Raw genomic sequence first — 123089 nt, 5'->3', positions numbered from 1 at the left:
CTTTTTCAGTGGTTGAAAACAGTACAAATTTTAACACTGTCTAAATAAATGTGTTTGGCAAGAAAATGTCTTTGTCAGAAAAAATAAAGCCAACACTGGTGTATTTGAACATTTTCACAGTCTCAAGATAATGCATCTTTCCTGTGTTGGGTGTCACCTTTCGAGAGCTGAACACGTACTCCAGAGTTTACTCTACAGGCTTGTAAATAGAGTCTCAGACTGCAGTGCTGGGCTTCAGGTGATACCTTTACAGCGCCTGAGAAGTGGCAGAGCACTTCAGACAGTTTAGGTGGCCGCTGAAATCCTTAAAATACCGTGGGTAGAGGCACTGGAGACATGTTTTCTTGCAGGCTGCAGGATACAGTCAACTGTACGCACGCTTCCAGCAGAGGTGTCAGTGTCCATCTTCATCTTCCTGTATGGGACACAAACTTTCCGTTCTAACTGGGCCTAATTCTTGAAATGTGAGGAAACAGTGTTTGCTGCTGAGGTTTGTGGAAGCTTGGCTGGCCTGTAAATGGAGATAGTCCCATGCAAGTGGAGGCAGCCTTTGGTGAATCTGACAAAATGAGAAGCTTGGAAATACAGTCACAATCATAAAAACTTGTTTCATGGTGTTCTTTGCTTCTGAAGAGGAAACTCCCAGTGTCAAACCTACTGTATTTAGTCCTGTTTCCATTGAGATTCTTAAAGTAGTACAGCCCTCTGCCACAAATGGAGACCTGTCCTTCGAGTTCTGAGTTCTAGATGGCTGACAACAGATGGCAAAGACCTTGGTAAGCTTGAGGGCTTGGCAATGGAAAGCTCCTGAAGTGCAGGAAGAAGTGAAGGGTTCCCCATGTCTCAGTACAGACTGGGAAACAGCTGGCTGTGGAGAAGTTCTGCTAAAAAGGATCTGAGGTTTACAGCAGATGCCAGGGTGAATATGATGCACTTGCATCTTAAATAAAGCAAATGGCCTACTGGGCTGTACTGGGGGAATAATGGTCAGGAGATGAAGAAAGGTGTTTTCCATTACTCACATTGGTGAGTAGTACCACTAATTCCTACTGCACATTCGTGGGCATCCATTGTAATGGCATGTTTTATATCCTTAAGAATTGGGTGAAGAAGAAAGGGAGAACTGGGAAGATGATGTGACATTCTAGTTTCTTCAAGAATCTGCCTTGCAACCGGTAAGACCAGCTACGGTCCCAGTGCACAGTCACCTGTATGTCAGTGCCACTGTTACAACTTTGCTGCTCAGTTACCACCCCAAAGCATCAAAACCAGGAAATGCAGTTCAAATTTTGAGCTTTTCATTTCATGCTCCAATTTTCTTCTGCTTCAGTTGTTCCAGCCGTCGAGGCTGTGCCCTTGTGGTGCCCTTGGCAATGACCATTATCACTGTTTCGCACTTTGGTTTGCTCTACAAAGTAGTGCACCCAGTTTGGGTTCCTTTCCCAAACCAAACAAGAAATGCTCTCCAGCAGTGCCCCTGCTATGCTCCAGATACTACTCAGAGTTCAGTCCATGGGACCTGACAAGAGCTGGTCAGAAGCCACCCTCCACCTACAGTGTGGATATTGGGTCCTGAGCACCAAGTGCTTTGTGTATTTCTTCCTGTAGTGCTGCACTGCCTGCTAATATAGACACAGCTTTTGAACATCAGCCATTCCATCTCCTCTTATCCAGTTCTTTTTCCACTTTATGCTGATCCCTAACTAATAAGCAATTATTTTCTATATCAAATGCTTAATAAAGTCTAAATAGGTTATAACCACCTTATTTCCTTTATCCATAACATTAGTTATTATTCAAGATACTCAGAGGTCATCTATTGTTAAGTCTACTTTGCATTTTATCCCATTTTACATTTACCTTCATGTTTTTAGTGAGCCTTTCCTTGAAAATATTGCTAAGTCTTATGAACTGCTGAGTCTAGGCTGTTAACCCTCTGGTTGTCAGCATGATTTTTTTCCCTTCTCCTGTGAAAGTATTTCACTTTCAGTTCTCAGGTAATACAATACCATTCTCAACTCAAAAGGTTATTAAAAGCATTTCTCCCTGCCTTGAAGTTGCATAGAGCCATTCTTTCAAAATTCAGGAATGCAGTTTGTAGCTGGACCAACAGGGCCTCAATCATATCTAAGTGAGATAAAATACAGCTTGAAGACATTTACTAAGTTCACAAAAGGTTTTCCTTGCCATTCTGAAACAGCATTAAGTTTCTATCTATAGCTTCTAAAGGAGATTACTGGAAAAGGGAACTAAGACATCAAACCCATTCCCTGAGGATTTGGTCCACTGATTTTAAGTACATACATTCTGCAGAAAAAATGAGAATGTGCCTTCCATGATCTCTAGTTGCCTATACTGGGTACTGAAATAAGTAGCATCTCCAGCTTTGCCAGAAGAACTGAGGTTGGAGCGGGAATAAAACAGCAGGAAGTTCGTGTGCTGGGTGCTGAACTTGGCCTAAAGAACAGCTGGTGTCTGGGACAAACTAGGGGGTGGCTGGGAATTTTTATGAGCTAGGAGGAATGTCAGGCTGCTTACCTTCATTATTCAGTAAGTTATTCAGTGCCAATATCACAGTTTTATATTCAAGCCAGTTTCAGTGGTCATACATTTGTTTATGTAGGTAGCTCATCCTAGAGTTTAGGTAGTGATAAAGAATAAGTATTAGAGCCAGTACTGAGCACCTTCACCAGCAATCTCGAGTTCATCTAAATCCTGGAGACAGGAAAGGAGGAAAGGACAGGATTGTGTCACACCAATATTTTCTCTGAAAACCTCATGCAGAAAAAAAAAAAAAGATTAATGCATATGCATGGCAGGAACCTACTGAGCATAAATATACAGAATAAGTTATGATGCATCTTAATGTACACAAAAAAGAGGTCAAGTGAAAGAAATAAAAGAGATGTTGTCTAGTTAAGGCATTACAAATGGGATAAGGCATTTTGTCTATTAGAGATTGATTTGCCCCACACTACATAATTAAAATACCAAGGCTGGTACTGATGGAAGTCGGGGCCCTACGCAAAATGCATTGATGATTTCCACGCAGGGGAAACATGCCAGCAGCATGAAAAAGTCTCATTCTACTAATTGGCACCCTGGATGGTAGGCCTAGGACTGAGCATTACTTTCACAGCTCATACCACACCACTCAGGCGAACTGCTCAGCAGAGGGCCAAGAGAATGAGTGCCTTCAAGACTTCCCAGCATAAACAGATTTCAACCAAAAGGGCTGTGCTAGGAAAATTTCCACATTAGCCCTTGTGATGGTCCCTGTAGCTGTGGCATGTTATCTGGCAACGTTCAGGGAATTGGCTTGACTCTGTGCAGCTTCTGTTTTCTGCACAGGCATCTTCTCTGTCCAGGACTGACAGCACAGCCACACATATTTAAAATAAACATGCTTTGTGAGGTGCTGCTGGGGATGGTTTGTGAGACACAGTGAGTGCAAAGAGCCTGGCATAGCCCCCTGGAGCTGAATGGATGTACCCTGAGTTATTCCAGAGGCAAACATGTGAGGAACAACATATGAAGCTGTCTTGAAGTAAGGATTCATTTCCACAACAAAATAACAAGAACAGGGCTGGATGCAGCTGCAATGTGGAGGGAGGAAAGTTTTGCCCAGCCCTTCCCATGCCATGTGTGGGAGAGGATGTTTTGTTCTGTGCAGTGCTAGTGAAAGGGCAGAGCTACCTCTCAGAGCCTCTCCAAGTAAATCCACACTGAATAATGTAATAGCATGACTTGGACACAGATTTAAAGAATTCCTAGGACAATGACCTAGTATTAAATGAAAAACATTGTCGCCTGCAGAGAAGGAAAGCAGAACACTTGGCACCACGTTAGGTCAGGAGTGGCTGTTATCACTGTCAGAGCTCAATTTCCTTTATTTGTGACAGATTAAAATAATTTGGAAAGAAGCAAAATGAAAAGAAAGTGCGTGGCAACAGAAATGAAGGCACGCTACTGGTGGAAAGGCCAGGAACAACAACAAACATGAAAAACATCTTGGAGAAAACAGCCCCTTTGTAAACCCTGTCAGCAGAACAATAACATCTTCACAACAGCAAAAATAATTTGTAGTTTTGAGAGTGCCCTCTAGTGTGAGCAGGACCTTTGGGTGCTCTGATCTCCTGAGCAGCACTGGTGTTTCTCAGAGCTGGCAGGACAGAAACACGCTATGAAATTCAACCACACTGTGCTAATTTAAGAGCAACCATGGCAGCATGGCAGAGCCTCGGCTTAACAGCAGCATTCCTCAAGAGCCAGCCCTTAATCCCACACATCACCAGTTTATCAAAAATTATCTTGACGCATAAACTAACTCATTAAGATGAGGGCATGAACTCTGTGTTATCGAGTCCCTGTAAAATGACTTGCTCTTGTGAACAGACAATGTCTGGTCAGGGTGTAGCCCTTCGAGCCGAGCTGTACACTTGTTGTCTCTTGAGGCTGATGTACTACACAGCAAGAGGAAGGTACCGAAGAAAGGAAAGGGCCATGAACCCCTTCAGAAAAAGCAAATTTATTCAAGGAGGTTTGGGGGGGTTTTATCTTCAAATCCATATTGCAGAGCGCAGGAAGGACAGTGCAGTGGGACAGAGCGCGTGGGGTGCGGTGCTTCACCCCAGGCCTGACGGAGGATGTGTGTGCCTCCTGATACCCCATCCAACCTAACACAGGCTGCATGCTGGCACATGGCCAACCACATCAGCTTCTATAATATACTTTAAAAAATTTCCATAGTATTCCTTTGACCATTTTAGCATGAAAACATTACAGAAGAAACAGCGAATTGGCCAAAATCCACTCATTTTATATCAATACAGTTAAGGAAACTGGTTATTTGAAGAGGTGTAAAAGACAGAGTTCCACCTCTAGGTATTGTGTTTCAGTTTGTTTCTAAATGGCCTAATAATGAAAGAACAGAATAAGTGGGGAATTTTTACTACAAGCACGGGGAGGGGAAGCCTTTGGTATAAGTGAAGCTGAAGGGAAAGATTAAGTATATTGAAGGCCTTTCTGATGCTTATGAGACCCTGCTGTTAGGCATTTGGAACAATCTAAAAGCTAATATAATCTCCTGGATTGATATTTATGTCCCACCTGTTCCTGACATGGAATACTTTGACTTGTTACTGTAGGTGGGTAAAGGTTGCTTGCAAAGCAAGGCATGGAGAGGAAGAAGTAAGACTGATGAATATTTAGATTCACAAAGCCAAATCAACTATCCTGTATATTTTTTCTGACCCTTCCTAAAACAGCAGGCAGAATTTTTCTCAATTTGCTCTGTTCCAAGCTTTTAAGTTATTTTCCTTTTAAGAAAGCATGCAGTATTGAGTTGCAATGTCTGTGACTTACACTGCCTGTGATTTTTATTTTCCAGTCTACCTGTTTATTCCTAATCATATTTTGGAGTAGCTGGAAGCATTGACTGACAGATAAACTCTCATTATGATTGTCTTACAGATGGATCACAAACAAACAAACAAAAATCTTTAACTCTGTAATTGCTTATTGGAGTATTAAAAATCTAAATCTACACCTTTTATAGGCACTCAGGGGAGGAATGCTGAGACCCATTTATGCAAAATAATAGCATTTCCCTGAAAGCATCACTTTGGTACTTCATTAGTAACCAAAATGGCAAATTGTATGTCAGGAATTATTAGGGAAGGGACCAAGAAGAAAACACCTTTAAATTCATGTTATCCAGGTGAGTAGCATACCTGCAGCTGATACACTGGCCAGCCAGTTTCAGGAAGGATGTCAGGGACTGTAAGAGGCATGGAAAAGGACATCTGAGGCTTAGGTGTGCTGGGTGCCCTCAGCCACACAGATCCCTGCTGCACAGAGCTCTTGGGGCACTCAGGGCTCCCTCCCTTCCCACCTGGCTTTCCCTGCTGTGCACTGGGATGTGGCACAGGTGATGTGGATCAGGACACACTGCAAAGGAGTGCTTCAATGTGAACAAAATACATCAGCTAGAAGGAAAAATTAAGGAGGATGACATCATCATAGTCATTGTTATTCAGAGAGTCAGTAGAGCATGGTTATTCATCATCTTTTATAAAATTAGACATAGGAGACAAACAAAGAAATTAACAGGCAGGGAAGTGAAAACAAACTTGATGAAACAGGTTTTTATAAATAATATATTTATAAATAATATATTGCTCAGTTCTAGACCCTGCTAGACAAAATAAGAAATTAAATGTTACTGGTTTTGAGAAAGGGACTGGAAAAATTCCTGAAGAGTGGGCCTGCTGACAGCTGTTAAACATTAAGATCCAGATGGAAATTTTGGCTCAGAAAATTTCTGACCTCTAAAATGTAGAAGTGATGAATTATGGCCAAAGTCCTCCTGTGCGTGCCCTGACTTTCTTGAAGCACTGGTAGAAATAGAATATAGGAAAGACAGACTTAATAACAGCGGTTCATTTTGCTCCTTAAACTTGCTTACTGAAAATGGAAACCACTGAAAAAAAAAAATGAAATGTAATTTTCCTTTTTGCTGTAAGTGACAAAGCTATCAACCAGGCAACTTGTCTGTAATATTCACATGGGCACAGGAGAAGCACAGTAGCAAGAAAAAGACTGTAATTTTTATTCTTTGGGCTTTTTTCACAAAAAGGTTTTCAAGGATAAACCAAAATCATTGTATTTCACAATTACCTCTGGTGGTTCGGGATTTGTTTGGGTTGTTTTTTCACATTCAGAATCTCATTAACTAACCTGAAAAATCATGAGCTTTAATTTTCAGGAATGTTCAAGGCCTGCAAGCTTTGCCAGATCAGAGCCCAGCCTTTCTGCTACTTCCAAATCACCAGTGAACTTTCCTCAAGGGTTACTGCTCTGAAACTAATAAAACACCCAGCACCATTGTGTTGGGTAACAAGTCATCAGACAGGCAGGTGACTCAATTCCCTTCCTGCAGGATGCTCAGGTGTGCTGGTGCAGAGCAGATGGAATTGTTTTGCCTTCATAGCTTACAAACAGGAGACAGCTTATCAGTGGCAGATGTTATTGAGGTTGAGTCTTGCAAAGCAATTAAGAGATGTCACCACCCAAGGCTGACTCAGAGAGCTGCAATAGAACATTTCTATATCTGCCCTGCAGTGGGGGGTTGTGGCACATGTCAAATGTAATCAGCCCTCGGGGAAAGTCCCTTCCAACTCAGAATATTCTGTGATTCTCTGTAAGTGCCCTTAAATTTACCCTTTAGTGACAGCACCGGTGGCACTGCTGCAGCATGAGCTGCTCTCTTTCAAATCTAATTCATATTTGAGATCAGTGTTCCAGAGCACTCCTTCTCCACAAGCAGAATAGTGCTTTTCCTCTTTCTTCATAGTTCAGCCAGTTCTCAGACAGACAAGTTCCATCCACTCGTATCCTATGCCGTAATAATGAAACGTGTGATCTGCTGCCCTCTATCCCAACGGGGCTCCTTCCTACTGGGATTACATTCTACATACTCCCCAGAGAGCTTCAGGGGCAGCAGAGTGTACAGCTAATGAATATTTACAGAGAAGTTTTTTTAAAGAGAAAGGAAAGACTGAGTTTTCAATAAAAATTGTCTGCTGAACATCCTTAAGCATACATTTGCAAATATGTGCAGAAAAATACAGAGTAGAAACCTTTACAGCTAAAGAAAGCATGGCAGGAGTTAGACTTTGGAGCTCAGGAGAGATTTTTGTGAATTACTGTGAGTTACAACCATAGCTTCCAATCCACAAGGATGGGCTGATCAGCTCCACAGACCAAAAAAAAAAAAAAAAAATCACATTAAGCTGTGTCAATTCAGTGTGGTTGTACCTGCAAACTGTCAGCAGCTCAGCAAATGGTGGAAACATAATTTTGGTGTTTGAGCAACACTCTCAAGCACATGGTGGTATTTTTGGGGTTGCCCTATGCAGAGCCAGGAACTGGACTTGATGATCCTTATGGGTCCCTTCCAACTCAAGATATTCTGTGATTCTATAGATGTAGTTAGACACTGTGCTCAGTACTGGTCTTGGTGTCTCAATAGTTTTGGAAGAATTTGAGAAATGAAACCAGGGTTAGTGTGTTAGGTATTGTGGCCCATTTTCAACACATAGATCTATATTGTATGTCTTGCATATTGCACTTTCATACAAATGATTGCCATTCTAAATCTTGTGCTAGTATTGAAATCATACACAAAAACTTTTATGAGTTTCCAAATGAGAGAAAACGCTTTAAAAATATTGATTCTGTCACTATTTGGGGGGGAGTTGTTTATTGCTTGGAGTTTTTGGTGTTTGTTTTTTTTTGGGGGGGGCGGTTGTTTGTTTGTTTGTTTGTTTGTTTTTCAGAAAGAAATGTACATCTGTTGGTGTAACTTGTTCTTGGCCAGATTAGAACAAAGAAACCACGAGTGTTCACAAGTCCTTTGGACTCAGTAGATTGTAAATTTATTCATGGAAAAATCACTCCTGTACTTGGTTGTGATTCTTTCCAGAGTCCTAGAGTCCATACAGGGGAAGTTTTGGGTTCAGAGACCTCTCTGGAAGAACTGCAACTGCCCTGTCTGATTATGTTCTTCAAATGACACAAAACATTGCACCGGAACATCACCCCCAGTTTTAAACTTGTTCGCCCTGAGGAAAACAATGTATTTTCAAAATATATGCAGTAACCAGTCCAACTGCTACTTGGAATGGTGCCTGAGGCTTTTAACCTCTGAAACCACACCTACAGAGTTTATTTATAAACGGCAAATTAATTACAATAATCCCCTGTCACAGCAGAAAGTCTCAGGGGACTCTGGATTTAGCTGAACCTGGCCACCAGACCCCAAAAACTCACTGTGCCCACAGCGGTGAACCCACGCCTGCTCTTGTCTGCTCTGAGGAGCCCCCTGGAGTCCCTCTGCCAGACAGGGGGTCTCCAGCCTCCTCAGTAATTCTTTTTTTAAGTGAATTCTCGTGCTTTTGCACGTGTTTTTTTTTTTTTGGTTCCACAGCATTCAGACCGCCCAAACCTGGGCAGGGGTTGAGGCTGCAGGAAGAGCTCGGTGAGCACAGTATAACCTGCAGAGGGAAGGCAAGGCAAAAAGCACTGACGGGCAAAGAGTTCATTAACGACTTGGATACAGGACTTAAAGAGATACTAAGTAAGTTTGCAGATGATACAAAATTGGGAGGAGCTGTAGACTTCCTGGAGGGCAGAGAGGCCTTGCAGAGAGACCTCGAGGAATGAGAGGACTGGGCAATCACCAAGCATATGAAGTTTAACAAGGGTAGATGCTGGATTCTGCACCTGGGACACGGCAACCCTGGATGTACGGATAGATGAGGAAAGGGACCTGGGGGAGTCCTGGTCGATGGCAAGTTGAATATGAGTCAGCAGTGCCCTGGCAGCCAGGAGGGCCAACTATGTCCTGGGGGGCATCATGCAAAGCATCACCAGCTGGGTGAGGAAGGGGATTGTCCTGCTCTGCTCTGCAGTGGGGCAGCCTCACCTTGAATATTGTGGCAGTTCTGGGTACCACAAATATAAGAAAGACATTAAGCTATCAGAGAGCATCCAAAGGAGGGCAATGAAGATGGTGAAGGGCCTTGAGGGGAAGGTGTGTGAGGAGCAGCTGAGGTCACTTGGTCTGTTCAGCCTGGAGAAGAGGAGGCTGAGGGGAGACCTCATTGCAGCTACAACCTCCTCGTTAGGGGAAGAGCAGGAGCAGGTACGGATCTTCTCTCTGTTGTGACTGGTGACAGGACCCGAGGGAATGGCCTAAAGTTGTGTCAGAAGTTTAGGTTGGACATTAGGAAAAGGTTCTTCACCCAGACGGTGATTGGGCACTGGAACAGGCTTCCCAGGGCAGTGATCAAAGCACCAAGCCCGACAGAGTTTAAGCAGCATTTGGACAACGCTCTCAGATACGTGGTTTGACTCTTGGGGTGTCCTGCGCAGAGCTCAGGGATTGGACCGGATCATTCTAGTGGATCCTTTCCAACTCAGACTATCCTGTGATTCTGTAAGTCTGTGTTTATGGGCAAACCCGAGTTCCAAAGCTCGTTTCTCTCTGCCCCGCCGGGTCCCCCCGGTGCGGGCGCAGGGAGGTGACGCCTGCGGGGCGGTGGCGGCGGGCGGGGCCGGGCGGGCGGTTCTGCCAACCCGGGCGGGCAGCGCCGGGCGCTCGGGACGCGGCGGGAAGCGGCATTACAAGGACGAAGCCCCTCCTTCCCTGCGGGAAGAACCGGGCGGTACCGCGGCTCCCAAAGTGCCCGGTCGGGGATGTTCGGCCCGGGCCCGGCGCGGCGGTGACGCGGCGGGGGCGGGCCGGGGCCGGTCCGGCCATGCCGAAACGCTCCTGCCCCTTCGGGGAGGCGGCCCCGCTCCAGCTGAAGACCCGCGTGGGGCTGCGGGAGCTGAGCCGCGGCGTGCGGGGCGAGGAGTATCGGCGGGAGGTGTTCGGTGAGCCGGGGGGGCGGGGAGCGCCGGGGCGGCCGAGCGCCGGAGGGATGCGATGGGGAGGCCGACCCTAACTCTGCTCTCCTCCTCTCCCGCTGGCAGAGAGGACCCGGCGGCTGCTCTTCAGGGGGGCCCAGGCGTACATGGAAGGCGCCGGTCCCGCCGCCGCCCGCCCGCCGGAGCCGGAGCCGCCCGGGGATGCGCAGGGAGGGGGGTCCCGCTGGAACGGGCAGCTCCTCATCGGCCACGACGGGAAACTGCTGCGGCGGCCCGCGGAGAGGGGTAGGTGCCCGCTGGGCCCGGGGGAGGTCACAGAACCGTTGAATATACTGAGCTGGGAGGGACCCACAAGGATCAATGAAGTTTAGTTCCTGCCCTGCACAGGACATCCCCAAGAATCACACCATGTGCCTGAGAGCGGTGTCCAAACGCTTCTTGAACTCTGTAAGGCTTGATGCTGTGACCACTTCCTTGGGGAGCCTATTCCAGTGCCCGACCACCTTCTGGGTGAAGAACCTTTTCCCAGTATCGAGCCTAAACCTCCCCTGACACAGCTTCATCCTCCCCTCGCGAGGAGGCTGCAGACTGCGATGAGTGGTTGCAGACTGCGATGAGTGGTTATAGACTGCATAGTTCTTCTTTATTGATTTTCCTCAAAGGAATTGTTAGATTTGAGCTTCGCTGACAGATTTGCGAGCTGTCACATGTATGGTCTGCGCTAGAATCCTTTAGTGGCTTGCCACTGAGCAGAGAAAGAACCAAGAAAGTTCCAAGCGGCGCTCGCTGTGGCGGTGCCTGCCCGTGTGTTCTGCGAAGTGCTGCCACCTGTAGCTGTGAGCGGAGGCTCCGCAGCTCTCCGGACTTCCAGGTGCTTTCTCTGTCTTGCTCTAAAGTACGGTCACTTCTTAATCGTATCTTTTCCAAGCAGTTCCACCCGTGGGAGCTTCCAGAGCCTGCTCATCGTGTGTAAGAACCACTGATGTCAAGGAGGTGTGCACGCAGTGTGACCGGTTTGTCTGCCAGAGCTGCAGCAGGCTCTGCAGCTGCTGTAACAGGGTTGCCTGCTCTTTGTGCTCCACTATCGAGTAAGTGCCTTTCAAGTTTCTAAGCTTATTTTAATTATATATGCCCTAAAAATTGGACCCAACAGATATCTAGCTCATCCACGTAAAGGGCTTAAAACTCTTTTTAAACTTCAGCAGCAGTAAAACTGTCTGAAACATGCCAACCAAAATGCCTGGATGAAGCAGTATTATGAGTGCAAGTCTAGTTTATCTTCTTATTTAAATGCTGTAGGAGGCAAAAATTCCCCTTGCTTTCCCACCAGCAGTGTAGTGTGCTGGCCAATGGTGAATGAATGCACTCTCAAGGAATAATCCTGAGTTTTTGCCCTCGTTGTTAACATTTCTGTGATATAAAGAAATACTGAATGTGCTGCGTGGGAGTCCCGTGGTTACAGTTGATAATGGAATAGGATGGCATTTATTGCTATGTTCCAGAAACAGTTGACACACTGACTTTGTTTCTTCTGGTTTTCCTTTTTTTTTTTTTTCCCTAGTTATGCTGATGTGGGAGAGCAAGTTCTCTGCAACGGTTGTTCAATATTTCAAGTCTGAAACTTGATGAAATAACCCTTGTGGCTAAAATGTCCATGAATTTCATGAAGTCTTCTCCTTACAGCTGGTCGATTAATCCTTTTAGCATGTGAATTAGTTACGGAATTTCTATGTTTTATATCTTTATATTGTACTTTTAAATATTGCAGCTAAATAAACATGTATATTTTAAAGCTTTCTAGATTATTTTGAGTTGGCTTTCTCCTTTTCCCTAGTTGTGGTATGCCTGGTGTTCCTGATGTGATACAGAATTCAGAATATTCTCTCCATATGTTGCTCATGTTAGGACACACTTTTGTGAGATCAGAATAGAAATAATTTGCTCCTTCTGTGTTTTCACGTGAGAGTGAATCCATTCTGGACACAGCATTTTTTTTGTGAGCTAACTAGGAAAATCAACCAGGCCTGAAGGTTTTTCCAAATAGAGAATTTGCTGATTACTGGTTAATTATTTTTTTAAGCTATCACAAACACTGTGATTACTGACAGCTTGAATAGTTTTAATCTTTCTATGGTAACTTTGATAGAAAAAGCAATAGTATACCAGGCTCGGAGCAGGAAAGCTTTTCTCAATAGTTAATTTTCCAGTACCCTCCTTGCAAGGTCTTTACTGGAAAGCAGCTTGTTTGTGAGTTGATCATCTACACTATAAACTTCATATTGTCCTGAATACCCACTCAAAAATAGCTCAGGAAGTGGTCTGAGAAATGGTCTACACTCAAGTGTATCTTTCCATAAACCAGCTCATTCCTTGCTTTCCTTTCACATCACTGCAGAGACCAGTTTGCTTGGCATTGTTTGTGCTGTAGGAGTGAAGTAAAGTACTACTGGATAGCCTCTCAAAGTAGTTTTCTTTTACTGTTTTTGCTATGTTTCTTAAAAAAATGCTTTTCATCTTACACACCAACTATACATAAGACAAAACTACAGTGGTCTTTACCTCAGGAAAATGCTGACTTAAGTGGCTGATTCAGGACTGTAGGATAAAAGGAATAGATTTGACAGAAAAAAAGAAATTCTCCTGACACTCACAGCTAATGGTCTGTTTCTCGAATTCTTTGCCTGGAATTCCCAAAGCAAAGTCACCCACTCATGATTCCCAATCTTCTCAACTGTGATTGGTATGTTTTGGGTGGAGTAACCTTTTTTTTACCTGATCCTCTCCTTTCTGTTTGAAGAGACTTCTCCCTCATGGGGACCCTGTATTTGACAGTCTGTTGAAAGCACTCTGGTTATTTACCTGTCAGAATACTGCAGCTGCCCAAAGAACAGTAAATGCTTTAGCAAAGCGTGGGTGTGGCTGTTGCTGAATAGCTGCACTTCTTAGCTGCACATCACATGGCTTTGGATGTATCTGCCACGGTGAGGTGCAAGATGACATCCTTTCTAGCCCCAGTGTAGCACTTGGTGTAACTACACAGAGACACTTTAAAAGCATTTGTGGCTTTAGGGTATCCTGGGGGATGTCCCTTCACTACTGGGTCAACCATCTGTGTCACCCTAGACTGGCTGATGGATCTGGTTACTTTCCCTGTTCTGCAGGCTTTGGTGCCAGTTGAAGTGGGAGAGTTTACTAGTTCTTACTCCAGTCTGGATTTTGAGCAACTGTAAAATGTATCTTGTCTTCATCCCCATAACAAAAAAAAAAAAGGCTGAGGTGGGAGAGCTAGTAGTGACAGAATTAGTTGGAGTGTGCAGCAGTTCCACAGCAGTATCTGTCATTTCAAAGCTGTAACAGATGAAGTCAGGATGGTGGCAGATCTTTGGTGCAGTTTCCAGAATGTTGCTCCTATGGCAATCATTTTAAACTACAAAGCTGAGCTTTATGAATGGGAAGGATCTGTGGCTTACTGCATTTAGGTGTTAGTTTTAGGGAAGAGTTTTAAAACTTGGTTTTATTTCATTTGAAGATTTAAGCAGTGAACAAAAGTGTTTTTCAGTCAAGCATATTTTTCAAACTGAAACCTTTAAATATGTCTGCCTTTTCTCATTCTCTCCTGAGGGTGAGAGACTGAAAATACTGTTTTGCTTCCAGGCTCAGGGAGAGATGAGACATGTTGTTTACAGATGATTCGTGTTTCAAAGTAGTTGATAGATATGGGGTTTTGGCTCATTTAGTCACTGCTGTATTTCATAGAAAGCTGTCCCCTGTAAACAGTGACATGGATTTCATGGCTTAATGTTCTTATTTGTTATCCTCTAGCTGCTTGAAAGATGGTTGTGCATTCAGGCAGATACCCGATGCGGCGGGAAGAGCTGGGAGAAGAAAGAAGCAGGAGGGCTGGAAGAAGGTTTGAGGCTGGGAGGAGCAGGGCAGGAGGAGCACAGAACAGTGTGGTCAGCTCTTGCACAGGGGTGGTGCATCGTTCAAATGAGAAATGGGTTTTAGTGGTTACCACTCACTTGCTTCTCTGCCTTCAGAAGGTGTGAAAACTGCCCTTGTCTACAGAAAACTCAAATATTATTCAGGAAAGTTCCTGCTCTAGCCCTGTAGGTCTCAGATAAACAATGGGAGGTAAGGCTGGGGACTGTTTGTAAATCTTTATATTGCCTACACTAAAAAAGAAACCTGTGTGAATGGAAAAATCTTTGGGTGGGAGGTTCAAAGATTTTTCTCTTTGGCTAATTAATTCTTACTCACAACATCAGTCTGTTGCCACCGATCATAGAGCTGTACATTGGGTACCACTAGGACAGCATAAGAGAGCAAGAGAAATTGCTTTAATAATTTAGCAGGAAATTGGGTGTAATACTCTGCTTTTTTGTTATTATCATATGTTCTTCCCCTCATACTGAGTGCAAAGTGTCAAAAATCAAAGTTTGCCTGCTGTTCCAAGGGAAGGAAATCCCCTGAGGAGCCAGCATATTGATGGGTGAAAATATCCTGCAGTAATGATTTTACAGATGGGTGAGAAACTTCTGAGGCCTGTATGTCATCACTGGTGACATATGTCTCAAAGAGCACAGTTTTATGTCTAAAAGGAAGTCAACTGATCTGATCAGGATAAAACAATTTCTTTTAAGCCTAATATGTGAGTAAATTCTAGAAATGTGTGGTTTCAGAGATGCCAGATATTTAAGGACTATCTAAGGTGGTGACTTCAGTAGTCTCCAGCATCTACACCTTACATTAGAACAAACCCACAACATATAAAGAAGCTCATCATCATCATCATGGCGAGGCTTCGCGAACGAAGATTTGGGAAGGCTCTATCCACATTTGCTACAGGCAAAGAAGCTCAGTGAAAAGAACAAATACACTTGAATTGTCTCCTTCAATAGCATTTGTCCTGTTCACATGGCAATTCTCATATGTTTTGCAGCTCAGGTTTGCTCTTCCAGAGAAAAGTGAACCGTTCCACAGATGATCCAGAAAACATGAAAAATAAAAATAAATAAATCTTAGCTCTCAAATCTAACCAGTGTCATTCTGTGATTGGTGTGTCTTCTGTTTAGTACAGCCAGCATCTCAGCCTCATCCCCTCCTTTTGTTTTGATGTCCTACCCATTCAGACCCTGACTTTTAACCAATTCATGGCCTTTTTTTTTATTTAATTATTTCTGAGCAGGTGATAACTAGATGAAGCTCTGTGTTGTCTCAGGGGCAGGGCACAAACCAAGTTTCATGGGTGTGAGTGCAAGACAATGTCCTTTTTTTCTTTATCAATATGGGTAAGACATTCATGCTTTGCCTCTGTGCTGTATTTGCTGCCATCAGCTGTGAGACAATAAGAAGTCAGCAATCTACAAATGGTTTAAATCTTCTGAATCTTTACTTGAAGAGGTGCAACCAAGAAGTAGAAATGGAAACAGTATCATCTTTGTTGGTTTGGCCAGCACACAACTGGCCTTTGGCTGGATGGGTTAGAAAACAGCAAATGCCAGCACTGTGCAAGGAATACGTGTTTCTCTCTCACCATGCTCCCTACACGATGATGGCTTTGGGTTTTGACAGGACCAAAGTGGATTAAAAAATTGAATCCTAGCAAAATGTAACTGTTATTGAATTCCCACCTCTGCTGTGGAACCGCTTACATGTGCTGCTCCTTTGTAATTTTTGGTTAGTTGTAATATTGTTTCATCACGGCAGATTCTGCAATTATAAGCTGTTAGTGTTGCCTTTCCCTTCTGTCTAGATTCCAACAGTGCTGAGTACCATTAAGTTTAGTGTGGCAGTTTATCTCCACAGTTCATTCTGTGTAAGTCAAGCTTGTCCTCTGCTCCATGTCGTGGTTTGCCATCAATTGTCAGACAGAGCTCAGATCCCAAGCCATTGTAGGAATGTGTGGGGTTGTCCAAGCAGAGGGAGGAAAACCTCGACCCACCCAAGAGCAGCACTCAGCTGATGTGCAAAACAAAACTGCTACAGCAGCACAAAGATTGTAGAGCCAAACTTTGCAGCATAATCTTGGGTGTGCCAGCTTGGCAAACGGGAAATGAGAGGGATGGTGGGATGCTCTTCCCAGAGAGCATCCTTCTCTCAGCAGGCTTTTACAGGAGGACAGGGGAGGCTGAGAAAGCCTCGTGTACCCACACATACCCCAATACTGATTTACCTTGTGCTCTTTCATCCACTCTCATTACTAAAAGGAGGAAGGTAGCAAAGCTTTGAACATTGTTTTTAGTGAAGCAAATTGGTTAACCTATTAAAAGTAGCCGAGAGGCTTCAGAAGATGTTAATGCTTCTTTAAAAAATAAATGGGAGCTATGTCATTTAAAAACAAACACTTCTTGTGAAAGGAAAATTGGAAGATAGTTATTGTAAATTACTTTCTGTTTTACATTATTAAAATTGCAATAGAGTGAAAGTGATCAGACACTATATATTGTATATTTTAATGATTAACACAGTAATCCTTTTTCTTTTCTATAGATACTTTATTTTGACAGATATTGAAATATCATACTTTTTACAGTTTGATTGCATTTTGAACTGCTGCCATTGTAATACAAGTTTTAATATTTGCTAGTGTTGTGTATTCTGGGCTTTTGTTATTTCATTTTTTTTTTCTTCTGGGAAAAAAGCTGGAATAAAAAGCCTCAGCTGGAATCAAATTATTCTAGCTTACACTTTTATTGCAAGCTTTTAGTTCTCATGGTTGTAATTTGCATTAAAACCTAGCTCTAGATGTTACGTTACTTATCTCTTGCAGAGGTTATTATTGCTTAAACATTTTGTGATTGTAGGATTTACTTCAAATTTTAGGATTTATTGAATTGTACTTTCCTGCCTTGTTTGACTCAAGTGTAATAGTTTGGTTAGATAACAGCAAATGGTCCCCTTCTCACTTGTTCTGTAAGATATAAATGTTTTTCTGTTTCTTCTTTCCCTGACAAAGACAGCTGTAGGTTGTAGGGACAGATGTCCACTTAATAACCTGCACAGCAATGTCAGAATCCCCACGGTACCACCAGGTACTACCTTGACCTGTTTTACATACAATTGCTCCTAAATTTGCACTGAAGTTCTGAAAGCTGCCAGCGGCTTCTTGTCCAGAAGTACTTTCTTGTCTTGTACTTTGATTAGGGGCTTAAGGTAAAACATAACCACTCACCCGACCTCTGTAGCAGAAGTTTCATCTTAAAGCCACAGGGTGGCAGCGCGATGTTGGTTTTGTGTCGCTGGTTACCCAAGTTCTTGGGGTTTTTCTCAAGTCCTCACAGCGTGATTGATACTGTTAAAATTGGACTGCTAGTCTGGGGAAGAAGTGTGTTTTAGAATATTCCCCTCAAAAATCTGTAGGTAGAAAACAAATGTTTCCAAAACAGATTTTTTTTTTTAATCCAAAATACTTTGTACCATTCATAAAATACAGCGTGAAATTCAAAAAGGACCATTTTGCTGCCTGCAAAGATGAAAGTAAAATGTAAATCATATGCAAAAGCATAAATTGATCACATTATTTTTTCTTTTAATTTTAAGGTATCAGTATAGCAAACAAGGGTGTTTATATGCCAGACGACATGTAAGTTATGTCACTTTTCTTAAAACACCCCCCTCAAAAAAAGAAACTCAAATACCCCCACTCCACATTTGGTTGCATTAAATGAACATATCCCACTCAAGTTGCTTCTTATAAAGCTGTGAAAGAGTCCTGCCAAGAGCAGGGCTGTAAATCTGGACTTGGAAATGTACAGTGGGGCACTGAATGGCAGTGGCACCTGGGGGATGGTCCTGGTGGTGGAGAAAAGGTGAGGGTTGTGCCATTCTTTGAGCAGAACAATTCGAGGAATTACGGACTAGTCAGTCTGACCTCAGTCCACAGGAAGATTATAGTGTGAATCCTCACAAAAGCTGTGCCCAGCTCTACACTCAGGCACATGAGGGGCAAGAAAATAATTGGGAACCGTCACACAGATTTATCAGGGGCCAAGGTAACTGGCTTTGCTGATGAGATGAGCAGCACTGGATGAGAGGAGAGGAATTGGTGTCATTCACCTTGAGATTAGCAAGGTTTTCAGCACAGTCCCCAAAGCACTGTTTGGGAGCTCTGTTGGAGAGGCAGGGTTTGAGCAGGTGAACTGTAAGGTGGGTACAAGCAATGCTGGACTGTCAGATACAAAGGGCTGTGACAGGCAGGGCAAAGTCAACCAGCAGCAAATTAGCATTGCTTGGGGGCTGTCACAGGAACTGGTACTCCAGTGACCCTCCAGTGCAGAGAGACAACACTAATGAACAAGAAGCCTGGTGACTTCCAGTTCACAGATGGGTCACTTCTGTGGCCTTCAGAGTCCATCAAAAGCACGAGTATTTTATGATTTTTTGGGTGCTGCAAGGCTGTGTATTCATGTGGGGTGCATTTGGATACACTTAACAATTTATAGTACTGTTGAAACCCTTCAACACTCTTAGACCAGCTGCATTCTTCTTCTGTTCTCCTAAGCATTGATTGCTGCTGTCAGAAATGAGGAACTAGTAAAAGGCTATGTGGTCTGAGTATGTCCACTCTTGCATCCTGTTTACTCTGCTAGAACTACTGATATGATAAAACTTACTCATATCATTAAGTGTTTTGGTGGGATGTGCTGTAGAGTGCAGCACTCTGCAGAACATTGATTCCTGAGCCTAAAGAAATGATTCAATTTTCAACCAAATAGTTTACATACAAAATTTAATGCACTTTTATGTATCTCATCCCATCGAGTTTCGTTTTGGGAGCTTCATTCTCCCACGCTTTCTTGCACTGAGTAATACCTCCCCAAATGAGTAATCTGATTGTTCTGATTTCTTTTTCCATGATAGCAAGATTATTTGCTGCCCCAGAATAGATTTTAAAGTATTTTTAAACCCAATAAAAACAAACTTAGAAACCTGGGACTGTGGTCAGTCTGGACGACCAGGATAAGGAATTAACATATAGTAAAATGTAAGGCTGAAATATATATAGTCAATGTGCAAATTTTCACAGTCTCCTCCCAAAAATGTCAAAAGAAGAAAGCCAGCTCGAATACTTCTTTCATACCTGAATGGTTTAACTCCAGGTTGTTCTGGAAGTTCTCACTTCTCTGAAAGTGAGAGCACTTGGTCTCAGCTGGGTGTCGTCGCAGTATTGTTGCTCACAGAGCTGATTTGAAGATATTTGTGTATTTAGATGGGTCACAGGAGTGCAGGAGCTTTCTTATTTAGCCAGGGCATGAAGTAAAGAAGTATTATAGAAAACTGCTTCATTCCTGTGACTTTGGATCAGCACAGCTGAACACAAGCATCTGTAAGTCCTGAAAATACCTTTTATTCCTGACCTATCCAATATTGGAGCACACTGTCTTGGTGAGACCAAGAACTAGGAGTTATTGTACATCAAGTTAGAGGGACTTTTCTTTTTCACTGGTACAAGACTTCTACTTTTGTTTGCTCCTGTACCCACCTGTTTGTATTTGGGATCATTGCTATAACTGTCTTCCTTACATCTTGCATTGAATTTGTCCCTTCTGTGCTGATGTCACTGATAAGGACACCGTGAGAGCCTGTGCACTTCTGTTCACCTCAGCACTAATAAGTTTTCCATTGGTGAAGTGTAGAGCTGTCCTTGCTCTGCTGAAGAGATCATCAGTGTTCATGATGCTGCCCTTTCTCTGCTGCTGCTGCTTGTAACCTACTGCAAAACAACATGGTTTGGGGTTCTTTCATCTTTTCCTTAGTGCCAGGCATTGTGGCAATTACAGCTTAACAGGCAGGAGTCGTGGCTTCAAGCTGTACCTGAATTGTCTAATATTAATTCCACACGTGGTCTCTTCTCCCCTAGTTAAATGAAAACTTCCATAATAGTGAGCGCTGTCAGAAATGAGAGTGCCCTTTAAAGTTTAGTGGCATACATTACTTGGACATGAAAACTAGTTCAAACCTCAACACTTGTTCTCTGTATCTTCTCGAGAATTTCAGTTCTTGTGAGGCCTTTAACTTAGAATATTTTCTTAGTTTGCTTAACTCCAGCTACCATCTGTTGTTCGGTGACAACTCGGAGCCAAGACGGCTGATGGAGATCCGAGTTCTCCTAGATCAGCACTTGGCACCACGAGCTTTTTCACAACCCAACAAGCAGTTCTAACAGCTGCATGCATGAATCACTTAAGTTATAGTACCCTGCAGCACCCTGTAAGAATGGGTTTTGACAATCTGGTCAGATGTCACACAAGCAAAAGTGCGATGAATCGAGCTCCTTGGAAGGTGTGACATAAATTTCAGATGATTATTTTGATACACATTTTAATGTAACATGCTCTAAAGTTTCATTGCTGTTCAGAAAGTTTTGGGACTACCCTGGATTGCACGTAAGAATTTACAATTACAAAAGAAATTCAGTGGGCCGGGGTGTGTGTGTGTTTATTTGTTATAGCAAACTATTCTGACACGTTCCCTATGGCATTTCATATTACTGAGAGACAGTTTGCTCCAGCAGCAAAGTGCTCTTCACGTGCTTTTGACTCAGTCTATATTTAAACCAGTCTCCAGCAGTATTTTATTTCAGTTGTTTTAGTCTGGTTTGCTTAGCTGTGGATGCATTCTTGATTATGATCAGTGTTTCTTGCAAGATTTGCTGTCATAGAACCATAGAATAATTTAGGTTGGAAAAGACCTCTAAGATCATTGAGTCCAATTTTTAACCCAGCACTGCCAAGCCCACCACTAAACCACGTCCCTGAGTGCCACACAGCTTTTAAACAGCTCCAGGGATGGTGAGTGACTCCACCATTCCCTGGGCAGCCTGTCCAGGTGTTCACATACTACACTTTCACAAACGCTACAGAACATCATTTCATTCAGAGTTTAGGAAGCTGTAAGAGCACTTCTTTAAGGTTTGCAAGAGGACTGTGGGGATTCCCTGTGGGTTTCATAGCAGTTAGGTGAGTGCACCAACACCAAGCCCACAGGACCAGTGTCCAGAGACCAGGATCAGCCTGGTGTCAGTGGGCAAACTGGGCTACACAGCTGAGGATTTGTGTTATGCTCTAGTGGTGTCATTGTTTTTTTAATGATAACCATTGCTTTGGCTGAGTATTTAACACGAGGCCATCGACAAAGAATTTATGGAGTCCATATGTTTGTATTTCACTTAGCTGTCCAAATAAGGGGGGGAGGGAGCAATATGGAGATTACAGTGTCTTGATTTTATTTTGAAGCTGCATCTGCAGGCTAGCTGGAGCCAAGCAGGGTAACTATAGGATGGACAGTATCATCCAGGAATAGGGTGTTAAAACTTCTTGGGCAACTTCCACAGAGCTGCCTGGCAGGAATTCCCCCTCAGTTTCTCTTAGAAAATGAGATCAGTGGGTACCCAGGGGATAATGAAGGCTGGGTGTCAGAGAAGGGAAGCCTTGGTAGTTCTGCAGTAGGACGGGAAAAGAGATGATTCCAAGAGTTTAATCAATAGTGTTGAGTTGGACTGCAAGCCTTTCACATCACTAGAAAAGTGGATAAATTGGTCTCAGGATGCTCAGGCTGCAGACTGATGCAGTGAACTTGAGGATGCTGAAGAAGGTTGGTGCTAGTTTCCCATGTTTTAAAGAGCTCTTAAAAGTTTATAAGAGTTTTAAAGAGAATATGTAAATGTTTTCCATCAGCAATTTTCAGTTAATGTCTTATCAGGTACTTTATGTTTCTAAAGAACTCTAGATAGGTTAAACTCGATAGTTCACACCACAATGTAAAGATAAGCCAGATAATGGGCAGACAAAGTTCTGTTTTGTTTTCCCTGGGTTTTTTACATTTATCAGCTGGAAATCCACACAGATTTAGGGATGCCTTAGAACAGAAATGTCTGCCAGACAGTAAGGGATGACCAGATTTTTTTTTCTAAATCTACAAAAGGAGTAAGAGTGTGCGATAAAAGGCACTGGGCCGTTACCTCCTCCTCTTACCTGCAGCAGAATTGATATTAAAAATATCAGTAGGAATAGGAAATCACTTTAAAATTCAATGGAGACTTGCTCTTTTCTTTGGTTAGGCCAGTATTTCATGCCAAAATATACCAGACAAGAGTCCACATTAAACTTGAGGACATGGGTCTGTATAGACAATGTAAAGTGCTCCTATGGATTTGGGTCAGATGAAGTCTCCACAGTGACCCAAGGAGCATCCAGAAGGAGGAAAATACTTATTTAAAGACATATTCTGTCAGTTGATAACACACCCTCTAGAAGGGACTGCAGAAGATAAGAAACAGGCTAAGGTACAAAAAAAATGAAAGCAAGGGAGAAGAGGAGGAAGGAATCCACTGTTTCTTGTCTGCTGGGAAGAGACAGGGGAAGGAGGACGATGTCATAAGGCAAAAAGCAAATAGAGAATTGGAATTCTGACAAAACTGACAAAAAAAAGGGCAGGGGAAGTGCAGCAATAGTGCAGCCTGGTCTCTGCAGGTACCACCCAGCAATCTGCATCCAACCTCCGTGCAGCAGGGAAGTGAAAGCCCACCTCCATGTGCCAGCTTTTTTCCTGCTCCCAGGAGAGGAGATCTGCTCAGCAGAAGACAGATGGCATTACCATTGCCTGTGCTCCTGTGGGGGCTTTTTCCAGATGGGGAGTTGGAAGCTTCTTTGTGCTGCTACAGCCTTCCTCTCCAGCAGCCCTCGAGTGCTCGGGGCTCCACCAGCCTGTGCACCCGGATCAGATGCTGCTCAGACATGTGCAGCTCAGCACTGAGAAGATTTCAGCTGAACCTGTTAGGAAAATAGAAGTATTTATATCGAGGGTTTTCTTCCTCTTTGAGAAGTGTCCTTGTTGACTTTTTCTTTCTTGTAACACGCTCCTGTGTTTTCTCATTATTGAGAGACTGCTGATAAAACCCGAGTTACTATCAGTGACCTGAAAAGAAAGGTGACGTGATTGTTTTGCAGAGGAACCCCAGACAACCCTGTGTCACACACTGACTTCACCAGCCAATATTGGTGCTTTCCTGCATTGCTGGGATGCCTCTCCTACCTCAAACGAGGCACGGGTGTAACAAGTTTCTCAAAATTACCTGAAGAACCACTGGACAGTCCAGGAAGCATCACCCTCATTGCAACTCAGTGAGCTGCTTACTGGAATTTTAAAAAAAATAATAATCATTTTAAATACTAAGCAGCAACCTTTGATCTCTACTTCCTTCACGCCAAACAAATCAGCACAGAAAGTAAAACTTTGGAAAGGTAACATGATTACAAGTTTTACAAACAAGTAAAGGGAAATACTAAGTTTAATCCCCTTATCTTAGTTACACATTAAATTTATGACCTCACCTGTGTAAATAAGTACATTTTGTTCTGCTTTCTTCCACTTCCCTTCCCTGCAACTTTCCACTCTGCAGTTGCTCCACGTGACCCTGTTCTCTCCACTTTGTTTTTACTAAGCTTCTTTTTATACTCATTATTGGAGGTATTCCTGTCTTCCTTTTAGTTTCATTTCTCCCAATAATATCAGAATAAGGAACAATTGCAGCAGCTGAACATACCATATGGAAAACTTACTATATGCTGCAACCATCTTAATAGTATCATTCCATTTTTCATTACTGAAGTTCAATGAAGGGCTCATATTTTGATCTTTCTGCACGTCCATAAACCCTTTAAAAGTCACTGGAGCAATTTATCAAATGTGTGAGAAAAGTCCATTAGCTATTAAAAAAAAAATCACTCAAATGCTGTACCGTCTCCAGGCCTGTGTGTGAGAGAAGGTGTTGGTATTGTTCTCCAAAGTCAGAGCTGCACCTCATTGAATTAAAATGAAAAGCCAATTTCAGGGAAAGGAGCCTCTAAAGCACCCCTTGCCCTCACAGCCAAGCTAGGGCTCCTGACTGAGGCCTGGTGACATGTGCTGAGCTGCTGGATTCACTTCCATCAGGAGAACCAAGTCAAACTGGCATTTTCTGCAGCAGTTGGCAAACTAGAAGCATATGCCAATCCACAGGGTGCAGCTGTGCAGCTCCAGGTGTCAGCCACCTTTGGGGAGCTGGCAGCTCCTGCCTGCATGAGGAACAATTTCTGAGCAACCTGCATCAGACAGGTGAAAAGGACAGTACAGGAGCTTGTTTCAGGCTTGGCACTGTGGAAAGGAAAAGCTGTGACCACCAACACCAAGCAGAGGTGGAAGTGCCTGGTGGTGCTGGTGTTACTGCAGCCTCCCCAAAACAGCCCAGGGATCCTGTCAGAGTGCAAGTCCTAATGCAGAGCGGACATCATCCTTCTCCCAGAAGAGTGAATATCACTCAGGGTTTTCTCCCCTTGCCACGTCAGAAGGAAGCCCAGAGTATCCAGCCTGCCTTCACCCACACAACCATTGAATCATGGAAAGGTTTGGGGTGGAATTGGACCTTAAAGATCATCTGGTTCATCTCAAGGAATGTAAGGGCAAGTGCCTGGTGTTCCTGCTTTAGAGGAATGCACTGACATCCTCCAGTTCAGTAAGTGACAATATGCCAGAATACAATGTACTCTCCATATCCCTGAGGAAATTACTTACAAAACTATAATGCAATAAAATGTGGATGAATTTAACAAAAGATATGCGCTTTGCTTAAAACAGTAAGTGCAGCAAACTTGGGATGACCAGGGCCAGTGACATCAAAGAAAATGACACAAATGGGGAATTTGTACTATTGGAACCATCTCAAAGCAAGGCTGGTGTCAAGTCACACAGACTGTATGAAAACAGTAGGCAGGTCGTATCAGGCTGGAAGTATAAATCTATACCAGAGACGATAGAAAAAAATCCACAAAGACCCTCCTTCACTAAAGCACATGTTCTCAAATCATTAAAGAGACTCACAGACTAGTTGTGGTTTGCAGGGATTTCTGGAGATGGTCCAGCCCCATGCCCCTGTTCCAAGCATGGTCACAAGACCTCAATTTGAACCCCATTTATTTGAACACTGAACCCCAAAGGAGTTCAATTTGTTCCAACTGCTGCACTTCAACACAATGAAGGAAGAACAGTATTACTGATTTTGCCTTTCTCCAAAACTGTATGTTTAAGCATGGATTTCATGCTCACTTGAATCCAATTTCAATGAATTCCCAGGCACTCTGCTTAAGATCACAGTCACTATTTTTTGTTCTGATACAGGTTTTCTCAGCTTTCTGGCTGAGAGCATCAGTACTGTGAGGACACAACAGTGCAAAGAAATAGATGTGGCAGAGTTTACAAATAACTAAAGATCACAACAATTGGGGTAAGGTCTGTCTCTCCTCTCTGTGAAGAATTTTCACTCTTGTATCAAAATAGTTATACCATTTTCTGCGGGGTGAAAATTATGTATTATTTTAACAATGTGCAGAATTTGGGAGACCTTCAGAATCCAGAAATACAGCAACTGCTGTGTTGCCATTTATCTGCTTGAAACAAACTCAAAGCCCTGATGAAGATGCAACATACAAGCAGTTAAAGTAATCTGACAGCAGACATGAAGAAGCAGTGTGGAAAAATTCCTAGAAGTGGCCTCTTAGACCAGGGTTACATTTAACACAGGACGAAATTCAGAAAGCCTGTCTCTAGAGAACAGGTAGTGAGCACTAACAGGCAAAAAAGTGAAGCAGCACTTCAGTGAAGGAGGAACAGAACTGAGCTACGAGCACACCGAAAAACCACAGAGGGAAGTTAAGTTTTTACAGATGAAGTCCTTGATTTGATCCTTAAAAAAGAACCCACCACGCTCACAAAACCAGGATGGTGACCCAGCAGTTATAAAAATTAAAATAAAACAAAAAAAAAAGGGTCAAGCAGGAGCTACTGTAACAAAATGGGTTTGTTTAAAATGGTTTCAGACACAGAGCAACTACTCATCACCTGATTAGAATGCAACATATGCTCCACCAGACAGCTACCACACGTCTGCACGCTCAGCTGCAGTGGGGATAATAAGCTCCTGTTTGCTATAGGCACTGTGTGTTCTTTGCATTTTACTCCTCGTGGCAATTAACCTCCCTGTTATTAAAAAAATTGCACTGGAAGTGGAAGACAAACACGCTCATTTGCAACACTGAAGAAACAAGATCCTTTTACATTCGCCTGTTTCTCCAAATGTGTTTTTACCTCTGAAGCTCTTCTAGATATACTGAAATAAATCAATCCTTCTAATTTATTTCCCCAATATTTCTCAGGCAGAAGATCCATACGACTCTCACAGGTACTTTCTGGGTGTGGGCTCTTCTTCTGCAACTCTGTCTCCTTGGAGTTTGCACTCCCATTGTAGGTCGTGACCTCTAATCTGGGACCACCATCCTAAATCCTGCTACTGGAAATAAAAATCTTGTTTTGGCATGTGCTCTCTAAAAGCAAAGGGTATTTTCTCTGACAAAGATTTAAAGCTACCCACAAACACAAGTATGAGAATACAGTGCTCTTGCACTGAGCATTTCAATGCACATACAGGATCCAAAGTAGCAGACAAGAAAATTCACCACCAGTTAAGGCAAAGATCATCCAATTCAAACTATCAAGGCAAGTTTTTGCCCTCAAAACTCCAAAACCTACCATAATTTATTTCTCAGGTGGAAAACTGGGAGCAAATTCAAACAGCAGTCAAGGTACTTGAGGCCTGCATGAGAGCAGTGCAGCAGCTGGAGAGTAGGTGGAGTTCACCTGCTGGAGGGGTGATGGTGCAGAAAGAAAAATGAAGAAAAAGCAACTTATTTTACTGGGGGGCTGAGAGGTCACAGTTTGTGCAGAGTTGGGAATGCTATAAACCATGGTTATCTTCACCCAGTTTAAAGGGAGAACAGCCTGCCATATCCTAATGGGATTGTACTGGATGTTTTAGTTACACAAGGGAATATAAAATGGAATTTGCAGAATTACCTGGCTTCTGCCCATGCCTCTTAACCCCAAACAGCACACAGGGCTGTGCATCTGTTTCAAACACTGCTCAGCTGACCTCAACTCCTGACTGCACTCAGAGGCATACACAGAACTAACTAACTGCAAGTTACTCACTTGCTCTTGCCAAGGGTTTTTTTTTCCCTATTTTTCTCCCAACCTGAGTTTACAACCAAGTTCCTGGGCTATAACATACATGTACTACCAGCGTTCAGAACCTGGGATGCACCATCTTTGCTGCAATGTGTAACACCAGAGCAAGATGACATTTTCCAATGCCAGAAGGAAGAATGAGGAGGTTTTGGCTGTGAAGAAAGTTCGAAAAGTTTTGGGTTTTCAAATCAAAGAGTTAAAGAAACCTGCAAGATCAGAGTTAAAGAAACGTGCAAGATTTAAGAAGTCTCTGCATATATGGTACAAAAGGAACCTGAGGTGAATGACATTCAGGTCACAGGTTTCTGTGATAGGGTTTTCTGTGCTAAATCAAAAAGGACACATTTCATGTTTGCAGATAGACAACTGATACACCTGCAATCATTCAATTATGGACAACAGGTAAGGTGTTTTAAATAATCACTGGCAAAATGAGGGAAAATATCCAGAAGACCTGGCATTCAGGTGTGGCCCCCACAGTTCTTGGTTGCCAACAATACTAAGGTTCACAAAGATTTTTGGCAGCTTGGTTTTTTTATGTTATGTTTTATATAAGGGAACTAAAACAATTAACAACAACTGGCAGAAAAATACTGTTCTGAGACATAATCATCCTCAGCAGAACAACCCGTTCCACATCTGCTCCTGCATTTGAAAGACCAGATTTTCCTGGGGCAGATTACAGTAACCTTTGCTCACTCGTGTTGCCTATATTTGGATGCATGAAGTGTGTTAGTTCAGAACTTGTCAGTACTTGTAGACTTGCAGAAGAGTTCCTTGGACTTCGTCCCTGGACTGGCTGGAGACTCGGGTGAAGGCTTGGAAGCAAAGGAAGGAGAGCAGTTACAAGATCAGACCAGCAGAATAAGACAGGCTGTCCAGTCTCTAGAGAGACACAGATCCCTTCTTTCCCCTTCCCTTCTTGCATAAAACATGCTGTAAATTGCACCAGGAATTACAGCTTATTCCTTGAACCAAAACATGGGTTGGATATTTAAGGGCTTACTACAGTCGCAGCTTCTGTGCTGAGTTTGAAGCACACTGCAGTTGTTATTGCATGTTCTTGTACTGTTCTCTGTATTCTTGTTTGAAAATGGACATTCCAGCCTCCTATAACCACCTCCTGTGATTAACGTTAGTCCCAGGAAAGGAAACATAGTTTTATAGACTGTACAGTGGCCTGAGTGATGGAACAGAAACATCTTTGCAGATCAGGACCTCAGTAACCCATTCTCACTGGCATCAGGAAGGCAGCAAAACGAGGCCTGTCCTCATTCACCTCAAGACAAACTTTCTGGCACAGGGTGCATTTCTTTGAACAAACATTTTCCAAAATTATCTTTGCATAATGATCAGCACAGAGATGAAACAACTGAGGAGGGACAGAACAGCCTGAATCCCTCAGAGATACACACAAACTCGAGAAACTGGAGCAGTTGTTGCATCCCTACAAATTCAGAAGGTTCCTACCACAAGAAATAAGAACCTAACTCGTTAAAGCAATTTTATTTAAGTATTTGGAGGGAAATTTTCATATCATGAGTAAAAATACTAGAGTTGAATGTTGTTAAAAAAAAAAAAGTCAAGATGATGGGCTCTCTGTGCAAGCACAGCAGTTTCTGATGGAAAGGAGAAGCGAGGGTTTTCATAACATACTCCCTTTCAAATAAAAAAATTAAATGCTAGTTAACTGGAGTACATGTCATCATTTTTTATACAGTCAAGAGAATGAAAAAAAAACAAAAAAAAGCGCAATTTAAAGAACGCAACCTACAATGGAATAAATTCATTCGCAGCAGAGACAGAATAAGACTGCTTTTATGAAAATTACAAAGAAACATGATACAACAAAAATAGGGTGAGGGGAATTTTCCACTAAGATTAAAAATGAAAAACAAAAAAAAAAGTTCACTTTTTGAACACCATTATTATTCAAACACATATGAAGTTTCAACCTATTTTTTTTTTTACATGGGAAAACACTGTTAAAGTGAATCTTCAAGAGTGAGAAGGCACCATGAACTGTTGGTTGATACCTTTAATGCACACTCAAGAAAGAAGAAATGATCTGGCATGATGCAAAAAATCATTAAGTGTTTATATATATTCATATATCTTTTCATAAAAAAAAAAAAGCGGCAACAAGTCATTACTTCAGTGCCAAAATGTACTTGTGTCTGGCTGATTCGCTCATTAAGATGATTTCTCACTTAGACCTGTGTGGTATTTCTGTACAGTGGTGGAAGTGGGTGATTTTTCATTGTTGCATTTCATATTAGATTGGTAAATCAAGCATTTTCTAGGTTCTGAGAAGCCAATCCTATGAAGTATTCCTAAGCTCTATGCAAATGGAATAATTAAATGCACTGTCTAGAATGGAATACTCATCTGTACGATGTGGCAATCCCACTGGGTTCAGTTTGATATGTAATGTCTTGTAGCAGATGTTATAACAAAAATAACTTTTGCTTTTTGATTTACCTCACTGAGGCCATTAATGCTGTTCCTATAGTTGGTTTTCTGGAGTTAGATGATGCTTCACTGCTGTCCAAAATGAGTTTGAACCTTGACTCTCCAGAGTTTGTTCACTTTGTTGCTTATATTATTGCACTAGCTACTAAAGTCTTATATCTTCCTATATAAATCTAATTGTTCAGAGTGCAGATTCTATATTTAGATAATGAACTGTATGAAATAAATAAAATAAGGGGATTTTCTGGTCAGAGTTGCTGATATGTTGAACACCTTAATTATTTCTAAAGTAAACAGTTTTGGTGTATGTTCTTAAAAACCTATGGTCATTCAGCATAAAAGCCTTGACGTAATACTTAAAGAATGGATTCGTTTTCCTTCTCAAAAATGCATCAAAGAATTGTTTTAAATACAGAATCTGTGAGGCTTCCTACAAAGTCATCTAAATCGTAATACAAACACAGTTTGTAATTCAGATAATATAGAAAGTTCTCTAGTGTCCATTGAAGTAAGGTCCCCAAAATGCAGTCTGTTTTGTTTCTGAATGGCAAAACATTAAGCGGTTCCACTGGCTGAGTAGGAGAACTGAGGAAAATGAGGTCTTCTCTCATTATCTACACAATCCATGCTGTCATCTGAAAGAGGAAAACAACATGAGACAATATTTTCTACCTTTTTGATTTTAAGTAAACAAACAGTAAGATATTGCACAGTAAAGTTATTTCAGAAAATTTCAGTGTTGCCTTTTTTTCTTCTACAACTTGAAAGGACAAAGAAAGAGAAAGTCTTAAATCTCCCCCCAGTAAATGGGGACCACACCAGATCCTGACTGGTGTACATACAGAGTTGTTTGGATGTCCATTAAAAATTGGTAGAAGCTGCATAGCTTAAATCCATATTCACTGTTCTGAATTTCTGGAAATTTATATTTGACAGCAACAAACATGCTCAGTTACCAAGAAAATAAAGCATATTTTGATTGAATATGGACATTAGTCCATGCTCAATTGACTGCTTGCATATACACAGTGTGTGTGGATATGGACATGTGCAGAACTCATTATCAGAATTAATTTCCAGTGGGAATGTGCAGAGTTGGAAAAGAAAACAGTACAAATAATTTCACTCTTATAAAACAGGTTTTTAATTTCCCGAACTGGAAAGACATGTGGAAAGTTTCACAACAGTTTACCAACTTCTAGGTCAAGAACATATGGAAAAACAGCAAGTTTAAACTGATGCTTTTTCACATAGCTGAAGAGAGCTGGTAACATCACAGCAAATTATTTCTAGTGGTCTGGAGGACACAGTGAGAAACATTTGGGAAAACTTTACCTTGGTCAGGAGGAGTGATTGTTATCATCTGTGCTGTAAATTCTTCATCAAAGTATCTTGTATCTGTTTCAGATGTAACTTGTGGCTTGAACAGAGGTACAAGCTATGAAAAACAAAAAAAACAAACACTGTCCATTTACAGGTTCTTGCAGTGCTGTAAGTTAAAGAAGTAGGATTTGACATAGTTATAAGCTACAGTGCCTTTTCCTACCTTCCTAAAATGTCTATAAAACACCAGTTCACAAAGAAGGAAGCATATACAGTAAAAAATATATATTTAGGTGTGCACTTCCTATTTATGGGGCATTTAAGGCATTTTTTCTCTAGGATTTAAATGCACAAAGAAGCACTAAAATTGCACAAAGAATCCTAAAATTTCTTCAAGTAACAGCATATTTACAAATGTTTAAAAATAATAGTATGTACTGGTTCCCCACCTAATTATATGGAAATTGTCAACTGCATCTAGTTAGGTTTATGCTTAAGGAGGATGCAAATGTGTAAGAAAGATGCTCAGTGATACCAAATTGAGCAGATAACCTCCTGTATCACCACAAGGGTTGTATCATTCACCAAAAATTTCAGCTACAGAGCTATTGTGTCTATGCAGCTCTGGCTGGAAATGTGCTGGAGGTCTCACTAACCTGGGAGAATTTAGGCCAAGGCAGCAGCAACGTTAAGCTTTTATATTCCTGGTCCTGAAAAGCAGTTTGATGTCAACTCTGAACTTCGAAAAACTGAAGTGCTTACAAAAACCTGAGTCCAGTCAGCAGTGAAATCCTCCTCATGTTACACCAGGAGTTGCACTATTTGGGGTTTATTCTTGAGACTCGCTCGGGTAGACAGGCTGGAAATCATCCATGTGTACCTAGGAAAGCTCTGGCAAGAGCAGCTCCAGATGGAGCGGAGCTGCTTGACTGGGGCTGGAGGAGGAGCGCGCCTGGGAAGCGGGATGACAGAGCTGGATGCATACAGATGCACAGGGTTGGAACACATACAACTTTGGAGGGCAACAGAGCTGGGATTCAGACCTCACTCACCTCCCCACTGCACAGTGCAGCAGAGCCAGAATGTAAACACTGTTCTGAGCCCTCCCACAGAGGACATGGAATAGCGCTCAGCGCTGGGCTCTCGCTCGCCCACCACTGGGGTTACACATGGCCATCTTTTAATAGCACAGAGCCACACCAGGCAACAATTTGGGAGCGTGATTGAGGAAGTATATGGCTTCCAATCTGAAACTGCAGGGAAAGGTTTATCAAGGTAAATGGCAAATTGCTCCAACTGGAATTACGCAGTGACCCCAAGACTTGCACTCCTGCGCTTGCACAAATAAGAACGACACCGACAGAAATCACTACACTTGGAAAACATCAGCAAATCTTGGATGTACAAAACACCTCTTCCCCACCCTCAACTTTTTCACCTGCTTGGATGTGGAGAAATCATTTGCTTGTCAAGTTGGTAAATGAGAAAAGCACTAGTTTCAAGCTCCCTATCACCAGGATCATCTTTCTGATGAGAGCACCTGACAGCATGTTGTCCTGTCTTACAAACAACAATCCAATGAGTCACCTTCATTTTCAATGTAAAGACTTTAAAAAATGTAATCTCTATATATGGCAGTATTTTCAAATACAAAGAAACATTTACTGTTTAAAATCAATCTTTAAAAACTAGGGGACATAAAGACTGTTAAAATAGGACAGTGCAATTACAGTATACATTTTTCTTTTTTTTTTTTTTTTTTTTTAATTACTAACAATCCTCTGTGCCCAAGGATGGCTTAAAGGAGCTGGGCAAACGATTCTATCGAAAAAATACTAGGTTCTTAGAAGTGGTCTTTATGCCCTGAATTTAAAAAGGAAAAGGAAACAGAATATCCCAAGTCAGGAGTCACCCTGAGCCTTACAGTCCCCCTAAAGCTATTGAAGATGGAATGCTTCACATTATAATGTTAATAACACTTCTCAATCAAATCACACCAACATATTATATGTTAAAGCCCTGTGGAGGATAAGGAATTTTTCTCTCCCATTTTAACTCTATTCTCTCTCTCCTTACAGAAGTTTCTGTCTACTCCTCAGAGCAAACCTGGCTTTGTTTTTGACAGGCTGTGCATGCACACGTGTGTGAAGATCTATCTGTCCTTTTAAGCTAGTGGTGGTTTTGGCACTTGCAGTGCCCCCAGTTGCTCTGCTTGCTGTGCACAGCACAGAGTGATTTAGGACTTGGGCACTGCAGCAGACACCTGAACTATGCACATCGCAACGACTCGGAGCAGCGATCCCAAGTGAGAACACATGTGGAATGGGTTAGCGCTGCCTGTATCATTTTCCTTTTTATTTTAGTATCTGTTAGAAGCAATTTGAGACAGACTATGATGCACCCACAGGACATTTTTTCCCCCTAGCTGTCAAATTCTGAACATTAAGCTGGAAACAGAGGGAAAGCCGCAGAAAGCTCCAACACTGGCTTTAACAAGCAAATATGTCACTTTACTGAAAAGCTGTCACTGCAATAGCTCTGCAGTTCAACTGGCAGAGAGGTGCCACCTGTAGCCTCCCACGGCTGCAGACCAGCATGAATCCTGCAGGCTTATGCTGGTTTAAGAGAGAAAAAGTACCAGGGAAAAAAATGCATGTGATTAAAATCTCATTGTGCATGTTTCACTTGTCGGTGGGCAAAATACTGCAAATGAAATCGCACCTTTCTGTGCACCAGAGACAGACAGCACTCCTCCAGGAGAGTCTGATGAACATTTTAAATTTTTAGGACAACCCCAGTTATTTAAAACTCCTTATAATTCAAAGCAAAGCTATGTTTCCAAAAAGCTTAATTACAAAGCAAGTGTTCTCGATTACCCAAGCCCATATTCATGCACATATTCAGCATTACTGGAGATGGTGTGTAACCAAGCTTAGCACACAAACACCTCTCAGCAGCTGACAAAATCCAGCTTTTATCCATGAGACTGCACTTCAGGTAAATGCTGCAAGATCCTCTTTGGACCACCCAGAATGTAGGCAGCAATTACTCACAGGTTTTTAAAATCTTTCCACTTAGACAGCATGGGACACGAGCAAAACCAGGATCTAGGCTCCTTGGACAGGACAAAGTCAGGAGTAGTTTCAATCAGCACAGTTTTCTCTAAAACATGTAAGTATCTGAAATTTCCTGGTCGTTTCTAGAACAATATGAATCAGTCCTACTCTGGGACAACCTCTGAAGTCTTTCTGAGTCCTATGGATAAATAAATTGCCTCCAGCTTGTGTGATTTCTTTTCCATTCAGGGAATCAGGACTACCATCAAATCACAAACAACTTCACTCTTGAAGTTTGAGCCCCAATATCAGCTTTTTACTTTAAACTGCATAAAAATAGAAAAACACGAAGTATTCAGCTTGTCAGTTGGGTGAAAACAGGGACAACTTCCTGTTTAGAACAGGAATTCAGATCCACTTTTTATATTATACCGAATAGACACCACGTAACTCTCTCCTGCACTCATGACTGTATGCAGCTCTCCCTCACAGGATGCTTTGAAAAGGCTGAGGTCTAAACTCTTATCTACACTTTCAAGGCACAAAAACTTACTTTATGATTTTTCAGTTCCCTTTAACCACACAGATCTGTGAGGAAGTGAAAGAAGGGAAGGAAATAGAGGACTCTTTGTAGTTGTATACAGGAACTGGACAATTCCCCTACTACGGTACAGGAACTCAGTTTCTGCAAAGCTTCTTACCTGTTCCCACCAACTGGAGAGAGAACTAAACTGTACTTAGAGATCAAACGAGATCTGATACCACAAGGGGCTGCTGGAGGAAAGAGGGAAATCAGGAAAGGCTAGGATGGAATGAGATCATATGGCACCAGTAGATGGGAACCCTGAATCACCAGACCCACATTTTAGTTGGCTACATTTCATGTTAGTGCTATGAAAATGTGGCTGATGAGAATCAAATGGGAGAGGACAACAGCAGATCACTAAGAGAGCACAAAGCAGGACACCTTGGAGGAGTGAAATACTCATCTGTGAAGGAAGGGGCAGTGAGACATAGAAATGATGAAACACACTCCTATGGAAAGGGCTGGGCTCTTTGACTTCAGTGGCTCCTCTGGACAGCCTGTAGGCTCAGTGGGTCTCATGAAAAACCAGTGAGAAACACCACAAAGTGCAGACACTTCCTATCAGTCCTTTGTCACACACAAAAAAATAGTATTAGGCTTGGATTGACGCAAAAGCCCACACTTGTCTGCACTTGTCTTGAATGCTGAAATTAGACTGAAAAGGCAGGAAAAATGCAATGGGAAAAAACAGCCCATCTTCTACTACTGCTTCTAGGAATTTTTGCTTCAGATGCTCAGGAACCAACAATAATCCTGGTCTCACAAGGGATACATCAGTTGATAGGAAGAAATGGCAAGAAGAATTCACAGGAAAAGCAATTTTAAAAGCTTAAAATACTGTCTAAATTTGGAAGCAATTTCCATTACATCTTATTTATTCAGCCAACTACCTCATTGAGAGATACTCCTATCACTGCAAAATAAAAATTCAGAAGTAATCCAGTTACAGTATTTTAAGAAACACTAAGCAATTTAGCCATGTTAAAAGCAACTGCAAACCTTTTCTGTGGAGTGTTTCTGTGTACATTACACAGGGCAACAAAATTTGAAACATTCAGTATATTCACAGCTACAGTTCACTTTGGATGAACAGCTGTATAAATACCTTTTTCTCGTATACATCTTGCCAAACAATGCCAGCAAAGAATTTGTGCTGCATAATCTCCTTGGCATCATCGGGACCACCACCTAACCTGTAGGAGGCAAAATAAGTAATTAAATGTTTGAGTACAGTTATTTTTCTCATACAATTTTTATTATAGGGTAGCGAAGAAATTCTCAGTTTATATAATACATTTGGGAGCAGTTCCACCATTTGCTACATATTTGGTTTTTTGTGCACTGACTATTTTAGGCTTCAACACAGTTCCACTTAAAAGATTTAAAAACATGCTAACAAACAGAGTTAGAATAAAGGTCTCTCTCAGACAAAGAAAAAAAAATAATGATCACAATTCAAAAGACCTGCTCTTCAGGAAAGATGCTGTCCTGGGGACCACAGCAGATCCTACAAGTAAAAGGTTTGAGCCACACACCCTTTTCTCTGTACTAACAAGAGACTACCCCCTACAATTTTCTAGAGCAGAGCGATGCCAGCAGTAAAACTGAATTTGATTTTGAAGTGAAAGAGAGACAAGGCTTTTTAAGGCAACCTGATTTATGCAACCTGATTTAAATTTCCATTAAAGAAAACAGTTGACAACTGCAGTGATAATATCACGTCGTATGCAAATCTTTCCTCCTCCTTGGCTTCAGGAAAGCACAAAGGGTGTTTTATTGACTTGAGGTATATCAAGATAAAGCACTTTTATTCCAAAATAAAACTGTCCACACAGCTTATAGATGCAATCAGTTTAGTTGCAGTCTTGAGCTAACAGATGCTTAAATTTTGCTGTGGAGGTTAAAATGTTCTCTAAAAGACTGAACCACATACCTGCAAGCAAAGACAGGCACCAAGAAAGCAAAACAGATACTGGGTAATCAGCAGGAGACTCTTTCAGGTAACAAGGTTAAGGTAACACTCAGGATTTCAAGTACAGGAGGTGTTACCATGTTCACCCAGGCTCACCTCCAGGATCTGCCTGTTCTCTGGTGCCCGGTGCCATGGGCAAACTGAGATATTACCACTGTTTTAAGAGCTTAAAATAATGACTTTACATGGCCAAGGTTAGAGCTATACTGCTACAGAAACCAGGGATAAGGCCTGTTCTCTGAGCCCAAAGCCAAGATTCCCAGTGAGGCCTCATCCATGCTGTACAGCATTTGGCCCTTCACGTCCTCCAGGCCACATGCAGTAACCCCTCAGCCCTAATACACGATTATCTGGGGATAAAGGGGAGAGGTTTGGTTCAAAATATCTCAAAATATCAGAAATAACATGAAGGCTGTGTTAAAGCCCACTGAAGTGGTATTTTTACAGCTTGAGACTGCAAGCTCTGGGATGCAGTGTGAAGGCACAATGTTATTGGGACAGCACCGGATGACAGTTCAGCGTGGAAAAGTCAAATACAGTGACACTGTTCACAGTGCTGACTGGGAAGGAATCCTGGTGCATGCAACCCCCTCAGCCATGCCCACGCACCATCTTCAAAGAAGGCACATTGGCTGTACCAGAGACACCAAAGCAGCACAGGTGCCTGGCAGTCCAAAGTCCGTGCTTGCTTCCAGGCCCTCTTCCATTCGGTGGCACAGCAACCTAAGGGGTTTGCTCCCACACATTCCTTCAGGAAACGTGCAGTGGAACAGCTCCCCAGTCTTCCAGTAGCAAAGTGCTGGGTGACTCCTTCCCAAGGTAAGCTCTAAGACCAACCTAAGTTCACCCTAGAGCCCCAGAGGCCAAACCAAGCCGGACGATGGCTCTCCCAGCTGCCTGGCAGCACGTTCTACAGTTGTGGAAGAGCCTGGAACAGAGCCCAACTCTGGGGCAGCCTGGGAACAGAAACAAACTCTGTGAGTAATCATCTCTCGGCTGGTTCCCCCCAGGTCCAGTGGCTTTGCCAAGACTCTACCAGACTCCTTGTTACTTCCCCAGCACAGATGATAATGGCTGATGGAGAGGGTGGAGTCAATCCTCCTTATCCACAGATGCCAACAGACGGCACGAAGTTCAGGAGTGACTATGAGCTAAGAAGCACCTCAATGGTGTTTTGCAGAAGCAGGCAGGAAGGCTGGCTGGCTGCAGCCATGTACAAGTGCTTTGCAGAATATATTATCTAATATGAGCCTTTGTTCCATGAAGGGCAAACACGTACTCCAGGAAATGCCAAAAAAAACTCCAGATGCTTTACTTACCTTTCAAAAATCTATACTATTAAACAAATCCAGTCAAAGCGAATGGCGACACGATAGAAACCTCCTGTTTTGGACATGGACTTATTCCAAAATACACTTCTGTTTTGCAGAATTATTATGAAAGGACTCTCAAGGAGAACAAAATTAAATGGGCAACTAACACAAAAATCATGCTTAAGCACCACTGAGAATGGAAAGAGCAGCAGGTTTGTCTTTCATAGGGACATGCAATAAATAAAGAAAAATATAGCAGAAATAAGAGCTTTGAGGAGATTCCTGTACAATAAAGTTAAATTCTGTGCATTTAAGTCTTCAGACAGAACCAAAAATAGTATAAATAGGACTGGAAAAGCAAAAGCTATGGAAATTTACAGTATACAAAGAAATATAACAGAAAGTGTAGAGGCCAAAAAGCAATTTAAGAACAAACAAACACCTCAAAATCTAAACTTCTGTCTAAATTGGTCTCCTTAAGAAACACCTGCCAAACAACTCTGGTTATTCATTCAACTTCCATCTACATTTCAGAGGCTTTTTTTCCCCTCTATTTTAGTTAAATCAAAAAAATGAAAATTATTAATAAAGTGCAACATCAATATTAAACTGAAACAATTTTCACATTTTAGCTTTTTATGAAACTGTGTATTGCTTTCAAGTTCCATTAACCATTTAATGACAAATGTCTGTGCTCCACGAATCAAGGGCAATCAGCCATCATTCCACAGATATATCATGTAGAAACAATTTTTAAAATTTATGTGTTGTATGTTTTTAATATACGTATATAAATATAATGTATAAACAGACAGTCAACAGTGACAGTATTAACACCGTCCAGAAGACTGCAATTACTGGATCACATGAAAAATATTGTCCATGTAAAAAAAAAAAAAAAAAATATTTGTCCACGCAGAAGTAAACAGTGCTCAGCAGCCTCATCCATTCCCAGCTCTTTTAAGAAGAAACCCACAAGCTTCTAGTTTTATAGTTAAGAGGTTTCTACAGTTTCTACAGTAAGGACAGCCAGGTTGCAGCGCAGAAAAGTGGGAGCAGCCACCTCCACTCTGCCCTGCCAAATAATCCCATCCATGAGCTCGTGCTTTGCTGTATTAGGAGCCACAATACAGATTCTGACTGTGGGCGAATCCCCATCTGAAGAGACTGTCATACTTGGAGGCGACAGATTTCTGTTGTTCACAGACCTGCACGTGCACTACCTCTCATCTGAGAAGACGGACGCAGTTTTAGGCATCACTTCTGCAGTCACCCTGTCTTCACATGATTTGACTGAGTCACCCCTGTCTCCGAACCTGGTTTTACAATAGCACAAACATACCCACCAGGCTCAAGAAAAGCAGCTCAGGAAAAGCTATTGGTGTTCGCCAGCTCCAAGCACACAGACACATATTTCTCCTTTTCTGATACAGTCAAGATGGAAACTAATATTTTACTATGTCCCTTACCTTCAGAGGCCTCTAATAGCCACAGGGAAGGATTTGGGAACTGCATCTACATCACTTTCCTGTGACTGGCACTATCAGCACAGAGAAGCTCTGGATGGCTTTGGGAACAGCATGGTTTGATGACTCCAGATTTGGAAAGAAAAGGCCACATTCTTCCTAAAGCCCTGTACACAGAGTCTATTGGGGCTTTCCTGCTCAGAGATTAAGACTTTTGGAAAGCCTAATGCAGCTAACTTCCAGCTCTGTGCTGAGCCTTACTTCCCCACTTCTTCATTAACTACATGCATGTGACACAAACACAGTAGATCCAGAAGCACTGAAAAAGTCCCCACTCCCCAATATTAGTAATCAAAAGGAGTCATGTTTGAAGATGCTGAATCTTGGGAAGTCTCTAAAGTACTGGTTTCTGGAAAGCTGGAAGAAAAATCTCTTTAAATCTGCCTTTTATGTTTTTCTCAGCTTCAATTTAGATCTCTGTGGGTGAACTGTTTCACTTTGTCCAAATCGCTCTGGACAGAACCAAGTTAGGCTAAAATTATCATACCCAACAGCCAAGTCTCAGTCTGTCTCAAAGCACCTGGTGAAACATGAAGACTTGATGAACACTTTGCAGTTGAACTGATATGCAGGACACTGGAGCTGACTGGAGGCACTTTTGTACTCCAGGCACATTTCAGAGTAAACACAAACATTTGTCACGTGTGGTTTCAAAACTTTGCATGTCCACAGGGCACCAAAGTCTGCTGTCCAAGAGGACCAGCTATTCAAGGTTATCTCCTCCTGCCAGCCACCAGTTTAGCTGGGACCACCTCCAGGCCCCTACAGTCCCCGTTAGTGTCACCTCTAACTCTTCCAACTCCAGCAGCCGCTGTGTGGGCTGCAGACCTACCTGTGCCTGAGAGCAAGTTTGCTCAAGATCCATCTAACCTTCCCATAGCAGAACACCACAAACAGAGGACACAGACACACAGCTTAACTCCTTTCACAAGGAAAAAAAAAACCCAAGGAGTTTGGGTTTTGTACAGGTAAAGGCTTGATTGACTCTCATACTCCCGAGCATCTGTGGCCAAAATTGCACTCTGGATGTGGAAAGAATCACCATTGCTAGGAACAAATGAAGTACCAGATCTCTGTGTGGCTGCAAAAACTGATTAGCAGGTCCCAGTGACCTTCAGCTTTCCAAAAGCACAACTACAATTCTGGTTGTGAAGTCATTAAATCTTTGAACAGGTGTTTGTAAAATGCTACATCTTCTCCCTCTCGTTCTTCCTGAGTGGCAAGGGCCAACAGCACCACAGGAGACAGAAGCAGGTGAACAAACCCCATCTGAGAGAGGCTGAACAACCCTGACCTATGACAGGGAGCACCAAGGCGTGTAGTGAAAACACATCAAAATTCAGATTAAACCATCCTGAACTTCTCTCAAGTTATAAACCTGCCAAGATTCAGAGCTTTTGAGACACTGCTGATTACAAACCCACCCACCCATCTGAACTCAGCCCATTTACATGGAGCACTCTGATCCATGCCCACTTACACAGGCTGCAGTCTCCACAGCCCAAGGAGTAATAATGAAAGTTAAAAACTTTGTTGTTTTATGTGTGAAAAAATGCTCTGATTACCTCCTTTCATTTGATCCATGTCACAAAGCAGCAAAGGAGAATTTCAGGTCACATTAACAGGAAATATTTACAGAATAGTTTTGTTCCTTCTTAGGAAAATTAAGGCTCACATTACAAGATTAATAAACTTCTATCAATCCCAAAAGAAACTTCAAAATTCCTTTTCTCTTAGAAAATGGATTTCATATGACCAAATTTAGAAAACAGCCATGATTAAAAGCAGAATGCAAATTACTGTTCTTCACATTTTCCCCACATGCCCGTCAGTTTGAGACTGAATGGGTATGACTGAACACAGAGTGCTAACCCTGCTTCTGTAAATCCAGCTCAGGTACAACAGGTCCTTTTTAAGATTTAACTCACTGACAGAGATCACAATTCCTGAGATCCTTGATATTTAAACTACCCTCATCACTGAGCTTCATTATATTAACCTTTACTGATGTTGGGGGTTTTTCTGATAATGATTTTACGGGAAGTGACAACATCTCCCAGTTTCATTTTTCTCATGAATTTGGCCATCTCCTCCATCCCACTCTGAAGTTCACCAGCAGCTACTAAATGTTGCCAGTTCTAATGCTTTCTGCCACAGATAACATTACAATGATACTGACTTCTGTCCACCCCAGGGCTTTATGGAAGAGGGGACTTCTGCTGAATTACACAGTGGTTCCCCAAAGCACCATCAAAGGGCCAATGTCAACCAGACTATTGCACATTATTTAACTTTTCAGTGACTGCAGTTCTGTAGCTCTCTGGCTGGTTTTTGTCAATATGGTTCCATGAGCTCACTGTGAGTCAACTACCAAGTATGTCAGGCTCCCACCTCAGCATACAGACCACCCAGAAAAGAGAGTGTAACACTACAAGGGCAGGACTTCTACCCCTCATGCTTCCAGATTAGTTCTCTGGGCCGCCTGAAACGCCACAAAGTGCAAGGGATTTGCCAAATCACAACCTCAGTTAAAACGTTGTGTGAATGGTGATTGGTTAGAGACCAGTATTTAAGAACAGTCCATGATCCAAAAAGCTTGGGAAGCACCAGTGTAATTAGGCATAATTACAATAAGACATGTGTGCAGGCTTGTCTAGTCAATAGTTATTTCTATCAGCAGCATGAAAATCATCTGTCCAACAGATCAGAGCAGCGCCGCTTCCAAGCCTGCAGAAGATACATGTGAAGAAGTGGCCATTTGTATAAAGTGAGCATATTGTGGAGTAATTATTGGCATTGGGAAAATCTTGTAATTAGAAACGAGTAGGCGTTCTTTGTTTGTCAACAAATTGCATTTTGGTTCATCAGAGATGCTCCTTTAAGAACAAATTGCAGCAGATGCTGCTTGTGTTTTCCAGTGATTGAAAGGCCCCACCTGAATAAGCTACAAAAGGGTCACAATTGCATTTAACCCAGCACTTTACTGGACAGGAATCCTGTTGGCAGGGCCTGCAGCCAGGCTCGAAGAGCACAGTGCCTGGGGGGCTGCTCATCAATTACACAACCTTCTCCTGGAGGTCCCCTTGCAGGCGCCGGGTTCAGGAGGGGGGTGCAGCTGTTGCCACCTTGTACAAGGCTGGCCACGTTCCTGGCTGCAACTGTGCCCCGTTCCCCACGTCACCGCCACGCTGAATCCTCCAGCAGTATAAATTGTGGATTTGCATTACAAGATCTCCCAACAGGATTTTCCATCAAAAACAGCGATAGAAATAGCCTACAGTGATGACAGAAATCGTTCCTACAAGTATCCATGTACCGGCAAAACCCGCTTTCCTGCTGTGTGCACACATGTGCACAGAGACTAAACAAACACCAGAAAGCAAACGGGAATACTCTGCTTCCACCTCACATGAAAGGTTTCCTATTTGGGGCCCATTTATAGTGGAAGGTTCAGGACAGAAGATCAGGGGCAGAGTCACAATATTATTTGTTCTTAAAACGTCTGGGTTGACAAGATGGCAGGTTTTTAAACTGATGTTTATCTTTGTGCGAAGGTCAACATCCTTTTTGGATCTAGTTCTATATTGTTTGTCAGCCATTGGTGGCTTAGGGTTTTTTGTTTTCTTTTCGGTTTGTTTTTTTCTGTTTTAAAATCAAGGGTTATTTTTTAAATACAACAATTAAAAAAAAAACAAAAACAAAAGGACAAAATAAGAAAAGTCAATTGAGCATGGTTTAAACTCCACCACAAACAGGGTACAAACACCACCACCTACTGTCCAAATCAGGATACTATATCACTGGCACATATTTAAAGAAAAAATTCAGAAAAGGGATAGCAGTCTCAGCTGGGACAGAAGGTGAAAGTATTTAGTGTAGAGCAGCCTACAACCCGCAGCAGCCACTGGATTTGTTATGACCAAAAGCAGGGTTAACTTCCTTTTTCCCTAAGCTACAGTTTTGCTTAATGGCAGCCAACCTACTCTGAAGTTCAGCACCAAAGCTCCTTCATGTCACTATTTGTGGTGTCAGCTCATGTCAAAAGTTAAAAATAAATGAGTAGATCTACTTTCTGCATCTTGTTGGATGATCGCTTTAAACAGATTAGAAATAAAACTACAATTTTGTCAGAAATACCTTCCTCAACTTTTAAATAAAGAACAATATCTGGCATGCATCCATGCAGGCAATAGCCCTTTGTGCAGTACAATTTTCAATTATCTTGCAGTTATGACAATAAGGTTATTTCATATGGGAGTGTAGAAATAGTTACTCCTAAGTCACCTGTCTCAAAGACAGTTCCCTTTCATTCACGTAGCACAATTATTAACTTCCTTGTGAAGCCTGTAGCAGAATTTTTCTGTGGGTTTTTTTGGCATTTCTGAGGGCACAAGTACTTAAAAGTGCAACCATTAAGCAACAGTCTCACCTTTGCTTAGGATCTTTCTTCAGCAAACCTGACAAGAGAGATTTTGCTTCAGGTGACAATGTGCGTGGAAATCTGATCTCCTCCATAAGGATGAGCTCAAAGAGCTTTTCGTGGTCCTGATTGTAGAAAGGGAGCCGGCCACACATCATTTCATACATCACGACTCCTAAGCCCCACCAGTCCACTGCACGACCGTAGTCATTATCTTCCAGAACCTGCAGAAGGTAAGGAAAAGGCTTCAGAAGAAACTCCCAAACCAGGCACGAACACAGAATTTGAGAAGCAAAATTTAACTCAGCAAGTCCGTCTCACATGACACAGCTGAATCTACCAGAAAAGTACTCGCAGAGTATCCATGTGAAAAGAACTGCCATCCATGCTCACCATCCCAGGTGAGCAGAATGGGGGAAAGGAGGCAGCAGGTATGTTACAGCAGTCTCCTTCCCTTCTTCCTCCCACCCTCCCTCACATTATGGTCATGATAAGCACAACCTTTGAAAGTCCAAAGGCTGAGAACTGTTCTCACATTACAGAGCCAGCTGCTAAACTCTCACTTATTCGTCACAAACTGTTCCAAATGGAATCCAAATTTTTAGAAAAAACCCAAACCACCGAGGAGCCATGTGAGGAGAAGAGACCATCAACCTGTTCCTTCACAAGCGACAAGCCAAACATATCCATCACCTTCATATCAGCCTGCCCACCCCAAGGGTTGCTCTGCACATGCTAAAAGACCACCCACAAATACTCAATGACTAATCTACATTAAACACTAAGAGCCAGAACACCACTCCTAACATTTGACCGGCTGCAAGGCTGTAAAACGGCAGCCAAATTGTCTGGAAATGTTTCCCCTCCACCCCTTTGCCCCGCTCTAAAGGCACTCCTGCCTCTGCTTAGAGGGCTGCAAACCCAGGAACTGTCAGTGGGGTGGACTTTTGCCAGGTCTGACAGCAAAATGAGCCCAGCACAGTTCATTCTTCTCTCCCCCGGGCAAATTCTACCTAACAAAGCTATGGCTGGTGCAGGGACTTAAGATCCCAGCAGTGCCCTCCACCTCTCCTGCTCGCTGGTGAGAAGCTGGGCCATAGTGCATTTCTGATCTTCTGCACAGTGGGTTTTTGAAGGGAGCAGGGAGAGTTTTGTGCCTCGTGCAGTGGATGTTACAAGGACTTCTCTAGACTTGGTGTCTCCTATGCAGTTGTCTGTAGCTGACACCAAGAGTCTCATGTTCCAGACCCTGTCCTCAGGTTTTAGTTGTCATCTTTACTCCTTTCACGGGTCTGCACTGAGCTGCTTACTCTTGCTAAGAGCACAAACCACAACTGCACCACCATCGTGTTTTCTTGCTGTGTGGTGTCCGTGTGAGCTTTACATTCCTGAACACTTTACGCTCAAAAGTAAAAAGGTGAAAGAGCCAAACAACGTTGACGCAAGTTCAACAAAAGCAAGATATGAACCTCTTACGGATCTTGGTAAAGGTTTTGCAAATAAAAAAGAAGCATCGGGACACTTCACGTAACAACTGTTTGCACTCTGGCTCTCTGCATTCGCTAATTATTCCCCTTAATTATCTGAACGAGGGAGAGGGCCTGCAGTAAAAATCAAAAGGCTGCCAGGTATTAGATTACCCCACGTCGGTCTATTTACAGCATCCCCGGCCGTATGATTCACACCAAACGACAGCTGGCTGTGCAGCTGCCCCGTATATGTATACGGCCGACACAGCTGCCGGCCGGACAGGATTCCAGGAGCCGGCCCCGTCCTTCCCAAGGCATGGCAGCCCTTCGGCTCGCAGGAGATATTGTGTGACAATGCAGTTACCGCTCTCTGAGTCACCCCCGTTCAGTAAGCGCTTCCTGTTCGCACTCCCCTACACTTGGTTTGCCTAAAATAAAACAGTCACAGGGCCTCCAATTTTTATTTTTTAAACTGCCGCACAAGAGATGCAACAGGAGATACTGAAAGCAAAAGAAAACCACAATGGCCTTTGTTGGGCACTTAATAAATGCCACAGGTGCTTTAGAAATGCAGTAAACACTTCAAATGTTACTTTAGTAAGTGCATTATAAGCTGTATTATAAAATGTATTATAAGCTGTATTACTAACTGCAACGCTTCCCTTCACCTCTGTTAATTCTAAAAAGAACATAAAATGCTTATTTCTTCAAAGTTCTTTATCACAATGAGCATACCCTCATATTAGTGACTGCATAAAAGAGAGCAACGGTGTATCAAAAATACACCGTAACAAAAAAGACATTGCGCTCATCCACGATTTATTGCAACACACTGGATAGCTGGGGAGCAGTGAAGTAGCAAGGTCATTTCACTTAAATTAAAGGATCATCATTTCCTAATGAGCAGCTCTGGACTGCTGTGAGATGGAATTTGAAAGAGAAGGCAGAACAGCTGTAAACATCACAGCCATTGATGCATCTGACACATCAAAGTTGACATGGTTCAGTCACTGTCATCCATGCATGAGATTCCAGTATGAACCTAAAAACAACGATGCAACAACTGTACAGACACGCCGCTGTGCTGGACTCGAGTTACAAATGCAGACAAGAGGCTCAAGACCCCCGCTTTTAAGGATGTCTGACCTCAAACGCATGGAATATCGCTCGCGCACAATTTCCAGATTTTTTGCATGCTATCAACCAGATGACAAAAGCCTCCAGAATTTAACACTCCAACTCACAGACGGGGTTTGCAAGTAGGGGAGAGAACTAGGTTAATCAAAAGGATTTGTCCTTCAGGGTTTTTGGATGAGCCAACTCATCATAAATATTAAAAAGAAAAATAATAGCAAATGCCATACGAGAAAGAACAACACAATGCCTGCACAGGGAATCCCCACATTCCGAGTTAGGAAAAAACAAAACCAAAACAATAAATATTTTCAGCCTCCTCGAAAAACCCTTGACGAGAAACTGAAGTTCAGCAGTTGATTTTTTGAAGGAAGCTAAAATAAAAGCTAACACTGCATCATGCTGCTAATTACTCTCTGCATCAGTAAATCTCAAACTGTGGTGCATGGACCCCAACTTAGATTCAGTGAAGACTTCTGGTGATCCATGGAAAAGCTGGCAGTTATCATGAGATTGGCTCCACCTCCTTGCTGCAAGCTACTTTGACAGGTGCCCACGTTCTCCATTATTACAAAGAGACTGGAGGCCCTTGAAAGCACCTGGGAGTTAAAAAAAAAAAAACAACCAAAACCCAAAAAAACCCCAAGAGCACACTGCCACCACTATGCAAGCAGAGAGCACAAAAGTGCTGATCAGCAGACACCAGCTCTCAGCAGAAATATTCCTCCTCCACTTCGGTTTTCCATAATCTGTACTCCTGCATACTTCAACTCAAGGCAGGTTTGCAATGCCCAAGTCTCCCAGCTCAGGGAAGGCTACATCCTGGCTGTGTCAACAATATATAATCTGCCAGCAGCCCAAGACTTGCTTCTGCCTGTGCTCTGAGCTGGATAGAAACTGGTTGCAAAGCCCCCACTGCAAGGGAAGCAGTGCTTGTGCAAGGCACACCACATTAGCTCGGGCTCTGTGCCCCACTAATACAGGGAGTCTGCTTCCAGACAGCTCGGAGCGTGGGCAGAGAAACCAGCGTCTGCCTGTGAAACACCGTGTGTACATGTATCCCCTATAACACAATTCCACTTTTGATCTGCCCGTAACTAACTCACAGCTACAACACCACCTGTGTTGCACAATTCTCGGAGTGTTTCCAGGAGGAAAGCTGCAAGAACACATTTACATTTTACACTTTACAAAAAAAAAAAAAAAAAAAATGTTGCCCAAAAAAAAAAAAATCCCCCAAACATACCATTTGGGGGCTGAGATCCCCTGCCTGGATTTATTTCCTCTGAAACTGGAATGTTCAAATTAACACTGAGAAATATCTCATGCTTTTATAGTCATAAAACAGTCGGCACTTTTAATGCATACCATGCTAAATACTGCAGAAAAAGCTTAGTCTGTCCTTTTTTTTGAAAACATGTCACCTTATACTGTCCTCAAAGAGTAAAAGAATTGGACAATACTTTCACTTCTTAAGCAAAGTCCTGTTGATAACTTTCAACAGGACAACACACACCATACTGCAAAACAAGTAATACAGCATATAGTATTCGAAATGATTTAAAAGATTTTTTTTAAATTACATATCTTTTACATATTAAATTACATATTACATATTAAATTACATACAAGAAACAATCGCTGTTCCAGTAAAATGTAAATACTCCCTGAAGTGGATGGAAGATACTATCCTGGTGAAAAATTATCACATATCTTTATGCTAAAGATACGTTCCAGATCATGATGAAAAAAAGGAGTCTCAGTATGTGTCATAGCAGTCAGTGCATGAACACATAATGGCACAGGAATTATTCTGTATTCTTACTGCTATCATGGACAGCATATAAGAAGATAATTTAACACAATAGCCAACATAAACATACCTCCGGTGCGAGGTACTCTGGAGTGCCACAGAAAGTCTTCATTGTTGCTCCATCCTTGATGCCTTCTTTACATAGTCCAAAGTCTGTTATTTTTATGTGTCCATCTTTATCCAGCATAAGATTTTCCAACTGGGAAGAAAATCCAAATTAAAGACATGATTATGTATAACATACACTGCTCCTGAGCAGGACAGCAAAAGACATAAATTTCTGCAGATCAGTTTTCAACCTCATTCTCACTGGGGTCAGAACAATAGTAGCTGCCAAAGCATGTATAACGTAAATATACATTGTAACACTTTCCTTAGTTCTTTAGGGAACATTAGGTAACTAATTTGCAGTAACCAATGGTATAAACAGAAAGAATGCGGAACGTAGACATAATATTTATGCTTCTACAATATTATCCCCAACAGAACACCAGTTATTTTGAACATATATTAAGTATTCCCCCCTCACACAACTTCATCCCTGCTTTTGCTGTGATTTTATGAAATAATCTGTACCAGTAAATAACAGCAAATCAAACAGAAATCATTTGCATGGCTACGGAACCACTTCCAAAGAGACCCTTTAAATGAGAATCACTACATACAGTCACTCAGCAAATGGTATTCATCTTAGCTTCGGTCACTAATTTTTGAGAAAGTCACCCAGGTATCACATGTCCACCATGTACAAATAAGGTGCACTTTCAAACGTATCATGGTGATATGGGAGACAAAATCCCAGCAGAAATCCCGAAACTACTCTGACATAGCCTGAAAACATTACACACAATGTTCATTCTATATTGCTCCTAAATAAACTGCCAGTATACCCTCATACTCTCCTGAAAACTCTTCTCAGGAAAAAAGAAAATGCTACTCTTAAAGCTTCCTCAAGAATGTCTCGAGTTTGTTTGCCCTGAGATATCTTGTTTCATTGGGGGTTTTTTTCCCCTTTTGTGCTCACCAAACAAATAAGTAAGTAACATGAAGCTAAGGCAATTTTCTGACTGGAAGCAGGTGCTATGAAGATAGTGCTGTGAGCACACTGTAAGGAAGAGCAACATTCATACAGTGTGAATTCGCATCTAACTGATAAGACCAGGATTATGTTCCACTGTGCAGGAGAACCAGCAAAGTTTCTCTTAGAACATAAGCAGGCAAGTGAAAATGAAACCCAAGTAGCCCAGTACCCCTTCCTGTTTTCTGAAGGGCTGCCCCAGGGTCCCGATAAATGCCTCATACAGCCTCTTGAACTATGAAAGTGTACAGACATCCTATAAAGTCACGCCCAACAGCTGCAACAACAGTTAGGATAAAGTTCAGTCAGGAAAGCATTTCTTAATAATTCAGGCTCATTCGCTTTTGTTAACAGCAAACAAAAAGCCAAACATCCAAAGCTTATGAAATTATTTCTCAACATACCTTCAAATCTCTATAAACCACATTCTTCTCTGAATGCAGGTAATCCAGCGCCGAAACAATCTCGGCTCCATAGAACCGAGCTCGGTCTTCAGAAAAGACGCGCTCTCTTGACAGATGGAAAAACAACTGCAAGAACAGTGATTTGTTTAATTTCAGATGTTTCTGAGTTATGTCTTGCACAGGACATCCTGCCTGGAATGTGCTACTACCTAAGAGAAAACCCCTTCCCTTCCTCACCCAGCTGCGTTCCCAAATGTGTTAAAAAGAACCATAAATAAAATGATTTGACAATTATATCTCTTATTCACAGATGCACACTGATAACAAGCTTGTGTTGTGCAGTCTTTTATGTTCAGAAAATTATAAAAACTCTTTTTGACTGAACTACAATTACATATTAAAACTACAGTGTGATTTGGAGAAATGTTAATATTCTCACTTTTCCTTCTTGATTGTAACAGTAGTTAGCTCTCTCCAAAGTAACATTTCTCCCTCCAAAGTAACATATGCTCACAATATTCATTAAAAAGTGTTAAAACTTGTCTGAAGAAAAACTGGAAAGCAACCTTGCCTTCTTGAACTTCTAAATGTCAGATTACAATATACTGCTGTCATGTAAAATAGGAACCTACGCCCAAAACCTTTATGTTCTAAAAATGGAGTTGAGAAAATTAAGAGTCTTAATTTTTAATATTAGTTAAACCTGCAAACAGCTCTGTTTAACTGGGACAACTTGGATTAATTAGAATTGCAAACGTGGACCTCGGCTAAATAATGTCAAGCAGAATTAGCAGTAGTACAGGAAAATCCTAGAGTATTAAACATTATTATATTTCCCTTACCTCCCCTCCATTAGCGTACTCCATAACAAAACACAAGCGATCATGTGTCTGAAAGGAATACTTTAAAGCCTGAAACAGATTTAAACCAAAACTCAGAAGACAGATCATAGTGACAATTATAAAAGCATTTTTAATAGAGTTTCAGAAACAGACATGAAATTTTCTCTTTTAGTGAACTTTTTGTCCTTGAGTCTTATATCATACCTACACTTTCCTGTTGCATCTGAGGACTGATCCACTGCCAACTTATTTCATTAAATGAATTTAATTAAACATTAAATCAATCCCTTGCAGAAGCAATCAGCACCTATAAAGCTGTGAAACAAAGTCCTGGCTCATTAACAGTGACACAAAATGTATGTACCAACAGTGGCTGTGAAGTTTCCTTCTCAGGCCACAAGTTCCCACAGGCTCCACCTCACAGACAAGAGGCTCCGACCAAACCCCAGAGCACCGGGTTTCACTGCACCAGCGGTCCTCTTACATGAAACACGTACATATTTACACACACCAGCCTGACAGTCTGCCAGAGGATTGAGCAACACTGTCGATACCAATTTGTGAGCAATTTGCAAAAACAGACCGGATGAAGGGTGTGATGGAGTGTCACAAGGTGCCTTTGTACAGTCCTGTCACATGTGTTCCCGTGGCAAGAGTAACATCAACTTGTTTGCCATAGTCTTGAGATTTCTGGTCATAACCCATAGCATCATAGAATACCCTGAATTGGAAGGGTCCCACAAAGATCATCGAGTACAACTCCTGGCCCTGCACAGGACAACCCCATGAGTCACACCATGTGCCTGAGAGCATTGTCGAAACAATTCCTGAACTCTGTCAGGCTTAGTACCATGACTGCTTCCCTGGGGAGCCTGTTCCAGTGCCCAACTACCCTCTGAGTGAAGAACATTTTCTTAATATCCAACTTAAATCCAGTCTCACAGCTTACTTCAAGAGACCTAGTTTTGGGTATTTGAGTTTATGAAAGCATCAAGGAGAAAATATCACATGTGGTATCACTGTCTTCATTACTAGGGGTGACATTTTTAAACTACTCATATTATTGCAGAGAAAGGGAGGATCAGGTTTTAGACATTCATGATTACACTCACTACAGACAATATTTACTTCCAGAGGTCACACTTAACAGGGCTTAATTCCAGTTAAACCCTTGTACCTGGCCAAAGGAAACAACCAGGATCCTATACAGTCTCTTGGAGGGTTTAAGCAGTTGTAAACAACTCAGAGACAACTTGTAATAAATATTAGAAACAAAATCTTGAGATGGAACTTGGATATCTGAACTCAGCACAGAGAGATTGCTGGCACTGAAAGTCTAAACTGAGAGTATGGTTTGATTACACAGCTAAGCCAATCCAAAAGGAAAGCAGTGGTTAAAGCACAGTCCTGCTCTTCCCTGCCCCATTCCACATGCTCCCACCACTATTCTTTGGCTGCCATTACCAGTGTTCTGATTCCACAGTTTCTGGGAGCTTAAAATAACAACAAAGACAAAATTAAAGGGTTTTTCCCCACTCTATCTTCCTGAACTTGTTTGTCACAAGATCAGGGTCACCCTGATCTCTGCTACAAAGAGGAGACCAAGCATTTGGAGGACAAGGGAAGTAGATATTTCTCTCAGAGATAGCAAGTCATTAAATGAGTGAGCTGTAAAGTCAAACCACACCCTGAAACACTGTCTTCAAGAGGTACTGAGGACCTGCTCTGCAAGAATCAGAAAACTTTAAAAAGTATTTTAATTTGTGCTTCCCAAAAATGGAAAGGGTACAAAAATACACAGCCGCTCTGACAACACAGATCTCAGATGCATTATATAAGTAAAAAAAACCAAAACCACACAACAGGGAAAGCCTTGTTTGTCATGATGTCAAGTAACACTCAGCAGAGGCAGAAATGCTTACTGTTAGGAATGGATGCCGAGAGTTCTGTAGGACACGGTTTTCTGTCAGCGTGTGCGCTACTTCATCCTGAAACACAAGCAGAAGGAAACCAGCAGAGTGGTTCCCCAGATCAGGGCTCCATGTAAAACACTAACAGAGCAATTATTTACAAGTTCTCTGAGAATCCTCGGCATGACTTTGCCAAAGGCTGTATCAAGGGCAAACCACATCCCCAGGTTTCCCATCTACTCACCTTTGCTACAATAACTTCTTTCTTCAGAATTTTCATAGCATAATACCGTCCAGTTGCTTTTTCTTTAACTAAAATGACCTTTCCAAAAGTGCCTTTTCCCAGTAGTTTAAGGTATTCAAACTCGTTCATGGTCTGTTAATGATACAGATAAAAAAGAACTGAATTACATGAACTAACAAGAAGTATACTATTCTCAGCAGAAGTGCTCATTCACGTGAGAATGCATCGCATATGTTACACATGTGTCTTTTTGTTAATCTTTTTGTTTTGTAGAATTCAGGAGCAGAAATGACTCTTCCATAAAAATGAATGCCAGTGCACTTCCAAATATAATCAATCAAACTATTTAGGGAAAACCATAAGCTTTCAATTAACTGAATGCTCTTTTGCATGACAACACTCAACTGTGGAAGTAACACTCATCATACATTAATCCAGATATTTTGATCTCTTTGTCAGTGCAGACGTTCCTTAAAAGGCACATGCTGCTCTGATTCCAGGGATTAAACTCACACCTTTTTTCTGATGTTCCCTACATTTCTAGGAGGGTGCTTTCTTGTGCCTCATTGTACTTCACTGAACAGCACCAAAACCACAGGACAAATAACTGCCTCACAGATTAGCCATGTTGCAGGCTAAGGACTCTCTCTGTGAGATCAATGAGGCTGCCAACGTGGCAACAATCAGACTTACACAACCCAAGCCTCAGTTGAGGAAAAAAATTAAGACACTTTCGACACCAAACTTCCTCAATAGTCTTCCCTAGAACTGGCTCAGGAGACTTCCTGCTAATTGTTCAGTACAGTTGATATCAAGACTTCAGTTATCACCGTCACTAACACACCCAGGGAGAGACAAGTCACTGTTTCAGAAAAACAGGTATATTTGACCAAGGTTTGACCAATATTTCTCATTGCATTTCTATGAAGAGCTGTCCAGCAAGGGCAGGATCTGTTGAGTCAAGGATCTAAAGGCCGAATGGCAGCTTTAATTCAGAGAGACATGTAAGTACCCACCCCCATCACTCTAAAAGCACTGACATGACACAAGGGTAACAAATACTTAGTGAACAAACTGGTGGATAACTATCTTTTTAAAGAAAAACTTCATCAGTTTTCCCAAAACTGAAACAAACTTATGAAAGTAGGTGGGGATGACAACGGTGAGATGAGGACACAAGAAAGTGCCTGGCTAAAATCCACAAACGTTGCATTCACTTGGGAAGTTTCTATCAATTCTTTCTTGCAAGAACAGGTGGGATCACTTTGGAAAACAAAAATCCAAACAGAAGACCACAAGGAGGTAGAAAGAAGTGAAGGAAGGCTAAAGACAGACACACCTAAAAAGGCTAAAAAGATCTCCTCTGGTACACACTCCTTTCATTGAAGGCCACTGCTGAACTGGCCCTGTGCATTCAGACTATGTTGTGCCTGATGCAAAACCCCAAGCTCTAGGAACATTACAGAGAGACACTGCAGTGGCTCCAGGGGGTCAGCCTAAACCCTTAATCCAGAGCAATTAAATTCACTAGACCCACCCTAAATCCTGCAAATCCACTGGAATACCTTTGTACCCGCCTGCAAAGAGTGTACAGAGTCATGTGGTCTAGCAGGAGCTATGATTTCAGGCTCTGTATCACAGGAAAACAGGCAAACCAAACCCAGACATGAGCTGGCCTTGAAAGTCACCCAGTAAGGAATCTGAACTCAGAACTCTGGTGGACCCAGATAGGCTCTGCCTGGTACCTGCTCAGCTCAGACAATTGTTTCCTGCAGAAGCTGCATCTACAACCAACTGTGTAATTGTTATGGGAACAGATGTGGCTTGATGGCTATTTCTTGTCTACATTTGAGAAGACCTAAAAAAACAGTTATTCCTGCTATGCCCACTTACCACTTTGTGTTTTGGCTTTGTCATAGAAACTTCCATTTCTTCGGCACCGGAATTATCACTGGGAGAGCCAGATCTAAAATCCATCATCTCTTCCTCTTGTTTCTTGAGGCTGTCTGCTACTGTTTGGATGGCTTTTGTCCATTCTTCCCTGGCAAAATATAGGCAAAGACATTCATTACTTGTGACTTTACCATCTGCCATTGCAAAGATCATCAAGGAATACAGAGCAACTAATGCTCTCTGAGGAATCAGTGGAAGATACAATGAATTATGTGCATTTTCAAGCACTGTAAAAATGCATTTTTAAGACCACTTTCAACAAGTATCTTTATTAATAGTACTAGAAACAAAAGACAACTGAAGTTCTCCCAGTCTGGATGTAATACAAGGCTTTTCACACACAACAGAACTTTTAATAGGCATTCAGTCAACAGCTGATACGACCTGGTGATAGAGAGACTTACATAACAAAAACAGACTTGCCAAAACCAAAAAGCAAGAGGCTCCCATGAAGCACAAAGCAATTAAATGCAGCTTCTACATTTCTATGGTGCACTGAAACACATATCCAACTCCTGGGGACACTATGCCACCTTTTTGCACACATATCCCAAATTTTAATGGCAAGGGGTGTTCCTGGAGAAGGTATTAAATCCCAGGATACTTAGGTTATTCCTGTGTTATAAAGATGATGACAGCAGTACAGCAATTCCTGTGTAAACTTTAGCAGAATGTCAGCAAAAGCAGTGACATTTCATCTTAGGTCTTGGTTACGATAAAGTTTCCACAGCTGTTTCAGCAACGGGTGCTCTAACAGTGACCCCTTTGACTCCCATGGAGACCACTTCCACTCCAGTGTCCTTTGGGAAATTTCACACCTTTGGAAACTACTGAAGTGAAAGTTCTTGGCCTTCACTTGATTTCACTGCAAATTTATTGAACATAAAGAATACAACTCGTAAGGGCTTACAGGGTTTCAGGACAGGGTTTAAGACATACAGGGGCTGAAGGACTATCTGAACTTACCACGTTTTACTGTCTTTTGTACCTGTAGGGAACGGGATATGGTGGTTTAGTTGGTGTTTTCGAGGCACTGGTTAAACTCTTCTCCCAAGGACAGCCCAGGTAAAACACTTTGCCACCGCAGCAGGAACAGCAGCAGCCAGTGCTGAACTGCTCTATACACAATCTGCAGTGCAGCTGTGCCATCCTTATCAATGTCCCATTTTCCACTGGTTCTATGAAATGACTTTTTTTTTAAAAAAAAATCATATCTGAACATGTGGATTTCGGTTTGTGATGGATGGAAGAGGCAGATCATTCGCCAGAGGAAGCAAAGTCCATAGGAAAAAGTGCCCAACACAAGATTCTAATAAAAACTGCACCACTCAGGGCTTTCCTGCCTTGTTCATTTTTTATTTTGGATTTTGCCTGAATATGCACTATCCCTCCAGCCCTGTCTGGGGCAGCAAGGTAATGCCAAATGTTCTGAACATTCTCACTATACTCCTAGCACAGACTATTCCATCCACCATCACAAACACATTCCCTTATTTGCTAGTCATATTTTTCATATTCAGAATGGTTACAATAAGAACTTTTTCTTCTGCACTTTTCTCTCTCTGTCTCTTTCAAAAAGCAAACATTGGTTTTAAAGGCACAGAGAAAGCTGAAGGTATATCTACCTTCATATCTCTTCTAAGATTTGTTACTGACTTGGTTGAGACCTCGGCCCTCCTGAAGTGAGTATCTTTGATTTCTGGGAGACCAGAATTTCACCCTCAGCTTTTATGTCTCAAGAGTACACAACAGAGGTGACTAACACTCCGAGCCCCGAAGTGTCACAAAGCTGACTTAATTGGCTAGGAGGGAACAAAACAAGACTGAAATACAATCTTCTTCCAAGTGGAAACTGTTATTCACTCCCTTTAGGGTCACTGACCACAAAGCTACTAAAGAAAACAAAGACCAGTTTCTTTTTCTTTGCTTTTAATTTGACTTCGCCTTCTTCTGATCATTGTAACAGAATTAAAAGCAATAATCGGAAACTTTCTTTAAATCAGTGCATGCAAAGGCTATGAAAACAAGAGGCAAATAATATTGGATAGAATTTACCGATCTTTAAACTAAACATGTGCCAGTATCATATCTAGGGAATACCAGGGGTTTAAAATACTCATTCCCCTAGGGCAATGGTACTGGAATAATTTAAATTCAGTTTCTGAAGAGCGAGTAAATATTTAAATACTCAGTAGTTGCAGAATAGCTGTGCTGGAAAACTGTTCTCTCTGGAGGTAAGAGATCAATTCTCCAATGATGAGAGCACAGGATGCAGCTCTTAGCTTTGTTTCCTAACAGCTGAAACAGAAATCTGCACCTGCAGCAGATAACTATCACCTTTATTATCTAATTTGCATAAAACATTAGCAATCAGCAATGATACAACTAACTTTTCCTTTAGAAACAAGGTGTCTAAATAGACTTTAAAAGGTCAGTATTTTGATACAACTCAACTTTGCCTGAATCTCTATTTCACTTGTGCTTATCCTTCCAGAAACTCCCAGGTCAGAAACCCTTCATTTTACATACCCACAACATTTCCAGTGAGAAATGAACCTTACATTTCCAGAAATAACTACCTGTGTGCTGGTACACACCTGCACCTGTCCATTTTGGATACCCAACCTAGCAACTCTTCATTTACAAACTGCTCAAAATCCACTCTCTGAAACCCCCCCTTAGGGTACCTTTTATACTGGAACACGGACTAAAACTGAGGCGCTCAAAAATCATTTGTCGCTTTTCAGTCCAGACGTACATCATCTGATAAATAAGAGCTTCAGCAAAAGACTTGCTATTAATGCTGAAGACTTGCATCTGCTTTTGCAAGGAGTTTATGCATTAAATATGAATGAAACATACCGCTCCTCTGGAGTCTCCACATGAAATGTTCTTTCAATTACTGTGGTCCACTGGAGGCATCTAATGATAAATGTGTTTGGTTTAGGTCGTTCTGTCTTCATCAGCTGGCACTCTACCACAATCAAGGAAGAAAGAGTCATGGTACATAAGCAGGTTTAAATAATCATTTGTCTTTATTCTTATCTAGCAAACTGTTGTGATTAATCAGCCATAGAAATCTCTGTAAGTACTTCTTTAGGAGACTTGAGACAATTTACTGTGTTGATGAAACCAATAAATAGCTTGGGAGATAGCCATCTAAGCAGCACCGAAATCAAATTCTGCTTTGAAAGGCTCCACATTTGGTCTGCCCATAGAGGTAAGTAGAAATGTGATGTGATAACACAGAAGCCATTCAGACTCAGGTCCCAGACTCCAAAGGTCATCCAGAGCAGAGCACATGGCCAAAGTCAGTTGATAATGCAGCAATTACATCCACTGCAACTAAAGTCAAGCCCCCACATTCCCTCCAGTTGACTTTCCCAACATAAAACCCTGCCCGTGGCTTCCAAGGAGTTGCCAGAGAGCACGTTTGGTCACTTTGCAGCGACCTGAGGAAGATCAGACTCAGCATTTCCAGTCCTCAAACACTAGAGGGAACATCAAACTGCAAAGGCACCCCCTGAAAAGACCCCATTCCAAACGCCTTCGGGACAGCTGCCGCGGTCGGATGCTGTACGGACACGCGGCTCACAGCTCCCATCACTGCCAGAATTCAAGCACAGCCTAAAAAGGCTACAGAAGTACAGCTACATGCAAAGCCACCACTTCCTTCATCAGAATGCTCTACCAAGAGCTGAGCATTAATTTTTTTTAAGTTTAAAATCACATCTACTACTTTAAGCTTCATAGGACGTTACGAGTGTTTATCCTTCCAATTTGGGCCTGAAAATGCACCTGACTAAAGGTACAGCTAATGCTGTACTAACAGAGAGCTGAAAAATAAAAGAAAATCAATACCAACAGAAGCTAAGACACTATATTTTTTACATTAACATTAATAGAAAATCTAATTAATTAAGAAGCTCCTGCTGGAGGAAAGTCAAATTAAGAAACCAAGTGAGCAGGGGGAAAAGAAATAAAATATAATTGTGGGGTTTTTTCTTGCATTAAACTCTTTTCCTTGCAGTTAATGAAACCACAAGCTCGCTATTATTTGGTCTTCAGGTTCTAAATCACTTTCCAAGTAAATAAAAAGGCACTATGAAGACAAGAAGAAATTTCTGCTTACTGCTAGAGCTACAAACATCCTCCACCTTCAGAAACGAGCAACTTGAGGACAAGAATCCACCAGAATTCGTACATGTCACTAAAGGCTACACTGGTACCATTAGGTTGATTTCATTATTGTGAAAATTTAGAATGCTCAGTTTTAAATTCAAGCTATTAATTAGCACCAAGATAAAATATTTACCGCCAGTGTTTTTGGGCGCCGTATTTTTGGCAATATATTTCATGCCTCATTTGCGGCTGGAATTATAAGCTTTTCAATGAGTAACTTTGCATTTTTCATGACAAGAAAAACCTAATTTTTCTTTAATAGCACGCTGAGGTTAATACTGCGTCCTACTAAAGCACTGTAATTAGATAAGAGAAAGTTTATTAATGAGTCATGAAAAGGTTTTAGTGTGATAAACGGCACTCCTTCATTCACCCAGATTGAACAACTTCCGCACAGCGACGCAGTCGAGCGCCGTGTTCAGCCTCCCGGCCACCTCCATCCTCTCTCACTGAATGGCAACGAAAGCCAAACAACTGCACGGGCTGTCGCAGCCCAGCGCTGATAAATTCAGCTCAAAAGATCTCATTCCTGCTCCCAGACCGCCCACCTCAGTTTAGCTGCTCTTCTTTTTCTGTTGTTTGTTTGTTCTGCCTCCCATTTTTATCTGCTTAATGTGATTAGATTAAGGCCAGGGTTGTCCTCTACGAGCCTGCACAATGCAGCCCTAAGACACCGAATTTGGCTGAAGACTGGAACAACATCAGGCTATTTCTAACCTCGTGCTAATCCAGAGCTGTTTTCCCATACTTATCCAGAAGGGCAACATCATGAAGAAATAAACTGAAAGGTTTTGCTTACATTTTAAAAACAGACTTTACATTCACATTAAGTGCCTCGGATTCTGAAGTAGCAGCACAGACATTTAAATTAGCCATGAACTCTAAACTTTAACCATTTAATTTCAGCAAAATAAACCACACGAGGAGTTTTCTGTCATAAAAGAGGACCAATTAAACGTCACTCTTCCCCTAAATCAGCACTGTCCATTGATATTTGTTCAGCTTGCTGATCCAGCAATCTTTAAGGCATACAGCAAGATGAATAATAGAGATTTGTCAGTTAATAACCACTATAATTCAAGTATGTCACACAGAAGTGTTTTGTTTAGTGAACAATATGCTATCTAATTACCCTGCTCAATCATAACAGCACATATCAAGTAATACAGAAGGCTTTATTTTTAAATTGCTTTACCAAAGTGCTGTACCACATAGGTTCCAGAAAGTTTGAAACTACCACTTAGTTCTCCCTGCATATGACAATCACATGGATTTTATTAACAAAACGAATAAACAGAAGGTTTTTTCTTACTTTTAAACCCAACTGTGTGCTCTTTACTGTAGTTGACAAGTTACAAAAGCACCAAACTTGCCTCCTCTAACCATGTACTGCAACATGAACCACTCCAGCAGAGCACAGACACGGACGATGTGTAATATCAGATCTGATTTATAGGATGTTTGGAGGTTCTGCTTAAAAACATTCACATTTCAAATAGGGGCCGAGGGTCACTCACCCACTTGGAAGACAGTTTTTCCTGTCAAACAGGCAAATGTAAGTATTCCCCATTTGCAACAAAGTAAGTACTATAAACAGCAGCCTGTTAAAAATGATTTAAATTGCTCTAAAGAACCTCTTGATTCTTTCCTGGCGTTTGGTCTTTTAAAGTAAGTAGGACAGAGAAATTGTTCCTAACAGGAATAGACACCAAGGCATTCAAATGTAAATTACCATTTTGTATTTGAAAGACACTTAGTATTATCCTGGTGACTTTCTAAAATGTCACAATATTTGCTTTCCCAGCACTTAAGCTAAAAGGCAGATTACTTTCCATGAAAGTGTCAAACTCTGCTCCCTATATAATGACATCACACTTGAAACAATAATGTAAAGGAAGAATCCTTCCCCTTCCTGCTTTGGTTTCTTTAAGGAAGGGTATGGAGAAAAAGAGAAAAGAAAAAAAAAAAGAAAAAAGGTAAATGAGGAAAGAAGAATGATGAAGAAAGAAAACTTTGGAGAGGCAAACAGGGATGTTATGTTGAGGTTCTTGTTTTCTGCTAGCACCACTGGATAGATTCACCTTGGATAGATTCATGCTGTGCCTTGCTCAGCATGGCACAAGATAGGAGCACCAAGTTACAGACCTGCACTAAGGTGGCCCTTAGTAACAGCAGACAAAAAATTCAGCCACTAATCTGGCCATCCCATGCCCTCTGATAAATGCTTGACTGCAGACACACAGTCCTGCCCCAAAAGGAGCTCTCGTATTGTTGAGCAATTATGTTTTCAGCTGTTCAACAAAACCACCACAGTCCACCCTCCTTTTTGACAGCCGGGAGAAATAATCCTTTTCTAACAGGAACAGCCTCTCTCTCCATGTGGTTTTTCACAATATACTGTTTTTCTCAGCTATATGGTTTTAAAGGCTTATAACCTAATAGGGAGACATACATGATAATCCGAGATTACAATCAGTATGAAGGCTACTTATCTCACAGATTTACAACACAAGCTCTATTGGTTATTCATCTGCAGGGGCTTTGGAGCAGAACTTTTAGTATAGGCTTCTTTTTTCCTTCTATCTTATTAGTGGTGAAGTACAGAACACAAACGCAAATAAGACTCAAATATCGCAGTTAAATGCTCAGGCACCATCATTCAGAAGTTCTGCTTTGGTTTTTTGGGGTTTGCTTGTTTGTTTGTTGTTGGGTTCTTTTTTTAAATAAATCACCAGTAGGTTAATTCCAGACAAAATAAACTCCTTAAGCACAGTATTAAATTACAAACATAAATATATGGCTATTTAAAATGGAGAATTAGCTGGAGAAAAAGTTAATTAAATTAAATAAATAGTGAGCCTCTCTCTACCTAGAGGGGTTTAGAAACAAGTTTTCAAAAATGTACTATCAAAACCCTCACAGATTGAAAGGAAAAGGTTAGTGTAGCAGAAAGAAGAGACTGTCAAACACATGGAGAGCACACTCTGTTTATTGCTAATACTTTCTTCATATCTGTTAAGGAAAAAGACAGGTAATTGGCATCTTCTATCACTCTTTTCTCATGAATGGAGTATTTTCTACCTCTCACGGACTCCCAAAATCACTCAATATGAATTTTACACTACAAGTAAGAAGAGTCCCCTACTCATGAAAAAACTCCTTTTACTTGCAAAGATAAAAATGCCTACATTATATTACAGCAGAAGAGGTAAAGATTTTAATCAGAGACATAGGACCACTTCCAAAGAACAGACTGACAGAGACAGCCTGCCATCTCATTAAGAAAAACAATCTAGTTCACTAATCAAGAAAAAAAGTCAGGGCTATCATGGTCTCTTGGAGGAAAAGAAAACAGAAGGATTAATTTTTACAAAATATTTAAGCTAAATTCCCCCCACCATTCACTAGCAGGAGGCTTCTATAGGCCTGTGCTCTGGCCTGAGCCTTCCTCTAGAGACAGCTCAAGTTAACTCACATTAACTCAACAAATTAACTCAAATGAATGTATCAGGCAAGCAGATTCAAAGGGAAAGCTTATGGTGCAAAACACATCCAAACAATACAAGTGTGGAGGGCACCCAGAAGGGAACTGCACATCAGGTGCTGGAAGCACCATGTGCTACTTCCTACGTGGGAAATTAAATCCTGGTGGGGAAACAGCTGCTTCTGTGAGCCCAAACCCACGAAAATGACTTCTAGCAAGGAGGCCACACTCCAATCATCAAGACCTTCCTGATCTGCCACTAGTTCACCAGGCAAGAGCCAGTCTAGGAACATCCTCCCACCCACCACCCAGCCTGCAATGCCTCTTAGAAGGGCTACACCTTATCCACAGGCACATGCCGCATCTTCTCCGACCATGCTCTGATGCCATGGTAACAAACCTGTTTATCTATAAATGCTGAGACTGATGGGCTCAATCTGCCAGAAAAAGCACTATATTCCTGTTGTGAAAACCTATTTAAGTTAACTAGTTTTGAAGGCAACTTGAACAAAGAGAAGGCAATGGACACATTTTTACTCCTTAGCACTGAGCTGCCCAAGTAAATGCAGTTAGCAGCAAGAGGATGGAAGTGTCCTGCAGAAAGTGCATTTGTTAAAAGCCTCTGGCTATAGACCAAGTACTGAATTAATTTATGAATTAATGGCTTTCCGCTGCTTTTCTTTACCTTCTTGATCTGTAAGGAGATACCAGTCTAAAGAGGAAAGTACTGTCATTACTGAAATGAAAACACTATGACAATTCTCTCTCTAAAACGAGGCAAAAAGCCCCAAAGCACTCTTAGCATCCTGCACAGAGGCACCAGGCAACAGCACGTCCACTATTTATTCCCATCATCAGTCAGAATAGGTATATGCTGCTACCGGAGGAAAAATAACAAACATTTGCATTAATTCCTAGTGCTGCCCAGCCCTCTTAGGACCAGGGTGTTCCAAAAAATCTGCTTAATGATCAACCAGAAAGATGAATCCCATGTATTTGAAGCTATCTGTAAGGAAGAGGGAAAGCCCCTACACCCTTCTTGCTGCAGAGCTTTGCTCCCACTGGTCACCAGGAACACGGAACAGATCGTTGTTAATAACAGGTGCCACGATCTATTTTTAAGTGGTGGAACGAGACACAGGCAGATCATGAGACAGGAAAGATTAAGAACAGGAGAAAATAAAAGCTGGAAGTATACAGAGAAAGGTTAAAAACATGAGCAAGAGAAGGAAATTATCTTCAGAGTCTTCTATCACATCCTGTGCTGCAGCACCTGAGCAAAGTCGGAAATGTTTGCATAGGAGAGAGTGCAGAGGTTAGGAGATGTTATTATTTCCAAATCTTTTTGTTGGCTTTAATAGAAGAAACATGGTTTTGTGTTCAAAATTAAGAAAAATCAAGCTTGTTTCATTAACACCAGCGCTCACTCTGCATTCTCTTGTGCTAACAATTAAATAACTTTGATCTATGTCAATGCCATTGGGATTCAGACCTGGTGGCAGAACACAGGTTGAAATGCTTTGGCTGTGCCTACCTGTCAAGTACTGGGACACCTGCCTGTGTTAATTTCCACTTTAAAGCAACTTGCTGAATAATAACATACATACAGAATATTAACAAATAGATTGATTTTATTAGATAACTAGAAATGGTAAATTAGTAGAAAACTGGTTAAAAAAAAAGGCCGAAAAAAAAAAAAAAGCAGAGCATCAAACCCCCACATCACAGTCATTCCTGAGAAACACAGCGGGGGGTTTATCATCTCAAATAAACACCTACAGTGTTTAGATACATCACTGGGGGCAGACCTGAATGTTACAGATGCAGCTTACCAGCTACGACTACAAGAAAACATCGACCCCCAAACTGGACGAGGGAGCAGGTAAAAACACTTACGAGCTACTGAGAAGTTATTTAGAGGTGATTCCCGCTGGTCGACATCCTGCGGTCGCTCCTTGTAGCCAATGAACGTGCCATCGTTCTTTAGGAGAAAATACCGTGGCCTCCATGTTTTGATGTATTCTCCTGGAGAGACAGGATGGGCAAAGGGTGAGAACATCAGAAAACACCCCAAAATACTGACTCACCGATAATTTTTTTTTTGTTAATATTGAAACTACATGTCATTCTGACAGCAGCAGTTTTAAGAACATTCAGTTCAGTCTGATACAAACAGTGGAAAAATACAGGCACTGAGTCAGATACTGCTAGCAATGTTAACCATAAAAATGGGACTTCATAGAAGGTAAACAGCTATGTTTTGTTCTTCCATCTACTCTGATTTCCATTCAAATTCTGCAACATCTGCCTTAAATGCATTTTAAATTTAAAAAAAATCAGAGCAGATGTCCTATGTATTATTTTTGCTATTGTCATTTTTCATACTGACAAGTGGAGAAATTTTTTTCATTTACATTTTGCAGCGCAAGTATTTTAAACAACAATGGGTAATTTACTAATTAGTCAACTGCTTTATCAAACCAACAGTCACTTTTAGACCGTAAGAAGATAATTCTCTGCTTATGTTACATAACATCACTCACTCCTCTCACAATATCTCAAGCGTGAAACATGAGATGATATATCACAATATGAAGGGGAAAACACTGGATGATGTATAGCCACCACAAAGAAGAAAACAAACATCTATTCTGAAAGATATGCCACCTTTCTTTGTCAGAGAAAATATCCCTTGCTCACACCATGCTACTGCTTGTCTGAGTAACCTGCATAGGTGTGTGACTGTGTTACAGCCACATTCCAAATGTCCAGCAGTAGAAATAAAAGAAAAAAGTTGATCAAAACATCAAAACCTCAGTTATTTACGGGATTTATTTGTAAGATACTGGTCTTCAGGTAAGGAAGAGAGAGGTTCCACCTGTGGCTCTTCTGGATGACTGTCAATATGCCTTGGCTTTTTGCTTATTGACCAGACTTGTCTTCTCAGGCAGTCTCTCAAGAACCTCAAATAGCTTTTCATGGTGCCAAGCTGCCTCTCTAGGTCCTACAAGGTCCTGCAGTAGTGTTTCTATTCAACTGAGTCATAAAAACCTCACTCAAGATGTTATTCAAATCACACTACTGGCCACACTTTTCCAACTCTGCTCACCCCAACAACTGATTTTAAAAAAATTAAAAACAAATGGTTACTACAAAGCACCCACAGCTGAGCATCAGCTATCCCTCCTCTCTTGAGTATAGTTTCTTACTTGTTTGTTCAACACTGGTGAGAGGACGAGGGAGCACAGTAGGAGCCAAGTTCCTTTTCCAGCCTGTGCACCCCATGGTGCTGCCCTGAAGCGCCTGGTGCCCAGTGCCCACAGGTTCATCTGCTGGCAAGCTCTTCAAACAACCACCCAGAGCAGTAAGAGGAGGAGGCTCACCAGACTTATTGGCTCTGGCAACCTTCTGCTGCTCTCCTATTCTCCCAGGCTCCACTCACACCTTCTTTTCCTGCTGCTCAGCTTTCCTCTGCCAGTAATTTCTCTCCCAGTGAAGCGCACCCTGCCCCAGGAACTCCCTTGCAGCTGCTTTGTCTCCTTCCTCTCCCCAGAGTCCTCCTCTCCGTCTGTGGTGCAGTTTCACCCTGCTTTAGGCACCAGCTGTGTCACTTCTCTGTTCACGTCCATCCCGTCCCCTCCTGCACACCGAAGCAGAAGCAGCCCCGAAGCCCACACCACGCGGCCACGGGCACACACACCCCCACCAGCTGCTTTCACCTGTTTAGTCCTTGCTGGGCTTTTCATTTTCTATTTAAAGCAAAAAAACTAAGAGTTACTGAACTGTTGGAGAGAGTTGCACAGCAGTGGCCATGTCTGCAGAAAACATCCACTTGCACTGAGGAAACAGGTATGGGGCAAGAAAGGGGAGAGGAAAAGGAAGGTGCACAAACCTTCTCAGTGTTTCTTTCAGAGACATCTGTTACCGCTGTAAGTCTTACACTAACCTATAAGGGGTTTACAAAAGTGTCATCATTGCTCCAGGATTTTCAGAACTCACCTACAGCTGTCATGGTTTAACATTTATAAGCAAGGAGGTAAATGTAGAAGGTTTTGTTGTCAGTATCTTTTTAATTCTGACCTTAATTAAAAGCTGAAAACTTTCTGGGATCAGTAGGAGATTATGAAGCCTTCCACATTTAAATTATCAGTCCAACTCAGCTCAGATCAGTGAGATTACTCCAATCTCATTACTATTACACCACAGATGTGACTACAGGGATAAGAAGATACGTGGCACATTCAGCCCAGCTCTTGACTAGAGGTTTGCCAGGTAAGCAGGTCAGGGAGGTGGCTGTCCAGACTATCACAATTTTGGAACACACTGTTACATACCTGACTCGTTGGTATTTTCTTCTCTTGCATAAAGAACACCCAGGAGACCTAGGAACCACCACATACCCCTTATGATACCTGCACTTAAGACTAAATACAGATTTGATGGGACATAAAATATCTGAACAGAGGCAAGACAGAGTTTCCACTTCCCTTACTCCCTAATTTGTGCTACATATCTTTCCCATTGGCATTTACAGAGGGGACATTTATTTTTTGCAGATTCTGAAATTATTATCTGGTTATTTTCAGTGAAGCACGCATAATTTTACACAAAATTACACTGTACTGTCACAGAAGACTCTTCCTCTTAGATTAGATGCTTATGTTTGGCTCTCATACTTTTTTACAGCTTTATCCCCACCGATCTGTTTCTCTGTTAGAAACACATCATCTAACAGGATTAATCACACAGTCTTTAAATTGGTGCACTCCATACATATATAGCATCCTCCTCCACACTCACTCTTTCTCTGTGAAAAATCAAGGATTTCATTACTGCCAGGCTTTTTGCAAGGATCGTTCTACTTGGATCTTCCCTTAGCCATTGCTTTAGCTGGTTCTAGTTCCTGAACCACCTTTCTCATTTGCAAATAGATAACATGATTTTATTTAAACTTCTTTTCCACATGTCTGGAGCTTAATGAATCCTGTAATATGGAAGCCTACATATTATTGGTTATTGCTTTTGCCAAGGACAGTATGAGGCACAGTCCAGCATCTGTGGTATAAATTTTTATTATATAACACACTGAGGTTGTACTTCTGCATCTTGCAGCAAAGTGGTAAGACACTGCCTGGTGTGCGACTTCCCAAATAGATAACCTCCAAGTATAATTCTACATTCAAACCTGAGCAAACTATAGTTCCTCTTCAGAAGTTTGGACACACAGATTCACAAACACAGTCATTAAAAAAACGTACAAAGTGCGTATTCTTCAGAAACAAGTTTATATTTTTATGATTAGCCAAAACACTATAAATGGCCTACAACCCATGAGGACCACATCAATTGTGACAGCAAAACTGACTACTTTAGGCAGAAAAGGAGTTTGTCAATACAGATAAAAAATAATTATGTGGAACTGCTGGGACAAAGCTGTCTGAAAAACATCAACACCTTTTCCTTCCTCCGATATACTCAGCAAGCTGTCATGCCTGAGGAGTGAACTGAGCTGTTTCAATTTGTGCCCTGTGTTTTTTGTTCCTGTTGCGGTTTTGTTTTTAAGAATCACAAGCAAGAAGTTACTTGAACTCACTAATATTAGCAGTTATGTAGTCACACTAGAAAGAATTGTACCGAGTACAGTAAATGCAAGCATGTGTGGCAAATTTTATCAGACAACACTAAAAAAAAAGAAAAAAAAAAAAAGATCCACCATGGAAAAGTGAACAATTTACAAAGCAAAACATTTTTTCCTCTGTGATTCACTGCTTGTGTAATGCCCTGGCAGAGCCTTCTTTGTTTTCAGTAACAGAATGCTAACACTGCAGACACAGGAAAGCAAAAGCATGGGTTATAAATCCTACATATAAAATCCTGGAACCAAATAGACTCCTCTGTAGCTTGCTAGCTTTATTATTTAAAATCTTTATGTACCATTCTGTTTACTCCAAGCAATTTCCAAATTGCAAAGAATCCCAAACTGTATATATCTGGAAACATACACAAAGATAGTTATAGACTGATTTCCCTTTATTGCCTTGTGTCTGCCCCCACACACTGCACATTAAAATACTTAACACACACTTAGAATGTAAATCCATCTCATGCCAGAAAAGCTTTTTCGCTGTAATGCATACTGCAAAGCACGCTTATGCCTGAATATTTCAGAAAAAGTTAAACACAAAACTCCTTCGGTTCATGAAAAGTTAATTCTACTGAGGATTTACAATAATGCAGGGTTAGGTTATTTTCCTCTCCTCCCCACAACAGTATCTCACCGAATCTGGAGCTGTCTACCACTGATAGAGTGTCTAACATCAGAAACAGCTGCCACTCCCTGGGAAGCTCACGGGGTAAGTGGAGAATAATGAGCAGCAAGCACCAGCAGAACAAAAGAAAATCCATCTTTATTTACCAACTGCTGCATGCTTGTTGCTGCATCAAGCTCATTCAAAGCCAACACCACACCCTTTAATTCAGAACAGACTATATTTAAGAAGCCTCTGCTATTTTTTTTTAATCAACTCATACATACCAATGGTTTGAAAAAAAAATCATTAGGTTAACCAAGTCAGCATCCAATGATACCCTTGATATTTAGAAAAGCACCAGACCAACTATTAACTTTCTTATGGCCCAAAGTAACCAAGTAACATGCCCAGGAGCACTGACTGAAAACAAGGTCTCAGTTACATGAAATGCACTCAAGTGGCTACCACAAATCTATGGATAAATAGTGCATTAAACTTTCTGTCCTGAGCATCAGAAGTATCAGCTTTAATTGCAATTAAGGTTAACGCTCAAAAAAAATTAGAGCTTTTGCGTTATGCAAGCCTTCTCTACATTCCCACACGCTCCGATGATGTAACGACACTCCCTGATTGTACAGCCCCAGTTCCTGTCCGAGGGAACACGAAAGTTATGCCAATCGCAGCGCTAATGTGCCACCAGTCAAAGGCGGAATGACTCATTCCCGAGCCTCAATGGCCGCGAGAAGTGGTCTGCATCCTGTCGGCCTAATAAGGTCTCGGCAAAACAGATGCCAGTTTCCTTAAAGACGTGAAGCTTTCAGGAGCTGCCATCTCATGTGTGCTGGAGAGTGGGACGGGGATTTACAGTTAGTTTTTGCTGCTTGAGTAAATGGGGTAAGTGTCCGCTCGCTTCAAAACCAGCTGAAATCAAAACAGATTTGGAAAAAGAAAGCCGGATTGAAAACCTGCCTTTGCATTTCTAAAGCACTCGGAAGCAAGCCCTTTCCAAGCCAGGGAGCTAATTCTGGATCTTAACAACCTGACACCAAACAATTAAGTCTAGGGTGACCCGAATGAAAACTCTCAGCTCAAATACGTTCGTTTTTTTATAGAAATAACTGCACAGACACCCACAAGGCTGGTGCACGGCTCTTCGCTCCCCTCAACAAACTGTCAGAACAAGATATTTAAACACGGTGCCAGGTTTTCGGTAGCTTGGGGAAAGAAAAAAAGAAAGGAACAAAAAAAAGAGGTTATGCTAATGTCTTTCCCAACGCGCTGGCGGAGAGAGAAGGACCTCTGGTTTGTCTGCCTATTCAGAGGCGCAGTGAAGGGGCCGGTTCTTTGATGATTTTTTGGGCCCCTCTCTGGATGCCTCCTCGGCCGCCGCCTCCAGTGTACAGCTGCGGAGGCACTGCCTGTGCCTGGAATCTCAATGAGGTGGCCGGGCCTGCTGCTGGGGCTGCTCCCCCGTGGGGAGGTCACCTGCAGCCCAAGGCCACTATGCCCAGCCAACGCTCCAGAGCTCGGCTCATCCACGCCAGCCCAACGCTCCAAAGCTTGGCTCATCTGCACCAGGCCAAGGCTGAACAGCTCGGCCACTCCGTGCCTGGCACAGCCCTAACGTGGGGTCCCACGGTCACAATGGGCTAATTTGGGGCATGACAAACCCACTCCCCACTTTCGTGTCCCACGGGCAGCTGGACGGCCGCGCGGTGCACCGGCAGCCCACACGGCCCTGACTGACGTGACTGCCAACAGGTTCAGAAGAAATGCCTCCTCCTCCTGGGTTTCTGCTTTTCTAAACCTACTGCCGTTTCTCACGCTCGCAGAGAGCTGCAACACAGGGCACCTGCTTCATTATCATATCTTGGGGGAATATGGGGAGGGAGGGAGGGAGAGGGGAGCTGGAGGTGGGGCGAAGGGGGATGGCTGAGCCGTCTGGCCTTCGAGCGACAAAGGGAGCCCCGCGAGGACAACTCCTGGTCACCTGGCACCCCACATCTGTAAATTAACTTCAGAAAGCAGCAAACAGCCTTGGCTTACTGCTTCCTACAAAGCTGTATAGAAAAACAAGCGTATTGGAAGCTGCCCCTGTCTTCAGTTACACAACAGCGCAGGTGGGAAACACTTAAGGAAGGCAAGGAACGGGTGCTCTGATTCACAAAGCTGGCCATGGGAGAGATCAGAAGTCAGATTACGAAGAAAGAAAAACAGATTCTCGCCCAATACTTTCTCTGTACGGGGGATGGACAACTACCACGTTCTCCGATTCCATCTCTGCCAAAGGGTTTGAGATCACCAGCCAACACCACCACTGCAGAAGACAACACCTCTATTTTTCACCACTGTATTTCAACTGTCTGGTTATGTAAAACTGAAACATGGAGGTTTATCTTTTTTCTTGTTTGGGGGTTTTTTTGCTGAATTTCAGTTTAGAAGGTCAAAAATGTTGCCATATTGCTTACAGCAATCAATTTAAGCAATACCAGATATTCCCAAAGGAGCAAAAGAGAATTAATCAGCATGTAAAAAACTCCTTACTCCTACCTTTGGCACAGCTTAGTCAGGCTAGTCCTAACCTACAGCTGTCTCCAGTGGGAGAAGATGTAAATGAAATTTCATTAAAACCAGCAGTTTTAAGGATAGCTATATAAATTACAAGAAAATATAAAGTGATTCCTTAAGCTATACTGAAAGCAATCTCAGAGTGAATTGCATCTCCACTACCTCATGGTGTGAGCAAAAGGACTTAAAACTACCACGAGGTGTCCGACAGAATTAGAGAGATCTTTTCTGTAACAAGCTTGCAAGCAGCTATAGCATTTTACCAAAACGCTGCACTCCTGTAGCAGAAAGCACCATCATGTATTTCTCTGCTTTTGACAGGTGCCCAGCTCTCTCTCATTTTTTTAAATAAATAAAAATGACAGAGGAGGTGTCAGATTCACTGAACTGAATTAAGCATGCTTAGAACAATTATTTCTCCCCAAGTAATTTTTACCTTGACACTATGATGGAAAATAGCACAAGCAGCTAACAAGCCACTTAAGCTAATAAGCCTCTTCAACTTCTTAAATATCTTCCCTTAGAGGAGGGAGGTAGCTACAACTATTCCTCAAGCTCAATCTGAAGTTAATACAATCAGTATTTCTGAAAATCAGGCTCTTAAATACACCACCCCATGTGTTTATAAAAAGAGTGTGACTTAATCCTCTGAAGAATTTATGTCTACTACAAATACAAAGAAAAACAAAAACTAAACCAAAAACACCAAACCCGCCACACCCCGGTGTATTTGAACAAGGATGGGCTTTTCTAGACAGCATCTAAAACCTGATTCAATTATTTTACCTCTTCGCTTAAGAATCCTTAGCCATGACTCTTGTGCTTATCTGAACACATGCCTGATTTGAGTAGCACAAACCCAGTTCTATTCTTCAGTAAATCCTGTCTAGAGACTGACAGAGAGTGTCAGAGGGGACAAAGCAAAGAAACACACACAAACCAAAGCTCTTGCAGAGATTAAACAAAGTAAGACCGAAATCACAGTTTTAACTTGTATTCCTCAAGCTGCCTAAACATAGAGGATGTTCAGGAAAAGCGTCATTAATTGATTAAAAATTATTTTAGGCCTCTTCCCCTACTCTGCCCCATTAAAAAAAAGATTAGGTGAGTCAAAGACTGGGGCAAGAGTGATTTTTATGATGCATTTATTTGCTTTGCGAACATTAAACCTGGAAAGTACTCAGCAGAGGCTCCCCATCAAAATCCCAAAGGCAGTGAGACTGAGAGGTGAGCTGGTAGCTTGGGGGTGTGTGTGCACACGAGAAAGCAAGAGCAGGGGAGGGAAAAAGCAGGACACAGGCATGAAGAAAACATCGGCAGCAAGGACTGGCGAGTCCCCGCCTTGCTCTTCTAGGCTCCCATTACCAGATCATTGTGTCATTCACAAAGTGAATCAAAACCTCGGGGAATTGTAAAGAATTGGCTTAAAAAAAAAAAAAAAAGGAAAACAAAACTAAAGGACATTAGGAGAGATTTATGGAAACAGCAGCTTTTCTAAAACAGAGGATATGGACCAACTTCAGAGGCAGTTGAAAAGGAAAAAAAAGGCTCTCTTTGTAAAAACTAAGCTGCAGAACATGGACTTTAATAAATAAGCAATTTATGGAGAGTAAGAAATTAACACATCGTATTGTTATCCTTTAGCTTCTGGGTTTGAGTCCTAATTTTCAACATAAATACAGAATTGTTTTAGGCCACTTACAATAAAAGCTCTACCAGTAATTGTGTGATCATGCTGTGCATCAGGAAATTTCTTGAAAGTGCCAAGAAAAAAAATCAATGCAGAATTTTAAACATGTTTATACAAACAGTTACTGGGTAAATATTTCATAGAAAGATGCATGAAAGCTAAGTTAAGCAAACATTCAATGGCAAAAATAAGAAGTAACATTAAAAAAGGGGGTTTGTCTTCATATGGCTGGGGCTAATTTGGATTTCCCTTCTTCATTTCATCACTAGCAAGTCTGCAAAACCCTGGAGGAGCACAAGGAGACCATGTTAGTTCTAATAAAAAGTTTCATTTATCTTGAGCCATTTAATGGCCATCAATGGAAAAATTACAAGCACTTCCCAGAAAGCAAGTTCTAATATTTGTTATCATGGCAACCTCCTGGTTACGCCTCCAAATTTAGTATTCCTCAGATAACTTTTACTGAGTCACTACCCCAAACTCAGCAATGAAAACCTCCTCCAGATAACAGGAGTGCTGCCTCACTTCAGAGGAATTTTGCAAAGTAACTTAATTGCCTACTGAGAATTTATTAAAGCAACTTCACCTCTGAGTAACACGAGAGCAAACAGCCACCGTAGCTCTGGTGCTAAGCTTAGCTGAGTAACACAAGCGTAAGAAACCTTGCCAAGGATTTCTGTGCCTCGGACTTCGGTGTGTCGTCACCATAAAGCAGAGCACAATCCACACTGCTGCCTCAACAGGGCCACAAGCCCAGCCAGATGCACTACCAAATTTCATTTATTTTTATAACAGACAGTCAAAATGTTGAGTCTCAATATAATCAAACAGCAAAATTCCTGCTGGATTTCAGTGGTACCACAATTTAGCCCTGTAACACTGCAACACGACTAAAATAGGACTAAAAACATGTACGTATAATCACAACTATTTTTTAAACCCTGAAGTCATCTATTATATTATGCTCATTATACTTCTTCCTAACAACTCCAAGCTCCAGGATAGATGCATTTCAGTCAGTCACATGAAAATCTGCTTCTTACACAAGGAGGAATGAAATAAAGACCAACCCGAAAAAAGATACAATAAAGACCGACCTACCTACCATGAATTAATTTTCATGAATTAATTTTCATGTTGCTACCATGAATTAATTTTCATGTTGCCAACAGCATCTTGGTACACTAAAGTCACTTCTCATTTTAAAAATAGCATAAAAAAAGAAAGGCATACACTACACAGAAGTGAGAAGCAGATGGACACAGGAAGATGGGAGCTTGAATTACACTTTCCAGCCTGCAGTGCCCCATACTTCTGTAATTTTTGCCATGTCTTCCCAAAACAGCCTCCTCTATTCAAACAGATCCTATTACCAGGGGAAAAAAAACCCAGCACCCCCTACCCACAGCCTGTCCTGAACTCACACCAGTTTCTGTGGGCATCAAACCTGGCACTTGCCCCACTGGATTTTCTGAGGTCAGGGACTACTATGTTAGCCCCACCTTTCCTCCACAGCTGGTTTTCCAAGCACAGCACACCACAGGACTGTTCCTCACCACACACATCCCTTCCTCCACTGGAATCCTAAAAGCCCCATCCCATAACTGAGCACAGTCCACACTCTGCAGTTCTCTTCCCACTGCCACAATGATATCCCCAAAGAACAGAAGCAAAACAAACATCAAAACACATCCCTTGCCTAACTGGGTTACAGCTACCAGTCAGGTGTAGAACTTGCAGCAACCACAGCAGCTGTCCAGAGGAGTCAGATTCCCACACTTTAAGCCAGAGAACACCAGAAAACCATAAATAAAAGCTTTAAATTAATACGATTTTTGCTCTGTCCTGTTTGTAAAATAATTTAAAAAAAAAAAAAAAGGAGAGCGAAAAAAGCCTACAGGTCACCTGGGGTAACATTCTTGAAGGTCATCCGGGGCCACGCTCGTGCCTCAGGGACTTCTGGAAAGGAAGGTACAGGCACATGTACAGAAAACCCTGCATGCAAACCCTGTTCAATGCTCAGCACACGCTCTGCTTACAGCATTTCCTGCCACTGCTCCCTGATCTGATGCTTCCAGCTCAGGCAGCAGCTGCTGGGGGCTCCTCTGCCACTCCAGGGGTCAAGCCAAGCAAGTGCCACCTGCAAACCCAGCAAGGTGGGAGGGAAACAGGAGGAGAAAGGGGGAAGACAGAGGCACCTTGGGGAGGGGGTACGGCGCGCCCGACATGAGCTAAGATGTGGCTACCGCAATTCTGGCTGGAGTCTGCTGCATCAGAGGACAATGCTGACAAAGGGACAAGCTGGGTCTTTGATGGACTCAGAGCACAGGCAGGGCAGGGTGAGGTGGCAGCCTGACCCCCCACCCCAGGCCATGCCAGCTGTGCCGGTTGCCATCACCAGTACCGGTCCCGGTTCTGTTGCTGCTGGAAGTGCAGGCTCCACCCAGCCCATGGGGAGAGTATTGCTCCTCTCTCAGAACTCTGTTCTTGAAAAATGGCCAAATCCAGTAGGTTTAAATATCAAAGCTACATCCTTTAGATACAGACACGCAGGTACACCAGAGACAATGTGGAGCTCCAGCCATGAGCTCACAGTATCGCTGTGCTGACCCTGCTCCTTCACAGGCACAGCCAAAGGTCACAACGAAATCTGAAAGTCACACTGGCCTCAAAGACTGAGCCCACCCTCTGATCTGGGGAAGCTGTAAGGTTTAGATTATTCCCTAATTAATGCTTTTGTGCATTTATTTCGCCATCCTCTGTGAGAAAATCTTTTAAACATCAGGATTACGAGAGTGTCAAGCTAAGAGACAAAAATGTTTCCAAAAAGCAGTCACTGCACACTTGCAATTTTCATTTATCCACAGCACACCAAATGAACCTTGGTTGTGGATAGACTTCTTGCAAATTACAGTTTTCTAAACAAAGGCACCCTTGGCTACAGAAATTGGAAGGTACAGATAACACCCTCTCCTTTAAAAAAATAAGAAATAAAACAGGATAAAGGATCCACATGAAAGTTATTGTTCTGGTATTATATTTGGTGATAAAATTGCAGCTCAGCTACAAAATTAACTAAGAAAGAGTCCACTACTGGGTCACCATCACCGGTTTGAGAAAATGTTTTTCTACACAAATTTTCTTCGCCTCATTGAAGAATCCAAATTTCCTAGTTTAATCTTCTTCCCTTTTCCAAAAGAAATGGGAGCCTTTTTAAGCAATGAAGATATCTAGTTATTTAATCACAGGGGCAATACAAGATTAAAATGGTTTCAAAAATTTAATCCAAACTAAATGTCTCCATTATGATAAAGTTTCCCAATGAACATTAAATCAACAGGTTTCCAATTTCAGGTACGAAATTTGATTGAAAATGCTGCTTTGCAAAACTATCACAGTCTCCTGCCCCTCCTCACTAAAAATGCAGTCTAAATTGCTATTTCCATAAAGAAATACGATATTAACAGGAGTTCTATGAAAAATTCCTCATGACCTGCAAGGATTCTTCTGCTTAACCCAAAGGTAAAATTTGCCCTAATTTATCATACAGAAATCAAATGCTCTGCAGATATGCATACCAGCAAGCTCCTTTTCCATGCTGCAGTTGGAATTTCTGCCAAACTGGGGGTGATGGCAATTCAACAGCTTTATTTGCAGTCCTCTGTTCTTTGCACCTAATTCATGACAGCACACAGGATGCAGAGAAACGTAGTCATGGCATTCTATACACTTTCCATTTCATCAGGTATGCTTCCCTGTCTTAATCTTTAAAAAGGAAACTGTAAGCAGTAAGCTGCAAAAAGGGTGATGATGAAAAAGCAAGGGAGGCGAGGGAAATAAAGGAATTATTTTTTAAATTACGAACATCAATGCCTTTTAGAAAGAAGAGATCCAGCCACATTTCCCCCTTCCTTTGTACTGAAGTTTAATAAACATTCTCTCCAAGTTACCAATTTTGAGAAAATCACCGGATAAACACTTGTGTTAACCCAGCTACATGGCTCGGTGCCAAATGTAATGCCAAACTTCCCAGTTGCAAAACGAGCTGTTTTTACACACCAAAGTAACCACGCAGCAGGCCTGCCGAGCCTGAAGACAGCTGACAGAGATGACTGTTGCTGTCCCCCCATTGCACCGACATCCATCCAAATACCAACATCTGCTGTGCTACAATTTACTTTTTACACAACATTTAGCAAAACAGTGCCTCTGACTGCAACATCATTAAGGAAGTAACAACAAATAAATCGCAAAGTCCCATCAGACAATTGTAAAATTAAAGCATAGTTTGCCTTGCATGCACTGAGCTTTAGTTCAGACGTACTGGACTTCAGAAATAATAAGCATTAGAATCTGTTCTCTTTTATTAAACACACAACACACAATTCTGTACACCGTGACAAGCACAATCCATCATTACAGTGTAAATTACAGTTTTGAGGGTATTGACTTGACTCCATAGGCAGAGAAGCAGATGCCTGCATGGCAGCCTGGCTTGCCTGGGACCATCACAGCAACCCAGAGTACTAACGGGATTACACTGTGCCTGCAAGCACAGGAACTGTGCTCTAAATTTGGGGCCCACTCCTTTCCAAACACCCAGAGCACATATTTCTGCTTGCAAAGTAAGGAATTAACATTCCTAGAATCTAAAGTGCTCTTTGCTTTAAAAGCAGGACGGAGCACAGGGGCCAAGGCAATCAGATACCACCGCACAGAGGTGAGGTGGGCTCTGGTGGTGAGCCCTGTTACAAATTCATAGCCTGTGGGTTCAAACCAGGATTTTGTCTCCAAAGTGAAAGCCAGGTTTGGTGAGTGGTTCCACTGCACTGCCCAACACAGTTCACATCACAGAGGACCCTCCGTGATCCAGTGTCCTCCAATTAGTTGTCCTTCACACCTGCACCACCCAGGGTGCTGAAAGTCAAAATGGGGCTGCGGTGACACCCTGACACTGCCGCGGCACTTTCATTGGCACACAGGCAAAAGAGGAGGAAGAACAAAGAATTCTGATCTTCAAATTAATGCCCAGTTTTCAAAACCAACTCTTTCTTCCTTCTCTCCTGCAGTAATTCTATGAATGCAAAAACAAGCAAAAAAAAATTTAAAATCTCACTTTCTTTTGAAAAGCAGATACTGAAATTAAAAATTTAATGAAAAAACAACTTAGATTTTATTAGGCATCAACTAAAAGGTTTTCCCTCAATCTTTCTCCTTCTTATCACTATCTTTAACACAAACTAAAAAATGCTCTAGTTACAAAAAGTGACATTTTTTGTGGGAACAAACAGTCCCCCCACATCTCCAGACAATGTGTCTGTCAGGAACAACAACATGCCCAACACTCAGCTCAAGATACAAGAACTTGGCAGGCTGTATCTCAAAGCAGTTTCACCAAAACAATACAGTTTCCCTCAAATCCCTATCAACTTAATAGTGGAAGACAATAATATTTCAGATAACACAGACAGCAAGCATTTTGGTAAGTGCAGTGGACATTCTTTATCCAATTTGCAGATAAAAACAGGCAGCATCCACAGCCAGATTAACAGACATGCTGCTACTTTCATGCTTAATTCATGATAAAGGCAAGGGGTTAAGGCTTAAATGCTTCTGGGGGTTTTGGTCTGTGTTGATTTGTATTAGACTCTACAAATATATATATAATTTTATTTTTATATATATTTATATTTATATACGGCAACAGAAGCTGTGCAAAGCACGGTCTAAGCACAGATCCTCTCCTGGGCAGGGATTTAGAGGACAGACTCCTCTGTGCTAGCTACTACATGTTTGCACAACAGGAGTCAAGGTCCACTGGAAACTTATCTGAAGACTTGCTCCTGCGCAAACTTTAGGTTCAACCTCCGAGTTCAGAACTGAAACACTATTTGTTTGTCCATTTATCCCCTGGCACGGTTGGCTTTTTGTCAGACAGATGTATGCCACATGCAAGTCATTTCCCAACCTCTCTGCTCCACCTCCCTCCACACACTCAGCACACACTCTGACCCCTCAGCAAATGTTGTAAGAGAGGAGGAAGTGTTTCTGACAGCTTGCAGACTCTTCACACCAATTTTATGCCAGAGTATAAATGTTTTCTCCTGCCCTCCAACCCTACTTGTAAGGAAACAAAGCAAAACAAACAAAAAATCCACTGCTTCCCAAACAACACTATGCCCTAAACCTAGCAGCAGGAAAGGAAAGGGGAGGGAAGGGGTGGAGAGGAAAGGACAGAGAGGATGGATTACACTGAAGTTATTTTTGTCCCGTTCAAGTGGATGGGCAGAGACAACTAAATATAGAATTTATCAAAGCAGGTGAACAAGAAAGATGACGTGAGCCCCATGTTTCAAGGAGCAAGAAATAAATGAAGCATACTCCTACAACCTGGCCTAAAAAGCTCCCAAAACCATGCTCATTTGCACGAACAAGACTATTGAACAAACATTCAACTCACCACAGCCTTCCCTTCGGACATGTGACAATGTAAATGGCAAGCAGATAGGCTTCCTGTCTCTTACCTGCTTATACTACATATAAACAAGACTACAAAGTCCACATTAAAATGGAAAGAAGTTCACACTCCTCTGTGGTGTCTCTGGACAGAAATTATTCAGAAGAAAGTATGCTTGCATGTACAGCTGGGTAATAAAGCACCGCTTGAAATCAAACGTTAAGGAATGTTATGTTGTCAGTGGCAACACAAAGGATGTGGTTTCTATGAAATTTAACCAGTTGTGTCAAGGACAATTGCTTTCTTCTGGTCACACTGCAGTCCATGGCTTGCTCAGAGTAACTGCTACAGTGGTTTGGATTTCACAAGTGAAAATCCATTCATAAGTATTTTTAACTCCTTCCAGGGTCTGAGTTAGTCTGGGAAATGTCCTGAGTGGCACAGATTCCACTGTGAGCAGGCCATGCTGGGAAACATACATATAGCAAGACTTATCCAGGCTCTTTGTCTCCCAAAGCCTGCAGCCAAGGACCTAAACATTAAGTGCTTTGCCTGCAGGCACACAGGAGTGAGCAAGGAAACCTTCATAGGAAAGACATGGCAGCAGTCAAACCATGCCTTCAGTGGAAGCCAGACCCACATGAGTGCCGTAATCTACCACTGGGCTCAAAGAATAGAACGCTTTTCTGCAGAATATTTCCCCTCTTCCATCTGTGCTCCCAGTTACCACAGTATCCAAGAGCCACACAGCTTGAGCTGCATTTGTCGTCACAACATCCCTGTGAAGTAGGGAAGTGCTGTTATCACCACTTTACAGACAGGGAACTAGGGCACAGAGAGAGAAAAATAACCCTGTCCGAGGTGATCGTATAAGGAGGAAGTTCGTGGCAGAGCAGAGGAAGATTGACTTCGATTCTCAGTTCCAGGATGGCACTCGAATTCATCAGACACCTCTTCAGCTTCTAAATGCTCTGCCTTCAGTTTGACTGACCCACCCAGCTCCCCTGGGCCACAAGGAATGGGGAATGCATATGCCTTTAGTAACAGCATTTCCAGCCCAAGAAAAATGAAAGAGGGTATCAGATGCAAGTTCTGTTTGCATTCAGAAATCCAAACCCGAGCAAGGAAAACCATTTCCAAAATAGCCAGCACTATCCTGGTATTGTGGGAAAAGGAAGGAAGACGTATCAAGTTTTCAAAGTAAAAAAAATTAAAAATCCATGGCAGATCATTAGTACAATTTTGAAATAATTAGTGAAAGTTTTAAACAGGAAGCTCATATTAGACATCCTTCAGGAACCTCCCTGCTCTGGAGATTTTAGGTTACAGAACAGTAAGGAATTAAAAAAAAAATCCCTTTGGTACTACAGCTATCTCATTTCAGACAGAGACCTAAACACCGAACTAATGTAGTTTCATATGGAGACCTTGCCTCCAGACCTCACACAACAATCTTGTCTCAGATAAAACAAATTCCAGAGGCTCCACACTGCTTAAGGCTCCCCATTTCTGGCTGAGCCAGGCTTCAACCCTGCTCTCTTTTCTAAGTGAAATGGTACATCAGGTCCAAAATTTACTCTATCCTTTGGGACTCTGGCTGCAGCCATCCAGAGAACTAATTGTGAAATAAGCTTCTACAACTTAAGGGCATTCATAAAGCAGTATTTAATGTCAACTGTTTGAGGTGACTATTACCCTGGAGAAAACAGCAGAGATCCATCACCCCATGGATCACCGGGTTTATCTAATCTGACTCCAAAAGGTGACTGCTCATCCTAATGGCCAAAGGATGACAGACTGTTTCTAAACCACCATGAACAGGCCTTAATGATGGACACAGTCACCACACTGATGGGGACAAAGAAAGAAATTTGTGAGTTGGTGGTAGCTGAGGGCACCAGATCAGCCATGCTCGGCTTCCAGGTCAATGCTGCCATCAATAGACAATCACTGCTGACAAGCTGGACCTCATGGCGCAGGCCTCCGCTTTTACAACAGGCTGTTGTACATCTCAGCCACCAGCCACACAAGGGGCATCTAAAGCACATCTCCTCTGCCAAGGCAGAGTCTGAAGGAGCTGCAGCCAACCAGCAATTGCTGAACAAGACTGCACCATCAGGCACCTAATTTAACTTCCATCAGTGACAAAATAACTAACGCCTTGCTTGGAGGGGACCAGAAAGAACAGAACTAGCTCTACAACACATCCCTCTAATCCTATGGGATTAGGTTAGAAATATTTCTACTTTCTGAGAGTAGAGCCTCACAGCAACAACAGCCAAACAAACAAACAAACGAAAGCAAAACTTCCAGCAGCTTCACAGCTACACAGCAATTATGGTAAACCAGACATTCTAGTAGGTAAAGCAAAAAGCAACTTTTGGGTCCAGAGCAGATGCAGAACACTAACAACAAGTAGTAAATACGCAAAGTTTATTATTCCAAGTTTTGAACCTTTCCCTTTAAAAAATCCCAACTTCTGTATTTGAACAGATCAGCCAACACTGAAAAATGAAAAGGCCTGTTGACGACTGAGGAACTGCTATTAATTTTGTTTGATGGCCATCACAGGGAATATGAAAACTAAAACCGAACACCTCTACAAATGGGGTTGTTATTCTCCTCCAAAATCAAGGTGGGCTTTGCATGAGATTCCCACCATCCTACTATCAAACAGGTCAAGAATCACAGAATACTTTTGCTGAAAAGAGCCATTTGAGGTGATATGATCTGATCAGCCACTCAAAGTAGGGCCTTTCTAAATGCTACAAAAGAAATCCTAACACTAATAGTGCATGTAGGTAATTCAAGAGAATCATACAAATACAAACACAAGGAATAGAATGAATGCAACTTTATCAAACTGCAACTTTCAAATCAAATTTGAGGAACAAAATCTCAGGTCTGCTTGGCCATGTGACTTCATTTTAATCTCTCTGCCTCCAGTAACTGGTCTGAGCATTCTAGGAGTCAGTATAAAGATAAATATCAATACATTCTCTGTGTGTGCTGGGCATAAAAAGGAGAAATGAAGTCAGTGTTCCTCCATGGCTTATTTCACCACATGAATGATGAGAGAAATAGCACAGGATTGTACACGGTCACAAAGCTATGCACAGCCTCTGAAGCATGAACATGTATCTACAACCACACATCCTGTTGTGTGTCATTCCATTTCTAAAATAATGCCTGAAAAGAGGAAAGTCTCCAGAACCATGAAGTTTTGCCATAAGCACACCCAATGTACTCGTGGGAGTAAACAAACCTCTCTGAGACACCAACAAGAGCTGTTGTGCCCATTCCTAATAGCCTGGAGCAGCTCCTGAGAAAAAAGCTTTCCTCTGGTCGTAGGGAGGATTCCTTAAAATGTGAAGAAAACGTCATATACACCAATTTTTACACAATCCCACCATAACACATCAGAAGATTAACACTAAAAAAACCCCAAACCCCAACCCTTAAAAATGCAGAAAACTTATCAAAGTAAACCTGATTTTCCCCCCTATTTTAGATACAGTTTTCTAAACATAATTATTCATATTACTGCAGTACACAGCAACTTCAGGCACACATCTGGATCTGAGCCACCTGCTGTACACATGGAACAATGAGACAGTCCCTGTTCTGCGGAGTTGACTGTCACAGGACAGGGACAATGGAAGGCCAGACACACACACACACACAAAAAAGGGGACCAATACTGGGCATCACAGGGAACAGCAGTCGCAGTGCACACACATTACAAGTTCATCAGGGCCTTTTATAAGCAACACAAGGAGCGAGAGCTTTTGAAGAGGATAATAAAGCAGCACTGCAGCTGTTTACAGGGACCATTTCCCAAGTGTGAAAGGGTAGCAAAAGAGAAAGCACACAAGTGCTTTCCTGCCTTACGTTGTAGTCACAGTATAGACACATGCTAGGCTAACTGGAGGCAGAAGTCAACATCTTAATAGCAAATTAGAGATGGTAAAAATAGGTATGAAAAGCAAAAGCAGCTGGTTTTGTAGCTCAATGCAACAGAGGAACTAGCGTTAGGAACAAAGCAGCAGCCCAAAGAACGAGCTCTGCACTGTTCAGAGCAGCACTTTGAATAGGACAAGGTTACATGCCAAGCATACAAAGATGCAAGATGATGCAAACCTTAGGAAAGTATATTCCTCCCTCCATGTTTTGCTTTTGTTTTCCATTTTCAAGAATAAATGTATAGTCCAACAACTACAGCCACTTTGAAAAAATCAACTTCTTTGAAGATTAAAAAATACAGTCTCTGCAGCCAATCTGCTTAGAGTTGCTGTAGAGCTGAGACAAGTCACTATTTCAGAAAGAAATCTGGCCACCTGCTGCTCTAAGCAGAGAAAGTGGTGTACATGTAAAATCACGCTTTCTCTGAAATTACAACTGATATTACAAGGAAACACAGACTAGACTGAGAAAAACATGCATTAATTCCAAATGGTGCAGCTATGCTGAACTGAACTGTACACGGCTGGCTAGCAGTCTTCATTCTGTTGTCAGAGGTCTGTTCATCTTAAAAAATCATTTCATATTATTCCTGATGAACAAACTTCTACAGACACCTTAGACTTGTGGGTAGATATCAGTAAGGCTGGGGCATCACAAAAAAAAAAGGCGTTACAAAAAAAAAGTTACATGAGTTATTAGAGAAGGATGAAACACCTGCAGAACGAAAGGTTCCTAGTGCAGCAAGAACAGCACGTTCTAACCCAATAAAAGCAATCACCAAGTTAGACCTAGAGCACGCTAGAGATCAGATGAGTCTATGCCAACAACAAGGTGTAAATCTTAAGCAACTGCTCTTAATACAGCTGAGCCACCACGGCTGAAGAGAAGACACTGCTCCATTGCATCTGTCTTTAACAGGGCTGTCCCACTGTGTTCAAAATGTGAGGTCAGATTTGGCTGCTACGACTTTGCAATCCCACTGCATAAAGGGAGAGAATTAATCCAGCTAGTAAAAGCAAGAGTCCAGAGAAAAAAATGCCTCATTTTACCTGAATATGCTGCTGAATCTGGCAAGAGCTGTCAGGGAACACACAGAACCCTTCAAAAATACACATCTTTTATTACACTGGGACTGTACTTTGTGTTGCACAATCCCAAGCTTTTGTTTCAAGCAAGAAATTGTTTTCTAAATATTTTGTCACCATGACAGTCTAGCCTTGGACTCAAATTCTGCCCTTGGTTACTCCAGAAAACTCCTGTGAAGTCAACTGTGTGGTACAGCTTGTGGCTGTGTCCTGGGCTGCTGGGAAGGCTCACCTGGACGTGCAGCCACCGGTGCCCCCTCGGCCCTCTGTGCTCTGCACAGCTCTCGCAGCCTGAGCTACTGCCTACCACAAACTGAGATCCGTGTGAAGAAACAGCATCACAGAGAACAGGAAGATAGTTTTGCAACTATGAAATACTAAACATCTTCCTAACAGGTTCAGCTTGAACCGAGGAGTACAGGCAAGACAAAACCCATTCCCAAGAGAGCAGAATGAAGTATTTTAAACACAAGAGAGAAAATGAGACGTAGAAAAACATCCTGGCTTTGAGGGCCCTGTTCCAAGTAAAAACATGTCTTTCAGTGACATTAATCTGGCAAACTAAATCTGAGCAGATACAGCCTAAGTCCCCAGCACAGCCCCAAAGAGAGCAGTGGAGCATTTCCGTGTGACTCAGGAAGCCCAGCAAACACTTTCTGCAGAACAAGATCAACAGGGTGTTTATATACTGCAGCGGCGTCATGTGAACGGGTGGTTTAGTTTGTGAAATGAATGTTTGCATTGTCATTAAAAAAAAAAAAAAAAAAAAAAAGCCCAAACCAAAAAACACCCTCTATTCCACACTTACAAGTTTCCAACATTAAAAACATAGCAGGGGAAGGAAGTACTTCAGCAGCCAAAATTTACAAATTCTTACCATAACTTTGGCGCAGTAAACTTCTCCAGTGTCACAAAGGCCTATTCTTCAGGGGGCTTGGTTGCCTTTTTTTCAGAAGGACTAATCCACATGTGAAGGCTATTAAAGAACACACAAAATGCCAGCAGAAGCACAAACATGCATATTTTGTGTGTGTGTGTGTGTGTGTGTTTTCCAAGTTTTATCTGTTTTTCCTTACACAGATACCCAAGAACAGCTTGGAGGCAGGTATTCTTGCTTTCTCTCTTCTTATTAATGAAGCTCAGTAAGCTTTTTCCTTTCCCTGAAAAATGACAATGCTGCTTTACTTTAATTCATTCAAACCAGTGACAGAGATTCATCCTCTTGAGTTGCACTCAGCAGCCAGGCTTCAGGAATTTAAGAAAGAATGATGATTTTAATACAGAGGGGTTTTGTTTGTTAGTTTGACTAGAAAAGAAATTCCTCACAGTAACCTTTTAATTGTTTGAGAGGCACCTTACTAGAATCTCAAAGAAAACGCTAATACTCTAAGTTACACTTGGCATTTCTGCACAGCAAAACAAATCCAAGCTCTAAAAGTCAGCATTTTCCTCTTATTATCTGAAGCTACATAAAAGCCCTAACGTAGATTTGAAAGAAATATAACAGAAAATTCTTCCTGATCTAAGTACATAGAACTAAATTTATCTTTCACTTTCCAAAACACTGCTTAGAGACTGGGCATTTAGAGTTCTATTCACTAGCTAGAAAAAAGCCAAATGCTACATTTTAAAAAACTGACTTTGAAATATTGTTATGAGAACAGGGACACGCTATGTAAACCCTAAAATTCTGTGGGTCTTTGTAATCACGATTACTGTCGCAAACTAAAAGGCTCATATTCCCTACTAAGCAAACATTTACAATTAAATCCATTCTGCACAAAGCATTTGCATTTTGAGATAGAACAGTCAGTTGTTCAGCTGCTGTGATTTAGATGGATTGGTTCATTATTGCTGCAGTTCGTTTTCAGCTACACTGTATAACAAAGGGGTGCCAATGTAGTCGTGAATGGCTTTAAAGCTAAGTATGCTGGTATTCTTCCATGATGATGTAATTTAACTATCTCCCCTCTCCCAGATCAAGATATCTTGACTTTACAGGCTAAACTTCAGCAGAAGCGACAGAAAAAAGCTGTCACAACAGTGTTCAATAGACAGTATAGATACTGCAAGTCAGCTGGAGGCTGTTGCTGGCAAGTTTGCAGTGATTTTCCACAAATGAAAAAGCAATTTTCCCCCAATTCTTATTTAGAATAAATACTTTTGCTATCATGCAAATAACAAGGCAAATTTGACTTCCACACCAGGAGATACATCAGTTATATACCTTTCAAATGTTCCTGCTACACTAAAATGTACCTTTACCAGAAAAGACGACCAGAATTACAATTATCCCTGATGCAAAGAAAATTTCAAGATGAAAAAGTCAAATACTATCCTACTCCTTCACTGCCTGAAACATAACACAAAGGCAGTATGAAAGTCACATATTGCATTCTTTAATATTAAGAGGGATTAAAGAGAGAGCACGACTTCTTACACAGGCAAATAGTGATAGGACAGTAGAGTTTTCAACTGTTTTAAACTAAGGGAGAAGATTTAGATTAGATGTTAGGAAGAAATTCTTTACGGTGATGGTGGTGAAGCCCTGGAACAAGATGCCCAGAGAAGCTGTGGATGTCCCATCCCTGGAAGTGTTTGAGGCCAGGCTGGACTGGGCTTTAAGGAACCTGGTCCAGTGGAAGGTGTTCCTGCCCGTGGCAGGGGTGTTGAACCAGGTGATATTTAAGGTCCAACTCAATCCACTCTATAATTAAAGCAGCAAAACCATTTTTCTATTAACAACTAAGTAAAAAGGCAGGATTTCTTTTTTTAAAAATTTATAGAAATAAAAAAACATGACGATTAATGATGTTTAGCCCCCCCAGTCTAAAGCACGGCTTTCTCCTCACACTGCCTAAGCAGCACAAAGAACACTTCCAAAGAACACTTCCCACAGAGTAACTCCATTAGTGAATCTGTAGTGGCAAAGGACTTTTATCCTGTGTCCAGAAATCAGTTTCCACCTATAAAACTCCTTCCAAGCCCCAGAACCAGCACTGTCACCACAGACAATCACAACTGGATTCTAGACCACTCCATGCATAAACTTGCAGTAGAATAATAAGCATTTAATACAGCTAAACTTATGCAACTACACATTTCAGTCAAGTCTTGAATTAAGAAATACTTGCCTTCTCTTTCCTTGGTGTTCCCAAAATTTCATTCTACTTAGTGAACATAGGAAGGGAAGGGACTGCACGATTGAAAGTTAAAAATAGTTAAAAAAAAAAAATCTAGATTACAGAGAAAACACTTTCACTTAGTTAAATGATTGCTATTTATTGCAGGTTTATTGACCACAGACAGGCGTGGGGATACGTGTGACATGCGTAAAAACACCAGCCCAGACAATCCACGCCTGGAAGCCCCTGAAAAGCAAGCAGCAAATAGAAGGTCATATTCCACTCTGCAGCTCTGAAGAGACCTGACAACGGATTTTGAACTGCTTAACAGGTTGTTCAAGGGTGTAGCTTTTTACTAATACTCCAGCTGTGAAGCTCCAACTTAGGAATAATGACAAAAATATACAAAATTGTGGGTACACCCTTGTAATTCAGGGCACAAACCCTAGTGCAAATATTTTCCACAGCAGTGTAACTACATCATTTTGCACAAGGCAGCACTACGTTGGCAGTTGTGATCTGGCACATACAAAGGCTAATATAGGAACATGGAAAAAATTTTAACTAAGTATTTTTTCTCTTAAATTTTAGGATTTGAGTTTGATGAATAAAAAAGCAGTTCAAATATAATTTCATTTTGATGTTTCTATTAAATAGAATATTTAATATTAGACCGGTCAAGCCTCTTGCAGACAAGAAATTTATTCTTTCATATTGCTTGCTTTCTGAAGTGTAATCAGGATGCACTTTGTGATCCCCAGATCCTTTGACGCAACTGCAGAAATAGTAGGGTATACTGCTAAGGCCAGGAGGTCAGAAAAATAACACCACACATTATAAATTACTTTAAATCCTCCATTTTTTTGAGCTTTCTTGTTACGAGTAATTAAACAGCCCTTTTTCTTCTGCTTAGTCTAAACTTGAAGCAGGCACCCAGGTTATCTTTTCTAGTTTTTCTCAACATCATGAGGACTAGCAAGCTTCTCTGCTTCAGGAAGAAAAAGGGGCAAAACTTTCAAAATCTTGTGATTTCTACATGTGGAAACTGATTTATAAAACCACCATAAACGTTAAGGGCTGCACTTACAATCTGAGAATCAGGAAGCAGCCCTGTCCTCCATCAGCACCTGAAGTCCACTCAAGTAACACCAGTGTCAACCTCTTGACTTTCTATCAGCATAACAACACTTGTCTTGAAGACCCCTCCAAGGGAGACAGGCTGAGAGAGAGTTGAGGCTGTCCACCTTGGAGAAGAGGAGACTCTGGGGAGACTTTACTGCTGCCTTCTGATACATAATGGGGGATTTTAGGAAAGACTCAGAGAGGCTTTGTACCAGGGCCTAAAGCGACAAACAAGGGGTTATGGCTTTAAACTGCAGGAGAGTAGATTTAGACTACAGAAGGAAGAAATTTTTCACTATGAATGCCCTGGCACAGGTTGCCTGGAGAAGCTGTTGATGTCCAATTTCTATAACTGTTCAAGGCCAGGCTGGATGGCGCTTTGAGCAATCTGGTCTAGTGCAAGGTGTCCCTGCCCATGGCACAGGGGTTGGACTAATGATCTTTAAAAGGTCCCTTCCAACCCAAACTATTATAAGGCTGGAGCTCCCTCCCAAAGAAGGCCGTGGTTCACCACCAACACAGAGCCCACTTCTCTGACATGCATGTTCTGTGGTTCTCACTAAGGGTACATTAGCAAAGCACAGGCAGAGGAGACTGATTTGACAGCCTCAGAAATGACTCAGATGCTGCCCTCAGTCTCAGTTGAGCACGAAATACCACTGCAGTCATGCAGAGAACCACTGACTCCAAGGGCTATTTCTACATGCAGTTCACCAAAGGCCTGGGCTTTGGACAGCACTTCAAAACATGCTCCCCCAAGTTACCCAAGAGACTCAGGGAAACAGTAACTGACTTGCCCACAGTCTGTGATGATTGTTTACCTCAGATGTCCTCAAATATGACCATGCACTTTTGAATAAATTGACAAATTTCTCAATCTTGTTTGATCAGCTATCTTTTTCACATTTTTGGCTCAACTTGAAGAGGTGGGAGAATAATCCCAGACATCCACAACATGTTTTCCAACTGCACTCAAAGTCGGTCTTCATTATTTCCCCCTTTCAGTTGCAGTAAATATTTCTCACAAAAACACACTACTTCACACCTAATATGGTGCTATTCTTTCTCCATTCTTTTTCTTCCTCTTTCCTCACATAGTTTCCTGGTTTTTGTTCCCTCTTCGAGAGGTACAATGTACCTACAACATAATGCATCTGAAAATAATAATCTGTCCTCTGTCTTCCCCCCATGAGAGATGACTTTTTATATAAGATTTAACTCATTTTTTTTGTCTTAGCAAACCAGTTACTCCAATATGTAAAAGGAGGAAAAAACTGGCACGGTTGGCAGATGTTTGTTTGGTTTTTACAATGCTCTGTCTTTTAAAATACATTAAAATTAAATGTTGAAATACTAAGCAAATCCTTCTTTTTTCCAATATATATCAAGGTTTGTTTCCTAGATGAATCTGACACCAACCATCACTCCAATTTTTAAGAAAATTATTAGTACCATAAAAAGTGTATAACAGCAGAGACACCACATGTCACCATGTACTGGTCTAAGACACCAAAGTCCTCACTAGCTTTTTCAGATGGTAAAGTCTCAGGCTATGAGTGCTATCCCTGAGCAAGTCTGAGCAGGTGAAGCCACAGGCACAGGCAAGGAGTGCAACTGATGATGCTCAGGCAGTGGGAGCACCACCAGTTGGAAGGGAAGGAACCTTCTGGCACCCACACAGGGGTTGCAGGGGAAGACATTTTCAAGTGAGGACAAGGCGCCAAATCTAAAATGCATGGCACAGCACCCTGCCTAAAACCACTCCTGCAAGAACAACAAGCAAGCTTTATTCCCTTGCTCTCTCTTTACCTCAGAACAGCATACTCACTCAGTATTTCTTTCTTCCTACATCCAAACCTGATGACTTTTCAATATGCCTACTGAGAGAAAAAAAAGAACAGAAAACATAGGCAACTTTTTGGGGTTTTCTTGCACAGGCCTACCTCCCTTTCCCTTCTTGAAAAGAAAGGAACCATGAAAAAGAGGATCAAAGCCAATACAGATGCTTTCTGCATGATCCACTGTATCAAGCATTCCCAGGCTTGCTTTTACAGGGCTCGCAACGTCCTAGATCCCTCATTCTCAAATCCCTTTTAACAACAAGTAACATTAATTTTGATGCTCCCCCAGTCTTAGAGATAAAATTGAGACCTAGTTTGTTTCATTTCTGATGTACGATAAAGCAGAATAGGAAAGTAAACTTCCAGGACTGACATAAATAATGTGGGCACCATCAACATCGGAGCTCTTCCTCTTTGCCATTCAAAGTGAGAATGTTTAGTGTCACTCGCATGTAAGTTCCAGACAGTCAGTTTACAAACACTGAGAAAAACATCTAACCTAGCATCACTTCCCTAAAGAACTGGAAGTCTTTTGTGAAAACGTTGGAATAAAGACTTCCTGGGAGTCATTTGTACAGAAAAAAGAAACGTTTGGACTTCAACCTTCAAAAATGCTTGTGTCTTGAAGAATGGGTTTAATGCAAAAATGTTCTGGAAGAAAGACTTCCCTGAAAGGACACTGGAAAGTAACAAAGCCAGTCAAAGACAAGTAGTTCCTCTGTGAAAGGAAGATGAGCAATCTCTAGGCTACGCTCTTTCAAAGATGAGGTTCAGTATTGTTACACTGTACCAGCTGATTTTCAGCTTCTGACTTCCCTGTCATCCAAAGCAGACTTATCCAGACAGTATGCTGGATCCAGCCTGTTTCCTATGATCTCTCCACAAATAATTCCATCAGATGAGATTACCCTCCAAAAGTCTAGCTGACTAGCCATTATCAGTTCATATTTCTCCAGATGTTTTGTGATCTCATCCTTTCTTAATGTCTCTAGCATCTTGCCTACCACCAAGGTCAGATTTATTGGTTGACAATTTCCTGGTTCCTCCCCAGTCCTCTTTTCCCAGAACAGGACAAGCAAAATGAAAGCAACCAAGAGTAAGCATTGCAAAACTATTGCCCCTTGTGTCGAAAAAGAGACACACAAGGAAAACCACAAACTGACACCGCTTATCTTTTGTTTCCAATAAGAGCAACAGATTTCCCTATAAACCCAACCCTTCAGCTCTAGAAATAGCATCAGCTTCTTTCCCTCTGTCACAAACTTCCCCACTCCATTCTTTGTCCAGCCCCTATCTTGTTTCTTACCTTTCCATTCCCCCCAGTTTTTCCTCTGAAGCAGCTGTGCCCTCTATAGCTGGCATCTTCAGAGTTCAGATGGCTCTTAGGATCCTTTGTATCAAGTGCCACAGCCATTCCTTTGAAATACCATGAAAGCCAGACGATCCTCGAACTAATCTGAACCTCGAGGGTTCTGGCTACACAGGTCATCAAGACAGTGCATCGCTACATCCCAGGGACAGACAGAAGCCAAGATAAAAAACAAAAAACACCCCAAAATAAAACACACACACACACACATAGAAAAAGAGGTAGGGAACATGGTGAGAACAGAAAAGAGAGAAGAAAGAAGAGGTGAAGAAAAACAGCAACACAAGAGACCCCCCCCCCACTGGCTTAAAAAATATCTTGTAAGATCCTGTTTTGATTCATACTAACAGAACGCTGAAAGTATGAACCTGTGCTCAAAATAACAAAGCTAAAGTTCACCATCTGTGCTATTCTGCCACAGAAAGTTAAAAGAGCAACAGTCAGCATTCGATTCCTGGTTTGTATTTTACATATGAACCCTGCATTCACTTTTTGCAATGAAGCTATAGGAAGACAAATCACAAGGGACCAGTGGTTATTTATTCAATTGTCTGTATCCCTCCATTCATTACAGAAATAATTCTTTAACCAAAAAAAAAAAAAGTATTATTTCCAGAAGTGGAATAAGTACCTTTTGTATAATTTCTCATTTAAGGGCCTCTACTAATTTTGATCAGCTTGTAAGCCAGAGACTCAATCAGTCAAATAGTTTTACCTGCCTGGAGTCCACAAAAACTGACATTTCAAGAAAATGTTCCGGTTTTCATGGTTAAAATACTGTGTGTTGTTTATATACTATTTAAAAACAAAATAGCTCTGCATTTCCTGCTAATTATTAATGGATGAATACACAGGTCTTTCCTGCACCTTATAATTGCCTCAGATTTCTCAGACTGAGAAATCAAGAATTCTATTTCCTTTTTCAAATGTCAGTGTACATTTTTCCCTCCCCCTCTTTCCCTGCCTCCAGAAGACTCCTTTTTTTCATACGAGTTTATGCCCTAATAAGAAAACCGGACATACTAGGGAGGACAGAGATGACAGAGTATCAAAACGCACAATCCCCCCTTTGTTAGCTGTGCAGAAAGACTTAAAAAAAAAAAAAAAAAAACAGGATGAAGACTGAAAACAATAGAAAGACTTTTATAAACAGGGATCAGAGCAGAAAGATGCAAGAAATCCAATGAGATCTTTAAAACAGATCAGTAAAGCAAGCAAAATACACTTGGGCACACCTCGGTTATCCAAAAAGTTCCACACACACAACCAAAATTAAGGATACTCATGACATACATTCAGAAAACCTATAATCTCAGAGCTCAACAAGCAGCAATTTGGGCAGATAATTTTCTCCTTCTCCCCTCATATTCAATCACAATTATGGCACCTCTGGGTCAAACCATTTCCCCCATCCTTTCCCACTAAACAAACCTTCAGCATAACACAGCCAGGGAGTACGTACTCTGGATGTACATGTACAATACACCAACCCCATGTCTGAGTTCCTTCATGCGTCCTATGTGTGTGCTGGAACAGTTCAGCCGTGCAGTTACACAAAGAGTGGTCAGAAACTACTCCACACAAGAGTCTGTTGCCTTGCTGTGATTTGAGTAACATGCACTAAGCACTGCCAATGGGGAAGAGGGCAGGGGGGAAGAAGTTCATTCATGAATCCTTCTATTTCTGCCTGGTTGAGGTTAGACGTGTCATGGAGATGACTCTGGCCCCTGCACAAACAAACATCTGCACTACTGGAAGTAGAGCTTCCTTTAAGCAACTGACTTACAGAACTGCCAAGAGCTCTCAGCCAGGCAGCAATGTTTAATTCCATTTCTCCATTTGTATTTTTAATCTTGGAAACAAAAACAGAAATGTAAAGCATGCTGACAGAAGAAAACTACCCCACAGTTCTAGAAAGCCCTGCTATTTCCCCGCCAGGCCAAAACACCTGCTCCTGCTAATGATGGCTTTATGCTTACTTACACCTGCCATCCAGAAGGGCTCCAGAGCACTTCGCTGCCTGATTTATACATACACAACTCATTAAAACCACCAAAATTAAGCCACTGCTGGGGTGAGATGTAGCAATTGTTTCACTGCACACAGCCATGCTGTTCAACGGCTCAGGACGTGAACTAAGAGACACCATATCCAACCAAAGCTGTGGGGAACGTTAGAACATCATTGCCCAATCTGGATTTCGGACAGTCACTACCTAAAATATTTGCATGTGGAAAGACCTAAGATCTTTAAAGAACACTTGCAGTGCAACCTTTGGTTTTATAAATGATCCAAAAGACAAACAATATATGTTTCCTATATCTAAAAATCCCCCTTTAGCAGTCCCTCCCTGCAGTAATTACTGTTTACGCCTCAACTTCAGAAGCTCATGGTATCAGACATCAGTTTTGGAAACATCCTGTGGTTGAAGCACTTGATCTGGCAGAGCCAGCACACTGATAGGGTCAGGCAATAAGTCTAGATTATTCAAAAAGAAAGATCCTCTACAAAACACACACACACAAGTGGATCAGTTACCCCCTGATCAAGACCCAGCCAAAAGAACTGAATTTGTCAATTGATTCCAAAACAGCTACAAAAACAAGAGAGTAATAGATCTGACATGCTGGCAGGCTAAGATGCAGCACTGCCTTCTGAAAACCTCCTTGCATGGACAACACCAAATTAATAACTGCAAAGTCAATGAGTGGAATGAAATAGGTGTCACTGCACATACCGAGAGGGTAAAAAGGCATTGGGAAACAGGTTAAAAAGATCAGGAAACCTGGCATCCAAAAAATGCCAAGACACGTTTAACAGTTTGGGCGTTTGGGCACAAATTTGCTGTATCAAATACGCAGAACGTGCAGAGTAACATTTTGGAAATAGAAATGTGTTCAGCAAATAATCTCATCGTATTATCAGCAAACTATAAGAGATAATAATCTGTTTCTCTAAGGCAATTTAAAAAAAAAAAAAAAAAGTCAGATCAGGAGATCTGGGCATCTTTTACTGAGATCTCCTCCAGAGGTCTCCTTACTTGAAAGTAGCTTTATCATAATCCTAGAAACAACAAAAATTCAGTTCTCAAAAGTAAACACAGACACGCTTAAAACACAACATGACTGTTTGAAAGTTTCAGACACATCTGCTCTGAATCGTCCTGACAGTACCTTTTTCATACTTTCTAAAGTAAATGTTTCTCCCCGATTTTTTTACAGTGTTCCTCAAAATAACAATTTTTTTTTTAAATTACAGATAAGTGCAGGAAGAATTGTAACAAAACCCTCAGCCTAAAAACATTGTTTAAACTAAAAAAAAATCTCTGATTTGAAGAGTTTCTAGATTCATAAATGGTAATGGGAAGCGTAATTCTGTGTTTCTTTTCTCCTGTTTAATCCAAACACAGCATAATTCTCAAATACTTTATCAGAACAAGGCAGCCTGGGTACACCAGAATTACTGAATGAGCTGTTTAAGCTAATGAGTGCAAAGAGGTTTCCAACTGAAATAAACCGGAACAAAAAAAAAAAACAAAACAGAAAAAATTTTATCAAAACATTTGTACATTAAGCATCAAACAATCTGCTAAACTACACTGCATATCCAGCTGTTAGAAATATATGCTTCCACCCTTTTAAAACACAGATCATCAACATGTTTTCTAAATTCTTAGATATTTCTTATTGTTGCAGAACCATCAGCCTTTATCCAGGTTATGATAACGTATTTATAATTTCTTCCATAAATAACTATGCTACACCTTTGCACCTTCAGGCAAGTTGCTGCAAACCCTCTAGAAAAATCCTGAGTCTGCAGAACCATGTAAGCTTCCCTACTGCTGGAGCACAGAGATTCTGTTGTTGGTCCAAAAAAAATGACGCTATTATGGAAAGTACCTGTCAGTGCTCTCTCCTTTCCAAGGAATGATAGTAGAATATAAAGAAACACCTAAATGAGATACCATATAGGATCAATGCTGTGGTACTTGAAAATGAACACCTCCCCAGAAAAGAACAAACTCACTGTTTTGGGAGGAAAACATTTAAGAATGTAAATGCCTAATGGTACACGTGACTGTTTTATCCGTTTTGCCACTCTGTCAAGAAGAAAGACTTGTTACAAAAATCAAACGGCATTAGTGGTACAACAGAAATGCAGAGTGTGCACAAACTCGAGGCTATTCTTCCCATCCAGGACACTGGTACCAAGACCAGTTCAGACATAAACAGAATAGCACATTCTCTAGCAAGTCTCTGCAAGAGCACAGCACTACTCACGAAGTACAGGCATATTTTTCAAAAAAGATTCACCTTAATCCTCCCTTCAAACACAAAAAGAAAAACTCCAGGCCTACATGTAAAGCAAAATAATTTGCTACAGTTTAACCTCTAACACTGAGTAGCATCTCCTTCAGTTGCTATCTCTATCATCATTTTCAAAGCAGTTTTCAGTGAAAACACACACACACAAAGAAAACTCCTCGTACCTGCATTTTCTAAAACTTAAAAGAAAGTCACACACAGTCCTTATATTCCCACTAAGGTGAAGGGGAAAATAATGGATTATTTGAAGACATGCTGCTAAACACCAGATCATTGCACGGGAGACAGTCAATCCACTGTCTGGGAGGGAAGAGTCACTTACCTCGTTTGTGAAGCCAGCCTTCCTTCACTATTGCTACTTCATTCATAATGGCAGGAATGTCTCTTGAAAAACCAGTTTATGCCAAAAGATCACTCTGTTGAAATTCCTGAACTCCAGCAGAAGGCTCCACAAGAGGGACGAGGGCTTTTTCTCCGTTTTTCTCCTTCCCAGCTATTTCTAAAAGGATCAAAAGAACAATACACTATCATCTCAAAGCATGTCACAGACGTACAGTAAGGGATATGAGGGGAATTAGCTTTCACTGCTGGGGTGTTGGTTTGGGATATTTTTGGTTTATTATTATTAAAAATCCTAAACAAAGGCTTAGCTCTTCACAAGGATTTTTCTATCTCGGCGGGTGGAGGTGCCAAGGTATGCGCTTGCTGAAGTCCTGCTTCTTCACTGAGTAGGTTGATCACAGGCAGACTCACAGCATTACCAGAGTGAATTACAGGTTGATTCAAGACCTCCATCTCTGCAACACCACCTCACTCTTCACAACAATAAAAATTCTGAAATATCACAAAGTCCAGTTTTCAATATTTCCTGGTAAGGAAGACCTTCACAACCTCTTCTGAAAGAGTCGTTACAGTATGATGGCACTCTATTAACCAGCACATGGCATATCTTAGAGATAAACCTTTGAGAGTAAATATTCCCATGCTGATTCAGATTTTCTTACCTTCAGCATCATCCCATTAATCCCACTCAAATCTCCTCGACTCCCCAAAAAGCATCTTGTCTACCTTTGTCATTTCTACCTCTCCTAGAGGTACACAAACAACCACAGATAAGCTCATGTACCTTTCTGTTATCCTAAATCAGCCCTTATAGCGCCCTGATCAATTTTACTGCTCTTCCCTAACAGCACTGCAGTTTGCTGTTGTCTTTCTCACACTGAAATACACCCAAGTGCAATTTGGGATTTTTACCCCTCTGCTTTATGAGACAGAGTCCCTATCTAAGTAGTTCAGAATTGCTATATCTTATTGAAAATGTGCCTTGCTCATGGCTGACTACCACAGAAATGTTCTGTGCATTTCTCTCCCTCATTCAAAGTAATCTCTTCCCAAATGCATTAGCTTTTATTATTCTTCTAAATTGAATCTGATTATTTTTCTGCTTGTGGCACAAATGTTCCCTGTTTTTCTTCAATGTCTTCTGCGCTCTCCGGAGTGTCCATGCTGCCATTCAATTTGGTATTACTTGAGTGATCAAAAAACCTAATTGGTGACAAATTCCCAGCAGTAACCAACCAGTTTTAATAAAACAAAATCCAGCAACATTTGCAACCTCCCACCAAAGACCTGGCTCTTACTGGAGTATCTCTCCAACAACAGACATCACATTACCACCTAACAAATATATACCGTCGCTGCATGCATTTGGCACGTGTGCATCAATTATCTCTGAGCTTGCAGGTGATAGCCATCCATCAGAAATTAGATTAAAAAGCAACTAATTCCCCATAACTCACCAAGACGTAACACTGGATGGAAGAAACAGGTGGTCAAAATGAATCCAACCTAGAAATAAAACCCCAGCAGGGGCTGAGGGCTCTGTGCTGTAGATCACAGTGCTCTGAAACAGGCAGCCTTCAACATACAGAGCTCAAATTTGAACAAGCTCCATCACCGCCAGCAGAAATGCATGGGGAGAAAGGAGGTCACTCCCTTGACACTTTGTTTAGGAACCTACACTGTTTATTACTATTCCTCAGCTTTTCCAGTTAACACTTTATTTTCTAGTTCTCCCCAGAAACAAGGTGGGTTTGAGGTTTTTTTCCAAATTACTAATCTGCCAATCTCACTAGTCATAATTATCGACTCCATGAAACAGATGTTTGCATGAGGGAGGGAAAACACACACAAAATTACATTGGAACAAGTGACATGTAAGAATTCATTAATTTCATAAATAAATATGAGAACACAATACGCTGCAGAATAGAGACCAGAAACCCAGAGCTGCCAGAGTTACTTAGGAACAAACTCCTTTAGCTGCAGAGCTATTAGGATGGAACCTGAGGAACACGGCAGGCTTTCTTCTTCCTTTTAGAACTGCATGCACAACAGTCATGCAAGCTAGACTTGCTTGTTGATGTCAAGAGGTTATGCTGTTGATGCTTGGAGGCTTCATCTGAGCATTGAGCAATTTGTGAAGTGTTGAACAAAACCCCTAAGATTATCACAACTTGCATACGGAAATGCAACACCCAGGTGTGAAAGTTAACGCTTCTAACCTGGTGTCACAGAGCACAGGGACTGTGCAACCTCCCTCTGCACCTTGAATTCAATGATTTAGTGGCACTGAACAATTGATACTCTTTTCAATAACCATACATAAAAAAGGAAGCTACAAGCCAAAATAGTCTGTAGAAAGGACAATCCTAATATTAAAAACAGAAAAAAGCATGAAGGACTAAAATTCTGCAATCTGCAACTAACTTACTCCAGGTTTTCCTGGGTTAACACTTGCCAGGATTACCACTTGGCAGCCTCCTGCTTGTCATCAGCTAAGCTGTCATCTCATAATCTGAATTTGAATGACAACAGAGCCAAAAAAAGCAGATCAACAAAGAAATCCAAAGTTCAGAGGAACTGCTTTTTCTTCTCTGTGGTGTCCAAGCAGTTTGGACTGCCTTTCCCCCACAATTTATACCCAAGAAACATCGGGCAACTGCAGCCCTGCTCTCAGGGGTATGTCTTTACCTGTCCATCCTCTTCCAGGGAAGACAGGCGGTGAAGTGGGTGGGGGTGTTATGAAGAAGCCATGCACAGGTAGCATGGCACAACCAAGTGGGAAAACATCAAACATTCCCTGACACCAACCTGCAGCATGGGTTCCACCTCGGTCCTTGAGTCAGCTATATGAGAGCACTTATTTCTTAGGGGGAAACTTGAGCTACTTTTACTGTGAAGAGTCAGGGATCCCTTCTAATAAGATGTCCATAGACACAGCTCCAACAGCAGCAAACCCGCTCTATCTCGTGTATTTTAAAACACACACTCAAGCTGTGCCTAATATATCTGCCTTAGTAAAAGACATTATTGAAGACAGTGGCAGCAAGCAAGAGGAATTTCTCGGAATAGAGGAGCAAGTTAACTATAGGTCAACGTACTACTGAAGATGCGTAAACCAGAGAAAGTTCCTTTTCCATAAAATCCTTAGAGGGAAAAAAAAAAAAGGAATGATTACAGTCCTCATTTATGGCCATCTAGGAATGGTTCCCAGTGAACAGAGGGCATCTGAGGTAAGTATGACCTGGCTGCTCCAGTCTGTGTCTGCACAGGACTGAATACTGTCAAAAGCTAAACAACTTGGTCTTTCTCTTAGCCTTCTCTTTGCTTGTTTTTCAAAATGCATTTCTATAATATTTTTTTTAACACTGAAGTATTCCTCATGCAGCTGAAGTGCAGTAAATCATGAATGGCATGACACCAGCATCATATCATGGTGATGCTGGGTTTGCGTGTATATTAATTCCTTAAAGGTTATTAACTTCTTCATAAATAATGAGATAACTCACTTCCCTAGGCACTGCAGCAACAAAACCTGCTCTAAGGAGTCAGTCAAACCAACCCCCCAACAGAAGGTGGAGCAGAACCATCTTCTCTGTATTTGGGAGAGTCGTCTTAGAGCTCCTTCTCTTGTTCTTTTCTATATGTTACGTTCATCTTCTTTTGTCTCTACAAAATTAAGAGATGAATCTGTCCTCCTTGTCCTCTTTCCAATATGAAATTTTATATTCGTTTCCACTCACACCCTAAAGCAGAGGAGGAAGAAAAGGAAATTTTCCATCATGCTGAAGCTGAAACTTAAGCTTACGGGATACAGGAGCATCTACAGTAATCACCTCATCTTCATGAGGGAGAGTAAGCAAGGGACTAAAAGAGAATCAGATTCGCCGGTCTCAGTCCCGGCATGTCAGACTGTGTCCAGGCTGCACTAGTTAGCCCAGATCAGAAAGCAGGTTACAGCAAAGCATTCTCCTGGGTTGATACTTTGTCTGTCACACCACCAGTTACCGATGTCCACTGCCCTGGTGTGGCATATTCCTGATACTCCCAGGACACCCGGAGTCCAAATGTGCTACACATCCTTACATGTTCTCATAATGCACAGCAGCAGAACCAGGCAAAACAGGATCCAGATGCCCATGTTTGCCTACCATGGCCACATGACACTGTCATGAGAGCAGACGAGACACAGGAACCAGACTGGAGCAGAGGGGGGTGTGTTTGGGCCCATTACATGGGATGCCACGAGCAACCCACATTCTCCTCCCAGTGTAAGCTCACAGCTGACAACCAACTGCACCTAAACAGCAAAGACACAACCAAGCTGGGCTCCAGCCAACATTTCAAGTGGAGCGTACAGATAGATGTCCCCACCAGGCTTTGACCAGCGAAGTACATCTCCTGGTTACGCAAATCCTGCCCTGGGTGTTTCACGGGAGCAGCAGCGATTCCAACGTGCTCAAGGCCCTCTGAGCCCGCAGCAGCTTTGCACCATGACCCAGTTACCAAATCTGGGCAGACAGCTTTCAAGGAAGCTTAGAAGGACCAGGTTGCTCCAGCATCTCAGCTTCCCTTACAAAAAGGCATTGTGGGCCGCAACTTAGGTGTGGTCACCAGAATTTACTACTCTATGCTGTGTGTCAAACGACACCACATCTGCTGGAATTGCATGGCAGCAAGTGCAGCTTATCACAAGGTTCAGAAAGGCTTCTCAGATACTAAGCTATAGAGAAAATGCCAACTAGAAAACAAAAATCTCTACAGCTACTTTCATTTTTTTTTCAATCCGTTAGCCTAATCTAGGTTTACAAAACCCTAACCTGAAATATTTGTGCTCTTATGCCTTTGCTGATCAATAGACAGGAGGTTAATACCGTTCAGGTGAGGGGCCAGAGTTACGACATCCAGCTGTCCAAGCTGCAACCACAACTACAGTTTGACAGGACAAACTAAGCTGCCTATTTCAAAACTGAGTGATGGCAGAAAAGTGACTTCTTCATGCCCCCTCTGCAGCCCAGACAAAATCCTCTTTATGTTCCTGAACAAGAACAAGTCCTCTTACAGTTTATGCTCATATAATTTAAGAACTGTGCTGCTCAGAACTTCCGTACCAACCTGAGATGCATTCAATCAAATTCCATTTTAAAGTATTTATGACAAGTTTTGTTCTGTGCCCAAAGAAATAAAGTCAGTCATGAGCCTATTTAATTGTTAATGTAATCACTTACAGGACATTTTTATAAGACTGTAAGTGAATGCTGGAGCTAAAAGTGACTTGTGGACACTGGATCAATTCTTAAATTTGATTTACCACTGCTGTACACCAAAATCAGTTCTATAAACACCACACACAACATAAACCCTCCTATTTAAAAAAATCAAAGGTAATTCCACAGTGTCTTTAAATCTGTTAACTAGACAAATGTTGTGGCTGTCATCATGAAATTAACTACTACATAAAAGTAATTACTAGTCATGCAGTATGTCAAATTTATTTACCTGCAAACAAATATTCTTCAGCATTAAGTGTTAGTAACTCCCTTTTATAACTGTATTTTGAAATGTACATCCCTCCTGTGGTATAAATAAAACAAACAAGCGCAAATCGTGGATTTGCTTCTTATATGTTAAACGTGGTACAAAACCAAAGCAAAATAGTTAAATGCTTCCCCCAGTGGGGTTGGGGAGGGACACACTACCGATAAGGTACAAGCTGTATTAGCATTCGCAGCGTCTTGTCAGTAAAATACATAAAAAGCACCAGCACGTTTATATGCTTGATTATGTGTTTTACAAGCGAAACAGAAGCAAAAGTCCTACAAGTCTCTAAGAACATTTCGGCAATTGCAGAATTTCAACTGGGGGGGGGGGGGGGGTCGGGAGAGGCATCTGCAGACAGCTCTGCAAAAACAAAAAGAAAACAAAAACCAAACACCAAAACCAACCAAACAAACAAACCACCCCAAACAACAAACCAAAAAAAAAAAAAAATCAAGTCCACAAGCGCTGCACAGCCACCTACACACGCCAAATGCCCACGGAGAGAATCACACCCCCGTCGGCAAACACTCAGTGGTCCGCAAAGCGGAGCTGGGCTGAACAACGCGGCCGCAGAAGACAAGGGGAGAAAATGGGGGCGGGGGAGGTGGGAAAAGGCGGGGGGGGGCTCGGCTACTTCGCTCGTCGCCGTTTCAGAAATAACACAAATCATCCCCCCCCCCGGTCGCCCCCACCGCCGTTTCCCCGGGGGATGCTCGGGCAGGGGCCGGGGCAGGCCCGAGGGGAGCCCCCCGCCCCGCCGCCCTCTCCCCCACCGCATCCTGGGGGAGCCAACAGCTTCCTGTCCGCCCCGGGCCCGCCGGCAGGACGCGACCGCCCGCTCGGCCCGGGGGCCGCCCGCAGCCCGGCCCCCCGCGCCCCCCACCCCGCCCGGCCGTGCCCGGGGGGCGCCGGGGCAGACCCCGGCCGGGGGAGGCGGAGGGAGGGCGGCCGCCCCCTTCCCGTGCCCTCCCGTCCCTCCCGGCCCCGCACAATGCGGCCGCGCCGAGCAGGCCCCGGCCCCGGCGCTTCCTTCCCCCAGCCCTTCCCTGCCGGGGAGCGGGTCACTTACATGGCTGGAGCCCCGGGAGGAGGCGGCGGCAGCAGGGGAAGGGAGCCGGGGAGGGAAGCAGGGGAAGGGGAGGGAAGGGGGGAGCGAGCCAGCGAGCTGAGCGGGGGAAGGGGGCGGCCGGCGAAGCGGGCGGGCTCTGCGGCGGGCGCCGAGCGAAGGCCTCACTGGGCTCCCGGCAGCCGCCGCCTCCTCCTCACCATCCCCGGGCGGCGGGGCGGCTCCTCCTCCCCCTCTCGCAGGCGCTCGGCCCGTGGGGTTCGCTCGCACGCCCGCTCCGGCTGCCGGCTCGCCTTCGCCGCCGCTCCGCCCTGCGAGGCCGCCCCTCGCCTCGCTCCGCCGCCGCCTCCCCCCGCGCCCCCGGTCGCGCTCCCGCCGCCCGGGCCCGGCTTGTCCCGCACGCGTGTCCGCGGTGCTCGCTCACATCCTCCGCGGAGCGGCCGCCGGGTCCCGCCGCCGCTTCCCGCCCGTGCCGAGGGGCCGCTCCGCTCCGCTCCGCGCCGCTCCCCGCTCGGGGTCCGGGGCCTCGCCGCCCTCCGAGCTCCCTCTGCGCGGCGGGGCAGCGCCCGCCGGCCCGGCCCCCTCCGCCCACCCGCCGGCCCGGCCCCAGGCCCCGAGGGCGGCGTTTCCTGGCCCCGGGCCGTGTTCCCCCTTCCCCCGGCCCTGGGCCGAGGAGCTGGGGGTGGCTGAGCCCCGCGAGGGATGTGGCCTCCCCTGACTCGGCCTAAGGGCCGGGTGCCTGGAGCGTGGACAGTTTCATAGAATCACAGAATCAATTAGGCTGGAAAAGACCTCTGGGATCAGCAAGTCCAACCTTTGACCGAACACCACCATGTCAACCAGACCTGGCACCAAGTGCCACGTCCAGGCTTTCTTTAAACACCTCCAGAGACAATGACTCCACCACTTCCCTGGGCAGCCCATTCCGATGTCTAATCAGCCTTTTTGTGAAGAAATTCTTCCTAATGTCCAACCTAAACCTCCCTGGCACAGCTTAACACTATCCTTTCCTATCGCTGGTTGCCTGGGAGAAGGGGCCGACCCCTCATCTGGCTACAACCCCCTTTCAGGGAGTTGTAGAGCGATAAGGTCACCCCTGAGCCTCCTTTTCTCCAGGATAAACACCCTCAGCTCTCTCAGCTGCTCCTCATAACCCTTGTGCTCCAGACCCTTCACAGGATTCATTGCCCTTCTCTGGAAAAACAGCAACCCCAAAAAACGGGCACCCGACCCGATCACAGGGAAGAAGACCTGTCAGCCCTGGCATTTCGAACTCTGGGAAGGGCCAAGCTCCTTTAAATCTCTTGGAGCGCTTCCAGCAAGCTCCCCCAAAAATATGGGGTGCCAGTCTGCTTTCTCTGCGCTCAGAGCTTTCCCTTGGTCCTGTAAAATACCAGGTGATTAAATAATGAGGTATCACAGTACCTTGGAGGATAGTTCTTTTCCACAGCAGATGGTCTGCAAGGCATTAAGGAATTGCCCGTGAAGGGGCCAGGGCAGTGAGTCTGAATGCTGCACTTGAGGCCGTCCTGCTCTCATAGCAGGAATGGCTCAAAACATCACAAATTACTTCAACTATTGCTTACAGCATGTCTTTATTTTTGGTAATGTTTTTGAGAGCTGTTCTGCTCTGAAAAACAATGTTGTGGAAACACCTATGACAGATTTACATTTCTCCACCCTCCCACTATCAGAATTTGTCCTCTTTGGTCGTTGAGGGATTTTGTTTATTCTGTAATTGACAGTGCCATAAACGTTAACTGGGCTGTAAGAACTGATTGGATTTCCTCAGAAACGTACAATCACCAGTGATCGCATTTCTGCCATCGGAAGCTGGCTGGAATTTAGGAAACAGCACATCTTCCCACAGCTTTGCACTGTTGGCAACATAAAAGTGCGTAACGCACTTACAGCAGTAAAGATGGGGAATACAGCTCTGCCTTTACACTGGTATCAAACCCTTTGGATATAATAAGAGGCTTTTCTACGACATCATGTGAATGATTGTAAGCATTTAGTGAAATTCGCTTTCTTCTTTTATTTTGATCAACTAGCTCTGACCAATCATATCTGTTATCAGGGTTCCTGAGCATCAAATGTATTGCTGGATTTTGGGTACACCAGTGTGCTAGAGGAGCCAACAATGAGACAGAGGAGAAAAGGCTTTACTCTTCTTCATGGGGGAGGCAGAGAGAGCAAGGCCTCCTTTCCCACCAGGGAACAGACCAGTTCCTCCTGGCAGAGCAGCTATACCAGTGCGGGATTTTCTGTGTGTCTCCTTTAGGTTTACTGGGGCATATTTCAGTGCAGTTTTTAAAATGTACCATTCGGGGAACTTAGCAGAGTAAGCAGACCCTGTGGCACTGGCCCAGTTACCTAGTTTAGGGTCAGATCTTCATCTGCTGCAGTCAGTGGAAAGATTTCTGTTGGTGCCAGGGCAGAATGGAATGGCTGTGGGAACTCTCTAAGATGTAAAGGTAATGGAAAGGAAAAATCTGGGTTTGTGATCACATTTTGACCTGCCACGTATTATGTACAAAGTACTTAGTGTATATTAAAATGTAGGTAGTCATTGAAGATATATTTAAAATTAAATTAATCATTAGTGTGCAAAGCTTGCAGGCAGCTCAGAGGACATGTATCTTACTTAACAAAAACAAGGAGAAAATTCATTTATGAACTAATTTTGAGTCTTCAGGCCTCAGTTACACCTAGAAGTAAAAAGCACATGTAAGGACAGGAGTTCAGTGGCTGTAAGACACTTCTGTCTAGGCAGGGGGATCTCTGGTAATAGATCTGATTGCAGGAGAGTTTTCTTGCCTTCCTGCCAAACCCTGTCCTGATTGATAAGCTCCCAGGCTGTGTGGTAAGCAAGGTCATTAGGACTTCCCCCTGCAAATGAAGTAGTGGTTTAAAAAATAAGATCATAGAGTAAACAGTTTTCTGTCCTGAAGAGAAGAAAATAAACCTCTGTTGTTTGCTAGAAGGGAAGTACAATTAAAAAAAAATCCAAATTTCAACACAAACTTATTGTTTAGATTTGCCGACTGTTGATTTACCATGATGAAAGACAGGCCCAAACTAGAAAGTTTGGATCCTGATCTGGATCTGACATTCCCCAAATCTGAGGGGGAAGTGTGATTCAGAGTCTGGAGTAAGGGCTTATCTCTCAAACACAGCAAAGTACTGTGGATAAAAATACCCAGGTAAAGTAGGAAGTGCCTGGTCTGCAACAACAAGAGTGACTTTGTATCAACAATGAACAAAAGCAGCTTTTTTTTTTCTTTGAGAACAATGAAATCACTCAAGAATTTTTATAAATACAAACAATGTGGGTTTTATCACTCAGTTATCATCAGTGGGATTATAGTCTATAAACCCTAATTTTCAGGGAAGTCCCTAGATTTCCCTGAACGCTTCCTCAGATTTCACATCTGTTAACTCTCGTTTATTAAGTGCTTCAGGATAAGGTGCATAAATGGTGCCTTGGTATTACATTACCTGAAAATACTGAATGTAGGAGTTAGTGGCAAAGAAAAGTTGGTTGCCAAATAGTGTATTGATACCATGCCAGAAGAGCAGGCAGTCCTGTTCCCATCCTTTTTGAGCATATATATAGGTAGCATATAGTTCAGTGTTACTTTTAAAAATTATTTTAAAATGTTTAAACTATGAAGCTTTGGATAAAAATGGTTTTTATCCAGTCAGGCATAAGAAGAAAGACTAGCATGGTAAGATGAAATGGAATTACTGAGTTAACCCCCAGTAGAACAAGCTCTGTTCCATGATTTCAAGTAATGACAGCACCTTTGTGGGCCAACAGAGAATTTGCTCCTCCCTTTTTAAAAGGTGGGCTGTACTCAGAGGTACTCAAAGGAAGAAACTGTATGACTTCCTATTAGAATTACTGAGCTAGTATCTCAGTCTAGGCACTAACAGCTTTTAGACAAACAACTCAGATTTGGTCTGAAACAAAAGTCTAGCTCAATAAAAATACAAATTAGAAGTGCTTTTCACAGCACCAAATATAATAAACATAGTTATGCTTCTAAAACTGAGCAAATCCAATGTTTGAAGGTGTATTTCTCAATAGCAAAGCTCTCTGGAAAAAATAATTAATATATAGTCGTGCTGAAACATGGTGGGTTTGCTTTTTAGAAATTCCTCTTGAGAATAAATAGATGTATGAGTTTGCTTGTCCTTCTCTGATGAATTTCCTACAAGGCTAAGTGTCAGCTAAACTGGTAATGGGAAGAGCAGAACTGAATGGGGCCTGTTTGCTGCTCTTCCTGATGGCTTGCTAAAATCCCTGGGAGAAGTCAGACGGAAGACCTAGCTTTGGTTTCCAGCTTCTGTTCCTTGGAAACAAAGGTGGAGAGCCCTGGAATGGCTGGGTGTCAGTGCTGTTGACAAGCTCCAAAGTGAGAGCAGAAGAGTCTTCTTCACCAGGAATAATGACAGCCATGACAAGGGGCAGCAAACGTGCTGTGGGCAGTTTGGTATATAAACAGGAACTGAATTGGTTTGCATAGAAAATGGGCTAGTTATATATAAAACAAACAAAAATAGCAAATATATCGGTTCTGTGCCATACACCACTGCAGTTGCTTTTGTTGTTGCAGTGATAACCACAAGTCCCAGCCTGGACCAGGCACCATTAGGCGCTGTAGACACACATCAGAAGACCTGGGCTTTGATCTGAAGGGACTGAAGTCTGCTGCAAACTGCTGCTTTTCCCCTCTCCTTACAAAGTAGCACGTCATGAGTTCTTAGGTCTGGGAAGATACCTGAAAATGCTGAAATTCCAATGATCTGTGTGAGGGAACATCACAATCTTAACTACAGTCAGATAGGCAAATCCTTTGAGACTGAAACACTGGCATTATAGACACATATTAAAAAAAAATAAAAACTTTCACATTCCTGTTGCATTCCCAACCCTCACACACCTAATGCTAACTATGTTCTTTACCTAAAATTGCACAGTTAAGCATGGTGTGGGCATAATAACTTGGGTTTCGTTTCACGGGTTGATCACCCCTGCAGATCCCCACATGCAGACATCCGTGCAAGGGGCAGCAGCGGGGCTGCTGGATGAGGACACAGGCACAGCAATGGGTTCTTGGAGCAGTGGTTCTGGCTGCGTTGAGCTCCAGGTGACAGCCAGCAGAGAAGCAGCTCAAGTTTTCCTCATGAGATTTGCAGTTTCCTGGAGATCAAGAGTTGGAATCGAATTTTTAAGGTTTTAAGCATTATGGTGACAGGGGCTTCCCATATCTTTTAAAATATGTATATGTATATATGTAGGATATTTATCCAGTGGACTGGCAAGTGTTTTTATTATCTGTATAGTAACACTAGAAGAGAAGAGTTTGCTTTTAATTTCTTCAGTGTGTTTTTAATGGCATCTACATGCACGTGACAATCTGCTACGCTTTGAATCACCTGCTCAAAATTGTATACTTTGGAAACTTTGAAGGGCAGAAGTGACCATTTCAGCATCATTCTGGTCTGACCCCCTGGCTACTGCAGCCACAAAATTGTACTTACTGATGTCTTCATTTGTATTCAGATCCTGCTTTATTTATAATACAAGAAGCAGTCCTATGAAAGGAGAGCCCTGCTAGTAATTTATATATTATATAAATATTTATTTATATATTTTTAAATATAATTTTTTTCTGCTATTTGAGCATTTCTCTCCTGTAGTTCTTTGATTTCTAATCAGGTTTAAGCTTATGTTATCACTTGCCCTCAGTGAAATCACTGAGTTCTCCTTCTCTGCCTGACTTCTTGTCACAAAACATTTGAGTACTTTTACTGTTCTTTGGCTACATCTACACTTGTTTTGTTAGCTGTGCCTGCAGATAGGCTGGTGGCTGCTGCGCTCTGTGGCCAGAGTGAGTTATGTCCATCCTGCTCTGAGGGGCTGGGCTTGTCTCCAAGCCTAAACCCTCTTCCTCTGCCCTCAGCAGTGAGCAATTGTGGCCTTGGAGGAGTGATTTTCTGGAGTAATCCAGTGGATGTTGAAAACCCCCATCTCCACATCAAAGGTGTTTCAGTGAAGTGGGGGTGTTTCAGGCTAACTGTGATGGGGTCCCGTGGACTATATGCCCAGTGGTGGCCAAAGTTCATGTGGACTGCTCTGGAGGATCTCACTGCTTTAGGTTCACTGGAAGGGAGCTCAGTTCATGCACTCCCAGACTGATCTGTGACACAAACCAAACCACAGTAAATCGGTACAATCTGGAGATCTGCCTCAACAGCACAGTCCTGATTCAAGCATGCTAATGTAGACTCAGGAATTGGGAACAATTGCTGCCACATCAGCTGATGGTATCCAGAAGTTAAGAAGATATTTGGGAGAAGTTTGAGACGATATTAGGAATAAGAGTCAGAGACACATCGGCTGCAAAATTCAGGCTCAAAAACCCTGCATGTGTCCTAATATAACAAGTACCTTCTTGGTTGCCCACCCCATCCCTCACCATACTTGGCATGTAACATCAGTTTTCTTTGACCTCGAGTCGTCAAACATTGCCTGTCTGATGAACTTCCCATCCCAGCCTCGACCAGAATGGCTCACGCATTAAGCTGGGTCCGCCAAGAGTCTGTATAAACCAGGACACAACCATCCCTTTGGGTCTATGTGGGACAGGACCTACCTCTTGGCATGTCCATGTCCAGTGCTGAGCACAGTCTCTGCAGGAGCTTCTTGGTGCTCATCTAAAATACACACTAAATTTTCAAATAACAAAGGCAACGGTGAGAGAAATCAACCAGTTGACCGGCCTTGCAGCCTTCACTGGCCTCAGCCTTGTCATCTGCATTCAACTGGAGAAGTGGCTGCTCCTCAGCCAGTTATTGGTTGCCAGCCCAGAGGGAATCAAGCCCACTGCCGCATCCAGCCTGGCTCTCACAGAGCGTTCCCGCTGCAGCCCCTGAGCCTGCCAGGACAGGCTGGCAGCCGGAGAGAATGATGTCACCGAATGGGCAGGGCTTCTTTGCCGCCGATAACATCTCAGCAGATGTCCTCCAAACATGCTCACGGTTCTCCCATTATAGCATCTTTATTACCCATTTACCTTTCACAGTCCCGCTTTTTAAGTCAGCAAAGAGGTTACTGTTTGCTAAAGACCATGTTAAAAAAAATGGAAAAGAGCTTTGCTGCAGCTGTTTTAAGTGTTTTTGATTTATGCTTGGGCAGGAAAACCTTGCATTTCAGTAAAGCACCAGTACTGAGATACTTTGAAGCATATAGGTACCAGAGTACCACTGAAAAAGTTTGTGATTTTCCATTTGTGATTTACCCTTTTCCAAAATAATACAAGGGATCGATGAAGTTGTTAACTGTGCACCTTACACGGGCACCCCCGTGATCCTGTTAACTATAATCTGTTCCCCATAAATCCTGCAGGTTTTACTCCCACCTACTGGGTCTCATCCCTATTTAGAAAATCAGATCTACCCCAGGGTATCCTTCTGGACGTGTAGAGTTCCACTGAAATCAGCAGGGATCTGTTTAAGGACATGCCTGCAGAGAGTATCTGTTATTCTATATTTACACAGTACCCAGCATAATAGGACATGAAACCTGATTAAAGCCTCCAAACACTACTGCCATGGAAATCAGTCTTGTTATTGACTGATGACTCAACATGTCTGGATTTAGATGGAAGAGGGCTACTTTCAATTCCCAATTCTTTTATAGACTCTCCGCGTAACCTAGCCAAGTCATTGAATCTCCATACCTCAGACACACCTGTATTTAATGCAGAGAAAGTCAATCATTGATTAATTCCCTTCTCCCAGCCCATTCTGCAGTTTTTCATTATAAGTTCCTTGGGGCAGACGTTGCCTCTTGTGACGTGCGAGGACACTGCGCAGCACTGGGGAGCTCTGACAAGCCTATAAATGATAAAATAACAATCATGTTCAGTAGCACAGAAGCAGCTGTGATTGTCCTAATATTTGTCCTAGTAGAGTCATTTTTAAATTGAAAGCACACCTGGGATAATTCAGTTCCAGAAGATGCTCAACCTGATCCTGGGATGATGACAACCTCTGAGTAACCTGAGCTACAGCATTGCCTTGAACAAGATAAGAAAAGGTAAAATGATGAGAGTAATAGAGTTTTGTGGGTTTTTTTGCAAAATGTAAAGCAGTACAGATCGAGTCAAACCTTGAATAAAATACCAGCAGCCACACAGTTTTCCCTCTTCATGGGAACAGATGTGTAAAGCTATTATTATAATTTGCAAATAATGTTACCCCCTTATGTGTGTCATTGGAGCTTTTTTATTACATGGATTCAGCCAGACAGTTTCTTACATAACACTGTTATTCTGTTTTCATTTTGGATATAGTTATCAGGTAACGGTTTCCCAGACACAGGTTCTATTATTAAATAGCCATCAGTTACACAGGTATTTAGCTCTCAGAAAATCAGTGCTCTGCAATTGTGAAGATATTTCCTAGGATAGAATATTTGCCAAAAGTTAAGCCCAGGAGCAAGCACAGATCCCTGCAGGTATGCCACACAACCTGCATAGACAACCATTATTAATACAAATCACTTCAATTAAAATTGACACGTGAGCTAATTAATAGGATGTTGATTGATAAACAAGACTGCGCTCGTTTTATCCAGGCATTTGTTAATTACCTGCCCGATGTTGCAGCTGACCGGCGAGGACACGCTCCCGCTCTAAGGAACGTCGTGGGGTTTGTGTGCATTCCAGTTTAGCAGGGATTGGCTGTACCTAGAAAATAGCAGTATTTTTTAGCCGTGGGATATAAAGTTTTGTGTCTACCTGCATCACAGATGGGATACAGTGTGCATCAGCTGATGCACAATAAGGTAAATAATATCTGCCATGTGATGCTACAGTAAATTTTCACATTGTTTGCTGACTGTATGTATATTTTTTTTCTTCTCTCGTCTATTTCCCCCCCTCATCTGACAGCACTGGCAGCCTCCACAGTGCTCTGTAGCAGCGAGCACACTGCGACACTGTTGCAGGGGTTCCCTACAGCAGAGCCTTCCCAGTGCCATTGATCAAGCCACAAGCACTAGTTAAGTAATGCAAGGTTGCTCTAATTCCCTGACTCATCTCCTGTTCCCCCTGGAAATCCTAAACGTGGTGCTGGAAACCGAACTGCAGTCCTCTGCAGCAGGATGAAGTAACTTTGATTGCTGAGTCACCACGTTGACCCACACAGCTCAAATTTATAGTTAGCAATAGTCAAAAATGCTCATTGTAATCTTATCACGGTCGAGGTGCTAACTGCACATTCCCTGGAAATGCATCCAGCCTGGCTTTCAGCTCAGAGCTCAGACTCCCCAAATCACTATTTGCGTAATGTTTACAAAAACACATCTCATTTTAAGTAGCCTTGAATTATTATATTCCTGGGGTCCTTTTTTTTATGCCTGTGTCATCTTAGAGCTAATCAGCATTCTGCTCTTGCATTTGCAACTGCTGAGAAAGTCAGATCTTAAAAAGCCATAACTCCTTGACAATTTCTGCCCGTTGATAGCTTGTACAAGCTGTTTGGGTGTAGTAAGTAACGTGGAGGAAAACTGAAGATCAAATTATTCTCACGTATGAATTAAATCATTGCTTTGTAGCCGCTGACACATCTCCTCGCTCTGCGTGATGAAATTCTCCTCATTATGTACTGCATGCTTTTACAAACACTGCTGTCCTTCCGAGCATGATATATGTTTCTCCGATCAAAATCTGTGTTTTGCCACAGTGGCATCACTGTGGAACACTTCTGATAATGTTGGCTGTGGGTCCCACCCTTTTAGATGCAAACCTTTTTTCTCGTCCACGACGTGACGTGGAATGCATTTGATGTGTGCCTGACTGCAGAGATAAATGGAAGAGCAGAAACATTTGTATGCTACAGTTTGTTTCTAAAACTGATCTTGACCAGTCAGCATAAAATGCATCATGTCAATGTGATTGCCATGATGCTCTTTCATTAGGAGAAATGATTCCTCCACAGGGCAAACGGGAGTTGAGTGGGGATGCTTCTGCTGCCCTTTTCAAACTGGCTAATAGAGAAAAGTCTGCCTGCAATTCAAAGCAAATTATGAAAACAGATCAATGTAAATAAAGATGAAGGAAGTGGGGACTCACATCAGAGAAGATACAAATTAAAAGGCATGTGACTAGTTTAAAATACGAATGAGCTTCTGTTAAAAGAGCTCTCTTTAGTGACCTTCTTTCCTGCCATGTGACCAAATTCTTCAATCATGCACTGTAAAGGAATGTTAAAATTGTCTTTATTTTCATTTCAGATCTGGCCACATTAGTCTATACTTGCTGTATTCATTTATTACCCAAATAATCTCACTTTCTGCTGAAGTCAAAGGGAATTTTTCTTGTAACTCCTCTCCTGGCTCTGCTCTGGGCTGTAGTGATGGTGCCTGCAACCTTCTAGGATCTCAAGGGCCTGGGGTCAGCCAGATCCATGCCATTATCAGGCCCATCTGAGAAGGGTGCAAGTAATTTTAAAGCCAGCAAGTGCCTATGGAAGGAAGCTGATCTCTGTGCAAGGCCCTGGCCTGAAGGGCAAACTCCTCTGAAAACAGCCAGTCCTGTTGTGAGCAGAGGGCCCTTCTCTTTGGATTTCGTATTTAACCAAGACAAATGTCCTAAAAGCAGGCCTGGAGAGGTAGCAAGGCGAGTACTTGCATCTATGCAGCGTCTTTAGTTTATCAAAATCCCTGCTGAATCACAGACCCAGACCTGGAGGCAGCATTCACTCAGTTGCACCCGGTGCCAAATGCAGCAACATGGGAACTCCTTATTCTCCACTCCCCTGACTTAGACTTCCAAGGATCACAGAAGAATTTCTGACGTGCTCCAACATTGAACAAAGCAATCTCTGATCTTAAGTGAAAAAAAAAAAAGAAAAAAAAAAAGAAGGGTTCGGTTTAATACAGGCAACTGGCAAAGATTCAAACTGCATCTTATTTTAGCCAGAGCTGTTCACCAATCCTGAGGAGAGATGTGAATTTTCAGCTCCAGTCAGATGCCTAATTATTCGTTCCTCCTTATCTTGCTTTTAAGATCTTGCCAAGGCTGCACCCATCCCTATATCTCTAGGCATTTGAATACCACTCAAGAAGCATCTGAACTCTTTGACGTTCGTTCGGCCTGTTCTCCATTCACCACGTAACCTCTCAGGAACCCCTGCAGAGGACGGTGTGCTGACAAAGAGCACCTCATGCTGGAATGATACTGCCTCTTACCTGCAGAGGTACCACTCCATCCACCATACCTGAAGGGATCTCTGGGACTGCCAGCCTGCTCTCACTAGACAGGAGTGTGCCCTTTTCTACGGGAGGTTTAAGCAGAGCTACTATGTGACAAATAATAGCATCTATTTTTGCTCTTTGCAGGACCTGAGATTGAATCCACAATCTGTTATTGACTACACAGCAGGGGCTTCCTCAAATTGCTGAGTCTAAATGAAAGCGAATGGTAAAGAGGGTAAAACATGCAGGTTGTGCAGCACAAAATTAGACTTCTCAAAAACTCGAGTTTTGTTTTCCTCTCCACCCAACTTCCTCATCTTCCATTCCCTCCCTCCCCACCCATGTTTTCTGCAAAGATCCCTTTCAGAGACACACTGTACTCTTGTTTTCTTCAGAGCTTGATTTTAGTCTCACTCAAGACTGTGTCAGTCCTGAAGAAGGATGTGAGAGGATCACACCTGAGCCCCAGAGGAAGGACACTGTTTTCTGGCAGGGCATCAATTATAAAGTCAGAACAGATTTTTTTTTTAATGTGTCACTTACAATTAAAAGAGTGACCTGAGTGATGGATAACTCTTGTGCAGGCTTTCCACAGGGGACAGGTTCACCCAGGTAAGGGTTAGCCCCACAAGGTGAGACTGATGGCATTTTATATGGCCTGGAAGAAGTGCTGTACGCGCCACAGGATTAGTTTCTTAATGTATCATGTAAGAGGATGCTATGGTTTCCTATATCATCTTCCACTTTTAGATCTGCTTGTACTGTATCACTTATAAAAGTGATTATTGTTTATTACCTTTGGCTTCAAAAATGGCCACCTGCCACTTTGGAGTACAGGACATGCTGAGAAAGAAATTTATTTCAGTTCCCTCTCTTTTTTCAGCGGCTTTGCATTTTAGCTTCAGGTTTGGGCAAGGAAAGTTTAAATGAAATTCAGGTTGGCTAATGCAGAACAAAAGTGTCTTTTTTAACCTTACAGACCTTTCTAAAACACATCATTTCCTGTCATCCCTGGAGAATGTGTGACACCAGAGCCGCTCTCTGCTCTGAAGAGCCTGGCTGCGTTTCTCTTATGCTTTAGACAGAGCAGGCATCAGTGACATTGATACATAATTTAGTCACCACCTTCAGGGTATGTTAAATTAGCAAATTCCCCAATTTGCTAGGAATTCACATAGATGAATTGATGATTAAATAGCTGATTGAACTGAAGAACCCAAATGGAACAGTTTGTTGCTAATTTAAATGCTCTCTATGTCTAGACCACTCTCCTTGTTACATTCTAATTGACCTAATTATTTCCAAAACCACTCTTTTAGTCATTTCTTTTGCATTTAGATCATTCTATACGGGGGCTGGATGTGGGAGGAGGGCTGTTCTGGTGTATTCCAACAGCAGAAAGTATTTTAAGCAGTTGCTTTGGATAACAGCAGCAGTGACTGGTTACAAAGCTGGAGAACTCCACGTAGACCTGGGGAGAAGATTGTGGGCTCCCTGTTTGAACTCTGCCACTGCACAACCACATCCACTTTTACGATGCCTTAAGAATGACCACATCTCTGAAGAGGTCTTCTCAGCAGAATTTCAGTATTAGTGCTTAGAGATTTGATCAAGTTACTGCCACCTGACAAGCCAGTGCTTGCCAGCCCAGCTGAGCGGGGTGACTGCTCTCACCGTGCGCATGCTTCTCCTCCTGCAAAGGCAGCAGAATGGCACTTCTTGTGGTGGGGAAAGCAAAGCCGAGAGAGCACACGGTTGCTGTAGGGAGCTGTTGTTATTGCTTGTAGGAGCAAGTACCCGCAGAGTTACCACATCTCACCTGACATGAGGTAGCTTGTTCGCTCACAGTAACTGGATCGTGCATCTGAGCCCCGCAGAGACCTGGGCTTCCCTCACATAATAGGAAATATTGTCTTTAATTTATAGTAGTGAGGACATCAGCTGTTGGATGAAGGAAAAGTTAGTGCTATAACACATTTCTGGTCCTCTAGAACCTCTATCTTTAATGTGAGAAAAAAAAGCCAGACTGCCTAGAGATACTCTGCATGGAGAATCCACCATGGTCACTGGGAAGCTGTTGCAGTGGTTCACCATTTGCCCTTAAAACATACTTTACACAGTCAGGCTGAACTGGAAGCCTTTCACCTTCCAGCTCCTGATCCCGTTTTACCTTTGATTGTTAGATGTTCACCAAAAGTTACGTACAATCATCATTGGAGCCAGAATGGCTGTAATTACATTTAACTCTTCTAGACTGCACTGGCAGATATCAACATCTGTGACCAAAGCAGCCTCTTGCTTCCCTCATTTAAGGACAGAAACTGAGGTAAGAGAAAGACCCTATCCCAGGTCTTACCGAAAATCAGTGATGGTGCAAGTAGGGAATTAGGATGGCCTGGTTAAGGGATTGTCCCATGAGGCAGGAACATTTTAACCAAAGCTCACACTATCTTTAGCCTGCCCTTCACTGACCTCAGCTGAATCACCCCTGGCTCGTGTCTGGTGGCTGAGAGAAGAGAATGAGGCTTCAGATGCACAGAAAGGCATTTTGTTATCCCTGGTGGCTGCTTTGATTTTTCTCAGCTTTCTGTAGCTGGAGACATGTCAGTCAGATGTTGTGCCAGATGTTTCCCCCAAAGTGTCACATAAATGAAATAGCTGGAGCAAGGTAAGAACACACCTGACTGCCAACTGTCTTCCAGTGCCTGCTGACTGTGTTTGGCAAACTATGTCTCTGCTCTTCTTCCAGTCAGCCTCAGACTAGCCCATCCAAGGGACCTGGAGCAGGTGGTGAGGGCCACAACAACTGGGAGAAGACAAATACAGTAGCCACCCTGGTCTAGGCTGCACCTTTCCCTCACTCCCTGTTCAGTTCAGGACCCATTGGCAAGGGCTGGTTGGTGTAGATTCATTTAGTGGCAATGCTGAAGGCCTGGAGAGAAGGGCAGTTGCACCACCATGGACAAGAAATAGCATAAAGTTTGATGGTATGGATGATCCTGCTCCAAAAATCCTTTTAACGCTCTTCCAGTAAAGTTTCTTTTCCAAATCCAGAGTGCCAAGCGGGTGTTTCCTGGATCTGGGGCTTTATAGGAGGTTTTCAGCTTACAAAGCACTGGATGTTTTCTGTCGCGTCAGGCCATGAGAAATTTCTGTCGTGTACTCATTTCTCAAATTAAGTGCATAAAAAGATGGTGCAGGCAGCCAAGTCTCACACAGTTCCGGCCATGTACTGCCAATTCTTTATACGCTGCCACTGACCGATGCAACTGGCAGCCAAAAGTGGCTGCTAAATCCAGCAGCCTCCTCCGGAGGTGGTGCATGATGTGCAGATGCAGAACGTCCCTCCTCCCTGTGTACCACTGGCCAGAGACTTCCCAGCCTGGCCCCCAAATTCCTGATCCTGATCCCCCCGTGCTACACCAATAGCGGTGAAACAGGTCTTTCCATTTCCTCAAGACAGTCTCTCCCTTCCCACCCTTGGTTCCCCCAGTTCTTGTGGATTCCTTCCAAAAAATAAACCCTTTTTCAGGGAATTTAGTGATAAAAATCGGGGTTAACAGCAGCTCTGTCCTTTTAGCTCTTTGTGCATTATTATTCACTGCACCTTTGGATGTATCTTAGGAAGAATGTTATTTAGGAAATCAACCATCACCTGTAACAATATCCTATATAAACCCTCTAATTGCATCAGTGATCTCTGCCTATCCTCTTTTGGTTCTTCAGGGAGCTCTTTGGTCTTTTCCAGGTTTTCTATGTCAGTCCTGTGCTTACTTGCTATGACCAAATTGCACATAAATTCTTGAAGTGTTTGCAGATAACTTTTTCTCTTTTTCTTTTTAGTTTTCACTTATAGCATGAGTTTTCACTTAGGATTTTCCCAAAACCTCAGAACTAAAATTCTTTTTATGTGTGCACAGTACTTTGCTCTGAACAATATCTCTGCATGCAATTAAAAACCCCTGATTCTGTACATTTTATAAATAAAACCTCTAGACTTATATTTAGATTACAATGATCTCTTGGGCATGAACTGTCTTTCCAGTCTCTATTTATGAAGCACACAACACAACAGTAACAATAAAGCAATGTCATCTGGTTGCATTCAGACAGTAAAGATCTATCAACAGCTATATCTGGATATCCTCTTTTCATCAGCGGCATGAAAAGAAAAATTTCCTTGAAATTTCTTACTTGAAAAAAAAAATTAGACTTCTAACAAAGAGAAGTATTACTGGGAAATTTCACTTTTATTTGTTTTGTTGTTTTCGTTGGGAAACTGGGCACTTTAAATATCTTGCAAAAAGTTCAGTTCAAACAAAACACAGGGATTTGGCATGTTGAGGTAAAAAAGCCTACTTTTTGGTTTCAGCCCAGAACTACCAACAACAGAGGATGTTTTTTAATTAAAAATCAAAATTTCCTCTAGCTATTCTTTTGTTTTTCAGTAAAAACTGCAGAACAACATTTTCTTGCCAACTCTAGCACAAATAACCTCTCTTCTGGTTTTGACAACTTCCTTGGGATTATGTTGCTCTATTTCAAGCTCTTCCTTGTTTTCTTTCCTCTACCTTAATGCCAGCATTGGCACCGAAGCTTCCCTTAATGATGACATATGTTCCTCACTCATTCAGAATATGATCTAACTCTTTATATAGAGCATCTGTTTATTTATCTGTGGGACATGTGGCTAGAACATAAACTTGAACGAGCTGTGGGAAAGGCCAATTTTAAATATGAAAATAGACTAACATTGGTGTACTTACAGACACTCGCAGCTCCCTAATTTGATTACTAGTCACAGAAAATGCTCAGACATTCTCATGACAATTAGTATAAACATTGTTCTTTCCATTGGAAAAAAATATCATAGCTGGACAAATAAACTGACCCAACTTGAAAATGAATGTCATTTCATTGCCTTTGAAGGCATAATTCAGTGGCGGTGCTTAATATTCTCAGCTGTCATCAACCATGCAGTAATTAGTTTCAGTTCTAATGAATATTTATTTATATGAACAAAGTATAAGCATTGCAAATATCATATGTATTTGACCACAGTTTATGATGATGATATTGTATGATTGCATGTATGTATTCGTTATTATTACATGAATATTTCATAGATCAGTGTGAAATGTAATTACACCCCAGTGTGTTTGCTTAATGTCAATGTCAACAGTTTGATCGAGATTAGCATAAGAACAAGTCATTTTCTCAATACAGATCCAAGTTTCTCATCTCTGGTGTAGGGAGCAAGATTTTGGGTATTGTAAATAACGGTGAGGTACTCATGGTACTTTTCCACACCTTGAATTGCCTGGTAGAAAACTCGTCCTCAGCTCAAATGCAAACATAGGAGAGGGGGGAAAATCGTGTTTCATTTCCTTGAATGTTTAACCCTAAAATAATCAAAGATACAGAGCATTTAGTTATTGTGTGTGTTGTAAAGATCTGTGGTCCATTTAAAGCCATTTATCCATCATTCTTGCTAGTTTCAGGAAGAGTCCTAAATACAAACAATCTTTGTTTCCTGTTGTATCCTGCCGTCAGTAAGAATAAGATATTGTTTCATCGCATGCTAATACCTAAACTCTGTATTACATCAGTTGTTCAAAAATTTCCCACTTGCCTGAAATGTTGGAAGTTCTCTGTAATCACAAATATCCTCTAAAAATGAAAGATCAGAGAGAAAATAAAGCACTGCTTTCTATTTTTGTCGGTGTTTACTTTGTTCCGTTGTTCGCGTGTCATGCACGAAGCCATTTCAGTTTCCTCTGTCGAGACAGTTTCTCTTGCAGTTTCAATGTCTTTCTCACAGAGCACGACAGAAGAGAAAACATGTTTTAAAAATAGGAAAATGTGATTGTGAAACCACAAACTTGTGTTTTGTACAGAGAAGAGGTGAAGATGGTCAGAGAGCTACTGCACAGAAACCCCTTTAATCTAAGTCTTGAATTGACAAAGTCTTACTAAAGATGAAACTCCTCACTTTTATACTCATACCAGCCTTAGTATCAGAACCTGTGTACATTTGCGCGTAGGAGATGGTTTCTCAATATTATTCAACTACATAATTTCCCTTTTTTCTTTTGATTCCCCATTTTCAGCACCTTTCATTTGCTAGTACTGCTGCCCCAGATTGTTGATCCTTTCTGAAATACTTCTGCTGAGATCCTAAATTATGGAGATTTCGCTTGACTGATCCATCAGCACTGAAATGTCACAGCAGCTCTGGGGGACTCGTCTCAGGTCCATTGGTGGCTTGGTCTGTTTCGACGTTGCTCAGTGTTTGAAGGGGTTTTGTAATGTTGATGGGATGGAAGGGAGTGCAAGGTGGGAAAAACCCTTTCCATGGACAGGCTCACAGACAACTTGTTTTTCTGATCCTCTGAATTGTGAAGCGTGTGCTGACATTTTCTACAAGTTGCTTTTGACAATCTCTGTATGATGTATATGAGTTTGCTTAGAACTTGACATTTCCTTGCCCTCCCTGTGTATAAGGCAGAACCTCACGGGTCTGCAAGGGGCATATTCTCACCACCAAAATCTGCAAGTGCTGCTCCCAGTCCCATTCCCCTGTGTATTATGGACCCAGACAACACGTAGATTTCATGAGAAGTGGGTTGCAGAGGTATAGAAAGGGCATCTGAGGTTTGGGGTGCTGAGAAACCTGTGGTGGGAGTCATCTGATGGTCAGAAATCTCTTTTGAGGCTGTGAGTGGTGTGCCCTCTTAGAAGAACTGATGTATTTTTGTTGCTTTTAGGAAATGATTTTGTATGGAAAAGTTCTGAAAAAGGAGGCAGGATTTATGGTGTATGATATTGAGATTGTTCCCAGGTATTTAGACCGAAACCACCAGCCAAGGTGACAGTGTGCACAGTTTGTCACAAGATAATGTGCTCAGAGCCTGGCACAGGCTTTGTAACACATTGAGTTACGGTAAGAGAGTGCCCAGACCCAGTGTCTCTGATATTTCTCTGTAAAAGGCCACCAGGTACCAAAGCCTTGAAGAATGCTTGGCAGAGGGGTGACAAGAGCCACAGGTTTTCCAGGCACTGCTGACTTTGGGATTGTGTAGCACTCCATGTTTCATCTCACGTGGGCTGTTTTTCTTGGTGTACCAGGCTGATTTCAGCACTTTGCTACCTTGACTCTATTAGCCATTCCCACAACTGCTGCATAGCCAGCACCATTGTAATTTCAGCTGCTAAGCCTTTGGCTCTTCTTGGTTTTAATCTTCCTATCCATTTTCCTGCTAAATCACAAAGGTCCATCCGCATGAAGAACAGTCCTTTTATCCTTGTGCTGCTGCTTGTTCTGCAGCTGAATCTTCCCCTGGTGCTTCCCTGGTGCTTTGTGTCTAAGGCACAACACGGAGACATGCAATGCAACGTGCTCCCTCCTTATTAATATAGATTGATGTTGAAAGGAGTGTTGGATGTAAGATTTTAATCAACAAACTGCAGCAAGTTTATGAGCATTATATATCTCTCTTAATTTGGCCAGCGATGAAAATACGGTTGGCAGGAGGAAAAAAGAAAACTTCTCTCTCACCAATCTACTTTCCAACATGAAAAAAAAAAAAAAGATTTTGAATAAAGTGGCAATATGGATGCATTTGGAACTGCGAAATGTGATTCTTAATTGCTCGTGATTGTCTCTCCAACAACTGGTAGGTTAACCACGGCAGGCTGACAGCCTGCACTAACTGACAATCAATATTGTTGAAACGCAGAACCTTTGCCTGGAAGACACAAAAACATTTCATTTTCAAACACTACAGGACATCTGCTTCTGGAGAGAAAAAGTTGCTTCTTCTCGGCAATATGCACTGACTTGTAACTTATTTTTTCTCCTTGCTCTGAGGAAACAAAAGTCTTCTTTATACCATATCCTTTCCACTAATCTGGCAGCTATCCAGTGTGGGTTTAAACAGATGTTCTGGAAAAAAATATGGCATATACAAATGAGATGGAATCCAGCAACTCAGTCATGGATTATTACAGATATAAAATGCAAAGGGCTGAATTCTTCCCAGATTCACATTCTGTATGATATTTGGCACTAGATGTAAGAACAGCACACAAACAAATCATTAATACCCTCATTATAATAATTATTATATATTTAGCACAAAGACCCCAGGCTGGCTCAAACCCTTCATGTTAAATACTGTACAGATGCATGTTCAGGCTGAGGAGTTTATTCAAAGGGCTGCTTGCACCAAAGACTTAGATATGTAAGTAACTTTCCTTGTGCATGTTTACAGGATTAAGCACCACATGTGATTATATTATTGGCAACAAGGGGCATTTCTTACTTTCCATGCTGCAGCCTTTGAATAAATCACACAATAACGAACAATTTGATGTTAAAGGGAAAGAATTTGAGTCTT

At 42.2% G+C, this 123089-nt stretch overlaps 2 protein-coding genes across 3 annotated transcripts; one reads left to right on the top strand and one right to left on the bottom strand.

Moving 5' to 3' along the window:
- Positions 1 to 10161: 10161 nt before the first annotated feature.
- On the top strand, positions 10162 to 12234 carry SIVA1 (SIVA1 apoptosis inducing factor). Its single transcript, XM_017807433.1, has 4 exons — positions 10162 to 10440; positions 10540 to 10719; positions 11366 to 11522; positions 11996 to 12234. Exons 1-4 carry the CDS (start codon positions 10323 to 10325, stop codon positions 12051 to 12053), a joined length of 513 nt encoding a protein of 170 aa, XP_017662922.1. The 5' UTR covers positions 10162 to 10322; the 3' UTR covers positions 12054 to 12234.
- Positions 12235 to 28982: 16748 nt separating this feature from the next.
- AKT1 (AKT serine/threonine kinase 1) lies at positions 28983 to 103859 on the bottom strand. 2 transcript variants are annotated; one of them, XM_017807570.1, is made up of 14 exons: positions 103422 to 103541; positions 96792 to 96968; positions 64570 to 64698; positions 57870 to 57981; positions 54948 to 55095; positions 53055 to 53186; positions 52823 to 52888; positions 50901 to 50969; positions 50059 to 50184; positions 48647 to 48775; positions 44170 to 44384; positions 36035 to 36122; positions 31300 to 31402; positions 28983 to 30599 (listed from the first exon to the last, which is right to left on the bottom strand). In XM_017807570.1, the coding sequence occupies exons 2-14, from the start codon at positions 96835 to 96837 to the stop codon at positions 30520 to 30522; spliced, it is 1443 nt and encodes a 480-aa protein (XP_017663059.1). In that variant the 5' UTR covers positions 96838 to 96968; positions 103422 to 103541; the 3' UTR covers positions 28983 to 30519. The 2 variants fall into 2 exon arrangements, with proteins under 2 accessions (XP_017663059.1, XP_017663060.1); XM_017807571.1 differs by lacking the exon at positions 103422 to 103541 and adding an exon at positions 103843 to 103859 and having other exon boundaries at positions 29914 to 30599.
- Between the last annotated feature and the right edge of the window lie 19230 nt (positions 103860 to 123089).

Source organism: Lepidothrix coronata, unplaced genomic scaffold (genome assembly GCF_001604755.1).
Source record: "Lepidothrix coronata isolate B3197 unplaced genomic scaffold, Lepidothrix_coronata-1.0 Scaffold19, whole genome shotgun sequence".
Classification (NCBI taxonomy): Eukaryota; Metazoa; Chordata; class Aves; order Passeriformes; family Pipridae; genus Lepidothrix; species Lepidothrix coronata.
This window is presented reverse-complemented; position numbering and strand designations above follow the sequence as displayed.

Excerpts from the sequence above, each read along its gene's own strand:
- SIVA1 (XM_017807433.1), top strand. The coding sequence starts at position 10,323 with ATGCCGAAACGCTCCTGCCCCTTCGGGGAGGCGGCCCCGCTCCAGCTG. Across the intron at positions 10,441-10,539 it reads GTATCGGCGGGAGGTGTTCG|AGAGGACCCGGCGGCTGCTC; the intron begins GTGAGCCGGGGG and ends TCCCGCTGGCAG. Across the intron at positions 10,720-11,365 it reads GCGGCGGCCCGCGGAGAGGG|TTCCACCCGTGGGAGCTTCC; the intron begins GTAGGTGCCCGC and ends TTTTCCAAGCAG.
- AKT1 (XM_017807571.1), bottom strand. The coding sequence starts at position 96,837 with ATGAATGAAGTAGCAATAGTGAAGGAAGGCTGGCTTCACAAACGAG. Across the intron at positions 31,403-36,034 it reads AAGATGTATACGAGAAAAAG|CTTGTACCTCTGTTCAAGCC; the intron begins GTATTTATACAG and ends TGTTTTTCATAG. Across the intron at positions 30,600-31,299 it reads AATCACTCCTCCTGACCAAG|ATGACAGCATGGATTGTGTA; the intron begins GTAAAGTTTTCC and ends TTCCTCTTTCAG.